Source organism: Ananas comosus, linkage group 22, assembly GCF_001540865.1.
Source record: "Ananas comosus cultivar F153 linkage group 22, ASM154086v1, whole genome shotgun sequence".
NCBI lineage: Eukaryota > Viridiplantae > Streptophyta > Magnoliopsida > Poales > Bromeliaceae > Ananas > Ananas comosus.
In genome coordinates, this window is record NC_033642.1 from 1,569,285 (window position 1) to 1,710,858 (window position 141,574).

General features: G+C 35.3%; 8 protein-coding genes and 1 long non-coding RNA gene across 16 annotated transcripts; 7 read left to right on the forward strand and 2 right to left on the reverse strand.

The window, feature by feature from the left end:
- Positions 6,206–25,578, forward strand: LOC109727150. 7 transcript variants are annotated; one of them, XM_020257050.1, is made up of 20 exons: positions 6,210–7,142; positions 10,070–10,579; positions 10,672–10,827; positions 10,929–12,920; positions 13,261–13,377; positions 13,691–13,873; positions 13,950–14,012; positions 15,481–15,552; positions 16,212–16,481; positions 18,167–18,286; positions 18,810–18,869; positions 20,681–20,724; positions 20,856–20,933; positions 21,035–21,119; positions 21,837–22,071; positions 22,517–22,569; positions 22,654–22,751; positions 23,815–23,925; positions 24,833–24,949; positions 25,054–25,578. In XM_020257050.1, the coding sequence occupies exons 1-15, from the start codon at positions 6,279–6,281 to the stop codon at positions 21,963–21,965; spliced, it is 4,743 nt and encodes a 1,580-aa protein (XP_020112639.1). In that variant the 5' UTR covers positions 6,210–6,278; the 3' UTR covers positions 21,966–22,071; positions 22,517–22,569; positions 22,654–22,751; positions 23,815–23,925; positions 24,833–24,949; positions 25,054–25,578. The 7 variants fall into 7 exon arrangements, with proteins under 7 accessions (XP_020112642.1, XP_020112643.1, XP_020112639.1 ...); XM_020257051.1 differs by having other exon boundaries at positions 22,673–22,751; positions 23,815–23,929; XM_020257049.1 differs by having other exon boundaries at positions 22,673–22,751.
- LOC109727029 lies at positions 34,338–36,303 on the reverse strand. 2 transcript variants are annotated; one of them, XM_020256890.1, is made up of 3 exons: positions 36,158–36,303; positions 35,842–35,951; positions 34,338–34,471 (listed from the first exon to the last, which is right to left on the reverse strand). In XM_020256890.1, the coding sequence occupies exons 1-3, from the start codon at positions 36,273–36,275 to the stop codon at positions 34,382–34,384; spliced, it is 318 nt and encodes a 105-aa protein (XP_020112479.1). In that variant the 5' UTR covers positions 36,276–36,303; the 3' UTR covers positions 34,338–34,381. The 2 variants fall into 2 exon arrangements, with proteins under 2 accessions (XP_020112479.1, XP_020112478.1); XM_020256889.1 differs by having other exon boundaries at positions 36,058–36,210.
- On the forward strand, positions 40,061–50,068 carry LOC109727319 (conserved oligomeric Golgi complex subunit 7). Its single transcript, XM_020257388.1, has 10 exons — positions 40,061–40,550; positions 42,902–42,991; positions 43,118–43,237; positions 43,323–43,424; positions 43,554–43,801; positions 45,619–45,764; positions 46,196–46,394; positions 46,905–47,577; positions 47,989–48,321; positions 49,574–50,068. The coding sequence occupies exons 1-10, from the start codon at positions 40,260–40,262 to the stop codon at positions 49,850–49,852; spliced, it is 2,481 nt and encodes an 826-aa protein (XP_020112977.1). The 5' UTR covers positions 40,061–40,259; the 3' UTR covers positions 49,853–50,068.
- On the forward strand, positions 52,521–60,150 carry LOC109727320 (ATP-dependent zinc metalloprotease FTSH 2, chloroplastic). The gene is made up of 5 exons (XM_020257389.1): positions 52,521–52,660; positions 54,795–55,979; positions 56,858–57,171; positions 57,871–58,111; positions 59,483–60,150. Exons 2-5 carry the CDS (start codon positions 54,795–54,797, stop codon positions 59,825–59,827), a joined length of 2,085 nt encoding a protein of 694 aa, XP_020112978.1. The 5' UTR covers positions 52,521–52,660; the 3' UTR covers positions 59,828–60,150.
- On the reverse strand, positions 64,831–72,018 carry LOC109727045 (vesicle-associated protein 1-1). Its single transcript, XM_020256914.1, has 8 exons — positions 71,779–72,018; positions 71,592–71,662; positions 71,337–71,418; positions 71,119–71,234; positions 70,424–70,588; positions 70,285–70,326; positions 66,720–66,797; positions 64,831–65,439 (listed from the first exon to the last, which is right to left on the reverse strand). Exons 1-8 carry the CDS (start codon positions 71,828–71,830, stop codon positions 65,329–65,331), a joined length of 717 nt encoding a protein of 238 aa, XP_020112503.1. The 5' UTR covers positions 71,831–72,018; the 3' UTR covers positions 64,831–65,328.
- On the forward strand, positions 73,918–79,863 carry LOC109727046 (50S ribosomal protein L9). Its single transcript, XM_020256915.1, has 6 exons — positions 73,918–74,165; positions 74,258–74,392; positions 76,276–76,338; positions 77,965–78,027; positions 78,881–78,952; positions 79,311–79,863. Exons 1-6 carry the CDS (start codon positions 73,995–73,997, stop codon positions 79,473–79,475), a joined length of 669 nt encoding a protein of 222 aa, XP_020112504.1. The 5' UTR covers positions 73,918–73,994; the 3' UTR covers positions 79,476–79,863.
- On the forward strand, positions 82,424–90,453 carry LOC109727508 (phosphatidate cytidylyltransferase 4, chloroplastic-like). Its single transcript, XM_020257650.1, has 7 exons — positions 82,424–82,552; positions 82,628–82,908; positions 83,993–84,183; positions 85,756–85,880; positions 87,891–88,024; positions 88,813–88,928; positions 89,635–90,453. Exons 1-7 carry the CDS (start codon positions 82,424–82,426, stop codon positions 89,724–89,726), a joined length of 1,068 nt encoding a protein of 355 aa, XP_020113239.1. The 3' UTR covers positions 89,727–90,453.
- Positions 93,104–93,909, forward strand: LOC109727048. Its single transcript, XR_002220699.1, has 2 exons — positions 93,104–93,374; positions 93,483–93,909. It is a non-coding gene; the product is annotated as an uncharacterized LOC109727048 (long non-coding RNA).
- Positions 117,064–120,042, forward strand: LOC109727043 (L-lactate dehydrogenase B-like). The gene is made up of 3 exons (XM_020256905.1): positions 117,064–117,356; positions 118,908–119,339; positions 119,442–120,042. The coding sequence occupies exons 1-3, from the start codon at positions 117,153–117,155 to the stop codon at positions 119,892–119,894; spliced, it is 1,089 nt and encodes a 362-aa protein (XP_020112494.1). The 5' UTR covers positions 117,064–117,152; the 3' UTR covers positions 119,895–120,042.

The window sequence follows — 141,574 nt, forward strand, 5'->3', positions numbered from 1 at the left end:
CCACGTCGCTCCCAATGGATAGAGAACGACATTTATCCATATAGTGCCTCACAAGCCGACACATTGCTATGCCTCTTGGTAGCTATTATTGTAGGCGAACTCCGCTATTGGCAAGAAATCAGCCATCCTTCGCTTATATAATCTAGCACACATACGCTCTGAAGCAAATCCTCAAGAATTTTATTTTGTTATGTCCGCTCACGATTGTCCATCACTCTGGGATCGAACGCCGTGCTAAAATCGGAGCGTCGTGCCTAGCGCGTCTTGCAAATTCTCCAAAAGCGGGATGTGAACCTGGGTCGCGATCCGACCCATCGAACTGGACCCGTCCATGCAAGTCTCACAACCTCGTCGAGAATAAACTTGCGCTAACAGCTTGTCTCCCCCCACTGTAGTATGTATTCGCAAGAAGTGTGGCCAACTTTGTCAATCGATGCCACTTATTCACCCATTATCGCATCGTGTCCGCCCTTGCGATCGCTAGTTGATTCAACATTTTCAGCAAAGTTTATTTCTAAATGAAAAAACAAATAAGTAACATGCTACTAATCTCTCTAAAAAAAAAAAAAAAAAAAAGCATACATTCATGAAAACTAAATTGTGGCGCAAATATAAAGGACTACTGGATCCTTACAATAATTTATTGAGCTTAAGCATTTTGGATCGGTCTAATAAGTTAATATTACTACGGCGATTGAATCATCACATCTATTCTTATAATCTATTTTCTATTATTTAACTACATTAAAGGAGGGTTTGGGGGGACTTAGAGTTGACATTCGTGTCCCCCCAATCCTCCTCTTCTCTCTGCCTTCTACATACAAGAACACACACACACACACCACACACATATATAATAATATAATATATATATAAATACAAAATTTAAATTTGATAATTTATTAATTTTAAAGTTTAAAATTTAAATTTAATATTTTATTTAAATTATACAAATTATTTCCAAATTTAAAACTTTCATAATTTAAAATTTTAAATTATTTTTATAATAACTTTTTTATTAATTAATAATTAGATTATAAAACTATATAAAATATAATAAAAAATATAATATTATTATAAAAATAATTTTATATCCGCAGGCATCGTGCAGGTAATTCACTAGTGTACATTAAAGGAGGGTTGGGAGGCCCAGAGAGTGACACGTGTCACCCTCAAACCCTCTCTTACTCTCTTTCCCAATAATATATAATATATATATATTATAATTATATATATATATATTATATTATATTATATATATATATATATATACTATATATATATATTAATTTATATTTTGATATCAAAATTTAAAATTTTGATATTTTAATTTTAAAGTTTTAAATTTTATATTTATATTTTAAATTCTAAATTTAAATTTAACTTATAATATATTATTCTAATTTTGTAACTTCAAATTTTAAAAAATTTTAAAATCTCTAAACTTTAATAAATTATAAAATTAAATTTTATTAATAATACGGGTAATAAATCGGATAATAAAATTTAACATTATTAGATTTAATTTAAATCATTAAAATATCGTTGTATAAAATAATAATTTAAGTTTCTTCAAAACCTAAAAATTTAAATCTCTAAACATATGAAATAATTAATTTATTAATAATATCATAATAAATCGATAACTAAAATTTAACATGATAAGATTTAATTTAAATCACTTAAAATATCGTTGTATAAAAAATACATAATTAAATTTTAAGTGAAAAATTTTAAAATATAGTTAAATGTATATATATATTAATATAATTAATTTTATATTCCTACAAATTTACTTCCCTTCTATCTATTGATTTTTTAAAAATATTTTGATAAATTTATCTCAAATACTTCTCATATAAATTTTTATAAAATAAAGTGATGTATAAATTTATTTGGGCATATATCAATTTTAAGATTTAACTATTAAATTATTTTTATATAATTTTTATTTAATTAATAATTTGACTATAAAACTATATAAAAATATTAAAAAAATAAAATTTATTATAAAAATATTTTAGATCTGCAGCATCGCGCGGGTATTTCACTAGTTGTCATTATTGTCATGATCGTTTTCTTTGCGAAAGCAATTTGCTAAAGCATATACTGATTTGGATCAGGTGCATCGCAACAATATTTAGAGTTTAGTAAATATTTACTATGTTTGAACTTCACCAAACCTAAATATTAGATAATATGTTGTATCCAAAACTTAGTTTGAAAGAAGCTGTTCAAATATGGATGTGGTTTGAACAAATAATAATCTAAGTTTCAACAAAATGTTGAATATATTTTTAAATGCAAATTCATGTATTTAAAATCAAAATATTTTAATCTCATCGGTACTTCCTAAGTCTATCTAAACTCTTTCCAAATGAAAAAGTTAACATAATATAATTTAACAGTGTTACTCATTGTGAGATTAGGTCATTGAACTATTTACTAAAAATTGCCTTTCTTGAGCATAACATAATTGTTATTTTAAACAGGAAATTTTGTTTGGACTTGTTTTTAAGACCAGAGTTTTAGTCTGTATCAAGTTATTTTCACTTAAATTAGTATAGTCAATTGAGTTGGATTATATATTACCATCTCTAAAATATTAATTTTTATTGGCTAAAATACATAAAACCCCCTGTCAAAATTCGATTTTTCACTTTACCCCCCTGTCATTTAAACACCTACACTTTGCCCCCTTGTAAAATAAAAAATATTCACTTCACCCCTTACCGTTAGTAATCCATTAGGGTTCCGTTTATAAAAATTATTATATATTTTTTTATGCCAAAAATGCTCACAGTCTTCTCTCGTGTGAATATGACGAGGGGCAAAATGGTGAGGGGCAAAATGGTCATTTTGTCATCACAGTTCACACCGTAACCCCCTGTGAATATTTTTTATTTTACAAGGAGGCAAAGTATAGGCTTTTAAATGACAGGGGGGAGAAGTGAAAAATCGAGTTTTGACAGAAAGGATTTTCTATAATTTAGCCTTTTTTATTTATGGTCAAACCTCTCCCTCATGACTGTCCCATATCAGCCTCAATCTAGGACAAAAATTTTATAGACATAATCTCCAAACAAGATTGTTTGGGGATTGCCTAGATAGGCACCATAGAGAGAGTGGTGCCCATCTCACCCGTCAGTAAAAATATTTTTTAATTTAATTTTAACTTAGCAAATATAATATTTTTATTGGGCGGTTGGGATGGGCGCCACTATCCATGTGGCGTCCATCGAAACAATCTCCAAATAATTTTGTTTGAAAACTATGGCAATAAAGCATTTGCACACATGGAGTCGAGTCTTTTAGCACTAACTCGATTAAATTGTCAAAAAGAAATAGACTAAGAAAACAATAATAAAATTATTATGAATGGAGACTTAACCTCTTCTATTGTTAGTTCTTTAGCAAACAACACTATATACTTATATAGACTACGAACGGGTGCATGATGAAGTAATACTTTATAAACAGGTGTTTCGTGAAATGCTCTCTCAATTGTGACTTTTCATTTGATCAGAAGTACTAATTAGTTATATAAGTCAAATTCAATAAATGTAAGAAATAATTTCAACGGACATATACTCGAAGAGGCACACTATAAAGATGTGTCCTTTCATATCTTATTCTTTCACTAAAAATTACATCTTTTTACATTCATTCTCTAAAACTCTTTGATCAAAATTGCATCTACTTACTAAGGATTGTATCCGTTCACTAAAACTTAAAGAACAAAATACATTATTTTAAAAATTTTCTTAGGACCCCTCAATCTCTTTATGGCCATAGTTTTCAAACAAGATTATTTGGGGATTGTTCCGATGGACGCCACGTCGCCACATAGCGAGTGGCGCCCATCCCAACCGTCCAATAAAAATATTATTTTTGCTAGATTTAAATTAAATTAAAAAATATTTTTACTGGGCAGTTGAGATGGGCACTTCTCGCCATATAGTGCCTATCCGGACTATTCCCAAACAATCTTGTTTGGGGACTATGCTCATAAAATTTTTGTCCGTCATCATCGAAAGCTTATCGGGTCTATAAAGCTCTACCTTCGGGCCATTCCCTTCACTACTGTGTTCACACAACTTATCATGTCTTGTCTTTTGTAGTGCACTATATATCATTCAGGAGGGAGATGAGTTGTTCGAAGTTTTGAACTAGTGAGGTTGGTCGTCGACGATTTCACCGACGAAGGCTTGAACTCCGGCGAATGAGATAGGAGTGCAAAGATGAAAACTTTTTGTCACTTAGGCTACATGCTCTTCGTTTCTCCGTTAAACGGTATATATATTTTTGGGGCAATTGCTTATATATTTCTGAAAAGTTCCCGACTTTTCGATTTACCTCTTTTAGAAGGCTAATATTGAAAATACCCTTTCTATGTTCCAACCTATTTCTAATATACTCCTAAAGTTAAAATCTGTTAAGTAACTCTGTTAGTTTTGTAAAATTACTATTTTGTCCTTTCAAATATACCCTTCCACCATCACTTTCTTTCTTATTTGCCCTTAAAGTCAGGGGTATAAAAAGTATTTGACTTTTGGTCTTTTTCAATATACTCCTCTACCGTCACCAACCTTTCTTATTTGCTCTTAAGTTAAGGACAAAATTGGCATTTTAATTTTTTTTAACTGTGGTAGATATTTAACTCACGTTTAACCGAGGTTAACTTAACAGGAGATAACTGCGGGGGTATTTTGTAATAACAGTGGAACATATGAGGGGTATTTTAGAAAGAAAAAAAAATAGAAATAAATCGAATATTTCCAAACGTATGAGGGGTATATAGGCAATTATTATTATTATTATTATTATTATTATTATTTTTACGCCACTACCATAGTGCCACGTGGAGCATTTTTCAAAACGTAAAGTTAGTGTATAAAAAAAAACCATTGGTATAATATTATTGTTTTCTTATAATATAGTTAATTACTTTGCTTCATTTATTTATTTTTAGAAGTAACTTTACTTAGAAATATAAAGTAATTAAGTTTCAAATGAGAATTTGAATGTCAATTATCAAGTCTTAAACAATTTTGTTAGGTACGGTCGGTAAGTATGATTTTTTGACATGCACTAAGATCATATTGGCGCCAAATTAAAGTTTATTATTATTATTATGCTAAAATACAAAAAACCTCACTTCTTGTTTTTTTTTTAGTTTTCCACCGTGACTTTAAAAACTCTACATCTTATCCCCTTAAAATTTTAAAAATATTTCAAAAATTATGGCGTTAAAATAGCAAAATAACCAAATTATCCTTATTGTGTAATTTTTTTTTTTAATATATGTTTGCTATTTTTAAAAATATTTTCGGTGTAAATTATAAAAAATAGTCAAAATAATGACAAAATCATGATGAATGAGGGCTAAATGTATCCATGTAAAATTTTGAGAGGGTAAAATATAATTTTTTAAAGGGTAAACTTCAAATACCACCTGTTGTTTCACACTTTCTCATTTTAATACCCTATGGTTTAAAGTGTATCAAGTTAGCTCCTGTGGTTTCGCACTTTCTCACTTTAATATCCTGTGGTTTAAAGTGTATCAAATTAGTACCCTATGCTTTCATTTTTTTCTTTTATTATCCATTTCGCTAATTTTTTTCGTTAAACTAGTGACAAAGTTAAAACTAAAGGGTACTAAAGTAATTATTCGATAAACCTAGTTAGGGTATCTGAAGTTTTTTGTATATAATTTAGCGAAATATTACTGAAGGAAAAAAAAATAGTAATAAAGTTAAAACTAAAGGGTACTAAAGTAAATATTAGATAAACCTAGATAGAGTATCCGAAGATTTTTGTATATAATTTAACGAAATATTTACAGAGGAGCCGATGAATAAAAAAAAATGAAACCAAATGGTACTAAATTAATACACTTTAAACTATAGAGTACTAAAGTGAGAAAGCGCGAAACCACATGGTGCTAAATTGATACACTTTAAACTATATAGTACTAAAGTAAAAAAGTGCGAAGCTACAGCTATTTGAAGTTTTTTTTTTTTTTTTCAAGATAAATATTTTTTTAAAAAATTGTGTATTTTAGCCTTATTATTATTATTATTATATTATTATTATTATTATTATTATTATTATTATTATTTTAATGAGGAAAGCTATATCCAGTACTGACGCAACGGTTGGTGCCTTAGCCCACGTGTCCTCTCCCCCCCCCTCCTCTTCTCTCTCTTCGCCTCCCACGCCTTGTACTAATTACTAAAATGTGAAATCTCCCCATCTTTCCCTTCATTTTCGTCGCCATGGATTCCCCTCACCAGCTCCTCGACTCCCTCACCGCCCACATCGCCCTCTACCACTCCTCCTCCTCCTCCCCTTCTAACCCTAACCCTAACCCTAACCCTAGCCCTAACCCTAATCCCCGCTCCGCCATCCTCCGGTGGTTCTCCTCCCTCCCCGTCTGCCACCGCCAATGCGCCCTCACCGTCGTCGACCCCGACTTCGTCGTCGTCCTCCTCCAGATGCTCTCCCGCCTCCGCCGCCTCGGCCATGGCTTCTTCTTCCTCCTCCCCGACCTCCCCTCCGCCTCCTCCTCCTCCTCCTCCTCCTCCTCCTCCCTCCCCTCCCTCTGCTTCCGCCGCTCCCGCGGCCTCCTCGCCCGCGCCGCCGCCGCCGACGCCGCCGAGCTCGGCCTCGCGCGGTCCCTCCTCCTCTTCTCCTCCGGCGAGGGCGACGGCGGCGATCGCACCGCCGTGCATTGCCCCCTCGATGCCCTAACCGTCTCCGAGGACTTCGTCTCTGACGTGGATCGGTTCGTCGAGGTCATGGACGGGATCTCCGGGGGGGGTTTCCTCAGAGGGGAGGAGAGTGGGGTGGGAGCCGCCGCATGGCCGGAGTTGGCGTGGCTGAAGAACAAGGGCTACTACAGCTTGGAAGCTTTTGTGGCGAATAGGTTGGAGGTGGCGCTGCGGTTGGTGTGGCTCAGCGGCCATGGAGGGAAGAAGCCAAAGGGAGGTAAAGCCGCGAAGGAGAAGGCGGGGACGGTTGGCGTGGCGGCCAATGCGTTTTGGAGGAAGAAAGGCTGTTTGGATTGGTGGCTAGGGTTGGATTGTGGGCACAGGAAGAAGATCTATGATGCCTTTTTAGGAAAGGCCACGAAATCCCTGGTAATTCTTTTACTACATTGCATCATTCATATGGGCTTTGATGGCATGCCTATTTCACGAAAGTGGAGGGGGTTAAATTTGTTTTCAGCCATAAATGTCCACTTCCATTGTTTAGTTTGCTGTAAATTAAATTCTCCCATAACTCTATTTTCTACTTTTCCCAAAATGCTGGAATTGGCTTCACCCTAGATGGTTGCAAATTAGGGAGAGAAAGAGATAGGAAACATAATAAAAAAATTAACTGTTGTGACTTTTTCTCACCCTCTCTTCTGCTAATGTGAAAATTTTCAGTAAAACAAACAAAAAGTGGGATAACTATAGTTCCTAAGCCATTAACTTCCTATCAAACAAACAATTGTGGAAAAATAATTTTCAACTGAACTTAAGTTCAACTGAAAGTCATTATCAACCTGAAATCAGTTATTGACAAACAAAAAAAAAAAAAGAAACATGCCTGATCATGACTGAACTTTTTGAAGTTATTAGATTGTAAATGAATAATTTTAGGGAAGAGTTTGTAAGTGCCTTTCCTGAAAAGACATCAAAGTTACAGGCAAACAAAATGATCGAACTTTTTTAAGTTATTAGATTAGAAATGCATAGTATTGTAGGTAAGAGTTTGTAAATTGTAAGAGCCTTTCCTGAAAAGGTATCAAATATCATATGGTTCTAAGAGTTCTCAACCCTCAAACTAATGTAGCTATGTTGAGCAGATTTTATATTTTATAACTAATTAATTCATAATTCATCGTTCTTTGCATTTTGTTTGAAATTTTGTACTTCTCTATGTTTGGATGTAGATTAGAACACCGCTGCAAATAATGCAAAAAACCCTCTAGTTTTTTTAAAAAATTATGTAGTCCTTAATGTGCCTAAATTTTTCTACGCCAGGTCCTCATTGGAAGTCGAAGTGAAATCGATCTTTAAAGAAACAATTAGAGAGTAGCCCAGCGTTTGGTACTGTTTATTCTTTACGCGATGTTGTGAGTTAAATTCCTGGCATTTTTTTTTTACCTTTATTTCCGATAGAAGATTGCTCCTTAATAGTTGTCTTTATGCATTAGAAGATAAAGGGGTCTTTTCTCTCTTTATCTCTGTCTTTTTTTCGATGGGTAGAAAAAGTCCTATTTGGTTGTTGGAGCAAGTTATTTGATGATAGCTTGTTGGATATGGAGACTTCTCTTTTCCCTTTTTTTTTGGGGGTGGATTTTTGGTTTTGNTGTTTACAATGTAGGAGTTTGATTTTTAGCTATTGTGGTTGTTCGGCTTTTAGCTATCGTACTGTATTAAATATCAATTATTCAAAAATTTTAAAATAGTATGTTTCGCTTATAAAATGTTTTATCATATTTGGATAAAGAAATATCAGAAGGCCCACATAAGGGCTTTCACACACCTTATCACCTATTCACTGATCAATTTTCGAGTTAATAAATTATAAATGCCAAACAAATATTCATCTATTTGCTTATACTAATTTTTCCACGACAAATTACTTACCAAGCAAATCTTTAGTTGGTAATTCTTATCCATGTTAAATTGTGCTGTTGACATTGTATTTCTTCATATGATTAATAAGGCATAAATATTCTCATACTGAATTAATGTTGGATAAGAATTTTTGATTAAATTTTTGAATAATATATTTTCGGCCCTTCTTGAGATAAGATCCCGCCCCAAGTCTAGTCTATCCTTCTTCCCTATCCTCCTGCATTGCATCGCACCACTGCCATCTCCTCCCTGTCCTCAGCTATTACTGTTACCCTTCTCCTCGTCATTATCATTGTACCTCTCTTTGCTCTACTTCTACTCCCACCACTGCCTCTTTCTTCCTGTCCTCCATCTCATGTTTTAACCTTAGATCCAAAAGCTAGTGACCAATGAAAACAAAACAGAGAGAGAGCTTGTGCTGGCAAGAAAAGAGAGCATCAGCCGCCGTGCAGTCTTCTTGAGGCCTTACCCACCCCTAGCAAGTTGTGGGTGAGCGTCTGCATGGATGGCAAAAATGCACGTCGCTCTTTGACAGGCTTTGACAATTTCACCGTTCCATGTGTAGTTGTTAACAATCCGCACCATGTAATGCGAAACTTGTTCCTTCTAGTTGCCACCTTTAGTGAGCTCGTGAACCTACAATGATTGAAATCCAGCTGTTTTTAGAATGCCCACCTTCTCCCAGTCATACCGCCTCCTCCTCTGCCCGTTCCTTCTCCTTACTCTCGTCCTTTGCTATGCTTATCAACATAAGAGGAGGAGATTTAGTATTTTTATATGTTGTTTTTGCTTTCTTTAACATATTTGTGATGGCATGTTGATGGAACAAGATAATTGGCAAACTGATAAATGTCAATTGATTGAAGGAGGTATTCATTGATTTCTAAATAGTAAGCATGTAAGCTGACATTATGTAGGGGATTTCTTCCGTTTCAGCGCATCAAATATTAGAGTTCCATAATTTATGAAAGTCCTCTTAGTCAGTTGAGAAGCAAATTTTAGCAAAAATGAAATGATACCCATGTTATTTATAGTTGAAAAATATTTTCTAGTCCAATTAATGCTTTGCTAGATACTATATACATATGGATGAGCACATCGCTAATAAATCATTTAAGATTTATAATGTGTGTTCTCAAGCTTGATATCAGTTTCTAGCTTATCTCTTTTCGTCTACACTTAGGGCATATAATCATACATGTGTAAGAAATAGTAGGCTATCTACGCTTGGAATTTTTTTCTTCTAATGACTTCAAATACACTAGATCATTACCAATGGTGGCACGGGTTGTCATTTCAAACAATTTAACTTAGATTTGAGAGGCGAAGATTTGGGCTCAAATCCACTTTAGTGTACATTGGCCTTACTCTATATATATTAATGTATGTTCCATTTCTGTGCATCCAATCTGACCACAAACACTGGGAATTATCAGGCAGGTGAAGTTACCAAGGGATGTAACAATTTTTTGAGAAATGAAGTGTACTTTCATAATCCTGAAGCTGGATCACTGATAAGACATGATCCCACTGCATCTTACAAAAATTTAAAGCAGTCGTTCTTCAGAAGGAATCGGGACAATAACATGGATACCATGAGCATCATATCTTCTGCAAAACAGCTAACCTTGGCCAAATTTTTGAACAGATTGCAAGTGGTTCAGGAGATTGCTCGCTTAAGATGCAATAACAACCAACTTGAAAGCAACACACTATTTTTCACTACACTAGCATCTGCTGGCACTTTATCAGATTATGTACTCATGAAACTGCGGGCACTTCTTATGGCTGTATCCATAAGTTATAAAAATATCGAACTAATAGACGATACAAACTCAGAGATTCATCCAGATAAAAGTCTAGAGAAGTGTAACACTGGTTCTCGGAAAGGAAAGAAAAAGTGTCGTAATTCAGGAAAACCAAATGCCACTCTTAACCTGTCCAAGGTTGGTTTTGAGATCTTCGACTTAAATTAACTTATGTTGCCTGCTTGTGCTTTTCTAAAGATTAATAAATTGTCTTATGGATTATTTCTCAGGATCACGGATGCGGAAGTAAAGAAGGGAGCCGCACCTCTGGGGTGCTGTCACCCCAATGTAGTCTCTTAGCCGCAGACACACAGATCAAAGCCACTAGCAGGCCCCTTAATGGAAGTTCTAGAAAAGAGCTTGTATCAAACAAAAATGAAGAAAAGGTTGTAAGATCTTGTAATTCTTTTTGTTATCTATTATTTCTTTTCTTTTTCTTTTGAAGATATATTATTTTCATAATTTGGAGCATCTATTGCCATATCAGGAGCATGGCAAAGGGTTGGGTGATTGCAAGGGTCATTCCACTAAGAAGAAAAGCAAAAGAAAAGGAGCTAAAATGAAAGCTTCTAATTCATCAGAAGTTCAAATCCCCATGTCTGGAAGCATAAAGAAAGCAATTCCCTCTAATACTGCTGATAGCATATTGGAATCGTCTGAACTAACTGGACCTGTGTCTCTCAAGCTCTATGCAAATGATTCAGATGCAATGAGTGAGCTAGGACCAGTTGACGTAGATGAGAAACCAACAGGTACTAAGCTAAATAATGGCATTCCTTCTTGCCCTTTGACTAGGGCAGAATGTTGTAATTGTTCAAGCCAATTTAATGGCCTTAGCATGGTCCAGAGTGATTTGCTATATGCTGCACCATCTGAAGAGACCCCACAAGCATCTCCATGTTTTCCTTTCACGGAAGATAATATTTGCAGCAATCAACTGATCAGAAACAATGTTGGTTTAAGAAATCTGGAAGAAAGAGTTTGTGAAAGTGGCTTAACTCACAAGGAATGTGACCATCACGGGACTTCAATTGGATGTGAGGGTATGGACCTCTCTTTGCCTGCAGTTGCTCTTGAAGGTGGTGTAGTTAATAAAGAACAACTGCTTCAAGGTCTTGTCAGGAATAATTGTTCAGTGATTCAAAATGATGGTGGTGAATGTTACATCTATGACCACAGAAACCCAATGGGAGGAAAATCGTATGAGTGGCCTAGCATAACTCCTCTTAATTTTATATCAACTAATGCCCAGCATCTCCCAGCTGCAACAGATAGATTGCATTTGGATGTTGGCCATGAATGGCTCACTAATCTTGATCCTTCTTTCCTTCCTCCCAAGAATCCAGTAAGAAACTCATCAAATGAAGGTGGTAGTCGAATTTTACCAGCTTTACCATTGCCCTTGAGTTCCGATTGGCCTCCCATGGTTAGAAGCTACAGTAGACCAAGTCAAAATTTCACTCTATGTTATGATTCCATGCACAACCCAAGAATGCAATCTTCAGCATGGGCAGGTGATATTTTTGACACACTTGATTTAAAAAATACATCTGAGTTTGCTGACGATTCTGAAAGTTATTGGTATTCTGAAGAAGAAAACGAAAACCATGCATTTTCTGGAAGGAACTATAACCAATATTTTGGTGGTGGAGTAATGTATTGGAGTCCAGCTGAATATGTTGGGTCTGGCTTTTCTAGGCCACCATCTCATAGTTCAGACGATAGTGCTTGGGCTTGGCATGAAGCAGATATTACTCGAGCTATTGACGACATGGTCGGTGTGCCCGCACTATCTTCTTCCTATAATACAAATGATGTTGCCTCACCACCTGCTACTTCATTTTGCTCGCCATTTGAACCTTCCAGACCTCCACAACAGTCTGTTGGTTATAGTATGGCAGGTAATGATATTAATGGCAAGGTGTTGAACTCCTCTTCTTCAATTTCAGATGGCCTAGAAGAAAAAGTCTCAATATCTGTGCACAATTCATCTAGTAGTGTTGAAGGAGCGAAAGGAGATACACTTCCATATTCAATGCTGCGGCCAATAATTGTTCCGAGTATATCAAGACGGGGATCAAGATCTGAATTTAAGCTTACGCATGATCATAGAAGTCCATGTGTACCTTCTACTAGGAGGGATATTCCTCGTATGAAGCGGCCTCCATCCCCTGTTGTGCTGTGTGTTCCTCGAGTGCCTCGACCCCCTCCGCCTTCTCCTGTTGGCGAATCTAGAAAGCGAGGCTTTCAAGTTGTTAGGTCTGGTAGTTCAAGCCCTAGGCATTGGGGTGTGAGGACTTTATGTTCTGATGAAAAAAAGTCTGATAGAACTCAAGTTTGTTTGGATGGGCCTGAAGTTGTTTGGCCTTCTTGGGGAAACAAAGGGCTTCCTCCAGCTACGATGGTGCCATCTATTCAGGGTCCTGTATTGCAGGATCACCTTATCAAGATTTCCCAGTTAGCTCGCGATCAAGAACATGTGAGCAGTATTTCTTGACTTAGGGCCTGTTTGGTCCAGTTGGAGGTTTGGAGCTTTTGAAAAAGTGCTATTTGAGCAGCTGTTCAAAGAAGCACTAAACCGCTGGTTTCCTCCCAACATCTTCCTGCTGTAGCAGAAGCAGAAGCTTCAAATTGGAGCTGCTGCATTTGGGGCTCAGAAGTTCATTTTATCCATGAGCAGAAAAGCATCCTGACTTTTCATTTGCTAAATGCCTGGTTGTATTACTTGGAGTAGAAAAGTTGTTCCAGAGACGGGACAGAAGCTCTTTTTCATGTACTTGTTAAATGCATTCTGATATATCAAAAAACTAATGTTGCAGCCAGACATTGCATTACCTTTGCAACCCTCTGATTTATTGAACTGTCCATCTCGAAAGGAATGTCTCTCTTTGATGCAAAGTCTTCTTCATGAAGAAATCGATTATTTTTGCAAGCAGGTATGATGCCTTTTAAGATTTTATTTAAATTTTTACTGTATAGTTTATAAAGCAGTGGTAGTGCTTTATGTTATCCTGTAAAAAGATCTGCTTCATTCACTGTATACAGATATATATTTCTCATTGACATAAATTAGGCTAGGAGACTGCTAGAAGCAAACACGAGTTGAATGCTGTAAATGTTTTTATGAAACAAAACACATCAAGACATTGGCTTTTTAATAAGATACATGCTTCTTAACTGTCATGCTTTCAAATTTTACCATTTTGCCTCAAAGGTAATTGCTGGTTTGTCGTTAATGGTAAATCTAAGGTTGCTGCTGAGAATCTGACGAGGAAACCATATATTAATTGGGCTATCAAGAGGGTCGCGCGCTGTCTTCAGGTCCTTTGGCCTCGTTCTCGAACAAATATATTTGGTTCTAATGCGACTGGTTTAGCACTTCCAACTAGTGATGTAGATCTTGTGGTTTCTCTCCCTCCTGTTAGGAACTTGGTAAGAATTATATGAATATTTCTTGTATGCTTGTTCCTCATTCTGAACAAAATTCATTGATGGAGTTGTTTGTCAGGAACCTATTAAAGAAGCTGGAATTTTGGAAGGTCGAAATGGTATTAAGGAAACATGCCTTCAGGTAAGTTGGCTTATTGTTAGCTGGTAGTGCTACAAACTATATCAGTTATTTGACTTCATACAGTAGACATTCTCTTGCATGAAAGGATTACCACATGCAACAATTGTATAGGATGTATGAAGCAAAATGTACGCTCCTTGTTTTTGTTGGTTGACTTTTGTACCTTAAATAGATGTTGCATATGTTCTAGTCAGGGTCGCATATTTTCAACTTTAGATATTCAAACTGACCCCCTATGATTCAAGGAATATCAGTTTGAACCAAGGAATATCAGTTTTACTCTTTTATTGCAGGTGTCATAATCATCTCAATTCTGCTCATTCTGTTATAATGTAGCTACAAGGATTTCTCACTATAGTTTTCTTTTATTTTAAGAGAAATTGAGCAGGATTTTAGACACGCCCTTAGTGTGCCGCATGATAAAGGATGTGACTGCATGCTCATAGTCATTGATATATTTGCCATGGGATACTTATGTGCCAATTGGCCATCAACATTCTACGTGTAAAGTGTAAGCCCTTCCATGGTTGTCATGAGCTATATTGAGGCCCTTTTATATACCAGCAGGCTTCAGCATGTAGTACAGTCTGTGTGTGTCCCTTGTATTACACGATAATCTTTGATCAAAGCATAACTCTCGACCCTCACAGTCATCATGTTCTTTCTGTTCTGACCAACTTGACAATCCTTGATCAGAATATGAGACTCCACCTACTTGACAGAACATCAGACCCCCATACTCATCACGTTCTTTCTGTTCTGACCAACTTGAAAACCCTTGATCAGATTATGAGACTCCACCTACTTGGCAGATGTGAAAGACTCATTATATAGTTCCTATGCTCATCAGTATAATACTGCGCTGTGGTGATCCCTGCTTACCACACTTGCCTTATAAAACTTCTTAGTTTAAGTGTATCCTTTCTCAACTCACCCACCAGTTTGATGTGCCACCATAGAGGTCCAAGACAACTTAAAAAGTAGCGCTAACTAATAAGTTAAAATTTGATGTGCAAGTTTTCCTATATAATGTCCCTGGCCTTGAGTTTTGGTGTTGAGCTAGGTTCATGTTGCTCTGCATAGGAGAAAGTTTTGAGTTAGAATTTTAACATTCATCTTTGATGACATTCATCATAAAGTTAACTGCTATGATTCCTACCTAAAATGAAAAGAAAAACTTTCCTCAACTCTCAAAAGCGGTCTTTATTGACACCTTTCGTTCATCGACATCACAAATTCCTCTCATTTTTCCAAGAATCATCTTTCTGAATGTGTGTGTACCTTATTTACCTATTATGTCAAACTTTAGAGATATGATATCTGGAGATGCATTTGTACATAGCATACAAACACTTAACTAGTATAAGCATATTGTTTTTCCTTTATAGTAGCAGTTAATACATTTCAAAGATATTTGTCTTGGTTGCCTTTTTTCAAAGTTGTGTGGATCATCTGGTTCTTGTTGCAGCATGCAGCAAGGTATCTTGCAAACCAGGAATGGGTTAGAGGTGATTCCCTCAAAACAATTGAAAACACTGCAGTAAGCCCCTTTTACCTGTCTATTGTTATTCTAGTATTTCTTTGATATATATGTGCTCATAACCCCTGCAGAATTGTCTAATTACATATCCCTGCAGAATATGAATTTTCATTCGAGTCCTTCAATACCTATTAATCCTCATATGTACCTTTGTACTTGGATACCCTCCTTCATAAACTTTTTCTAGTAGAGAACCAACTTGCCCTATGAATTATATTAACTCCCCCTATGTGAGATTGGGGCATTTTCGCCATAAACTGCACTTTTGAGGGGCATGCATGAGAATTCAGACTTTCATTTCCAGACCCTGGCTTGGCTTGTCATTCATATCCTGACTCAGCCGGGATTCATCTCACACTTTCTGCTGGTAATTGGCTTTGATATCAATTGTGATGCCCCGCTTCCCAGAGGGTCACCCATTCTAGAGTTACTCTAGCTCTAGCATGCTTAACCCTCTTAACCTCATGTGCCTAACCACAGCCCAAAATGCTATAGCTGAGTTAAGAGATTTAGTCATATTATACCTTATATATAAGACTATTCCAAATACTAGTGGTGTCACAGATACGTAGATAAATTTGCAGGGATATGTAAATGTACAAGCCCCTGTTTCTTTTATTTTCCTTTATCTTTTATGTACTTTATGATATGGTCTCCAGATACCTGTCATCATGCTTGTGGCTGAAGTTCCTTGTGACATTAACCTCTGCAATGAGAACTCTTCTGTAGTAGATGCCTCACAAGATCATTCAATCACTATCGCTGGGGAGCAAGGAAGTGTTCCTCATTCTGATAGTTCTTGCCCAGAAAGTAGCTCCTGGCCTATGTACTCAAAGATGAGAAAGGATGATGCCGCTGATGTCAAATGTATCCGTCTTGACATAAGCTTCAAGTCACCATCACACACTGGACTCCGGACTTCTGAATTGGTAATCTCTAGCTTTCTATTTTATTGCATAGGTATATGCGTCACTACTATCTGTCCTAGCAACAAATTTAGTCCCCGAAACTTGATCTTGATTCCTATTTTACCCACAGTTTTGATTGTAACAATTTAGGTGAAGTTTGCTCTGCACAAGGATTGCCCACGCAACCCACACTGCGCTGTGTCGACCGTGCTGGCACATGGCACGGGTGTGCTGCAACTTATTTTTAAGTGTTTCGGTGTCTTTCTTTTTTTTTTTACTTTTGAGATGAAAAGTTTTAGAGAGGTTTTTTCATACTTGACATACGTAGATGTTGTGAATTCATTAATGTTTGAAGCAACTAGTGAGGTCCATTGCATAATGAGAAAACTTTTGTGAAACAACACAAATTAGAAGTCTTTCCTGATCTTTTTTAACATTTTAGATCTAGTGAATTTACCCGTGGTATTGTTTTCCTATAATTTTTTGTGCAATTATGATTATTTTTCTTTTCGTGTATATACTTTCGTAATATATGTAAAATGATTTTTTTTTCCCGATTGTTAAGATCTTTATTACTCTATTCTAATTAATTGTGTGAGATTTAATACTTGAGCCATTTGTATAGCCTCTTTAAGCAGCTATATTTTTTTAAATAATAGTATAATAAAAAAGCATGCCAACACATGCCAGTGTGCAAGTATTAAATTGCGTGCCGACATTGTTAGGTCTTGTGGCACCATGCCGTACTGTGCCATGCTGCTTGCACGACGTTCCTTGGTTCTGCATAATAATAATTAAATCCTACTGATAGTCTATTTGATATGTGCCATGTCATCAAACTTGCAAAAGTTTTACTTTGAGGATGAATTTGAAATCAAGGTCAAACTTCAGGGATGAAATTCATTTGGAGATCATGCTTCAGGGACTAAATTGGTACAATTGAAAATTGGGTAAATTACAGTACTAGTCCCTGAATTTTCACTCAAGTTTCATTTTGGTCCTCAAAACTTTCAAATTATCTGTACACCTACAAAAATATTTCATTGCAGTCCTTTGAAATAAAAATTGTTGCTCGCACCTAAATTATCTTTTGCTCATACACCACAAATTTTGCCAATCCTTCGTCCCACTGGCACTTTCAATTAAATGGTCTAAAATCTAAATAGTAAAAAGATTGGTACTAAATTTGTAGTGTTGAAATATGTGATGGAATAAAGAATCAATAAATGCTTAATACATATGTATACAAATGCACTGGGTGTAGGCAATAGTTTTCCTTCAATAGTGAATATTCATAGGGACTAAAAATAAAGCTCTTTTAAGATTTTAGGGATAATAATGCCGACCTTAAAAGTTCGAGGACCAAAATAAAACTTGACTGAAACTTTGGGGACTGGTGGTGCAATTTATGCATTGAAAATTGTAATTCGAGTCAAATATCAAGTAGTGAATTTCTAATTAACCCTTCTATTATACTTTAGATCCAAAGAACTTTTGGTTGCTATCTATTCTTATTCAGCAACCAGCTCCCTAAAATGGAATCCACCATTTGCTATAGATTTGGATATTTATAGAGAACTGGATTATGAAGAAAGATTTGAAAGACTGATAGTTCGAAGAATAGGTGTGCGTAAAATTTTAGGCTTGCTTTCTATTTTCCTATATATATTTTTTTCCTAAAATCATTTTGGTATATACCTATACAGGTTAGAGATCTCACTCAACAGTTTCCTGCTTCCATGCCTCTTGCTTTGGTTCTCAAAAAATTTTTGGCTGACCGTAGTTTGGACCACTCCTACTCTGGTGGTTTAAGTTCTTACTGTTTGGTAAGTATTTAATCTCTATCTTGTCTTGTTGTTCAATAATATTTTCTTCACAGTGAAATGTCAAATTAATTAATATTTTTTTGAATGATATCTTCGTGGTTATTCTCATACTGTTCCTTGGCTTGTTCTTCATATTTGAAGGGGCTCTCTCATATGTCCTTAAAGATTATGCTGACATGTCTTGATTCTGAGTTGCCTGTTTATTTCACTAATGTTCAATTTGAGGAGGTTACTTACCTTCATACTTTTTTAATCTCTTGGAGATGAGGAAGGTCCCAAGAAGAGACAAAAATCCCTTGTAATATACAGTTACTACCTAATAAATTGAATTTAGTTATGGCATCTATCCAAAGATAAGTATGTGAAATCTTCATTTGGCTCCAGGTTATTTGTTTATGATAGTTTTACAATTAAGCAGTATAATTGTACTTGAGCTATTATGGGTTTCCTGTATCTCTATTTTTAAGGATATCGCAATCACAAATAGTTTAGCCACTCACTTTTACTTTGTTCCATTCTGCAGATCTTGCTGATTACTCGCTTTCTTCAGCATGAACACCATGTTGGCCAGCCGACTAACCAAGTAAGCCTCGAAGCTATAATATGCAAAATGCAAAAGGATGTTTTTTTTTCCTTAACGGTGGTGTGTAGTTTTTACGTAAGCCTGCTTTGTTTCTGTGTAAATATAGATTGGTAATGTATACTAGAAGTAGCTATTTTTTTTTTCTTTTCTATTGAACATACAGTTCTTCTACATTAATGTCAATTATAACTTTTGCTTGAGTCAATTTAAATCATGAATAAGTTGATAAGTGGAAGTACAAGCACTTAACATATCTAGTGCTAGTTTATAACACATATAAAATGCTAACTTAATCCATGCTAATTGATAAGGCGCAAAATTTTGTTAGTCAAAAATTCATGAAAAAGGATAGTAACTTCGTAAAAATTTGGTTAACTTGGGCTATATCTGCTGTAGAGGCCTAGTAAAGTTTATTTAGAACCAATTGAATTTATCTGAAGAATTTTATTAGCTACATCTGTAGTAGAGATTTATGAGTAAGTTGATTAATTTTTCACGTAGTTCAGAAGACTCTTCTCCTAAGCAAATCCCTTGTGCTTGGTAATGTCTCATAACATGGATCCAATGTAGAAATCTTAATATTTGTATTCCTGTTATTTTCAGGATAATTCAGCCTTTTCAAAAGTAATTCAGTTGATCTCCTATTATGCTTTATTTCTTAAACTCGCTTTCTATTCTGTAGGGCTAACAGATATTTTTTTTAACATGTGATTTTATTCAACTTAAGTGGTTGGTCATGTAGGATACTGCCAAGCTATTAGATTGCAGGTATATTTTTGCAATACTGTAGATGAAATATTGAAGGTCGCCGGAGCAATAATTATAAATGTCCCTATTTTCAAGCGTCCGACTTTTTAGATGGTAGGTATACTGCTGAAATACTGTAGACAATTTTAAAGGTCATTAGGGAAAAGTTAGATACATATAAATGTCTCTATTACCCTTGGTACTTTGAAATGACACAATTATGAGCAAATAATGAATTGCGCTGTAAGTTGCTAGGAAGAGCTGTCTCATGCTACTTTGCTGTCATTACTCAGTTAAAAAAGGTATTAGAAGATCACTTATACATTCATTTGATTTTTTATCTATTTTTCTTTTCAATTAGACTACTATATAGATGAATCTAGAATTGTTATATAAATAGAATGTGATGCGCCACTTCCCCAGGGGGTCACCCATCCTAGAACTACTCTAACCCTAGGCTCAATCAACTCTCTTAACTTCTTGGGTCTTGCGACTATCCAAAATGCTATAGTTGGGTTAAGAAGTTTAACCCTACTATATTTTATATATAGGATTATTCTAAATCTTGGAGGTGTCATCCCCCCAACCCTCCCACCCCCAACCTGCGAGCGCTAATGTCCTCGTTAGCTCATGCACACACAAGTTTCAGACGATGTGAGACTCGTCTCTCTAGCCTTGAGGGGAGTCGCGCTTCACCCACAACGGCCCGAGAGTCGCACTCTTGCCCGCTGTATGACACTAGTTCAGCAAGACTTACCTCACACTTGCAGCTGGTGATTGGTTTTTGATACCAACTATGACGCCTCCCTTCGTGGAGAGTCATCCATCCTAGAACTGCTTTAACCGTAAGCTTGCTCAACCCTCTTAATCTCTTGGGCTTAGCGGCTGCCCAAAATGCTGCAACTAGATTAAAAGACTTAACCCTACTATACCTTATATATAGGACTATTCCAAATCATGGGGATGTTACATAGGACTAGTTTTACAAGTAGTTTGATCTAATAAATGCAACATTAGCATCTTCACACACAGCTTAATATAACTTTTTTGTTTTTTTTCCTCAGCAGAACCTGGGCAGCCTTTTGATGGATTTCTTTTACTTCTTTGGGTGAGGATAAGTAACTCAATTTTCCTTTACATAATTGAAGAGATGTATTAAGTGTTGCAAAATATTCTGGTAATGAATGAACTTCGAATGTGTAATCGAATGTGGTGATTTCTTTTTAACATGAATTGCAGGAATGTATTTGATCCACGCCAAATGCGTATTTCTATCCAAGGAACTGGCCTCTATATGACCCGGGAAAGAGGGCTCAGGTTAGGAAAGTAATGGATTACGTAAATAGAAATTCACCTTCATTTTTTTTTTCTTTCTTGTAATGTTACCTCATTTGTCATGTCTATCCAACATTTTGCAGCATTGATCCGATTCATATTGATGATCCTCTGTACTCAGATAACAATGTTGGCAGGAACTGCTTCCGTATTCATCAGTGTATCAAGGTCAGTTCACTTGTTTCTGCTTCATCCACATCCCAAGTTCTATATACAATGGATGTGTGAAAGAAGTGTGATGATAGGCTGTTGGTTCTATCTTTATGTTAAAGAGCTGTGTTTATTCGCCTCGTATCTCTGCTCATACGATCATTCCAATAGATTTGAACAACAATTGAATTTCCGATTGCTTTAAAGAATTCTCTACATTATGAATCTGTTATCTTTTGATTACTTTGAAACTCAAAAATATCCTTATATTCATGACATACTGCAGTAACTTTATTATATTCGTTGATCTCGCTTTTATGTTTTTCTCGCCTGCCTGCTTTATAATGTCTGAAATACTTTTTTAGGAGTTTGTAGTAAGATATTCATTGGTCTCCCCTTGTTTCTATCTTTTCCAATTTTAAAAATTCATTATACAAAATCTTAAGCCCCTTATTTAGCAGTGTAAATTGTTGCTTAAACTTGTCTCTTTCTTTTCTTCCCTACTTTTCTTCTATTTTTCAGTTCAGATATTAGTGTCTAATGAGGCCTTCTGAACTGTCATAGTTACCTTACTGGATCTTTTGCTGACAACTCTTCTGTGTGAGCATTAGTATATAGGCATTTTTAGGAAAGTTTGTAGAGATGATGATTTTTCATGATGCGTTCATTTGTATAAATCTTTTCGGTTAAACATTTATTATGTCTCACATTGTAACTGTATTGTTGTTGTTTCAGGCTTTTGCTGATGCTTACTCTGTACTGGAAAATGAGTTAACACAGTTTTCTGGAGATCATACTCCAACTTCAGCATCGTCATTCAGTCTACTTAGGAAAATCATCCCTAGTATAGACCATGATGGTTAAATTCTGATTTTCGAGTACATTGGAACTGACCTTAATGCATGTCCGGCATTGAGATGAGCTCCAGCTCTCTACCACAGTGACCACGAAAAACGACTCGACGCCTATGGTTTGATATCTCTTTCAGAGCTCTTTTACTACTGGAATGGGTTTTGAATGTTATTTTTTTTATCAGTTGCATTGTTGATAATGCTGTTGCACATCCTTCCAGTGTATTAAAAGATTTAGGCTTTTACATTTATATCCCTGCAAAAATCACCTCTTTACTTAAAAAAAACTCTTGTAACATGTGAATTTGTGAATATACTGCTTCATGTTGCAGTTTCTTTCAAAACATATTCTTAAGTTGTAGTATTAATCAATTCATGGGGGAAACATGATTTTTTATGAGAAATGATTTTATTGAAATTTGTAATTGAAGGCAATATTTGTAAGAAATTATGTCCTTGAATGGCAAATGTGAAAATTTAGATTTTGCAAGGATATAATAACACTTTAGGGGAAATGTTTGCTAATATAATAAGCAAAGTTTCTAAGATGGAAATAACATGCAGGAGTTATGTGTGCTAGTTTTTCATGTGGCGGATGGATGAATTCGTTACTGCAGGTAAAGCTCCCCGCTGACATTACTGAAAATAAATCATTTATATCTTTCTTCTGAACTTTATACTAACATTTTGTTGTTAATAAGAAAAAAAAATGTGTTGCAGGGATCGGCATTTTAACTGCTGGCATGTATGCATTTGATGCTTCTGGTGTTACAAACCTGCTTAAACTCTCCTCTTTCTTGTAAGTGCGGCTATAGATGTCTTAATTTTCATCCACTTAAATAAAGCGTTGACTTTTAGGTATTACCAGGTTTGAGAGTCAATTTGAAATTGTTTCTTTTGCCTTCAAGAGAAAGCACTAGAGAGGGGCTGCTATGTGTATTGAGAAGAGCTTATTACAGTGCAGAGAAGGAATAGGCCAAATTACAAAACCCTCCACTTTAGCCTATGTCTTAATTAATCGTTGCCTAAAAATATTGCATCATTTCAGCCCTGTAGTTTACCACTGTCCTAGCAAGTACCAAAAATTTGGGATGGTTGTTGAATTTGGATGCAAAACTTCACCGGACTGAGTTTGCATATTCGTTTTATATCCAGCATCTAAGTTGCAAGTTGCAACTTACAAAAACATAAAATAAAACTAGATAAAAGAGGTCCTCTCCTTTACCAAAGCTTCCAAATTTGGCAGTTTATTTGGCAATTGATTCAGTCTATGTGATTCTACTCCGCTGAATATAAGTAATGCCATCTGCTAATTTTCGTCAAGTGTTGCATCCAAATTCCACGAGTCATCTTTAAAAACTTGGTACTGTTTGAGATGCTGCTGAAGTGTAGGGTTGAAATTGATGCAATTTTTTATGATGGGAGTAATCGATACGCTGTTTGAACTGCAGGGAACTTGTAATGTTGCCTATTTTGTAATTCTGCCAAAGAAACATACAGGAATTTGGATGCTTGAACACTCTAGTTGCATTTTAAAGACGTAGGATATTCCAGTATAACTTTTTAAAAAATAAATGAACAGATGTTGATATTAGTGAGAATGCTTTGGCAAGAATGTTTGCCATGATGATCAATTATGAGTCCGGAGTCCGATGCAGCTTATTTATATCTTGCGTGCATACTTTCTTAAAAATGCTTTTACTACAGTTTGTTATAATAAAAATGCTTTTACTATAGTTTGTTATAAAACACCGACCAATTACTGTTCTTGCCCATCCATTTACAATGTATTTGGTATAATGCATGCATAAACTTGAGTGTTCTTCTTATATTTTGTATTCTTTTGGCATTTTGTATTTTAGATCATGTTGAACAAGGGCTTCACTTGTTATGATCAATGACGGTATCTGGTGGATTATCTTTTTCCTCGGGAGCAGGCTTGACTCATGACAACTGCCTCTCGTGTCCGGAAGGTAGGTATGGTCATAAAGAGTGGCGACTTCTTTTGAATACCTCATGTTGAATTGCAAGGATTTCTCATATAAATGATTTTAATTGGTTTCAACGGGCTGAGTTGCCTAAGAGAGTCACTTTTGATGGCCACTTTCATTAAATTGCTTGTTTGTCCAAAAATCACCTTACAGGAAGTCAAGATCCAATGGTTAAATCAATGGATCTGTTGTTTAGTTACCTTAATGAAAGTTACCCTAGAGGAAGTTGTCAATTCGGCCAGTTTCATTTGATTGTTTGTCTGAAAGGCACTATAGAGGAAGTCAAGATCCAATGGTTACATTAGTGGATCTAATACTGTATCAGTTGTTTTATGGTTTTGATTCAGCATTAAGTGACTTCGGATCAATTGAGGGGAAAGTATAGAGTAGGGCAGTTTCACTAGTTTGGCCCATTTTCACTAGACCAAACACCAGGAACTTTTGAGTTGTGCCAAAACTCAAGTTCACCCCATTCACTTACATTAAATCAAATACACCCCTTAATGTTGTTTATTCTCTCTCAATAACTCGTGGCAATTGTACCGTCGATTTACATATTCTGGAGGCATCTTAAACGACATTACTTGCTTTTTCTTCAAAATCTTCTGATAAATACTAGCAAATTAAGGTGGAAACACAAAGGGACATGATCCTGCAAGGATGAACAAACTCCACAATCCTGTCCTTTCTGCTCTTTGCCAAATGGATCTGGGCAAACACTGACTCTTATTCTTTTTTTATCTTCGTGTTTTCTTGTCTAGTATTGTATTCCTAAATATCCATCGAATCTCCTCTATCTGAAGCTTGTTTTAATAGTTGCGGTTTTCACTAAACTGTTATTAAGGATGACAAACAGCATCATTTAACTTTTTGGCATATCTATATGCAGTGAAAATAGATTATGTTGCAAAAAGGAACTCCTAAAAGGACTCGGCTGGGAAATCACATCATCCAGATCTTGGATATACATTTGTAATATCGGTGTTCGTCACTTTAATCCTATCAGGTAAGTTTCAAGTTGGTTATTTTGCTGTGAAATGTTTCATGCAATCTAAAATGTGACATTGAGCGCTCTTTATGGAAACTATTCTGCGCATTGTCTTATTACAGTTACGCAGGTCTCATAATGGAAAATATAGCTTTGATGATCTTTTGTAAGAGAAGCGGATAGGTCGGATAGTTGTGGTGGCATCGAATTAGAAGTATGGATAAGATGCTGAATTATAGAGAATGAAGCTCACAATACAAGTGAGAACACAGAGCGCCCGAACTCTATTCCTCGGTGAATTCGGATTCCCGGACCGTCCATCTTCGTTCCTTTGAGAAGTTTCAATGAGAAGTGGAGGCGAGCTGATTCGAGAGAGATTTTGGGCCGAAAAGAAAAGCTGCTTTTCTCTGTTTATGTAGTGTTGTGTCACTTGTGATTTGGAAAAAACAGCTTCATTAAGAATGAACCGAAACATTGTTGTCTTTGCTTGGATGCTGGTCGGCCAGATATATTTGCTTGGGATGTGTATATAAAATGTAGGTATACCAATAGTGACTAGCAGAGTTACAGTATCTGTTAGTCTTATTAAAATGTTAAGAAAGAAGAATCTATATTAGTGTCACAAATCCTTTATATTTTTTCTGCCATGTTACGTGATTTTGATTATTGTCAAATAAAATTCATTAATTTATTAAAATTTACGTTAAAACTATATATATAATATATTTTGTACAGAGTGCATCTCGCGCACGCCTTTATACTAGTGTATATATATACAAAAAAGGAGAGAGGAATTGTTACTAATACATTTAACCTATGGAGGAGCATTTAGTTTAAACATTTGTATGGTTATATATATGCATTATTTTATAATAAATTAAAATATATTGTAATATACAATAATAATAATTTTATAATAGTAATAATATAATGATGATTACCATAGTATATAGCAACTATTAGTGCTATTATATTATTAGTTAAGAATCTGCGCTTCATAACGGATCATAGTAAAGAAATTATTACATAAATAAAAATATTTTATATATTAGAGATTTTTAAAGTTGTAAGTCTTTAACAAAACAGCTCATTATTTTGAAACCAAATCCAAAAAACATGCATGATTAGCACATGTATTAATTGTCCATAAAGTCAATCACATCACCTCAAAGTTTGAAATCCAAAAAAAAAAAACATGATTAATATGTAGAGTTGGTCTTCTATGAATCTGCAAAGTCAAGAGTTAAAAAGGAAGGAAATTAGAGTTTATGGTAAAGAGTATCATTGGAGTGAAGTAGTTGTAGGAAAATCACCCAAGTCGTTTTCTGCTCCGTTCCTCCACACTTGTAGATAGTTCTATCTTATTAGGTACAGTTTGTTGGGTATAAGTAAGACTACTATTACAGGGATAGGTACAAGTATGTGGATAAAAAATAGTGTTTTGATGAAAATTGGGTTGTTTCCGAGGATAAGAACAATTTTAGGTAGTTTTATATATGAAATTGGAGGTGTTGGTGGGAATAACCGAGAACTACTATTCTCGGGTAAAAAATTAGCGTTTGGATATAAAGGGGGATTAAGGGCCTATTCCTATCCCTATCTCTGAACCAAACGCTGTCTTTAGAAAACCTGGTAAAAACTATTCCAGCACATTAGCAACCTAAGTATAGCATTCTTTTGTGCAAAGCATGTAGAGGGGAGAAGTAACCACACCTGGAATGAGTTATCTTAGGTTAGAGATGCTTCTCCAAATATGTCATTCTTAGTACAAAAACATGAGTCCCCATCATCTTATTCTACCTAATAAAAAGTCCATGTTTACCTATTGATGCTTAATGTCATCATGTATACCATAAAAATGTTTATAACCTACTTTACAAATAGGTGTAATTGTACAGCAGAGCCCCTCATCTTATCCTTTTTATTAACATTCTCTTAGTTTCCCATTTTTGTAAATCGAAGCCACTAAACTACGAACTTCCTAGAAATTTAAAAAAAATAATGCGATGGAAAACACTTTTTGACAACTATGATATCAAAGAGCCAATTTGCAATGAATATTCTGGGAATATTCATATCATCTCCGGTATCATCTCCGGTCGCGATCGAAGTTGTAACAATCAAAACAGAGAAAAGCTTTTTGAGTTATGGAGATTACTTGCTTACTCTGCAATATGCTCTAATTTGTTTCAAATAACGCAAATCTTGTGATGTTTTCCTACATAGAGCTGAGAACATGCAGCAAATAGCATAATTCAGGATTTTCAAACATTCCATGCCCAAATGGAACTGCTAAGAACCTAGAAATTAAATTAAGTAATCCATTACTTAACTGATCATATAACCTAAAGTCAACAACCACAGAAAAGGAAAGCAAGGTAGCAAATTACAAATTTTCACCATCTCGTAGTCAAATCAACTTCTAATAACCCAAAAAATTGAAATTCAGCTGTACCCATCACTTAATTACAATAGAAATCAAAATTAAAAATAAGCCCTAAAAAGCACACTCAGGTAGCAAAATATAGAATTTTCACGCAAAATAACAACCCGCGAAAATGAAAAATTTAGTTAAATCCGTCACTAAATTTGATCAAAGAATACATATAAATCAAAGCAAAGAATACAGAAGATGATAATAATATGATCAGTCAAACATCTCTAAAACATCCGTAATCTTCAAACAAATCCGTTAATAAATGATTATTCTCAAACGCACAGAGCATACTTCATATCAGCATTTAGACTTATCTGTCAATTTGATCAATGAGATAACTCAGCAATAAATGATAAACGAAATAAGATTTTCATTAAAAACCTTCGTTGCATCAATCTAGTTCATATCTCACTATTTCCAACATCTTGTTGGTCGCAAACACCAAAATAATATGTTTTTATGATATGTAGACCAATTAGTACAGTGATTGACAGTAAATGCCTAGGAAAAAATGGTGTGGAAAAATCAATGGCATTAAAGTAAGCATAAAGCAGCAAGTTATAAGACATATCCAAACCAAACATTCCATAAAAGTGGTCTCGACTTCTTTCTACCCAACATCTCACAATGTTGCAAATAGCTCATGCCGAAAGAATCAAATAAAGAAAAAATAGCAAGTAATGAATTTAATTTACAATAATTATCTAAAAATAATCTCTAATATTATTTTTTATTATCCTAACTCAAATACCAAATAAATTAATATTATTTTTATTATCCTAAACTCAAATACCAAATAAATTAATATAGTACGTACATACCACCAAAATATACCTTTGGCAGACGAAGGCTCATAATTGTAGGATCCAGTCTTACTAAAACTAAAATAAATATTGGTATGTTGAGAATGTTATTTGAGGAATTAGTGCTGGTTGTAGCGAAATTAAAATCTATGTCTGCTTTTCAAGACAGCATATGATATGTAAATATCACACCTTTATATATTATTTTTATAAATATATAAGTATGTAATAATATTATTTATTTTACAGTAAACAATTGAGTCGACAACTTTATCGCATATAATTTTTGACAGAAAAGTGACCATATGGAGTATCTTGCTGTATCAATTTCGTTATTACTGCAGAATAGTAGTTTCACGGTAAAATTAAATAATATTATTTTTAGTATTATGTGGAATTTGGATGGTTATGAAGGTTTATTGGCTAAGATGAAGGGGGCATACAATAATAATTCAATTGTTGACTTTCTGAGATTTATTTTGGCCACATATAATCACTTTGAGTAGAACCGTTATGATTATATTAAGATGCTAAGACTTAACTTTTTCTTATTATTCATCAATATACTTTATTATTTTTAATATCTAATGATATGCATTTCGAAAAAAAATAGAATATCAATTAGCTAATCTATATGAGTATATATAGTAAGATATCCTGAATTATATTATTAAATAAATTAAATAAAAAAATATATGAGATGGAACTCTAAATTTACATTACATTATTTTTTTTTCTTAAGTTGGATATTATATTATTGAAATAATGTTTGATAGTGCTTTTACAATGTGAGTATTGCGTTTGCCTATTATATTAATAAAATATTTCACTAACATATTTTACTTATAATTATATATATGAAAATATTGTACATAACATAATTTATTATTATATTTATTTATTTTAATTTATGCAAAATTAGCACACTTTTATTACTTTATATTTTATTAATTGTAGCTTTGAAAAAAAATTACAGTGTGCCAATAACAAATGTATCATGCTGCGATCTACAAGTGAACAATCAGTGAACATAAGAGATAGTGTGTACTGTTATTTATGAGATAGGTTGTTTTGAAAAAGGTTAGTGTTTGCAGATTTTGTTTTGAAGTTTGAATTCTTGTCTTTTTGTTTGTTCGTCATTCTTCAATGTAACTGCTACTGCAAGAGGTCTATGCAAGCGTGGCCACTGAAATTGAAGAGAGTATCCAATGCATGCAGAAAATATTATTGAAAGATGCCAGTGAGAAATGTCGCACTAAATTTTTTGTGAGTCATCTCTCTATGTCAGAAAATTTTTAACTTATTATTCTTCTGGCTTCTTGGACTGAATCTGTTTATTTATCACTTTTAAAGCTCAAGAAACTGAGACTGCATCGACCGTCAGTAAGTCGATAGAAAATTTGCATTCTGTTGAAATTGTGGCGCGTGGACATGACACCCGTACTGTAATTATATTTCTTCCATTGAATATTACTCTCGTTTATTTTTTGCAAAGCAACTTTGTTTTCTATGGACAACTAATTATGTTGATAGAGTCTAGCGAAAGGCGCAATGAACAAATTAAGAAATATTGTTTAACATCTTATTTAATATTTCTATCGTTTCTGGAACTCTCGTTCGTTTGTTTGTAGTGGCGCAATGAAGTATCATGACTTTTGCGTAGTTACCTCGAGCTAAGATGTTGGTAAGCAAAGAAACTGGGTATCCTACCAAAGGTAATGGATTTTTAAAATAATGCATGTGAATATATGCATATGCCATGCGAGATATATGATATGCATGCGTATGTGGCGGATGCTCTTGATTATCGTATGTTTAAGACCTCGAACTAAATGTGCTCTTTTATTGGCAGGAGCTCAGGGCCTGTTTAAGAGCTACCGGCGGAGCGGAGATTGAAAGCAGCAGAAGGCTTGCTTTTCTCGTTTTTGTTTTTTTGGTTAGTTTCTGCTTGTGGAAATATGGTAATACATTAAAAGACAAATAGTAAATACATAAAAGAACTAAAAAATTTTGAGTACAAACAAATAAAAGTATAGCAGTTAATTCAACAACATGCAGGAGTTCCATTAGATAACAATAAAATTGAGTTGTAGAAGCTGAGGAAAGAGTGCAAGAGTGGCTGAAAGAAAAAATAATAGTCAGTAAAAAATTAAAAGAAAGAATGAAATAGAGACTTATAGAAAAAGTTGATTAAGAAATAATTACTAACCTGCCTGTCCTCAAAAAATAATGCGATTGCATGTACAAAAAATCAAGTGAAGCAGCAGCACTTGCAAAAATAATTAGAATATATAAGTGTCAGAACTTAATAGTCAAATAATTTAACAGGAATAGTAAGAAAACACCATCACAACAATAAATAAAAATAATATACAGAACCACACTGGTTGCAAATATTTCGCAATTTTCATCCTAGTTAATTTACTTTGTAAAATATGAGTTTAGCGATAGATAAGTTTAAAGGGTGACAGGTTAGGCGCGGACACAAATCCATAACAAACCTCATAATTTAGGTTAAACTGACAGTATTTCGTACAAAAGTCCAAATATAAGAAATACTTGACATGTCGACAAAAAGGAAATAGAATTTAATTCAGAAAGTATACCTGCCTAAATGTCAGGAAATACCTCCACGTGCACTAAAGAAAACCTGATTTGTCCAAAATTGAACAGGAGAACTGGAGGGATAGATCTGACTGTTAACATTGAGTTTATGTTTCTAGTGTCCATAGACAGGCATTAAGACTCTGAGCTAGCTGGCATCATGTCCGTGTGAATCCATCTCAATACCATTGCATTTAATACAAATTCCATTATAGCATAATGTGCCTTGTTCTTTGGATTGAGATAGCAACTCCTCGAGGATTATTCATAAACAGTACACTTGAAGGAATTCAATTAACAGTTTATTGGCAAAAGGTGACGACTGATAACGAGTTTTGCTAACATTTGCAAGAGAGGATGGGTTGAAGTGCAACTTGGTGAGACTCATGTGATGCGGCTATGTGACTGCTCATGTGGTGCAACCATATCGAGACAGGCCTAATGAAGGGACACTTGCTATCTTTACTGAGTTCTCTCCCATGGCTGATCCCTCTTATTGAGAAGGCGTCCGAAAGTATTCGTATACAAAAGAAGGAAAAGAATGAATTAGAACTAATAGTAAAACTCCAATATCTTTTCCAATCCACATATAACAGTAGATGAAAATAGTAGCAAAAGATCAAGTGAAGCAGCAATTCGAAAAATTGATTATAAAAAAAAAAACATCATCAGCAACAATCGAAAAGATATAAACGTGAAATAAAATGAAGAAGGCAGCCATAAGGTTAAGTAGAAAGCTAGAGAAATATCAGCAAAGACTTGTAGTAGAAAAGCGATACAGAAAAAAAAAAGAAAAATGCAAACGCTAAACTAATGTAAAATACACATCATAAGGAGTATAAGCAGTAGTAGTAGAAATTTGAGCAAATCGACAAGATCAACATGTAGTTAAATTTTTCCTATTTTTAACTATAGGCTCAGATATTAAATGAGGCATTATCAATAGTCGCACAAATAGATTTTTCTCATTTCAGAAGTCTTCGAAGAAAAAAGGTGCCGCATATAGTTATATGTTCTCAATAGTTTATGTATTTCTTGCCTGGGGTAATCACTGTTGCATTTTATTTAGTAACTGCATCCTAGTTGAACCGCAAAGCCAGCAGAGAAATAGAGTTTTTTTTGCCGCAAGATAAATTTTTACAGAGCATATTATATAGCAGTAAAAAGGGACGGCGGAGAATGAATTCCGAACCATTTTTCGTGACCGGAGGGAAATGAATAAGCGTAACGGAAGCGTCGCTAATGGGAAACGGCGCGACCGAAAAGGAGCTGACCAATGAACTAGGCCCAACATCTCCGTCCAGAGAGGAAGCAAGGAGTCGGAGCGGCATCTAGGGGGCGAACAAAACGAGTGTCGCTAACGGAACGGTGCGACGGGAAGAAGGCCCGACCATGAAGCTCAGCCGCATCATTCGGTCAGAGGGCACAGGAGTCAGAGAGGGCAATCCTAAAGGGGCGAAGCGAAGGACGCCGAGATGTGGAAGATGAAGTTAATTAGAAAGCAAAGAAAATTAAGTTGGAAGCAGAGTAGGTAGGTAAAAGGAATTTGGTTGGGTGGGCGCCCACCCACTTATTAATTTAATAGAAGTATTAAGATGCAAGGTAGGGCTAAAAAGATTAAAATTAAGCTAATGTTGGCACGTGGGACAAAGAGAACGGAATTTCATAAGGGTTAGAAGACTTATTAGGCAAGCAGCATATATATGTTTTGCTTACATCAACTTGTAAGTGAAATCCTTGTTGCAACGGCTTGCATAACTGCCACCCAAGTTGCCTTACATATATATACTCTTTTCATATTAATCATAAAAAGATTATTCAATTTTGTCATCAAATCGCCAAATACAACAAATAAATAAACTTAATATTACGGTTCCTAGAACTTATTAGAAGTATGCTGAAATAAATCACAGATAGTAAACATAATAGAGAAGCAACAACAAAATAAAAAGGAACTGCGCTCAAGATGTGATAAGAGGAATGTTCAAGTAAAATATACACTTATACTATATAAATATATATAGATAACATCTTTGTTATCAGAACTACAACATTAATTAAATATATATACTGTAGAAAATCGGAGTAAAAGATAAGAAAATCAAAAATTTTGAAAACCATGAAAATACAACATATCAGATAAGGAGTTATTTTTTGTAAAAAATATTTTAAGAAAAACATGCAAACTATGGCATTTTCATAAAAATAAATTTCGTATGAAAAGCAGTAGGGCAATATCTGCAAAGGAAAAAGGATATAATTATAAAGTTTAGGCCACTGTTCTATTGGTCAACTTTATTGAACTGCTTTAAAAAGAAGAATTTGTTTACTCTCAGTCTCCGCTTTATTATGATCGTAAAAATTGTTATCAAACATATGTAGCATTAACAGAAATTTGATCTATTGTTAAAGTTTCGAAACAACATAAGTGAATTCACACAAATATAAAATACTATGAAGCATCCCATGTAGAAAATTCGCATCAAGGAATTCATCTTGAATTTGTAGTTGTTAAAGTCGAAAAACAGAGTGTATTGGCAAATGCTTGTCAGCTTCTGATTCATGAGGTTAGACATAAGTGTTTACATGTGGTAGAATACACCATGCATGCATTTATGGATCTGGCTACTCAGGTTCTGCTTCAAGAGGTTAGACATGAGTAGTAAAACATGATAGAAGACGACACGCATGAATTTATTCTACAACATAAGCACATAAATTTAGTTTATTTCCTAACATTTTTTTAAGATTAGATATAAACAAACGAAAAATATAGACAAAAGAATAATAGGGATGAACTAATATGTATAAAAACTTTCTGCTTTAACTTCATTAAAAAATATATATATGCAAAACTAAAATTAATTCGATTGATATTTGAGGCTTGTGTATATGCATGATTTTATTTTTTTCGATCGAAGAGAAATTCGCAGAGCTCTCTCTCTGAATTTTAGAATTTATCCCAAAGAAAGGAACATGCTTGTTTTGGCAATTGCTTGTCAGATTATGCTTTGAGAGGTTGGACATAAGTGTACACATAATAGAACACAACATGCATGCATTTAAGGGTACATTTGACTGCTCAGGTTTTGTTTCGAGAGGTTATACATGAGTATTAACACATGATGGAAGACGACAAATATGAATTTACTGTACAGCATAAGCATACAAATCTAGTTATTTCCTAGCAGTTTTATGAAGATTATATATAAACTGTTGGCATTCGGTTAAATCGAATCGGGTACGCCCATAAGCGGGTTCGATCCGACGGATATTATGTTATCTAATTGGATTAGGATTAATCTCGCTTTCAAATTGAAAAGCTAATTAGAGATAAATCTAATCATATTAGGATAACAAATAATAACCGATTTGGCCTTATCTTTAACGCTATTAGGATTTTGGAATTTCTTATAAATAGACGGGCGATCCCACATAAAACGAACGAACGGAAAAAGAGAGAGAATAAGAAAATAATAGAGAGAAACCACATCCTCCATTGACCTATTATTCTAAGAGGAACTTGAACGGTGGATTTGTGATCGTGCTCGTTTGTAGTTCGATCCATCGCGAGTTCGGAACGTGAGAAGATCTAAACAAGGACGATCAAAGGACACGTGAATCAACCTCGACGATCCGGGCGTTATAACGTGAATCGCTTCCGCAAAAGGTACGAACGAATACTTCCGCTGCGTTCTACATAAACAAAAGGACAATAAAGACAGAAGGAATAATGGGAATGAACTTGTATGCATACATGGTCAAGATAATTTAAAAAAAAAAAAGAAAAAAAGAATAAAGGGAGACTCTCAATTTAAAATAGAAAATGTACATGATAGACAATAAGCACAACTTGAATAAAGAGCAATGGGTTACATGTGTATAAATAGAAAAATACAAAGCAATGGGTATTAGTTGTAAATGATTGTATACACTTCATTACAAAATCATAGTTATGTTTTACTGAAAACTCAAGCACAAAGACAATAATAATAGGCAAAAGAACTCAAGCACATTAACATAATCACAAAAGAGCAGAGATTTCAAGGCTTATGTTTCACTCCATAAACTTCAAAGTGCGAAGGAGAAAAAACTCGATAAGTATCAAATATAAAGTCTGCATGGCACAATTTTTAGTAACTGCATAGGATGTCTTATAGAATATTTCTCTCAAAACACAAATTTTAGTAAATGAAACATCTGGTAGCAATTTATTCAAGGGTCTAGTATTATATTCCGTTCAGTTTTTTTCTCTGGCCGGTAGAAGTACTATTAAGGGTTATATTACTTGTATGTTGCTTAGGCAGAGGCATCAGTAGGTTAGTTGATAGTCCAAGGAACATAAAGTATTAATTTTATTTATGTTTAAAATCCAAAAATTATACACTTGTTGGAATCTAAGGATCCAAATTGACAAAATTCAATTGAAACATCTAAGATAAATGAAATTAAACCAAAAGTTGTAGAACTATTATGGATAAGTATCACTCTTCAATTCAGATGGCCCTCTAACTTAGTTTGCTCTTAGATTGAATATGAAAATGCTGACATAGATGGGTAGGGAGAGAAAAAGCACATTGCCAGCAAACTATATCTTTTTTGGATATGAGAAGAACCATGCAGACAAACTACAGTGCGAAAACCAGAAGCCTCAAGCAATTACAACTTGAACATAATTCAACTCTGACATCAACAGATTGGCACTATCCAATAAAATTACATTGCAATCAAAAAGTTCCTACTAAAAAAAAAAAACAACAACAAATCTTCGCAAGTATCAAACTCTGATATTCTAAAAGAAACTAAATACATATATACAATTTATTTTGCAAACAAATCATATATGAAAGCATTATGATTAACAGCATAACAAATCATATATGAAAACATTATGATTAGCAGCATTAAGATGTAAAAAAAATAGAAGTGTTGTGACCTCTTCAACTATATGCCATTTTTATAATTGTGAGGAGCATCAAAAAAGGGATTTTGTTCAAATTTTTTACATTCTACAACCGAATAGCAAAAGAGGAACATCAAAAGAGGGAGCTTTTTCCTTTTCTCACCTCGGAACCGCTCGGCCTCTTGATTGTAATCGAGAAGCTTCTGCTCGATTCGCTTCCCGGAGGTGAAATCGAACCCCGCGGAGGTGAAATCGAAGGCCGCGGAGGGCTCGCTACCAAATCAGAGATGGAAAAAATCAGAAAGAGAGAAATAGGTTTTTTTTTTTTTTGCAAATAAAATTTTTACAGAGGTATATTATATAGGCAGCAAGAAGGGACCACGGAGGATGAATCCGAGCCATTTTCGTGACCGGAGGGAATGAATAAGCCGAAACAAAGCGCCGCTAATAGGAACGGCGCGACCGGAAGAAGGGACGACCATGAACTCGGCCCAACATTCCATCTAGAAAGGGAATAGGAGTCTGAGCGGCATCTAGGGGGTGAACGAAATGAAGTGTCGCCAAAGAAAACGGGGCGATGGCAAGAAGTCCGGCCATGAACTCAGCCCAACAGTCCGTCCAGAGAGGGAACAGGAGTCGGAGCGACACCTAGAGGAGCGAGCGAAGGAGCCGGAGGTGGAAGACGATATTAATTAGAAGCAGGAAAGATTAAATAGGAAAATTTAGTTGGGTGGGACCCACCCACTAATTAAATAACAGAGTGCCTTATGATGATAGGTAGGGCCCACGGGAGATTAGATTAAGCTAATGTTGCCACGTGGACAAAAGGAAATATGGATTCATAAGAGTTTATAGATTATGTTGACTATTGCGTTTAAATCTATTATATTAAATGAAATATTGTACTAACATATTTTACTTATATTAGGTTGTTTTGAAGAAGGTTAGTGTTTGCAGATTTTGTTTGAAGTTTGAATTCTTTGTCTTTTTGGTTGTTCGTCATTCTTCAATGTAACTGCTACTGCAGAGGGCCTATGCAAGCGTGGCTGCTGAAATTGGAGAGAAGCATCCAATGCATGCGGAAAACATTATGGAAGATGCCAGTGGAAAATGTCGCGCTAAATTTTTTGTGAGTCCTCTCTCTATGTCAGTAAAACTTTTAACTGGTTATTTCTGGCTTCTTGGACTGAATCTGTTTATTTGTCACTTTTGAAAGCTCAAGAAACTTGTGGACCGCATCGACGCGTCGGTAAGTCAACAGATAGATTTTGCATTTGTTGAAATTTGGCGTCGTGGGTGATACACCGTGCTCTAATTATGTTTCTTCCCTTGAATATTGTTTCTGCTTATTCTTGTAAGCAACTCTGTTTTCTATTGAAAACTAATTATCTTGATAGATGCCCAGCAAAGAGGCACATGAGCAAATTAAGAAAGTTTGCGATGAAGAGCTAATTTTTTTATTCCGAATTTGTTTGACATTTTATTTAATATTTCTATCGTTTCTGAACTCTCGTTCTTTGTTTGTAGCGGCCAATGAGGTACATGACTTTTGCTAGTTATCTCGAGCTTAAGATGCTGGTAGCAGATATCCTACCAAAGGTACGGATTTCAAATTATAAATGTGCATAAATGCATATATTATCGTATGTACAAGACTCAGACTATATGTGCTCTTTATTGCAGGAGCTTCAGGGCCTATTACAGGAGCTATACAGCGGATCAGAGAACTGGTGGTGGCCACTTGGTGGCTGATCTGGCGCAATAGGAACAACGCTATTTTTAGATATCTACACACTGACGTTTCGCTAACAATCTATTGTATCGGAGTGTTGGTAAAAGAGTGGGCCGAACATTGTAAAGCTGGGTAACGGCTGTGGCTTGAGCTAGACCTGGTCTTGAGTTTGTTTTTTTTTTTTTTTCCTTTTTTTCGTTTTTCCTTCTTTCCCTTGGTACTGTCGCTTTTCCGCCATTCTGAGGCCTTAGTTGCCTCACCCTATGTAGCTAAATTTATTTACTTAATGAATGACGCAGGTAGCGTGCTACCTCTTTCTCAAAAAAAAAAAAAAAATTTAAAGGCGACCAAAATAAAAAATATTATAAAAAAATAATAGGCATAATTGCCTATGTACCATTCAAAATTTTCGAAATATTCTATATACTCCTAATTTTTTTGGTTACAAATATATTCTCGTGCATTCTCCATTATTAAAAAATATCTCCCCTGTTAGTAATTATTAAGCTATCTCAAATTAAACCTGAATTATATTTCTACTAGAGTTAAAAAAAAAAATCAAAATATCTCTTTTATTCTTAGCTTAAGACAAATAAGAAAATTTGATGATAGTAGAATAATATATTTGATAAGGCAAAAAGTCAAAATACTTTCTTTATCCCTAACTTAAGGGAAAATAAGAAAAATTAGTGACCGTAATAGTATATATTGAAAAGCATTAAGATGTAAAAAAAATAGAAGTGTTGTGACCTCTTCAACTATATGCCATTTTTATAATTGTGAGGAGCATCAAAAAAGGGATTTTGTTCAAATTTTTTACATTCTACAACCGAATAGCAAAAGAGGAACATCAAAAGAGGGAGCTTTTTTCTTTTCTCACCTCGGAACCGCTCGGCCTCTTGATTGTAATCGAGAAGCTTCTGCTCGATTCGCTTCCCAGAGGTGAAATCGAACCCCGCGGAGGTGAAATCGAAGGCCGCGGAGGGCTCGCTACCAAATCAGAGATAGAAAAAATCAGAAAGAGAGAAATAGGTTTTTTTTTTTTTTGCAAATAAAATTTTTACAGAGGTATATTATATAGGCAGCAAGAAGGGACCACGGAGGATGAATCCGANATATTTGATAAGGCAAAAAGTCAAAATACTTTCTTTATCCCTAACTTAAGGGAAAATAAGAAAAATTAGTGACCGTAATAGTATATATTGAAAAGGACAAAATAGTAATTTTTAAGAAATAACAGCAGTTCCTACCAGTTCACTAACCGTATTAAAAAAAGTATTTTTAATATTAACCTTTTAAGAGCAAATAAGAAAAGTTATGGGCAGATAAGAAAAGTTGGTGACGATTGAAAGATACATTTGAAAGGGTACAATAGTAATTTTTTAGAAATAACATTTGTTCTCACTGTTCACTAACAGAATATAACTTGAGTAGATGTATATTTGAAATAATTTGGAATATTAAAAATATATATCTAATATTATGGTGTGTTTGATTCAAAGTCGGAATCGGTATCGGAGTCGGAATGAGAATAAGCTGGAAACGGAATCGGAATGATTCATCACCTCATTTTGTTTGGTTCACCATCTGAATTGAAATCAGAATGAATCATTTCCATTGTTAGTGTTTGGTGAAAATTAAATATTAAAAATTTACGTCAAAATTTTAAAATAGTGTCAAAATTTTAAGTATATTTTTTAAAAAAATTTAAAATTTGAAATTGAATGAATAATTCAAAATATAAAACTAAATTTCGATTTATTCAAATTCAAACTTAAAATTATAATTTAAATGAATACATAAATTTAATTTAAATTTTAAATAAAATTTGAATAAAATTTTAGATTTTAAATTAAATTTAAATTAGATTCAAAATGCTTGATTGAATTTTAATTTTTAATTAAAATTAAAATTAAAATTAAAATTTATAAATATAATTTTTAAAGTTAAACTTATGTTTTAATTTAAAAATAAGTTTAAAAAAATTAAATTTAATCCGAACAAATCAATTCCGTTCAGATTTAATTTCCAATTCGGCCTCTTAGGCCGAATTGAGAAAATGGGTACTTGGGGGGATTCCCATTCATCCGATAATCGAAATCGAAATGGGAGTCCTGCATATCAAATACTGGCAAAAGGATTTGCTAATTTCGATTTCGATTCAAAAAAGGGCGAACCAAACACGCTTAACCTTTTAAGAGCGGTAAATAAAAAAGTTAGGAGTTTTTGAGGGGGTGTATAACTTCAAAGATCCCCCCTGTGGTTTCCAACTTTCTCACTTTAGTATCCTGTGGTTTAAAGTGTATCAATTTGCCCTCCTGTGGTTTCGTTTTTCTCTTTTTTTTATCAATTTTATTGTTTTTTTTTTTCAAATCAATAACAAAATTAAAATTAAAGGGTACTAAAGTAAATATTCAGTAAATCTAGATGGATATGTGATATTTTTTTGTATATAATTTAACGAAATATTAAGGAAAAAGCTATAGAAAAAATAAAAACAAAACCACATGGGGGCAAATTGATACTCTTTAAACCACAGGTACTAAAGTGAGAATGTTGGAAACCACAGGGGCTTTTTAAAGTTTTCCCAAAAATACTACAACATTAAAATTGTAGAAATTAAATTACCGAAATGCCCTTTTCGAGTGCAAATTGCAAAACTGCAAATTGATATTCCCCGAAGGCCAAAGCAACTCACCGGAAGTTGGACTCCGCGCCGGTACCTCTCTCGGCTTCAGCCGAGCACTACTCCGCGTTTCCGACACCGAGCAGAGAGGGAGGAAGCGGGAGAGAGAGAGAAAGGGTGTCGGGATTAGGGTTAGGGTTAGGGTTAGGGTTAAGGGTAGGGGATGGTGGTGGTGGTGGATCTGGGGGAGTTCGCGGAGGAGGGGTTCGACCCGAAGCGATGGATCAACGCGGCGCTGGAGGGCCGGCACCCGCAGGACCCGCTGGACCGCTTCATGGCCGACGCGGAGGAGAGCCTCCGCTCCGCCGCCGACGGCATCGCCGACGCCCTCGAGCGCGAGAGCGCCGACGCCCTCCGCCGCGTCCCCCTCGCCTGCCGCGACGTCCTCCGCCTCCGCGACGACGCCGTCGCCCTCCGCTCCGCTGTCGCATCCATCCTCAGCTCCCTCAGAGAGGTTCGTCTCGATCTCCGCCACCAAATGCAGATTCTAAGACTTTACAGTCGGAAATGATTGGATCCAGTGTTCTAATTATTACAGTTTGATTGGGTTAGTGGAGTTCAATTTGTGTTTGAAGAGGCTAATTCTAAGATTCAAAAATGATGGATCCGGTGTGCTCATTTTTCAATCATTACCAAATTCAAATTCTAAGGTTTGTTGGAAATGATGGATCCAGTGTTCCTATTGTCGTGTTATTATTTTGCTTTTATCGCACTCTTTTTTTTTCTCGTGAATTGATAGTTTGATTGGGTTAGTTAAGTTCAAACAAATTTGGGTTTGAAGAGGGTAATTCTAAGATTCAAAAATGATGGATCCTGTGTGCTTATTTGTTAGAGTTATTTCTCCATCGAGTTCTTGTTTTTCTTGTGAATTGATAGCTTCATTTGGTAAGTTAAGTTCAATGATGGATGCAGTGTTCTTATTGTTATGTTGTTTTTTCTTTTGTCTCTGCTGTAGATTGATTGCAAGATTAGAATACGTAAATTCAGTGCTTTTATTTTGAATGCAATTGTGTTTCTGTCTCTCAATTACCCAATGCAATTGCCAAATTTGCGAATGGTAGATTCAGCTGACTTCTCTGTTTCTGGCAACCAATTCAAATGATAGATATGAGAAATTTTAGATTCACTATGCTTATTTTGTCAAAGTCTTCCTTTTTTGTGTCAATTGGTCTCAATTGCAGATTTAGCTTAAGTAGGTTGATTGGAGGAACAATGTTCTCCTATGATGAAATGGATAGTGGTGGTTTGACTGGAAATGCTAGATTTGGAAATGTTGGACTCTTTGATGTCCTTTACCTTCCAGTGAATTAGGTTTCTATTCTAGATCTTTAACGTAACTTGGTTTCTGAAACTCCGATGAGTCGTGTTAGTTTATGTGCTTCGATGAGGAGGGAAGAAAAAGATCGTGCCATATAACAAATGGCTTTCCTTTTGTTCTGTTCTTAATTTGCTTTCTTCCAGTCTTCCGTTTTGTCTTGGATGAGTGATGTTCAACTTCACAGCAGATGGCATTCAAGGATGGTAGGGCTAGTTTTGATATTCTTAATTACCCAATGCAAATGCTAGATTTGGAATGTTAGAATCAGTGTGCTTGTTTTGTTAAATTCTTGCTTGTCTTGTAAATTGGTCTCGATCGCTCGATTGGGTTTCTTAAGTTCAAGTGGTATGCATTTGTTTTTATGTGCTTTGATTGGAAAAGCAATGATGACCTCTGATGAAAAGGATTTATGTTCTTTCTCTTGTATTTTCGCATGCTTCTTTTTAGATTTAAATGCATGAGGGCGAATTTCGGCACAGATTGCAGCTGATGATGGTAAGGGAGATGCCATGTTTTGATCGCTAGCGATTCTTGTTAAGAGGATTTGATATTTGTTTTGTGGGCTTACTGTCGTTTTTCTGGTCTTTCATACTTTTTCATTATGCCCTTTAATCTTGGATGGGTAGAGTTAAATCTAAGTGTAGATGGTCAGGTCGTGATAGTGAGGACTACATATTGCATATCTGCGGCCGCTAGTGTATTTTGTAGATTTCATGGTGCATTACTGTAACTTAAATGTCTGAATGATCTAGTTTCAGTTCTTTGTTTATTAATTGTTTCTCTCTGTAGTTTTTCCAGAATGTCCTGTTATTTATTGTTGCTAGATAGGCAAATTTAAGTAGAGTTAACCAGGAATCAATGCTAATGGTTCAGAAGCTTGCACTCCAACAGCTGGTCGGAAGCTTGATAGTGACTATGCATCTGCTCCTGGCACCTGCTTTAACTCTGCTTGCTTTTGAAGGCGGTGTTTACTTACTCTTTTACTGATAATCAGTTTGAAAAGTTTGAAAAGTTTTCCAATCAGTTCATTTCTTGTGCAGCTTCATTTACATTTTTTTAGTGGATGGTCTCATATGAGTGAAGGAATCATGGCTTAAATAATTGGCTTGTTTTTAAATGAGATCTACTAGGAGACTGTCAGTCCCACTGGTTGGTTTACTTGGGTACTTACAGCATCACCTCAATAATTGTGGTATAGTGAACCAGAAAGACAATGCTATCTGCCCGTGCTTTTGTATCTTATGATTTTATCTGATTTAACTTGAAACTAGTAATTTATTTCATATAGGAGAATGTTAGTTGTGTTTTATACATTTATGATTTCAGACTCTATACTGTCTATGTTTCTCTAGAAGGTATCATCTGTATGAAATTACTGGAGTATGGTCCTTGAGGCTAAAGACTACAAACTAATCGGTTTTGTTAGGCATCAATTTAATGTTAGTCGAATGAAGTTTAATATAAGCTTTGCAAATTTAAACTGACAGGCAGAGGGCACATCTGCTGAATCTATAGCTGCTCTGGCGAGAATTGATACTGTTAAACGGCGGATGGAAGCAGCATATGCAACGTTGCAGGTTTGATTCTTTCCATTTATTGTTTTTATATGATTTAGATGAGTGTGAAAATGTAATATCCTTATTTTCTATCTCAATATTAAAATATCAGCATTGCATTTTTATAATTTTGTATGGAATGAACAGGATGCTGCTGGTCTGACCCAGTTGAGTGCTAGTGTAGAGGATGTTTTTGCAAGTGGGGATCTTCCACGAGCAGCAGAAACCCTTGCAACCATGAGACATTGCTTGTCAGCTGTTGGTGAGGTACTCTCTTGTTCTTCCTCTGATAATCTAATGAAAAATGTTAATTTTTGAGATATATTTGTCAAGAAGAAGCTTAATTTTTCAGGTTGCAGAGTTTGCTAATGTGAGAAAGCAGCTTGAAGTGTTGGAAGATAGGCTGGATGAGATGGTCCTCCCTCGTTTAGTTGATGCACTTTCAAATCGCAAGGTGGTTCTTGTTTCATTTGTCCCCTCCTTTTTCTTGTATGTTTGGACCGTTGATGACAATAAGAGATATTCTATGATACACATTGTATGCTAACTTACCTTGTTGAGCTTGCAATTTATTTTTTTGAAGGTTGATGCTGTTCAAGATTTACGTCGTATACTTATTCGTATTGGGAGGTTCAAGTCATTAGAGCTGCAATATACTAAGATGCACATCAAACCGTTAAAAAAACTCTGGGAAGACTTTGACTTGAGACAAAGAGCTAACAAGCTAGAGATGGAGAAGCATGGTGAAAATGCAGCCTCCCTTTCTTTTTCTAGCTGGCTACCGAGCTTCTATGATGAGACTCTACTATACCTTGAACAAGAATGGAAATGGTATGCTGGTTATGTTTGCTCTTCGTTTTCTTGCAATATTTGAAGTTGTATGGTTACCATTAGTAACTGGAACCTATGCTTTGTCAATAACTTTAATCTATTTTTGTTTTTGGAAATCTGCATACTGGTGATTTAACTGGAACCTATACTTTGTCAAAACATGGCTAACTTTTAACTGCCAAGAATGGTGCGGTTACTACCATTGTTATTCGTATCATATTTGGGTACTGCAGTGCGAACTTTTCTTCATCATTGCATATGAGTAGCAGATGCTTAGTAAGTAGCATATGGTCAATGACTAGATGCATTAATTCAAATGGATTAATTGCAGATTTTCAACCTCGGATTGGGACTGGTTCTTGAATGAAATATCATTAAGCATAGCTAGTCTGAATCATGTAAATGATGAGATTTGAATGCTTTTTGTATTGCTATCATAAACTAGAGCCAGAGATGTATTTTAATTTGCGCATTCAAATGACAATTAGGGTGCGTTTGGTTCGCGCTATCTTTTAAAGATTCCTAGTAATCCAATGGGAATAAAAAAATATGACGGTGTTTGGCTAAACGCACTAAGTAATCTAGTTGGTAATATTGGATTCACTTGGGAATAAGATTCACCCCAAAGGACTAATCTCATTCCCTTGAGGGAGGGTGGGTATTCTCATATTAATGGATTGGGGTAATCATAATATGTCTAATCTTTTTCTTTCTTCCTACCCGCCAGCTAATTGATATTATTTTTCTTTACACTCTAACCTTATATCTCTCTCTAAACTTATTGTTCTCTCTAAAATTCAACTTTTTTTTCTCTCTCTAAACTAAGCTTTCTCTCTCTCTCTCTTTCTAAAATTTCAACTCTCTCACCCCCTCTAATTTCGACTATATTTTTCTTTCTATTTTTTTAATTATGCTCTCTCTCTAACTTATACTCTCTCTCCCTTTTTTCTAAAAAAATGTTGAAACTTTTGGTAACATTATCTAAAATTAATTAAATAAATAAATTAATTAACTGTATATTTTTTGCAATATTAAATAACATGGCTAATTAACATTACCGTGCGAACCAAACACAGGAATTCCACATTCTTAGTAATAGGATGAATAGGAATAAGATTCTCGAATATCTTTTATTCCTAGTAATCTTTCATAATGCGAACCAAACGCACCCTTAAACATTTCTACTATGACAACAACTAACTGTTGAATCACTAGAATGTGGAAAGTGCTCTTTACCTTAATTAATTTTTTGTAAATGTTTTACCTTTCTATATGGTATACATTTGCATAGGCTAATCGAAACAATAGTTGTTCTATTGGTTGATATTTTAGGCATACTGTTGATAATTTTTTTTTATATACCATGCAACTGTTTTTAAAGAGAGGAGACACTATTATATGCTATTAATCAAGGTTTTAAGTGCCCGTCGGTATGGGCCGTATCCACCATGCCGTACCGTGCCAACAAGATACCAGCACAATACAGACCTCGTGCCGATGGCACAGCTCAAAATCCTCTATTCTTTAAATTAGTAAGTAATTTTCTCAATAAAGTTCAAAAGATGTGATAAAAAGACATAATAAATAGTTAGAATATTTTGTTGCTAAAGAAAATAAATATTTTATGCTATTATGCGTCGGCACACAAGAATTTTTTTGACCGGCACGCATCGGCACGGCTCGGCACACACCGTGCTGTACCGTGCCGGCAAGTTTCCGGCACAACCCCGTGCCACGGCACTTATCCTTGCTATTAATAATAGATGTTGCTCTTTTAAGTGGAGGAAGTTTCATGCTGAAGATTGTAATACTTGCAGGTGCATAAATTCTCTCCCTGATGATTACAAATCCCTGGTTCCAAAACTACTCATTGAGGCCATGAGTGAATTGAATGCTAGCTTTGTCTCCCGTCTCAACCTTGCAACAGGAGATGTAGTTCCTGAAACCAAAACCCTAGCAAAAGGTGAGTCCTTGTTGAATCTCCTTTTCTTATTATTAGGAAGCATATGTAGAATATGAATTATCTGTCATTTAGTTTTCATTTGTTTATTCAGATCAAATGATTTTCCTGTAACTTATTGTTTGTTTATAACATAAGGTGTCATATCCTTGCATCATGCTCGCTGAGTTTCTCATTTGTCATGCTAACTAGGTCAATTAACTTTCTGTAAGAATCTGAATACTCTAAGGCTCGCTGAGTTTCTCATTTGTCATGCTAACTAGGTCAATTAACTTTCTGTAAGAATCTGAATACTCTAAGGCTCGCTGAGTTTCTCATTTGTCATGCTAACTAGGTCAATTAACTTTCTGTAAGAATCTGAATACTCTAAGGCCTTGGCCATTTTAAGATATTTTTCTGATATAATATAATGGTTCGTTTATCCGGTTATTCAGGAATTATGGATATCTTGTCTGGCGACATGCCAAAAGGCACTAAGCTGCAGAATAAGCATCTCGAGGCACTAATCGAACTGCACAATGTGACTGGTACTTTTGCAAGGAATCTTCAGCATCTATTTTCAGAATCTGATCTTCTGATTCTACTGAATACACTGAAAGCTGTTTATTCACCTTATGAATTGTTTAAAGTGAGGTGTGCAAAATCTACTCTTCTCGAAGTATAAATGCATCTGCAGTTAATACGCATTGCATCGAAATTGCATCATCATTTAGGAGAGACTTTTTTTTTGGGTGTTGGTGGTGGGGGGGGGGGGGGTGAGGGTGGGGTTGTGTGTGGCTTTTACATATCAATCCATAATTTATCTATTCATTATCTATTCACATACATGCCCTTGCAAAAACTGAATTTTAATATTTTTCCACTTAAAAGCACTCTCTTACAAAAGTATCCTTATCATATGTTGGAGAGTCGTCCAACTCTAATTCAGGGGGATGTTGGTTTTGTATTTGAAAGGACGATAAGACGCTGAAGGACGATCAATTTTGTTAGTATAATGGTATAGCTATATCTATATCAGAGATATTCAGTTTAGGATTTTATATTTGAATAGATTTCATGTTCAGGGTTACATATGTAAACCCCGTTGTAATTATGGTCACTTTTAATTGTTTAGTGACAAAACATTTTTTTTTCCTTTTTCAGGTATGGACATATGGAGCGTGCGATACTTTCCTCTGAGATCACAAGAATAGATATTCGTGGAGCCGTTTCTCGCGGAGTTGGTGCACAGGGCATAGAGCTCAGCGAAACTGTTCGTAGAATGGAAGAATCTATCCCACAAATCATAGTGCTTCTCGAAGCAGCAGTTGAAAGATGCATCAACTTTACTGGTGGATCTGAGGCTGATGAACTTATACTGGCCCTCGATGATATCATGTTGCAATACTTGTCAAACCTACAAGAAACCCTAAAATCCTTGAGAACAGTTTGTGGAGTTGACAATACTACTACACATAGTGATAGCGCGAAAAAGGATGCGGGTTTGGATAGAAAGGAAGGTGGGGCCCGTTTAATGGATGTGGTTTCCGAAGAGGAGGAATGGTCAATTGTTCAGGGAGCTTTGCAGATTCTCACTGTTGCAGATTGTTTAAGTAGCAGAACAGCAGTTTTCGAGGCTTCTTTACGAGCTACTTTAGCTAGAATCGGAACAAGTTTGTCTCTTTCTGTATTTGGTTCGAGCTTAGACAAATCTCATGCAGCACCTGTCGATGAGAATGCGGAAGTTTTTGCAGGAAGGGCAGCCCTCGATGTGGCGGCTTTGAGACTTACTGACGTGCCAGAAAAAGCTAAAAAGCTTTTTAATTTACTAGAGCAGGTAGTTTGGTCTATCCTGTTGAGAACCTTGCATTTAGTGCTTTGTGGTGGCAATGAATGCATATGTCATTGCCCAGAAAAGGAAAAGAAAAAGAGGAAAAACAGAGAAAGAGAGAAGCATGCATGATGTGAATATATAATAACAGATGCATGTTTTAGAAAATAGAGTACCCTACTGATGGTAAAAGATGGTTTTAAATACACTATCTTTTTTGGATCATAGAAGGTAGAAAATTTACTTCCAGCAAGTTTAGAGATTGTTGTGTTATATTCTGCACCAGAATAATAAGCAAGATCCAGTTTATATACAATTTGAAGACATGATATTTTTAAGTTGCTTCTTGCAAATGAATGACGAGTATTCTTCCTTCCCATATTACCCTTTTTCCAATTTCTGTTCCTTACTGTGCAGTCAAAGGATCCAAGGTTTCACGCACTCCCCCTCACGTCACAAAGGGTTGCGGCATTCTCCGACACTGTGAACGAGCTCGTCTATGACGTGCTCATATCCAAAGTCCGGCAACGCCTGAGCGATGTGTCACGACTGCCGATCTGGTCTTCCGTGGAGGAGCCAAGCGCTCTCCCTCTCCCGACCTTCAGTGCATACCCGCAGGCCTATGTGACCAGCGTCGGCGAGTATCTCCTCACCTTGCCACAGCAGTTGGAGCCACTCGTAGAAGGCATCTCTGGCAGTGAGGCCGGCAATGAGGAGGCTCAGTTTTTTGCCACAGAATGGATGTTTAAGGTAACACACACGCACACACAAACAAACACAACACACACGCGCACATATATGTAGTTCATATGGGATACTATTGGTAGTAAATGAATAGTGTTTTCTACCTACTCTCTAGCCTTTGGATCAAATATTAAACTCAAGGCTAAAAACTAGGCAGCAAACACTGTTCCTCTACTATTGATATTCTTATGGAAGTATTTGTACTCTGGTTACTCAAGGGTCTTTTTGGAAAAATGGCTGAAATGAAAAAAAAGAACCATAAATATATTATAATTTGCGCCTTGCCCTTCTGAAAGGGAAAAGTAACGTTTTAATCCCCTTAATGTGAAAATCTTCTGCACTTTACCCCTTTCTGGTGTATTTTCCGTCAAGATATAGTTAGGAAAAAAAATTGAAATATTATTTGAAACATAAGTTATACCAATAGAAGGGATCTAGTGCTGAAAACGTGATGCTTTTTTTTTTTTTTTTTCTGTTTTTGCAACTTTGGCCTACTTTTCAGCTTTTATGGTTATACTGCCTCCTCCTCTATCGAACAATGTTGCAAAGTTTTGAATGATTGATGTATACGCAGACATGGTTCACATTATGTCTTAATCCATCAAACTTTTAGAACTTTCATCCAGGTAATTCAGTTGATGAGCAGTTTCGTCTCAGAAGTTGAAATGTTGGCTAATGCTGTAAAACTGAAAAAAGCACCCTTTGTGCAAACCTTATGTTAAATGAAATTATCATCGGCCAAAGGAGAATCAAACTCTTAGGCCCTGTTTGGATGCCGAAATAAGAAATCCAATGATAACTTATGTGAATGAAACTTTTCTTGTGTGATTGAAAGGCAGGAATTTGATCTTTTTTTTTCCTTTTAGAAAGATCTTGGCATTTATGATTTGATAGGATAGCATATTTTATCTATGAGATAATTTATTTTAGTCCGAAAAAATGACTAAAACAGTGAATATAGTATCTCTTGTGGACATCTGATCATACTCCTTATCTATTGAATATTATTATGATTTTTGAGTAAATCGAAGGGATATACCGCATAAGATATTTATGCATCCAAACAGGACCTTGACAATTTCTGCCATTCTCCTCCTAATGGTATCCCAGCATGAACACTTGAATATAAAGGAGAAATGCTTTTATCGCCTGTTCATCGCATTTTGACTCCTATCCTTTTTTGCGCTCTTTGCCTACCGTATTCGTTGTGCTAATTCGATCTTTTTGATTTTTTCCTCCACTTTGGTATTACTGCTAGGTGGCTGAGGGAGCCACAGCACTCTTCACGGAGCAGCTGCGAGGAATCCACTTCATCACCGACCGCGGCGCGCAGCAGCTCTCAGCCGATATAGAGTACCTGAGCAACGTTCTCTCCGCACTTTCGATGCCAATCCCTCCGTTCCTCTCCACATTCCACACCTGCCTATCAACACCAAGAGACCAACTCCGCGACCTCATCAAGACCGACGGCGGGAGCCAGCTCGACCTCCCGACGGCCAATCTCGTGTGCAGGATACGCCGCATTAGTTTAGATTAGTGCTTTTGTTTTCTCTGATTACTTTTTCCTCTTGATTTCGCTTTTGCTTTGCAGAAGCTTATTATAAAGAAGTGTTGTCATTTGAATCTGAATTGTCCCATATTCGTGTTGCATACATTTAATTTCACACAGGAAGACAATTTGTCAACACTATAATTCTATTATTATCAGTACAAGTGTCAAACAAAACTGTGCTGATGGGAAACTTTTTGTTTATATCTACATGATATCCTATAAAAGCATTTGGAGTTTTATCTGAAGAACAGTGACAAAATTAGCATGTTAAGCCTAGTTTGGAAATACATTGTTTAAATGCACCTGCTTGATATTAAAGTTCGAAAAAATTTACAACCAGTTTTAACTGTTTTAGCATTCAATATGATGGAATGATAGTAAAAAATTGTCATATAAAAACAAAATTCGCCTGTCCGTTCACACTTTCGTTGGACACTTAATCGTTCATCATATTTGTATTTGTTGTGCCAATAACACACAATTGATTTGTCCTCATGTACAAACAACATATTTCCGTGAAGTAATCAAATTGCACACTTTTCACTTATCCAATCAAATAAAAATAGAAGACACATCTAACACCACAAAAAGTCAGGGGATTCCAACAGTAGTTGGTAATTGGTATACGTTTTCATGTGAATTCAATGATCATCATTTCTCATTAACTAGCAGATTAGTTATTTGCACAGGTAACAGCAATTGAGGATGAGATAGATAATGCGGTAGAGAGAAACGATTATTTTATATTATTTTAACATAATGTCAGAGTTTAGTTTACATCCAAACTTCTGGGGGTCTAACCATCGTGTACCAACCGCGCATGTAAAGTTATTTGTGCCGCATACTAGTCCTAGCTATTATATGGATTCAGTTTGTATCATGTATTAGCTGAGAACTCCCATATCGAATACAAAATGGAATCTTGATCTGTATATAATATAAATGGTATTTTCACTTAATAACTTAAGCTTTTTAGTGGGCCTGAATCTCTCACTACGTGCATGATTTATATAGTACACATATAGTCAAATTACGTGTATGACTTGCACAATACCCATATGACCCAAGTCATTTTTCATAGGATTTTTTTCTAAAAATTAGTTTTGTTGAAATTTTTTAGTATGTAAAAGTACACTTGTGAAAATCTTAATGGCCTAAATTAGCCACATATGTTCAACAATAGTCAACTATTAAAATATAGAAAATGATGAATCATTCACTATATTTAGAATGTACTCAACTATTCACTACATATTTCAGCTTCTAAAATATCAACTACATACATGGTGCATACATGGCCTTTTATAAATAAAATCTTGATAAAATGTAAAGACACCCCCCCCTAAACTTTCACATATTTTGAAATTGACTCCCCTGAACTTTTGCCCTTCCATTAGCAATTTTGAAAGTTTTATTAGAATCAACCACCATAAGAGATGTACGTAATCAAGAATTGTTTTAATTAAAAACGAGAAAAGCGATTCTTGATAAAATATAAAGAAATGTCAAGATAATATATGTTCGACGATTCAAAAAAGATCAGACAAAATTAAGTAAGAGTATATAAATTTTGCTTTTTTTCTTTCCGAGTAAAGTAATTTTTATCACGTGCATTTTTGGTGGGTATTTGATTCTAAAAAATTTTTCAAAATTGCCAATGGAAGGACCATAATTTCCAAATTTGCTAACAAAAAAAATCCTAAATCAAACAATTTGTAAGCTAAGAGAGTGTAAATCAAATATAAAAAAGCTCAGCAGGTTAATTTTAAAATGACTTAAAAGTCCAGTGATTGATTTACGTTTTAACCAAGAAGTTCTGATCGCCGGGGTGTTTGGTTCGTAGGAAAAGCAAGAAAAAAAACTTCTAAGAAAAAGGTTTCTAATGAATCTCTTTTGAATTTTTTATCTTCTTGGTTAAGAAAAAAAGTAATTTTTTTAAAAAAATTATTTTTCAAATTCGGTGACAAATTAATATTTTCGCTTCTTGAATTTTTTAGGAAAACAAAAATACCAAATTTTCATAAAATTTGAAAAGAAGTCTTTTTCACAAAAAATAATTTTTTTAACCAAATAGATAAAAAAAAAAATTTTAAAATATATTATAAAATTATTTTTAAATTTTTTTTTTGTGTTTTTTCGAGGAACAGAACAGCTCCTAATAACCCCTTACCTAGGAATGCAAATGGGGCGGATGCGCGGGCGGGAGGGTTTTCCCACCTCCCACTCTATTTCTTATCCGGGCGGGGCAACTTCAGGACGGATGATTTTTTATTTTATTTTTGGCTCTCTCTTGTCATACTATTTGGAGCGGATCGAAATCGAGAGCGAATTTTTGACGAGTTTTTGATGAATCGAGATGGATTGAAGGAAAAAAAGAATCTTTCGCCTTCTGCTCTATTTATTTAGCGGATCGAAATAGATTCGAAACAAATTATATTTTTTTATATTTTTTATTCTTATTTACCGCCTCAGGTCGGATCCGGGTGGGGGCTCCACCAAACCAGATCCATTTGCATTCCTACCCTCGCCCAAACAACAGCCAATTGATTCCCAGGGCCACGCTCTATTGTGGAAACGGAGCGCGCCACGTGGCCTCATCCCCACCGATAGAAGCAACAATCTCCCTTTTCTCTCTCTCTCTCTCTCTCTCTCTCTCTCTCTCTCCACTTCCACACCAAAAATATCCACTCTCTTTCTCTCTTTCTCTCTCTATTTAAACCCCTCTCCCCCATCCCCACTCTCCTTAGCCACTGCGAACTCCACGCAACAGCAACAACCCGTTGAGATCGCAAAGTGAGTTCCTCTCTCTCTCTCTCTCATCAAAATCCCCTTCGTATGATGTCTCATTTGTGATATATTTTAGCATATGAATCCAATCTCCGTGTTTTCTGCTCGATTTTGATGCTACAAGTGTTGAGATTATTTGAAAATGTTTAGGGATCTGATTGTATAAATCCGTAGAAATCCACTTCTCGTTTTCTGCTTGATTTGATGTTAGAAGTATTTGGATTATTTGGAATATATTTAGAGATTTGATTGTGTTGTGTAGGAAAGGCCCAATTTGATGAGCATGTGAAAGATTAGGAGTGCTTATGTGCGTAATAGTTGGTAAAAATGTATGGAGACACCCCCCCTCGACTATAGGCCATTTCGAAATTGTCCCTCATAGCCTTTTTTTTTAACTTCTTTTTTGGCTTTTCTTTCATTGAGACCACCTCAACTTTCGATTGTTTTGATTTAAGTGATTTACGCCAGATAAATTGGGGGTTTCATTAAATTTAATGATCATTTCTTGAAATTTAATGGTTGTACCTGTTTTTAAGCTAATAGGAATGTTGATTGTGATGCCCGATTGCTTTTGAGACCCACCCCCTCAAGTTGGGAAGTTCATTAAATCTTGTGAAATTTTAATGGTTTTAACAGTTTCTGAAGCTAATGGAAATGTTGATCCCAAGACCTGATAGCTTGTGAAATTGCTATGTTTCGGCAAACCTTTATGCAAATGACTGAAATAGCTCAAATCAAAATAATTGAAAGTTAAAGGGGTAAAAATCCAGAAAGATGAAGTCCCGGAGTCTATTTTGGAATGGCCTATAGTTGATGGGGTCTCCTTACATATTTGCCTTAATAGTTCTTAGGGAGTATTTTAGAACAATCGGCATAGATTATAATTAGTATAGAAGATTTTGCTCATCATTTGCTAGAAGTTTATTCAGGGTAATCTTGCAAAAACTAATCGGAATTTCTTAGGCAAAAGTTCGATCTGTTGCTGTGGATTGTAGACATAGTGTTTGGCCTATGATGCATTATACAACATATCATTTAAACTTGAGAATATCTATTTCAAGGTGAAAAGATTCGTGCTTGGGGGAATTTGATGGTTTTCAGTTGAAAATGACATTAAGTTTGGCCTTCTTGTTGGATAGTGTATATGCGAAGTAGACTTTATGATGTTCGGTTAGCTATGAAGGATACTTAAAGTTTGTTATGAATTGAAAAGGCATTTCTTCATCATCTATACTTGTAAACTGGCTGTATTTGTCCATGTACTTGGATAGAAACTTAGGTTGTGAGTGTGGTGAAACCATGTATCATGTAGTTTTTTTTTTTTACTTCTTATCAAAGTATGAATAGTTTGTTTTGTTCTGTTTCAGTTTGTTCAGTTAAGTTATAGCAAGACAGTCAAGTTATAGCCTTGAAACATTTTTAATTAGCCTATAGCTTTACAAGAAACAAAAATCTCATATATAACCTACAACACATTGGAAATTGGAGATCAACCCATTCTTGAAAGAGTTCTGTGATACACCTAATCAAGGGTGAAAGGATTTTGACATTATCAACAGTAATGTCGATAATCAGTAATTTTTAAGTGGTCCATATATACTTGTTAACAAGATGGTTCACTCCGTCAATGTATGTGTTGATCTGTTTTTTATTAGATTTGTTCTTTTTTATTGTAATTGATGTTTCTTATTCTGGTAATGCTTTAATAGAGCGGTCAAATGTTCAAGTTGAAATCACTTCTCATCCTGGTTGGCAATATCTAGATGTCCATTAAGAAAAGGAAAAATTGAGTGACATTTAAGAATAGTTTCTCTACTTTTATTGCTTGCTTCATACCAAAGATTAGTTTGATGCCTCCTGAATATGTAAGTTAAGAGTACTGGGTCCAGGTTGATATATTTGCCTGTTTATTAACATCTTGCTTGAATTTTGCATTAGATAAAGGTACAAATTAGAAAGATATATGTACATTTTCAGGCAAAAGTCTTCATTCGCATCAACCAACCACCATAATGATGGAGCAGAATTAGATCTTGCTTCATGCTCTTTTTTTCTCTATTGAATATCCTGTTTTCTTCATCGCTGACAGAATTATGATATTGGTCTAATATCTATAAACTTTGTTCTTCTGCAAACATAGATGGCATCTCCATCTGTATGCTTCACTGCAAATGGGACATCTAAATGCTGTGGTATGCCAAATTTGACAAAGGAAATTTATGGAAAACGTCTAATTGGTTTAGCTAGGCTTCCTTCACGTAGTCTCGTACATAGGCGAGTCTCTGCAACTGCATCCTTGGAGCATAAGCACCAAAATGGCAGAAGAAAATTCTTAAAACTGCTTGGAAACATCGGACTTGGACTTCCAGCTTTGGCGGGTACAAAAAGTGCTTTTGCGGATGAACAAGGTGTATCCTCTTCAAGAATGTCCTATTCTAGGTTTCTCGAATATCTCGACAAGGATAGGGTGAAAAAGGTTGATTTATTTGAAAATGGAACCATCGCAATTGTAGAAGCCATTTCTCCTGAGCTGGGTAATCGCATACAAAGAGTACGCGTGCAACTCCCTGGTCTAAGTCAGGAGCTTCTTCAAAAGCTAAGAGAGAAGAACATAGATTTTGCCGCACATAATGCGCAAGAAGACTCAGGCTCTCTTTTATTCAACTTGATTGGAAACTTAGCCTTCCCTCTCATACTTATCGGAGGATTGTTTCTATTATCGAGAAGATCATCTGGTGGGCTTGGTGGACCTGGTGGGCCTGGTTTCCCCCTCGCTTTCGGGCAGTCACGAGCCAAGTTCCAGATGGAACCCAACACTGGTGTGACATTCGATGACGTGGCGGGAGTGGATGAGGCAAAGCAAGATTTCATGGAAGTTGTGGAGTTCTTGAAAAAGCCTGAAAGATTTACTGCAGTCGGTGCTCGAATTCCTAAAGGAGTTCTTCTTATAGGTCCACCAGGAACTGGGAAGACTTTGCTAGCCAAGGCAATTGCAGGTGAAGCAGGGGTCCCATTCTTTTCTATTTCGGGATCTGAATTTGTAGAGATGTTTGTGGGTGTCGGTGCCTCACGTGTCCGCGACCTTTTCAAGAAGGCAAAAGAGAATGCCCCTTGCATAGTGTTTGTTGATGAGATCGATGCAGTCGGGAGGCAAAGAGGTACAGGGATCGGTGGAGGGAATGATGAGAGAGAACAGACACTAAATCAGCTTTTGACTGAGATGGATGGGTTCGAAGGAAACACCGGTATTATTGTGATTGCTGCCACTAATCGCGCTGACATATTGGATTCTGCTTTGTTGAGGCCTGGGCGGTTTGACAGACAGGTTAGTTCGACTCTATTATAATTTTGAGTTTTTTTTTTCAATAATCTGCTTCTTTTCTGTCCCCTTTTCAAATCCCAAACCACTTTTATCTTTTTTATGCAACTTTGGGTCGAAATCTCTTTTCATGGACTACCATGCCATTAAGTGACATTGCTATCATAAATAAGGATTACTGCTAGAGGTCTTTCAGTCCATAAAAGGATACTTTGGCCAAACTGGAAAAAAGAAATATGTCATGTATTTGGTCAAAATGGCCATTTATTTTGATCAACGGTGATGTGGTATTTCAGCCCTTTCGATTCAATTCCTCTGTTAAATCATGAAGAAATGTTGAGTCCAGCTGGGATACTATCGATAGCATCAAGCATTTGGTGCTATTAAGTTTTCCGCCGTTAGATTTAACCCTTTGACTATTTTTACCCGTTAGATTATACTATTAAACCAATAACTCACTCAACCCTAGGGGGCCCATATCATCCTAACCGTATATTTTTTCATCCTAGGGCCGAAAGCCTAATAGCACCAATAGCTTGGTGCTATTGATAGTATTCCAGCCTAGTTCAGAAATGTTTGCATAGTTGTCATATAACTGCCATAAAAGCAACTTTCAGTCTTCTCATTCGGCTATTACTTGGGCATCTCCATCCAATTTAACCTAGGAATTTATTGAAAGCAGTAAGATTGCAATGGAATGGAAAGGTGAGCATCCACCCAATTGTAACAATTGAAAGGTCTGGAATCAAATGGAAATCTTCTAAAACGGTTGAGGACCCAAAATACAGTTTATACGTAAAGATGCTCTTACTCAATGGACTCATAATCACATGTACCATATTATCAGCTTCTATATTAACTCAATATTCGACTAAAATTGGCAGGTGACTGTCGATGTTCCTGATGTCCGTGGTCGAACAGAAATACTGAAGGTGCATGGAAGCAATAAAAAGTTTGATAGTGATGTTTCTCTTGATGTCATAGCAATGAGAACACCTGGCTTTAGTGGAGCAGACCTTGCAAATCTATTGAACGAAGCGGCCATATTGGCTGGCCGAAGAGGGAAGACAGCAATTTCCTCGAAGGAGATAGATGACTCCATTGACAGGATTGTTGCTGGAATGGAAGGGACAGTGATGACTGATGGGAAAAGCAAAAGTCTTGTGGCTTATCATGAAGTTGGACATGCAATTTGTGGGTGAGTAAGAGATCCCCAAAGTTTCATGTTAATTATGTTGCATTATTTTGCGAACAAATGGACAGAATTTTCTATTTTGCAACTTTGATCCTTCGACCAGGAACTATACAGATAAATCAGTCCATAATGGAAAATTTCAAACCAAAAAAAAAGGTGGGATCAAAATTGCAAAATCATAAAAAGTGGTGGATTTGTTTCGAGGGAAACACTTTAATTTCTTGCAATTCTGTTTTCTATGTCAGACACTCATACTACAATAGTCCTTTATGTTTACATAAGAAAGCCGATGCAACATAATATGAGCTTGTTTGAACTGTAAACATTTAAATGTGGCTCAAGTCTTTGATATCTCAGTAACCTCCATGCTGATGGGAATTGCTACATCTTTGACCCTAAAATTCATCTATACCGTGTGGCATTGCGCTTTAGGAGTCTTATTAAAATCTTTTGGCCAATAGAAGTTGCAAGGAGTATAATTGCAGTATGATAAAGCCGATTTTAAGAAATCCCCCATAGATCTTTATTTCATTCAGCTATGGACTCCATTACTCAACTGACTTTGAGGAAGTTATTTTTTCACGCATCATTCATCTTTACACTTCATCACTAGAATTAAATTCTTAACATCAGTATGGTACTTGAATTTTCTTTGAAGCTATCTAGATTTTCGTATCATTGACAATTACTACCTATTTGCAGGACTCTGACTCCGGGCCACGATGCAGTCCAAAAGGTAACCCTAATCCCACGTGGCCAAGCACGTGGGCTTACTTGGTTTATTCCTACCGACGACCCAACTTTGATCTCCAAGCAGCAACTCTTTGCAAGAATTGTTGGAGGTCTTGGAGGCAGAGCCGCCGAGGAAGTTATATTTGGGGAGCCTGAGGTGACCACTGGCGCTGCAGGTGATTTGCAACAGATCACTGGCTTAGCCAAACAGGTAATAACCTTCAGACACATCATGCAGCCTTTCTTGTATTTAATCAGCAAAAACTAATTGCAAAGAATGGCATTTAACTGGGCCAAGTTTTCTTAATCAAATATACATGTTCTAAAATATAAATTGTATACATTTACTTACCCAATGTGTTGAACCGTTGATGAAATAACAGCATCATAAAAATACTTGATCCTTTTTTTTTCGGTCTTTTTCCGTCCTATTGTTGCTTTAAAATGTTAGAATGATCTTTCACGTAGATTAAGGTACTATTTGGAATTGCTTGACTTACACACAATTACACCTTTCAGACGCTTGACGCTGATATAATTTCAGAAGTAAACTACCTGCTGATTAGTGTTCGTTTCTCTTTTGAGATGCATTGTAGGTCTTAAGGGATAAACTTCAAATGCTATGAGATAGTACATTGCTCCACCATATTTGTTACCTCTTATCTTTCTTGTTCTTGGGCGATTGTGTTGTTGCCTTAATAATTCTTCGGGCATGCATGCAGAGTAGTAATCACGGTATATGCAAACAATTTAGGATCGGTCATATTTACCCTCTATAATTGCGCGTATTTATCTCTCTCGATAATGGGCTTGCACATAGCACGACAATCTTACACTACAGTATGTCTTTTAATTAAATCTTGTCATCCAACAGAGTCATTTGTGCTAAAGCTTGCTTAGTGAAGTAGAATTATAAATTATCAAGACTGGTCGTATGTGCTTTAAGGAAATTCAAAAATGGGGCAAAAGTGATCAAAGTAAGCCTCATTGAGTTGTCCATTGGACAATACTATCAGTCTTCAAAGAAGGGGAACTTTTCTTTTTTTATTAGCCATTTTAGATGAAAGATCCACCCTTTTTTGAGTTTCTACATGTTCACTCTGAAACGGTTAACTAGGGCACAAAATGGTGTCCAAGGGGCAGTCCAGTTCATATAAGGAAACTATTAGATATAAAAATATAAAAACACCATTCTCTTTGGAGAATAATGGTTGTTTCATATTATTTAATATGGTATTGGAACAGGAGGTTTTGAGTTCGAGTCACGCCAGGCTCCTAGAATAATTGATTTCTTCCCACTTAACTGAAGTTTACATCATGGGTCTATCAAAAAGTCTCGAGTCCAGATGTGAGGAGGAGTGTTAAATATAAAAGTATTAAAACACCGTTCTCTACCACTTTTAAGTTTTTTGAGAGCAATGATTGTTTCACGTTATTTAATAGAAACTTCAGCCCAAATTTGGCAAAGCAAAACCAGTGAATAAAAGTTGTCAAATATATAATAATAATTATTATATCTACAATAAGTATTATCCACCATACATGAAATTGTATTGAACACAGTATATCAATTTTTGCGCAGATGGTGACCACATTCGGCATGTCAGAGATCGGCCCATGGTCACTGATGGACTTATCAGCACAAAGCGGTGACGTCATCATGAGAATGATGGCGAGGAACTCTATGTCGGAGAAACTCGCAGAGGACATCGACGCGGCCGTGAAGAGGATATCAGACAAAGCATACGAGGTTGCTTTGGCTCATATTAGGAACAACCGAGAAGCAATTGATAAGATCGTGGAAGTGCTTCTCGAGAAGGAAACTTTGTCGGGCGACGAATTTAGAGCAATCCTTTCCGAATTCGTGGAGATTCCTGCTGAGAATAGGGTTCCTCCAGCCACTCCTGCAGCTGCTCTCCCTGCTTAGTTTGCTCACTCAGAAACAATATGGATGGTTGTTGTGAAATACGGTAATGTTCATATTTGGATTCGTGTATTCACTATTTCTGGATACGATGTCGAATTTTTGATGTAAAATCTGTATAATATACTTTTGATTGAGTGTAGCTACAACTATCCTTCGGACTTTTGATCATCATAGTATGAAAAGTTTTAGGCAAAAAGATTAATCCTGCTTCTACTTGCTGGAGCTTTTAATTTGCGGCTTTTAGTAGTTGATCGTGTATATCGAGATCTTGTATTAGTGGAAGATAGTGATAGTGATAAATACGGGATTATTCTTTTAATGAAGGGTTCGCTCTTCTCAAATTGAAGAAGATCCCTTCAAGGGTGATTGCATTTGTATTTGATGTGGAAGAACCATACTTGAGATGTTCACTATGATTCTTTTCTTTTTATTTTTTACTGAAATTGGAAAAATTACTGGTTGGGGAATTTTGCCTTTTTTCAGATGAATATCGATGTATATGCACCTTCACATTTTCACCTGAGGTTAAAATTTGCTTACTTGGTGGCTTTTTTCAGCTAATGATTCTAGGTCCACTTTTTCAGGGAGAAGTGGCGTATCCTTGTTCTTGTGCTTAATTTACAAGCTCTGACATTGTATAGAATGAAGCATATACTGTTTCATTAGAATTGCAGGTAGGGGATCTTAGGGTTTTGGTTCACAATACAAATGGTAGTGGGAACTGTAAACAAAGTGGAATTATAGAGTCGAAAATGGATGAATCTTCCGGTAACATTTGCCCCACAGAAAAGAAAAATGCAAATCAGACTAACTGCAGAAAATTGATATGAAATTTCGGCAAAAGTGGTGGTGGATGTATGCAGTGATGGCGGCGAAAAGGATGACAGCAGCTGTGGTTTGTGTAGGATGGAGGTCACTGTGAGGATAGTTCAAGTAGTATAAAAGTAGAGATACCAAAATTATGCAACCTAAACTTGGATTAGTAAAACAGTCATTGGAAACACTACTTTTATGCTTCGAAAAGTCAAAGAATTCAAAAATATTTTTAATTTTTCCTCCTCTAATGGTGTAAAATTACGATTAAATTCGTCACCGGATAAAAATGTAGTTACATATTTCATAAAAAAAAAAAGAAAAAGAAAATAAGTTTCTAAATTAATGACTATGTCAATTAATTGCACATGTCAAATGGAGCTAGCTCAACTGGTCTGACTTGTCTGGATTGTATTGTCGTCATGCTCGACTGTCAGAATAGTTGTTTTTAAGATATACTCACTTTTTATACACGTTTTATCTAAAGAATGAAATGTTTCTGATTTCTTAGAGAGTTACCAACAATTGACTGACCTAGTTAGCGAGTAGTTTTAACAATAAAATTTAGACAAAGAGAGTTAGTAATCGCAGTTAGCCTAAGTGGCAAATTTTAATAGTAATGGATAGGAATCAAACTTGCAACCTTTTATCTCCGCTTAGTTTGCTAATACGGTGGCTAATAACACTATTTTTATAGTTTGAAAGACCCAAAAAATACAAAAGTATTTTCAATCTTTCATCCTCTAATCATATAAAGTTATGGTGACACCTACCACTAGATAATAATATGGGTACATACGTCGTAAGGAAAGAAAAAGTAATTTTTCAAATTAATAACTTAGTCAGATAATTGCGCATGTTAAGTGGATCTAGCTCAACTGGTCTGATTCATCTAGATTATATTATTGTTATGCCCGATCATGCTCGAATTTGGTCTAATAATTATAATGCGGGAAATCTATTACTTTACATTATTTCTCAAAAAACTTGCCACATGGCAACACAAGCTTTAATGTTGTTGGGTGTGGGCTCCACCGGTTCTTTTTCTTTAGTTGAACGAAACCAAATTGTCAAGTATGAGTCCCCTCTTGAACCGGCTCAAGTCCTCCAAATAATTTCACCTTTTTTTGCTTGAACTAAAACATGGTTGAGTGAGACCTCTACACTAAACCGGCTCATGTTCCCTATTTTTTGTTTGCCTGAACCAAACCGGTGCCCTTTTTCTTTGCTTGAACGAGTCTGCTTTATTAGACCAAACCAGACCAATTGATTCATATCATATATTATTCGGCCAACTTGCATTACATGTTAATTAATTATAATAATTCGAAAAAAAAAACTTAAATTATCAATCATATATATATTTCATTTTATTTTATTTATTATTTATTTATTTATCTATTCATACATTATTTCTTCTAAAGTTGCCACATGGCAACTTTTCCTTCATTTTTGAGTGTGTGCTCCACCCGAACCAGCTAAAGTCCTTTCTCTTCCTCTTTCTTCGTCTGTTATTTTCGTTCAACGGCAAAATGAATCCCACCCCTCATTATCGCTTTTTTTATCGTTGTTTTTTTTTCTTTTTTTTTATTGATGTTTTCTATATTTTCTCTAATTATCTATCAGTCGCATCGCACGGGTTAGTACGCTATACATCATGAAAACAAACGGCGATATCTACATTGTTAGTATCTTTGTTATCCTTTTCAAAAATAATTATATCTTTCATTCTAAAATTAAATGATTTTTTTCATGTAAATGGCCAAGCAAATCATGGGTGGACTTCTCAAGTATTAGAGTTGTATTACAACTCACTTCTGTTAACATCTAATTAGGATAAACTAATTTTATAAGATTAGTGGGGATAATGTTGTTGGATGGGGTAACTGAAGAGGGCTTAAATTTAAGGATAATTTTAATGAACAGCCATTCCTAGATAAAAAGTGTCCAGTTCAGTTTTCAGAATCAATTTGGTAAAAAAAATCAAAAAAAGAAAAATAGTGTTAACCTACTTAACTAGCTAGTTAAACTATAACCTGAGGTTCAAACAGCATGAACATCTTATTCAGTATTTCTTGTGGATTTACTCAAAAAATGTATATATTTCGTAAATGAGGTGTATCAAATGTCTAGAATCGCACATCATATTCAAAGAGTGTAAGTCATTTTAAGCCATATAAGTATTCACCTCATTACTATTTATGGTGTTTCTTTAAAATTCAGAAAATAATAGAGGACAATAAAAAACAGTAGATTGGGAAAAAACAGTAAGAAAAAACACATGCTCACGTTTAAGTATTAATTCTCAGGTGATCTATGCTATTTTCAGCAAATTACATGGCGAACTACGTCTAAATAGTAAATTATCCTGTCATAATTTAATATAGACTGCATAGAATATTATGAGTTACTATTAAGAAGCTAAGATCAGATCGTGTCTTTAGATAATAAATTTTGAATTTCAAATTAAATAACATTTTAAGTCTTGAATTTTTCCATTTCTCCAATATTTTTAAAAAAATATTTGATGTTTGATATATTTTGTTCACAATATTAAATTCAATTAAACCTGCATAATTTTCAAACATGTTTAATATTTTTCTATTTGTTGAGTCGTCGACTAGACCAGTAAGACTTTGAACGAAGATTCTGTTTAGAAACATGAATATCTTGTCCATTATATTTTGTAAATTTAGTCAAAAAACTTGTCTATTTGCTAGATGAGGTGTCTAATCAAATGTGTAATTGAATACAATAGTCTTTATTCAAGTCATTTTTTTATAGTAAGTCATTTTTTTATAGTAAGATAAATTATCTGATAGGTGAAATATATTATCTTATCAAATCTTAAATATTAAAACCTGTCGAGAAGCAAAATTCAAACTTATTTCTTACAATCACTACAAAAAAAAAAAAAAAAAAAAAAAAGTCATACTGAATAAGTTGCCTAAAGATAAATTATTTGAATATCCAAACCTTTTAGAGGTGACAACCATAACAATTAAGTAAAGATAACACCCAACTGCACTTATAAGCATCAAATGCTGCTTAGAGATACAATCATTTTTATATCCCACCACCAAAAAAAAAAAAAAAAAAAAAAAAACACTCAGATATATCTTACATAAAAGTACATTTTAATTGTCAATTCTTTCAAAGCTTTAAGAGACGTTAGCATTCAGTGTAAGAATGTCAATGGGTATGGATATCCAAAATATTACCCGAATCCAAACTCGAAGGGAGGCGGATTTTCCCGAGTTGAACAGTTATGGATTCAATTATGAGTATAGAAAATAAAAACCCGACGGATATGGATACGGATATAGATTTTGTATTTACCCGACCCGAACCCAAATAAATTATATATATACATAAATTTATTTTTTATTTATTTATATAATATATAAAATATCTAATAAATTTTATCCCTTAGATCTTTATTCAACCGTATGAATTTTTAAAACCCGCTGAGTTCGGATTTTGGGTTTTTGGTCGGGTACGGATATGAGTATGAATTTTTAAAATCCGCCGGATTCGGATCCGAGTACGGATTTTAATTTAATTTTCGGGTTCGGGTACGGGGTTTTAAAAATCCGACCCAAACCCGACCCATTGACATTCCTAATTCGGTGAGATTATGTTTTAGATGTAGTTGCATACTTTAAATCACTACGAATACTTACATGGCTAATTAGATTAAAAAGTAACGGGCATTTTTCGTCTACAGAGTAAGAAACAAAACCTTAATTGCAGCAGAGAAAAATATTGGAAGGCATTTACTGAACGAGGCTACTACTGATGGTTCTAAGAACAGTTCTCAGGCTCTATTCATAAGTTCTATTTATACAGCACTTCTGAAGATGATCAACCTGGCCACAAAACTCCTTAAAATTCAGAAAACAAACACTTACTAGCTGAAAGATTGTTTTTGTCACGTCCCGCCCCGAATCCACTACCAATTTGACACGGTTCGGACGCGCTGGTCGGACAACACCTCTCCTGTCCGCCCAAGGCCAAGCAACCAGATCATATACAAGCACTCACAATTTTCTTTCTAACAATTGATATTGTGAACAGTCACGCGAACATCCTAACCCCATTTATCTCCTCTTTCAAATGCTAGCTGAATTTAGGACAAAGCAGAGAAGACGATTATTGTGGCGAAATACGAAAGGGCGGGAGTGATCTTGTACACAACAAGGATATGTACAGTAAATAATTCAACATAACTTGTACATCAGTAAGTAGCTTAAAATGAGCGGATAATACTCAGATTACATAAACTAGGTTACAAGGGCAGTATCAGGGAAGCTACAGTCTCGAGTCGTATGTTCTAACACTACAAACATGCTACACACAAAAAAATGGAAATGGAGAAAGGGTTTAGAAGAAGAAAAAAGAAAAAAAAAAAAAAAAAAGAGAGACCCTGACCCACTTATGGTCCCATAGACAAAAGAATTAGGAGACATACTTACCCTTACGCAAAAGCCTCGAAACTCGGACCTGCGAGCATGAGGTTGTAAGTCTAGAAGACCTTTTAACATTGAATCGAGCAATGAATCCTAAACAGTTACGAGACAATCGAAAGAAAATTATTGTGGTACTTCGTCCATCCACGCCCCCCTCTTTTTTTCTTGCAGGAATATCCCAACAAGATCCCACAGGAAAAGAATAAGCCTGCGCACAAATTAGGTTTTCACAAGATAACCCAGTATGATTCCGAGCAACGCAACCAGCAGCACAAACATAAAGGAGAAACCACCGCCCTGTTGCTTAGTGACCTCTCGCCTTACTAGTTCCTGCATGCACAGCGTGCCGTGAGAATGTTAATCCGTTATAAGAAACGACTGAAGAAACACAATTTAAGGAATATCCTAGATAATCCGGAACAAGTGGTACGATGAGGGTTTCATTTGACAACTATAACATAACATAAGGCCAGTTTGAATGTTTAGCTCATGGGGTTTTGCTCTTCGATTTCAGCCCATGAATTTGATATACGAATTTTGTTGTAAGATCCTAATGATCATTATTTTTCAGGATAGCACATTTCATCTACAAAGCAATTTAAATATTCCAAGGAAAATGATTAAGAAGAGGTAATCCCAACAAGCCGCCAAAGTAAACAACAGAGAAGTGCTGCGCAAGTCATTCGTGCGTACAAATAGGCCCTAAAAGTTTGACTTTAGTCTGTCGCAAGGTAAACCCCTATGTCCATAACCTGCAATCGACCTTTTGCAATGAAGGGAAAAGCAATGATTCAAGGTGTCTTGCTAACAATGACAAATTTATCCAAAACTTATATTAATGATCAATTGAGTTCTGCTTAGTATTTCAGTAACAAATTTATACATAGCAGTCCAACTCTACTCCCCCCGCCGCCGCGCCCCCCTCCTCTTCTTCCAACCCAACCATATCACATTCCAGGCAAATTTGGCAATTGTTGTCATTGTAAACAGTTGCTCACCAAATCGTATCAATACTATGATAGCAAACACTAAGACATCCTCCCCGAGTAACAAACAAAACTCCTCAAACTATAAGACATCCTTCAGAGTCACACATAAAATCCTCGAACTAAACAATGTCATTTTCTACATAGCGGAGTTTGTTTATTTAGCTCCAACACCAACCACAGAATCCATTTGTCACATTATGCAGATAGACATTTTTATTACCAAAAAAAGAACCATTCTCTAGAATCAGATAGCCATTTTTATTACCAAAAAAACAACCACTCTCTAGAATCATGGAACCTTGTGCCATGGAAACTCAACTACAAGAATATAACTGTAGAACTACTAAACAATTAAATAAAAGGGAACAATCGGGGAACTTGAAACTATCACCAAATAGAGGTACAGAATATATATGTGTTTAAATATAAGTGCATACTAGAATGCACAATAAATTGCATAAATTAATTTTGTAATTTATATCTCATGAAAGAGGTTGGAATGGTACAGCCACGTGTCACATGATCAATGCATTCTCATACCACATGATAAAACTGATATCAAAGATACGCAAAATGAAATGGCAATAAAATTTGAGAACAGTTGGCAACCCAAACACTCACCAATTCCTGTCTAAGCTTATTGCTTTGTTGAATAGCAGAATTTCTCTCCTCTGTCAACTTTGAAATCAAAGCCGCAACCTACAATAGAGAAGAAAGCACAAAAATAATACTCGAACACGACATTTATTGGCGATGCACAACATAATCTAAACAGGCATGACGTTGCACAAAAAATAGAAGGATAGAGTGCAGACGAATATATATTTAAGGAGTAGAGAAGCAGAGAAACTCCAAACATAAAGAAAACACCAGGTAAATCGTCCTATGAATCAACTGAAAATATGAGGAAAGCAACTTTTCTTCACATGAGACGAGTGACTGACGAACATTCTGCATAAGAATGCAGAGGTTTTCATTCCAAATCTCTCTTCATACAGCTCAACAGTATTACTTATTTACTTTGTCTACACTTGACAGCCATATGCCAAATAGGATGGAAGGAAAAACGTTATTGCATATTTAGCATTGTTTACATGTTTTGCTTCTGTTTCCCCTAAAATCCTATCCACAACTCTGGTTGGTTTTGCTTAGACCTATTGCTACGGAGGATAAGTCGCAACAACATTATGACTGCCATCAGTACGAGCTATGCCCACCGTGCTGTATTGTGCCAATAAGATATCGACATGATACAACCCTCATGCCTATAGCATAGCTCAATATCATCCTTTCTTTGAAATAACCAAGTAGTAATCTCAGTGAAGTGCCATAAATTTGATAAAGAATATAATAAGAAATAAAAATATACTTGTGCCAAAGAATAAATATTTCATGGCATAGTGTGTCGGCACACGGGTATTTTGGTGGCCGACACACGTCGGCTCGGCATGGCATGGTACAGCACGACGGGCACTGTGTCGTGCCATGCCAGCAAATTTTCGGTACAACCCCTTGCTACGATACTTAAATCCTTGGTTTGCAAACTCTTCATTGATGGGTATATTAGACAACACAAGAACAAAAATGAACAAAGAACCTTTTTTTTTTGTTCTTCTTAAAGAATATAGAGTTTGGAAAATTAACCAATAATAAAGGAACAGATTCTTGTCCATCATTCAGAAACTTCGATTGTACTGAACTAGTGGCAAGCGAAACCAAAGAAAAATAAACAATTGTAAACATGCCCCCACTTTTCTCTACTATAAACAGACACCCACAAGGTTGCAATGAGCAATAGCATCATGTTTTATTGTTTGTCAATAATGCTTTCATAATTCACAGAAGCGAAAAACAGGAAGTGATAATGGGCCAAGAAAGAGCAACATTGCTATTTCGTGCGAGCCAACAGTAAAGATATATGAGGTACATTAAGGGATCCCATAGCTTTCCAGAAAGAGCCAAAAAATGTAAAAAGATCTAGCAATATTTGCAAGAAAGGCTAGCGACAAAGAACTACAATCTAAGATGAAACAAATTGGCAACCCATGATAAAGATTACCCTAGTAGCTGATTCCCAGTTATTTTCATAAGGATCTATCAACTTTCCTAACGTGTCATTTCCAACTAGTATACTTAACATGAAATTTATTTTTCTTTGGCACCTCGCTGCTGATGTATAAAGACCCTCCAGTTACGCTGGACATATAAGTAAGAAGTTGGATTGCCGCAACTATTATAAAGTTCTGAGGTGTTGTTTCCAAAAGTAAATCGACGACCAACCAAACATATGTCATGTGCATAAATTTCAGTCGCACAAAAATGGGTTAAATGCATCATAACCATGTGAACCGTTGACCATTTGCACATGGCCGCCCAAACTTTAAACTTCATATCGGCCGCCTAAAATTTCACCTGAGTCTATAGTTCATCAATTTAAAGTGACTAACATTAGCCAACAGTCAAGAAACAACAAAGGACATGCTATTGATACAGATGAGTCCTCTTGATGAGGAAAAAAAACTCTCTTTTGGATAGACCACAATTATCACATTTAATTGTCATTTAATATTTTAACAATTAAATGCTGAACTCTTTACTGCTGGATTGAATTTTTAACATCAAAAAGACTGTTCTATATTGCTGGTATGCATCCTTCGTTGTTTCTTGACCATTTGGCTATTGCTAGTCACTTTAAATTGATGAAATATAAATCTACATGGTTAATGGCAAATATGAATGTTTAGGTGGTTATCAACAAATGGTCAAAGATCAGGTGGCTCTGGTGCCATTTAATCCTAAAGAAACTATTAAATTAGTTGATTAAAGAGAGAGAGAGAGAGAGAGAGAGAGAGAGAGAGAGAGGGAGAGAGAGAGAGGGGAGTAAATCAAGAGAAAAGGGCAGCGACCTCTAATCCAAGCTTAAATCTTAATTAAATAGTTCTGTTCTAATTCCATTTGCTGGTTTCAGGTAAACAAGATATGCTGCAATAATGTTTTAATCCCCGTGCTTCTCCTTGCAAAATTTACACACAACGTATGACATACAACATTTGACAATTCGTTAATGTGATCTACTGATCTACAAAGAACATAAAGACAACTATCTTATAAGATAAGAAGCATCAATGAATACTTGAAAGCCATCGCGGGTTGACAGATCAAACTTCATTCGAATGTATACATAATGGATCAAAGGAATCCAAAAGCCAGGCAATATAGTCACTAAATCCATGACTCGGCAAGCTCAACAGCTCAAAACAACCAGGCCAATGGTATACAACGACAAGAACTAAATTATGCACAATCCTCACTGCTCAATTTCCCAATGGTTTTCCAACCTGCTAAAGCCCAGTCAAACAGTGAAGGCACAGCACCTCATGACCAGGAAGGTTATTGCTTCTCATTTTCGACCTATCATAAACACCACTCCGTTTACTCTATCTCCAATATTGATCAGCAAACTAATGCACAAAGTTCCCTTCTGCAGTCAACGGTATAAAGCACATCATCCCACACCCTTCAAAGATAGGCATTATCTCTATTCCCTCTTTCAATCCAACATCAGCCTGTTATTCTATACTACATAGTACATACAATAGCTACCTTATCAATAATTCCCATCACATTTCTAGCGGCAAACATTAGTCTTCTCTAAACTCTGCCTATGATCAGGCATAACCCAGCAACAACAGAATGTAATTAAGTTACTTGACTCATTTTCTAAGCTAATTGTGAACAGGAATTAATCACCAAAATGGTTCAGAATCTAAAGATGACATCAATGAAATGCTTAGAGTATTACAATAAGTGACTAATCTGCTAAATCAAGTTAATTGATCTTTTCACACGGTAAGTTGAAAGTAGGAGGCACTAGCTTTTAATTGAGATGGCATATCTAGTTGAAGCAAACAGTAATGACCAGTCTGCAGGTTATTTAAAGCAAATGAAAGAAGCTTCTAAGGCAACATGAATCAGCAAATAAAACACAAGTGCGAGGGCAGTTTAATAAACCAAATATAACAGCACTAAGTTGTGTAGTAGCATTCTATTCTTCAAAAAGGTATAAATTTAAGTATTTACGGAAATGCCAGGAATTCTCAATTAACTTGTAGCACTTAAAAAAGCATTACGAAAATGCCAGGAATTCTCAATTAATTTGTAGCACTAAAAAAACCAATAGACCAACCTCTGAAGACCTCTCCTGGGTATCAACGAACTCTCTTCTTGCCTGTTTAGGAGAACAAAAAATTAATTAAGTTATATCCACCAAAGAGGTACAGAACTTAATGCGTTCAAATTGTGAATCAAACAACTCAGCAACTCACAGTGGATGATTCTCTGGGACCCGTATTTCCGATTTCAGATTCTGAAGCTCTAGGTGACAAACCCTCCTCAGATTCCTCCGGAACAGGTGAAGGGGGCTGAGGTGGTGCAACATAGACAACTCGTAATTTGACCTCATCCACCTTATTCCCCGACTCTTTTGTGAACTATACAAACACAAAAATTGGCATTTAGCTTGAGCATAATAAAGCCCAAAAATCACAAAATTGGCATTTAGGCATAAATTGGCATTTAGCTTGAGCATAATAAAGCCCAAAAATCACAAAATTTACATGACAGCTATTAGATACTAGATAGTGTGTGGTCATGGGAATTCTGTATCCTAGTCATAGGAATAAATGTCATTCATAAGAAATCTACTTCACAGATTTATCCGCATCAAGATTGGTTGGAGGACGGAGTACATAACCACAGAGAATGGACTGCCCATTGGAAATATCATAATTCATCACAAATAACAATTCGTGATTCTACGTTATACTGTTGAACCTACCAGGCTTTCAATGTAAGCATTTCCATTTCCCAATTTCACATGGAAATTTGCAAATTGCACAAATGTTTAGCAGGAAAATGAAGACAATTGTTATAATTCAATATCACCACTCTATTCTCCAACCAAACGATACGCACTGGTGCTCATGCTACGGGGGGAAAAAAATAGGAAGAGAAGCAGCACCATTTCTGGTGTAATATCCTTGACGGCAGCGCCAGCGGTCGTGACAACACTCTGCACAAGAAACTTGTCCTTGCATTGCATGTCGGGCGGAGCCTCCCGCTGTGCTTGCATCATAACTGAACCAATAACCAAAAAAAAAAAACCAAAAAGTAATTAAAAATTGCATTTTTCTTCAATAGAAAGAAGAACATGAGGGAATAGTTTCATGAGAATGTAACCTAGGACATCACACGTGGATCGCGGCGAAATGATGCCCATATTTGGACGCACGCAATATTTCTTAGGGTTCGTTGTTTTGACCTATGACAGGAGGACGTAGCATCCCCAAATTGGAAAAAAAATAAAAATTAAACACCAAAAATTGTTAAAAACACGGTTCCAACCCCGTTCTAGGGTTTACAAAGAACGCAATCTACAGGATTTCAAAACCTAAAAAAAAGGAAAGAAAACCCTAATAAGCAAAATTTCAATACCTTAAAGGCAATGCAGTCATCAGACTTGTTCGAAAGCTGAAGCGAGCACGAGATCTGCTTCTTCAACTCGACTTCTCGCGGATCAAACCGAGCACAAATGGAGATCGAGCATTAGAAACTCATCGAACGAGATCGAAACCCTAGAAAGAGACGACGATCGAAGAGGTTTTAGGGGGAGGGAACTTACATGGGAATTTGAGCTCTAGGGGCTCGATTCCGAGCAACTCGCTGGCGCTCATCTCGAGATCGATCGAACGATCGTAGGGCTCGGTCGCTCCCCTGCGGCGGCGAATCGAGGACGACGACGAGAGAGAGAGAGAGAGAGAGAGAGAGAGAGAGAGAGAGAGAGAAGGTTCGAGAGAGAGGTTGGGGAAGGGGGAGGAGGAGGAGGAAGTGGGAATACGGGTTTGTAGGAGGAGAAAGTGGAGTTCCGGTGACGGGGGAATGAGAGCGACAGGGGTTGAGCACAACGGGTGGGAATTGTGGATTTTAGAATTAAAAAAAAAAAAAAAAGGTAAACTTCAAATATCACCCCTGTAGTTTTACACTATCTCACTTTAGTACCCTTTAGTTTTAAAGTATATTAATTAGTATCTTGTAGTTTTATTTTTTTTTCTTTTCACATGCCCCTTCGTTAACTTTTTGTTATACTATATACAAAAAATTTCAGATACTCCATCTATAGTTTATCGAATATTTACTTTAGTACCCGTTGGTTTTAACTTTTTTATTGATTTAATGAAAAAAATTACTAGCAGCGGATAATAAAAAAAGAAAAATAAAATCACAAGGTACAAAAGTGATACACTTTAAATTATAGAGTACAAAAGTCAGAAAGTACAAAACTACAGGGACAGTATTTGAATTTTTTCTAAACAATTGAAAATGCAGCAACCCCCCTCCACTAGACAATTTTCAAATTGGTCCCCCAGCTAAAGGATTTTAGTTTTTTAAAGCAACGCTATCTATTAGGATTTAGAACTAGCAATCGAACTCACTGTTCGCAAGCCAACTCAAATTCCGCTCAAAATTAGCTTGAATTCCGCTCAATTATTTCATAAATGATTCAAATACGAGCTGAAGTTTTTAACTTGAAATCTTAACGAGCTGAACGTGAGTTTGAATTAACTTGTTCATATTTGGCTCGATATAGTTACAAATTTATACTATTTGAATTGTTAGACCAATCCAAAATTAAAGATATTTGTATTTTGTGAATTTTAATTATTAGATTAAGATTTTATTTTTCTAAAAAAAAATCAGCAATTAAGGTTAAGAATTGGGGGAGGAGAAAGTTTAGGGGTAGAAGCGACAAATGAGCCGCTAGTGGGTGGTGTCCATTGGAAAAATTGGGTGACATGGATTTTGAACAAAACATAAGGATGCAAATGGAGGAAGAGAGAGAGAGAAGAGAAAGGCAGTAGAGGGAACAGAAATTAAAAAAAAAAAAAAAAGTTGGGTGAAGATAACAAATATTTTTTTGAATAAAATAATTAAAAAAATTTTAGCTGCCTGATATGAAAGTTGTAAGATGTACACTCCAGATTAAAATGTACAGCTAGCACTCCTCTTGTCGGAAAGATTGGGGACGTGATTTCTCGACTTCTCAAGTAATCTATTGTATCAAGTTGAAACTAACTACTATTTTTTATATTTCTGTCAATTTTTTCTTGTATCTATTAAATTGATCTATATATTAAAATCAGAAAAAGTTATACTTAAAATATTTTACTAGTTAAGTGACCTTTATATGCTAATGGATACGACAAGAAAAAAATTTAGATAAAAATATGCAGAATTTACTTGAACTATATACTATTTTGAGTCAGCTATCTAACTTTTCAAAATTTTGATTTTGCTATCTAATTTTTTAATTTGTTTAATTAAGTCGACCAACGGTACTTTGCCTGTAAAATTTAAATAAAATACTTATTTTAATAAATTTAAAATTGAGAGAATTGCATGTAATATACTAACTGAATCTGTAAAGATAAATAATATATTTATATTTTAAAATCAAAGTATTGTTGATTAATTCAAATCAAATAAAGTGAAAGATTGGTTCGGTAGAATCAAAATTTTGGAAGGTTAGATAGTCCAAGGTGCAAAGTTTGGGGGAGCCTTTTCTTAATGATAATAGTTTAGGAGCCTCAGTGCATTTTTATCCTGAACTAACTACAGGGGATTTGCAAAAAAAAACATAATTGAGTGGGACTCGGTAATTTTCACCTAAGAGGCTGGGCAACAAAAGCTTCTGTGATCGACAACACCNTTTTTATCCTGAACTAACTACAGGGGACCATTTGCAAAAAAAAACATAATTGAGTGGGACTCGGTAATTTTCACCTAAGAGGCTGGGCAACAATACCCACCGCGCCTCCCCCAAACCCCCCCTCGAAATCGATGGCTCACGCGCTCCGCGGCGGCGCCACCCTCCGCCGCCTCCTCCGCCTCCCCCGTGGCGGCGCCGCCTCCGCCGCCGCCGCAGCCGACGCAGAGGAGCGCATCACCAACCCCGTCCTCTTCGCCTCCCATGGCCTCAGGTATCGCAAGCTCGAGGTCATCCTCACCACGGTAAGACCCACTCCATCGATCTCCACCACCAACCAATCTCTCCCTCCTCCATTTCGTTCCCGTTTTGATCCGTTTCGATCCGATTCTTGTAGACGATCGACAAGTTGGGAAGAGCCGGGGAGACGGTGAAGGTGGCGCCGGGCCATTTCCGCAACCACTTGATGCCTAAGCTCCTAGCGGTGCCCAACATTGAGAAGTACGCTTTCCTCATCCGGGAGCAGCGCAAGGTTCGAATGCGACACCCCTTTTTGTATTCTTACTCTTTCGGTTCTCGTCGCGCGGCGGATGTTCGATGGAATGTCCAATAGAGTTTTGTTTGAAATTTTAGTCTTTTCTTGTTGTATAAGATGATACATTACAAATTTTGTCAGCAATTCACAATCACGGAACTTCAAATTGTGTTTCAAACTTTAATTGTTGTTCAAATTGGATCACTCTTCAAACTCCTTTAATTTCCTATAATGATTCAGCTTCCAAGTAATATGTGACGACTACTTGCCAGCTGATTTAGTTGTCATGTTATCTAAAAGCTATTACCTTTTTTAGTTATGGCATTGTTCCGAAGAGGAGATTTGATAACTGAGTCAGCAGCCATGTCAGCTCAAGAGATGAATTAGATGTATTGTCATCTCTAAGAGATGATGTGGTAGGTGTCATCTCTAAAGGCGTGTTTGGTTTGAATGATTTGGGGGCTTGAAATAGAAATTGGGACATGATGATATGTTCTATTCCTATTGTCGGTGTTTGGTTTGAAGGATTGGCATTTTGAGTCCTACCATGGAGGTGGGATTCAAGTTTGATTCCGGAAGGGAGTGAGAAAAGAGCTTTTTTTCACTTACAATTATTTAAATTCAAATATTAATCTATTTTTAATTTTAGAAGTAATTATAATTTTAAATTTGAATTTCAATTATGGATTGACAATTTAATTTTTAATTTCTTAAGTTCAAATTTAAGTTCTAATATAAATTTGATATTTGATATAGTTCTAAATTTAAATTTTGATGTTGAACTTGACTTTGAAATGTGAATTCAAATTTTAAGTTCAAATTGTGAGTTCAAATTTGATTAAAAATTTGATTTCGGAATTGGTTAGTAACTTTAATATTTAACTATAGTTATATTTTTTGAAGTTCAATTTGAACATGATTCTGATTCCTCTTATGAGCCAAATAAATTATGAGTTTTCATCATTCCATTTTTTATTCTGATCCATTCCCATTCCTATTCTGATTTCAATTCCCAAATATGCCCTAAGAGATGATGGGGTAGCTGAATTAGCGTCTACTTTGTCATATTGTTAGAAGAACTATTCAAAGTCTAATAAAATGATATTCCATTATGATGCAGGACAGGTCAAACCTGTCCTACCAGTAAATACTCCTTAGATGTGGTAGGAAAAATATTTTGCAGAGACAAAATTAAACAAGCAATAAAAATTGTTCAGATAGGAGATTGTACCATACGACATCCAGCGAATGCATGATTAAACTATTGCGATTAGTCCAGATCATCCACAATCTATTTGCAACATCCTCCTAATCATGCTTGTAAATACCGCGTAATCGAATTTCGCCCAACAATAATAATCAAATATCTTGCAAGATCAAAGAGACTAAAATTTTTCTGAAATTTAGGACGATAAAAAAAACAAGTCTACGAATTTTTCCGAGAAAGAAAAAATAGAAATCAAAATATTCTATCGACCAAGCTCTTATAACCAACGTGAGTCTCTAGTTAAGATTTTTTCGATTATTTTTCTTACTTTATTAATTTTCTTTTCGAACGTTCTTTTCTTTAAAAAAAAAAAAAAACAGAGTAAATCAAGAATAATCTTCAGATCCATATAGCGGGTTCGGGTGCCAACTTGCGCCGCCTTCGTTGATAGACCTGAAACTCGGGCGATGAGACGGGTCGGGTTCGGTCTGCATCACATTACCTTTAATGATGATAATCCTTAGAGCAGGATATCAGTTGTTTTGATAATTAAATGCATTCTTTTGGAGAGTTACTTCCTGTTCCTGCTTCATGTACAATTATTTATTTTAATCAATAGAAGTAGCACAATTACTATCACACTCATTTACAACATGGTACTTTGTTTAAACAGCTTTATCAACGTGAGGAAGAGGAAGCGGGAAAAGAAGCTCAAATGGCCGATGATGCTTCCCTGGTAAGTTGCATTCTTTATTTCTGTTTCCATCATCTGCCAGAATGTAAAACAGCTTAAGGCCATATGAATTGGTCTCTTCCATTCCTAAATGTATGTATTACTTATGCTTTACTTATGCTAGTATACGGTGTTGTGTAAGGTTTTCAGTTTTCCTTACTTGGTGTAAACTTGGTCATTTCATCATCACATTATGACAAAGTCAAAGTTCTGCTAAGGCTGTGTGCCATCGTCAAAGTTGTATCAGTACAGGCAAATGTTACACATCTTTCTTTTCTCTTCTATTTTGACTCTTATGGAATAATGCTTGTAGATATGATCGGAGGAGAGCTTATGTAGTGCATCAGTGACAGATATATATTTTTTTACGAGGATATTTATTACAATTTGTTGTTTTAATTACCAATATTTCTGTAATCTGGGATTATATGTTTTGTTGCGGTAGTACATAACTTGTTTCTAGAAGGAATTCTCTTTTCTACATCTAATTTTCCATGAGAGTTAGTGATGTTCCAGTTTGAGTTGGAAGGAATACAATTCTCTACCTCCATGAGAGTTGCACTATAATTTGATCATGTTTCCTTTCTTTTGTTGCTCACTTTCCTCGCTCACAGGACATGGAATAACATAAAATGGAAATGCCATTTAACCATACTTCAAAAATTTGCATATTCTCAATAGAAGTAAATAGAAGTATGGAGGTATGAGTAGAGGTATGAATAGAGGTATGATATTATCATGCAAGCAAACATAGGTATCAAAATGATCATGTGTCGTACTACTGCCCTTTCTTTGGAAAGTGATATATCAACTTGACAATGTAGAAGACTTACTGTAAACAAGTCCTCCGACTGATCTTTGAAATGCTTAATGTAATGCCAGAATCACTGCTATCTGGTCTAGGATTAAAGTACATAGGAATTTTACCAATCCAAAATACTAAGGTCATATACACCAAAATTGGTATAACAATTAATTTTGTTAAGAGTGGATTAAGTTTAGATGTAAAATAAGCAGGGAAAGTAAGGAGGAGTTGAAGGAGACAATGTAGTACGTAAAACGGAAGTGTTTGATTGAACAAAAAATAGCTGATGAGCTAGTTAAGTACTCAAGTAAGAAAGATCTATTTTATCTAAAATGTTTTGTTCTATTGTTTTATCTGTTGGTGGCATTGCTCTCTTAAATACTCTGCACATTCATCTGAGTATGAATTGAAGTCCTTTAGAGGTTCAAAATATGGTTGAACCCTGGGCAAATTGCAGAAAAGTAGATTAGCTGGTCTTTGGGCCTTAGGGTGTGGTTTCAAAATGTAAGTTACAGTGTTGTTTCTGTACTCATTACTGGGTGGATTTGAGAAAATGTCAAGTTTTAGGAGAATTAAGCTATTACCAATGACCTTGGTGGAAGCACGGAGTACATATTTGAAGAGATCTTTAATATTTGTATTTGCCTAAATATTACATAAATGATGCCAAGGAACTGAAGTATCCCTGTGCAAAACTAATTTAGCGTATTGTACGATTTACGTCATGTGTGCTTCCTATTGCATTTTTCTTACATTTATTGGATGTATTCATACTCTATTGTAGCTAGTCAAATTCTAATGTGCTTTTCATTTGTCTGAAACAGCAACAGGAACTTAAAATGAAAGAATATCAGATGGCAGCAAAGCGTCTTGATAATGCCCTCTTGGTGAGTAAAAATTTGGTTGTTGTGTACTTTTCTGATGCATTATGTTTCAGTCTACAGAATATTTATTGTGAATGTTTGCTAGCATCATTTCAATAAAGAAATGGTGTTAATTACTTGATTTTGCTTGACGTGCAATTGATTCTTCTTTGACATGTGGCGGTGTCAACAGCTCATAATTAGTTGAAGATTTTTCCATTTCTCTGAATTGAGAAACTCTATGTATTCTTTCGTGGATTGGAGGATTTCAAAAACAGTAGATTAAATTTTTTTCTTTATTCAGCTAACTTTGGCAATTTTCCTTTTTTGATTCTTTCAGTGGTTCATTTAACAAAAGCAGGATTATTGTGGTATTAGTTTTTAGCAATGAAAACGGAAGAGAGAATCTCAATTAGTATATAATGCTATATAATGTCAAGATTACCGAGGAGAGGGTGCAAGTTTCTGTACTATGCATTTGAAAACCGGCACCTTTTCTAATATATTCTGTCTACTTTTCATGTTCTCTTTTGATATATGATAATTTGTAAGAGGAACATTCTGTTTCTGGTAAATGTGATATTTTTTCTATCTCAACAGTGCTAATTGATTTTACCATCATTTTAATCTTTGAACGGAAACTAAAATAACAGTTTCCAAGTTGCATATATATATATATGTATAATGATGCTTCCAATCAACCTATGGACGATGATAATTTTTATATTTACTCTCCTACAAAGGACAATGAAAAAATCGTAATGCATGGAATTCCTACTGTTTCATTTGCTGATCAAACTTTGAAATATTGTCTTGATGTACTACCGGCTTCTATACATATGGCTATGACTGTAACTCCTGTAAAATATCACCATAGGTTTTGAGGAGGTTCATCAAGGTTGATAACGAATTGCGTTCACCGGTGACAAAGGATGAAATTGTCGAGGAGGTACTTTTCTATTTCCAACCATTTTTCTAAATTTTCTTTTAATCCCATCTGAAAAGAAAATAATTCATGGATTTTCTTTGCGATGGTATGTTCTTGTAAACCACTGATAACTCTTTTGAGCGATCAAACATCTCAGTATGTTTTTCGTTGCTGAACCTGGACTAAAATATTTATCTTAGGCCTCTGTTTGTTGCATCTGTTTCATGCTTCTTCAAATCTAATGCCTTTTCTGTGAAACTTCACTCTGCTAATTTTATTTTCTGCACAAATTTGTCTAGAGTTGAAACTCTCTTTTCTCCTTTTGCTAATCTCTCTCTCTCTCTCTCTCTCTCTCTCTCTCTCGCATACACACACACAGGTGGCTAGGCAACTTTGTATCAATATCCACCCAGATAACCTCCACCTACCGTCGCCGCTGACGTCGCTGGGAGAGTACGAGGTGCCGCTCCGTTTGCCGAAGGATATTCCGCGACCAGAGGGAAGGCTTCAATGGACTTTGAATATTAAGATCCGCAGGAAATGACGTAATTTGTAATCACAGCTTCGGAAATTCAACTATGCTTTCTATGCCAGTTTTATTATTAGTTTGGAAACTGTTACAGTTAGTTGTCTCAAGCCTCAGTTGAGATGATCTTACAAGATTAAGTCAAATGGAAAGATGCAGAGCAGGTCAGTTGATTTTATGTTGTAATTTTGGTGCTAATTTTTGACATTATCCTGTCATGCTTTTGGCAATTTCTAATTTGTTTCCCTCAAGTTCCCTGCTGTTTCATTCTTTATTATCTATTTTTTGTGGAATTCTCATTTTTTGGGGTTAAAAAAAAAACAGGGGATGCTTGGATTTCACTCTGTTGTTAAGATTCATGTGGGTGGAATCCCACAGCTATTGTAAATATTTAGAAATCAGAGTTTATAATTTTTTAATATTAATGATAAAAATAGATGGGGCTCGACTTATCATGCAACTTTTGACCCAGTCATTGATATTATAAAGGACAAAATAGAAAATAGTAATTAAAGTATTTTTTTTCCTACTGCAGTAATATATTTGTAAAAAAATTATAAACTCTGATTTCTAAATATTTACAATAGCTGTGGGATTCCACCCACATGAATCTTAACAACAGAGTGAAATCCAAGCATCCCCTGTTTTTTTTTTAACCCCAAAAAATGAGAATTCCACAAAAAATAGATAATAAAGAATGAAACAGCAGGGAACTTGAGGGAAACAAATTAGAAATTGCCAAAAGCATGACAGGATAATGTCAAAAATTAGCACCAAAATTACAACNATTTTATTTCAAAATATGAAATTACCATTTTAAACTTAATTTGTTCACTTTTTGTTTAAAAATCAAACTTTTTTCACTTATTTTTTGATATTTATACTAAAACTATCAACTATAGGTCATTTAAGTAAATCCTTGAAGTTTTTATTAATTTTCTTTTTTGAAATAAAATAAAATGTGGAATCAAGCATAACGAAACCTTCTAAGGGGCAAAAATTAAGCTCCTTATTTTTAATCATACCCAAAAAAAAAAAAAATTATACTGATCGGATATCTTTTTTGACACTTGGGTGTGTTTGATTCGAAGCCGGAATCGATATCGGAATCGGAATGACAAGCGGGAACCGCAATTAGAATAATCTATTATCTGATTCTGGTTGGTTCGTCATCTAAATCGGAATCGGTTCCCAATATGAGTGTTTGGTTTAAATAAATATAAAAAACGTAATCAAATTAATATGTCAATATATTTTTATAATATATTAGCTTAAATTCAAACTAAAAATTAAATATTAAAAATTTATATCAAAATTTTAAATATATTTTTAAAAAATAAAATTTAAATTGAACAGATAATTTAAAATAAAAAACTAAATTTAATTTTATTCAAATTCAAATTTAAAATTATAATTATAATTTTAATTTGAATGTATAAATTTAATTTAAATTTTAAATAAAATTCGAATAAAATTTTAGATTTTAAATTAAAATTAAAATTAAAATTAAAATTAAAATTAAATTTAAATTTAAATTTATAAATTAGATTTGAAATGCATGATTGAATTTTAATTTTAAATTTAAATTCAAACTTAAATTTATAAATATAATTTTTAAACTTAAACTTATATTTTAATTAAAAAATAAACTTAAAAAATTAAATTTAATCCAAACAAGTCTATTCCGTCAGGATTTAATTTTCAATTCGACCTCCTAAATCGGATTGAAAAAAAGGATAACCAGGAGGATTCCTATTCACCCAAAAATTAAAATCAGAATGAAAAATCCTGCATACTAAATACGGACAAACAAATTCATCTATTCCGATTCTAATTTCATAGTAAAAAATAAAAAAAATGGGTGAACCAAACACACCCTATAATTGGAAAAATTTTAGAATACAACGGGTGTATTGGTGACGTGGCGTAACAAATTAATCAAATATTTTTCTTTTAGAGATATATGTCCAATCATGATTGTAAAAAAATATTTGTATTATACTTTTAGTTGAAAAGAAGAAATATAATTGATTTGTTATTGATGATATAGTGTAAGTGTGATAGTGTAGAATTCCTCCTATAACTGAGGGCTCTTCTTAAACTTTTCACCCACAATTTTCTTTTACAAAAGAAAATATAAAATATCCCTTTGTACTCTCCGAAACGAGATAACTCCCCTTCTCCGGTTCTCCCTCCACCTCTCTCTACGACTCTACCCCACTCCACATTATTATATATATGTGTATGTACGTATATATAGGATGGGACTTTTTTCGAAAATAACTCTGTGAAATTTTATATTTGTCAAACTAGCTCTGTGAAATTTTTATTTGTGAAACTAATCCTCCTCTCGTCACGTGGGCGCCACGTCAGGGATTCCTCAAAAAGACGGTGAATCGTTCACCGTCTTTGATATTTATTGTGAAGGCGGTGAATGGTTCACCGTCTTCATAAGGCTGTGAATCATTCACCGTCTTTAGTACAAATCCCTACTCTGCGCAAATCTTTCAAAGTCCATAATATGGTGTCCTTGATAAGACGGTGAATCGTTCCCCGTCTTCTCGAGGGCACAGAAATGACGGACTTGAGAGGACGGAAAGGGGAAAGGGCAGAAAGAAAAATTTTGCACTAAAGGCGGTGAATGGTTTACCGTCTTCTAAAGGCGGTGAACCATTCACCGCTTTTACAACAAAAATTACAAAGACGGTGAACGATTCACCGTCTTTTTGAGAAATCCCTGACGTGGTGCCCACGTGGCGAAAGGAGGGTTAGTTTTACAAGTAAAATTTTGGTAGGATTATTTCGCCAAAATTGAATTTCTGGAGGGTCATTTTATAAAAAAGCCCTATATATACCCTCAATTAACCCATATATATATATATATATATATATCATATATCATATATATAATATAAATATATAATGGCGCGGGTGTGAATACCCTCGCTGTGGCACCACCTCCACCCATGGCGATGGCGCGCCTCGAGCCCCTCCGCCTCCTCCTCCGCCTACCCCCGCGCCGCCGCTCCCGCCTCTTCGCCGCCGCCTTCGTCCCCTCCGCGGCCGCCTCGGCGGATCCCGACGACCCCCTCAAGGTACTCTCTGCACCACCCCCCTCCGTCAATTTCGTGCGATTTTGCTCCGATCGGGGTTTGATCGGTTGTTTCTAGGGTTTGGAGGCGGCGGGGGTGGAGCAGAAGGAAGGGAAGCAAGGGGGGCAGCTGCGGAAGAGAGTGATCTTCGGGCTTGGGATAGGGTTCGGCGCCGGAGGGATCGTGGTGGCCGGGGGTTGGGTGTTTACGGTGGCGATTGCCGCCGTGGTGCTCGCCGGGGCCAGGGAGTACTTTGGGCTGGTTAGGAGTGGGGGGATTACCGCGGGGATGACTCCGCCGCCGAGATACGTTTCGAGGGTTTGCTCTGTTATCTGCGCTCTCATGCCCATACTTACACTGTGAGTCCCCTGCTTTAAATTTGAGAAGAAGAAGAAAAGAAAAAAAAGATAGAAGAAAAATTAACGAGGAATGCTTGCAAACAACTTAGGTGAATAAATGATCTATAGAAGCTAAAGGACTATGGAAGTGACAAAATTCGGCTCTAGGTTTTATTTTCAGTGTATTTTTGAAATGATTCTATTCTTGAATTGAAGTTGTCGACACAATCGAACACCATTTTGCTGTTTTGATAGATTGAAACCTTACTTTCTTGCATATATATGTGAAAAACCCATATACATGAATTTTTTTACCTTGCTAGCTTGTTAGATTTGGGTTTGAGTCGATTTTAGATTCAAACCCTGCTTGATGAATGCCAATGTACTATTTTGTAGGATCCACATGGGAGACATTGAGGCAGGCATTGCTCGTCTTTAGTATATATTGTTGGGTGCAACTTTTGGGATCCAACCCAACCCTTTCTAGGTTTAGGTTTAGTTGTTTGCTAAATGGGGTCATTGCTTACCTTTAATATGTTTGCATTGCCTTGTACCTAATTATTTGTATTTCAATGGATTATACAGGCCTAATTGAACAGCTTCGGATTACATCAGAAAAACCCAACACGACCTTACCAAATTTTCTCATATATTCTACATTTTGTTAAAGACTTTTCAATCAAATTTGTAGTTTTAATTTACGAATAGAAGTTGCAAGTATATACTTATATACTGCATTTTTAGGCAAGAAAAAGAAAAACTAGTACATAGCCTGATACGGCCTGTGCTGAAGAAGTGGACCCTTATTTATGCAGTACTTTGCAGTAATCTGCATATATTTGTCTAAGAAGTCACATTTGGCTGGTTCAGGTCATACAATATAGATTGTTGTCTATTCTGAATGCTGAAAGCCCGAAATTTTGCCTCTTATTGAGTTTTGCATTCACCCTCAAGGACTTTTAGCTCTTGTGAAACTATAGTATCATGATACTATTCAGTGCTGTTAATCATACTTTTGCCTTATGGTTCTCATGGCTCTCATGGATTTTAGTATATTCTTAATAAGTTGTGTGATTTCTGTCTAATGTTTTTGTTGAATGACCAGGTATTTTGGACACATGGATGTTTCAGTAACATCCTCAGCTTTTATTGTTGCAATTGCATTGATTTTACAGAGAGGAAATCCACGTTTTGCACAGCTGAGTAGTGCTGTGTTTGGACTTTTCTACTGTGGTTATCTTCCTTGTTTCTGGGTTAAACTGCGCTGTGGATTGACTGCTCCTGCACTGAACACTAGTATGTGCCTCATTTCCATTTCTAATAATGCATCAATCATTTTTATTTTTATGTTTGATAACTGTATGAGCTATGTGATGGCCTAAATGAAGCTGTCAATGGTTTGATCTGGAAATTGCATTTTGTTTCTAAAGAGTCTTCTGTGCACTTCATAAGGGATTGTTTCTTTAGCAGTCTTATTATTATAAATCTGTCAATTTGAATTAGATTGCTTTTCACTCAATGCTATTAGGTGAAATTGTTCCATCCTGAATTAGATTCCGAATTGTCCGAGTTTCAACTTTTCATCGATTTAGTTGTTTTCTTCAAAACTGATTGAATCGTCTCTTAGCCATCAAAACAGGTTGAACCGTCCTGATTCAGGGTGAGCTGATCACCTTTGAGAATTAAGCGAAGTTTGAGTATGTATTACACTTAAGAACTGTAGTGTCATGTATCTAGGCCTAACATTTGTTTATCATTGTACTTATTGAAACTAACATATTTTTTTGCTTTTTAACTTTTTAACTTTTATTTCTGCTGAAAGACTACTTATATTTGCATTAACTTTTAATGACCACTAGTGTGCAAAATGGTTTCTAATCGTCTGAAGTGGAGGATTTAATCTTTTTTTTTTTTTTTGACAAAACTAAACCTCTTAAAAATCTGCTCAAAAAATAATATACACGTTCCATTTTCATCTCTAACGCTGGTAGATTATTATAACTTCCTGCATATTTGAGCTCAGCCAGTTAATTTAAATTGGGCAAGTTTAATTTTCTGTTCAATAGGCACATTATTGTTGTTAACATACTGCTTAATATTGGTAACCTAACAATCCTTTTGATAATAGCATACTGTCTAGTTTCTCAATATAAATATCAGTTCTTTATCCTTCTATTATAGAAGTTTACTTATTTTATAGCATTTTCATACTGCACCTTTTCTTGAATCCAAGTTCTCTAGTTATGCGTTATTCAATAGGCCATGGACATCTCTATGGGCCCTTTTTGCCTAACTGGAGTTTCTGTTGTTCATTGATAATACATTCACACATAATAATTCTTATGTAGCTCTAGGCATTAGAAAAGATTGGCTAATATTTTTCTTTATTTCCAATACCTTCTTGTTAGCCATAAGATAAGATGGTTGGTGTGATTGTATTTTTGGACCAGGAATGCAAAAAGAGAATTGATCATTTTTATCAGGCTTTGATGCACTTATGAGAAAAACCTCATTAGGATCCATAAACATAAATCACTGTAATCGGTATCTAATTCTATTTCTCTGTGGTTTATCATCTTCTTAGTTCTCAAAAGCTGTCTGCATTCAATTAGATCTCTTTCAGTTGCTTTGTTGAGTGCAAAATGTTCTAATATATGGCAAACTGCTATTCAATATGTGGATTTGTTCAGTGAAAGAAAAAGTGTCGTGCCTTCTCTATGTATATTTGTTTTGCCCTACAACTATTTTAATATTTAAGAAGCATTTTATTCTTTGAATGCATATGCTTAACTGTTATATTATGTAACTTCTTAAATTAGCTTTTATTTTTTGCAATTTACTGACATATTCAAAAGTGAATTCCTGCAGAATTAGGACGCCATTGGCCAGTACTTCTTGGTGGGCAAGCTCATTGGACAGTGGGGCTGGTTGCAACCTTGATATCAATCAGCAGCATAATTGCCGCAGACACATTTGCTTTTCTAGGTGGAAGGGTATACTTTCAAATATTTGATTGCCCAGATTTTTGTTTACAATGAGGTCCTTTTTTTTTAACTTGTTAGCTCTTTGTAAGCATTTTTTTTCCCTCTTGATTGATATATCTTAGGGCATGTTCTTTTGGAAGGATTTGAGGCTTGGAATGAGAATCAGAATGAGCCATTTCTGTTGTTGGTGTTTGGTTGGAGGGATTAGCATTCCGATACCCATTCCGGTGGGAATTGGATCCCTCCAAAATGACTCATTTTGGAGGTGGGAGTCAATTTTGATTCTGGGAGGGATTGAGGAAAGAAATCATTTTTTTTCAATAATAATTATTTAAATTCATATATATATATATATATATATATATATATAAATGTAAATTTAGATTAATTGAAAATTTAAATTTCAATATAAATTTGATATTTGAATTTAGATATAGTTTTACATTTTGACTTTGAACTTAAATTTAAATTTATTACGAATCCCAATTTGAATTTAAATTTTGATTATGAATTTAGATAGTATATTAAATTTTTCTTAACCAAATAATAATAAGTTGACTCTGATTCCAAATCCTATTGCGAATCAAACAAATTAAGAGATTCATCATTCCGTTTTCCATTCCAGTCCATTCCGATCCTATTCTGATTTTGATTCCCATTTTGAACCAAACATGCCCTTACTCTTGATTTTTTTGTTGTTTGCAATCAATATGAATACTTCACCTTTCACAGATTGTCTTACTGTGCTGTTGGATATAGAAAATATAAGATGCATTCATAGAAACTGAACTCACAAATGTTTTATCTATTATCATCATAGTTTTCCATAGATATTATTGTTTTATTGATCTGAATTTCTAGAATAAGGTGATGGCTTGTATTATGAGAGCATATTTCCATAAAATATGTTTTCTCATAGAATATTTTTTTACAGAATTTTGGTGTAAATTTCCATTCAGTGACTTCTGTCACATACAACGGTGTTATGCCATGTGGTTCAGAAGCGTGCTGAAACTTGGTAGCATAGCAGTTTTGGAGATGGATTATTGAAAACAAGAAAATAATTAAATATAAGTCTTAATCATAATGATAAAAACTGTAAAGAGCTTGCACCCATTATAATTTTCTTCTTTAAGGCCTAAAGATATTTTTATTGGGTTGTTCCTGAATAGCATGGGCAGGAAATGGTGCAGGTAAAGGTAGCTTTCCAATTGATAGGTATTGTTGGATTCCTTCCAAGTCCCTTACTCATTTTGTAGATGACTGATACTGATTTATGTAGAAATCTTCTTGAAATATTTCAGTTCTTTCCTGGAGTGTACTCTACTGTAAGTGATGTTGACGTTGGGATTATTTATTTTTTGTGGTTATCCATTTGATAATTAAAGGTCTTGATGTTATTGTTAAAAGGAAATATCTTAACATTTATTCTTGAGTAGGTAGACTTAGAAGTTGCTTATCTTGAAAAACTAGGACATCTGAAGAGCAATAAGGGTTTCTTTTACCCTCCAAGTGACAGCTAATCAATCCTTAATCAGAAGTCAATTAGGGGTTAAAATGATTCTTTATGTACAATACTCACTTGCAGTTGCCTGCAGAACTCAACTTCTCATGGCAAACATGGTACCTGTTTGGCATGTAAAAACTGTGGTGATTATTGTTACCTTAGAATGCATTACTTCACAAATCTAGAAAAGTACACCTTACGTAACCATTAAAACAGGTTGGTTCTGTTTATGAGATGTCTTTTGTGTTGTTGTTGTTGCGATAGTCTCATTTCTATCGTGCAAAAATATCATAATCTCAAATTATTATGAGAGTTTCTGTGGCATGCAACTTATAAAATTGTGAAGTACAACTTCTGTTATCTTGAAATCCAAACTCCTTTTGTCATCTTGTATTACTTACCATTGAAATGAAGGAAAACTTACATTCCTTGTGTCATTTTAATTGGATTTCTTTTGTCCATCAGCTCTTGGATCAGTACGATAATCATGACATGATTTCTTCACCTTTCAGGCATTTGGCCGTACACCGCTGACCAATATTAGTCCAAAGAAGACCTTAGAGGGAGCTTTTGCTGGTCTAACTGGCTGTATAATCATCACAGTGCTACTATCAAAGATTTTATCGTGGCCAACATCCTTGATTAGGTACTCATCAGGAAACAGTATGATATTTCTAATGTTATCAACAACTAGTTGACTACTTAAATTGTAAATTCTTCTTATCATGCCGTGGTCAAGTTCCCTTAATCTTAGTTTCTATGCAGGCACATTAGTTCTAAAGTCATTTATTTCTTGAAAGTTGTCATGATCTCCTCACTGCTTTTAGTTCAGTTATTCATGCAATAGATATCTTCCTTTATTCCAAACATAATACATTTTATGTACTTTGCCTTGTCATTTTGTTGCGTATGTTATCTTTTTAATTTCTTCAGCTCATTTTCAGCTACAGAAAGTACTTGCAGTGCATTGCTAGTAATCAGTTAGAACACGCTTTGATCACTTTATGCTGCAACAACTTGAATATACTTGGATTATATATTGCCTTCCTTTTTCTTCCTACTGTTTTCTGTAGTTCTATCAATTTTCCATGTGACACAAGACCCCTGGAGTTCATTCCCTCCATCAAAAGTGAAATGGCCTTTCCCCTTTTCTAGTTTATCATCATCTTTAGCGTCATGTTGCAAAATAAGGCCGGTGGCCACAATATTATTGATCTCGTAGGTTATTGTGTATCATATGTTGTCAAATAGCTATGTTCCTGGAAGGTAATTCAATGAATGTTACTTATTTTACTTTCGAATGTTCATTGCAAATTACCCTTTCTATGACATTTTCTTGAAGCTTCACTGATTTAGAGATCTCTATATTGGAGACTTTTGGACATGTTCTTTTCCTTCTTTTTCCTTCTTGTCTAATCATGCTATTGACATCAGTGCAACAGCTTATGGAGTTCTAAATTTCGTTGGTTCATTATTTGGGGACCTTATTGAGTCCATGATCAAGCGTGATGCTGGTGTTAAAGACTCCGGATCTCTCATACCTGGACATGGTAAACATTCTTTCCATCTGAACCTTCTTGTATTTGGTTATTTAAATTTGCTAATGGCTGTCTTGCTTTCATGTATATCATAAGTTTCGCAGCTTCAATTTTTTTTTTTAATTCAATTACCCATATGTTCTTGTACAATAAGAAATATTATAGATGTCACTGAGGAGTTTTGACTGAATGGCCCACGTAAATGAAAATTTGTTGGAATGCTTGTTTACTAGGCGAATCAACTGTAAAGATCTTTTGTTGTCTCTAGCATCATCTTTTGAAAGTTTTATACTGTAATGAGTCAAAGAGTTTTGAATTCTTAGGAAGCAATTAAGTATTAGCCTTTTACTAATGCGTATCTTTGAGTCAATGGAAGTGGTTAGTTTTTTTTCACTCTCAATAGACTATGGTGGGATATTAGTCTAAAATTGTCTAAATGGAGGAACACAGCTAGCTTGCAAATTGTATTTCTTTTGTCACCAAGTTGTACTTTATGAATTAAACTAATATGGAGAAAACTTAAGGTGATAGACAATGAAGTGAACTCCCTAGCTTACGTGTATGAGCAAGAGTTTTGAGTTTAGATATGCAGGCAACTCTCTTTGCCATGATTTTCTCCACATCATGCTGGGTTTTGTCTTCTTCTGCTGCGTTTTATTATCCTTTTGCATAGAAAGAAAGGACGGATACAATGTACAACTAATTTCTCATTGCACAGGGGGTATTCTTGATCGAGTGGACAGCTATGTTTTTACGGGGGCACTTTGCTACTCATTTGTGAAAATTGCCCTACCGCTTTTTGGTGTTTAAGCTCTATAGAGTTGATTTCGCGGTTATTCTCATATTATGTTCATGCTTGAGAATAGCAAAGTCGACCATAGCAAATTAATCATCCAAGAGACGCGCTTCTAGAGCAGGAATATGTGGAAAAGGGCCGCAGATTTAGCGGTGTACCTGCTCAAGGATATATCGCGTGACTAACTTGCAAAACCCGGTAGCTTCTTCGTCCATTATGTGTTCTGGTACACTCTCTCTCTCTCTCTCTCTATCTAATTGAATTGGGTTTTTAAGTATAACATGATATGCAAGCATACATCTAGGGACTAGATTCTTATATATCTTTTATTTTGTTGTTTGTTGGAGTAATTGAATATGAAATTTAGCTGATGTTTTCAAGGTTACCTGATGCGAACAGCGAGTATGTCGTCAGGAACATTGCTTAGTATTTTCCATTCTCACCTGACAATAAATGTATAGTCCTTTTCTCAGGGTCGGTTATTATTATTATTATTATTATTATTATTATTTTCTTCTCGGTATGCTTACGAGTCAGCAATTTGTTATTGACATTTTTGTTGTTGTTACATTAAAAACTTTGCTATAGAATTCAAGCAATCAATTCGACTGCGAAGAAGTAACATTCCCAAAACAGTGAAAAAAATAATTCTTGTGCATTTCAAAACTGCTTACCGTTGCTTAACTTCGACAGAGAAACCTTGTATAAGCAATTTGTCTAGTGATTTGTATTTTCTTTTTATTTTTTTTTATCTTTTCACCAGTAGGGGTTCTAGTGATTTGTCTTTTATTGTTGGGTTAATTGCATATGTGTCCCTATAAAACCATAAAAGTGTGTATTTATCCCTACATCCCTACAAAGTTATAGTTCTAAAACGTACGCCTCTATATAAAGTTTCATAGTTTTACAAATGTATCCCTTGACCTGTTAAAGTTGATTTTTCTTATTCAAACAATCTAGGTAGATATTTAATGTTATTTATTTTCGTATGTATGAAGTATACAGTAATACTGTAGAATTTATTATACTATTCTACTTGTTCGGTAATTCAATTTATCAAGCTTTAGTTTTTAATTTCAAAAGCAAAACGGAGTCCAAAACGCAATTTGTTTTCCCTCTCAAACTAAACAAGTGCGTGTCCGATTCTTTTGTTGTTTCAACTTCTTTTTTAGCATAGCCGTTGAAAAATAGCAAGTTTGGTTATTCTACAACAAGAATCAGAATTGCTATTCTAAGATTCAAAAGCAGTAGCTTTACTTTGATCTCTACGTAGTAAATAATTTGTTAAAAAAGGTTGTAGGCATATCTTAATTGAACTAGTGCTATTTACAGAATGTGTTTTTTTTATGAAAAAATATGTATTTTTCAATCGTACTTTTTTTATCTCACATGATTAGGGGTGTAATGTGTGCGGTGCCGGCGCACATTCACCCGGGCGGAACCGGGCGAGGGGTCGGCCCGGGCCGGCGATTTTAAAATTCGGGCTGAGCCATGCCGGGCCAAATTTTATGAATGCCCGCCTCAGCACGGCCCTCTTGCCCGGGCGGGACCGGGCCGGGCTCCACACCGACCCTTTAATATTTTAAATTTTTTCTTAAAAATATTATATAGTATTTAAAAAATAAAAAAAAATTAAAATGGTTTTCTTTTTGTAATATGTTAGCTAAAAAAATAAAGTTTATTAAAATATTTATAAAGTAATAAGTTTTTAAAATAATTTTAAATTTTTTTAAAATTTTGAAAGAACTCTTTTTAAAATATATTTAAAAAGGAGTGTTTTTTTTTTTTTTTTTTTAAAGAACTCATTTTTCATTAGGACCTGGATCCTTCTTTTCCTCACCCTGGGAGTTGGGAGCCAGGTTGGCTCCCAAGTGACAAGATCCAGCTTGGGGAGTTGGGCATGGGTCCCCAACTCCCCAAGGGCAGCAGGAGTCCAAGGCTGGCCGTTGGTCCAACTGTCTGCCCGGCACGGCACGGCACTGCAGAGGCGCACAACGGGTTGGGCTGATGTGCAGGCTGACAGGCGCAGTTGGAGTGGCCCAGCAAAGCCTGTGATGCCGGATTGGGCCGGCCCAACACGGGCTCTATAGTATCGGTGCCGTGCCTGGCCTAGCCCGTAGTCGTACAGGACCACTATCATTCTAATAGTACATTTTTTAATCCAAGAACAGATAAATTAATTGCACCAATGATTTGATGCTATTAATAGTTTAGTAGTTTAGTTCTACATATGCATATATTTTAGCAATACTATGCACCTATGCTATATATGTAAATCTTATACCCTATTGTCTCTTCATGGCTAGAATTTCTTTTCATTGTCTTTTTTTTTTTTCTTTTTTGCTAAAAGCTCAATAAGTCTTTTTAAGCTCTAGGATCCCAAGGGTGTAATTCCATGTGAGGTGTAAAGGCAGAATTTTCTTATTTTTTTTAAAAAAATGTACTTATTTTTTTACTAAAATACAAAAAATATTCCTGCAAATACTGTTTTTTACTTTTCCTCCTAATCTTTTAAAATCTATATTTTATTTCCTTAAAATTTCAGAAATATTTTTATAGGTTATGGCATTAACGAAGATGATGAAATAACTAAATTATTCTTACTTGTTTGATAAAAAAATAAATGTTTAATATATTTTCGTTATTTTTAAATGTATATTTTTTTATAAATTATATGAAATAGATAGAACATACACTAGAGGGTTGGATAAATCAAATTGAAATTTTAAGGGAATAGAATATATATTTTTTTTTAAAATCAGGAAGAAAAAATAAAAAATAAGTATTTATAAAAGATTTTTTATATTTTAACCTAATTTTTGTTGAATAAACTAAAAACTGTACTTAATTAATTATTTCATGAACACATGCTCCTGTAGGATATTTGTGAAAATGCCAAATTTGCAAGGATATTTGCATTCTAAGTATTTATACTCTCTCTCTCTCTCTCTCTCTCTCTCTCAGTGCACCCCTCACATTCAATTCTCAGTACTATCCCTATACAGGTCCTGCATATATATATATATATATATATATATATATATATATATATATATATATAGTTAATTATAAATATATTTCTATAAAATTTAACTTTCATATGTTGTCCTTACAAGAGTTATGTGTTTTCAAATATGTCCTACCGTTAGGATCCGTTAGAAAAAATTAGTTACCCATAGGTAAAATGCGTAACTCTAGTTAGTTAATGAGGTGAATTGCTTTTTTTACCTCTCTTCAATTAATAGTTAGAATTTTTGAAGGGACATATTTGTAATGGCAAAAATATCATTTCATTTATAAAATAAACAGTGTTTTAACGGTAATAAACCAGAGAGACATATTTGAAATATTAGGACTTTTGTAGGAACAATATATAAAAGTTAAACTTTATAGAAATATATTTATAATTCACTATATCTTCAAAGACCTGAATAAAATTAACCCTATATATATATATATATATATACACACTTGGCCCTAACTTAGTTGAACTCTCACTTCACAAACATCTCTCACTTCCTAAACTTAACCCCAACATGCATTTCCCTCACCTTCTCTTCCTCCTTCCTCTCCTCCTTTCTCTCTCCACTCTTCCATGCAATGGCGGCCGCCATCTCCGATCCGCTCCCTCGACCGATCCACCCTTCAACTACTCCGTCGATGTAACGCCGCTTATAACCTCCTCTCATCACCTCACTTTTTTTCTTTTTTTTTTTTTTTCTTTTTTCAATCTTTCATCTTATTATTTCCCTTAATGCATGCTCTTAAAGATGAAATACTCTAATGGCACCCATCATGCGGAGCCAACTCCATCATCTATTCAAGGCGATCGGTATCTCGACGACGACAACGACGACGCTTTCGACGCCAAGGATTATTCGACTGCGCCTCGCACTCCTCACCGACGACATGATCACGAAGAACTGGGTTTCGACCTCGACTACGACCCACCGAGATCTCATAGCCCACACCACAACTGAGGCTACAAATTAATGCATGCAAATGCGAATGCAACTGCAAATGGCCATTTTCTCTAACTATTATGGAGCTGCTACTCCTTTCTCTATTGAGTAGTGCATTAATGTACATAATATATATATATATATATAGTGCGTGGAGAAGTACGTAGAACGTTGTTGTTTGGTTACGTGTGAACTTTGGAGCGTAGTTAATATATATATATTGAAGTTTATACGACATAGTAATATATAGATATATATATTAATTAGCTACATATGCTAGCTAGAATACTATTAGTAGCAAACAGGTTCTGTTGCTTTCGATTTGTTTTTGACGATAGAGCTTTCGAATTGACGATCGGCATTATTGAACATGATCTAAACCATTTGAAGTATTTAGAAATCAAATTTCATACTATTTCGACATTGTTCTCTTGTGCATAAAGTGAATACAAAAATAAACACCTGAAAATAATAGAATTTTTTTATTCAAGATCAAGAGTGTAGATCTTGTTTTAAATAGTTTTAATAACTTTTTGCCAAATATTCAACTGATTTGAATTTTTTTGTACCGTTAAATGAGCACATGCATGCCCTATACCGATTGTTAAAATTGTAAATTTTCTAAACCTTTGATGATTAAGTCAATGGTATCGGAAATATATGAAATTTAGTTCTAAATACTTTAAATGGTCTAAATCATATTCAAAAGTTTTGATCATTGATTTGAAATCTCCATCATTGAAAATAAATCGGTAGTTACGGAGCCCATTTATTATCGATAGTATGCTAGCTCAACTGTATATTATTTAGTTACATACACTGCGTGCATATGTAGATATATGTTTTACTCATGTTATACAAAATAATTCTATGATGTATGCGCTAGCAATGTTAAAATAGCTGTTAAGTATAATTATATATAATTATAAACCCCCCTTGTTTAATTAGTTATGTAACAAACCAATGGTTTAGCTAGTAATGAGGAAATGGGATATGTGTACATATCCACGAATATTGGCTTGCATTTTAGATCTAATTATTGTGACTTACAATTCTAACCTAGCAATCTGTGAGTTTATTAATTAGTCTCTTAATTTCCCTCAAAATTTTTTATTACATAATTGATTCTACACAATAGGTAGACTCACCTGTATATCAACTCATCTCTCAAAATAAAAAAGAAAAACTTCAAATACACCCCTGTAGTTTCACATGTTCTTACTTTAGTATCATATAGTTTAAAGTATATCAATTTAGTGCCTTGTAGTTTTATTTTTATTTTTTTATTATTGATTTCACTAATTTTTTTCGTTAAATCAGTAACAAAGTTAAAACTAAAGGATACCAAAGTGAATATTCGATAAACCTATGTGGAGTATCTTAAGCTTTTTATATATAATTTAATGAAATATTAACGGAAAAGCTGACGAAAAGATAAAAATGAAATCATAGGACACTTATAACTTGATATACTTTAAACTATATGATACTAAAGTGAGAAAGTGCGAAATCACAGGGATGATATCTGAAGTTTACCCAAATAAAAAAGATCAACACTATCACACATATAAAATGAAAAAAGATTCACAAATGCGGGGAGAAAAAAAGCAATTAGGGCATTGCTAAATGCTATTATATCTCCAATTTTATGCATATCTAATTGCACTATATTAATAATTACATGAAATCAAACGGTTCCAATATATATTACTACGTACGGGCATTTTGTAAAATAAATATAATTACTTTTTCAAATTAGGTTTCCAAAATTCGAATTTGGAAGGATAGTGAATAATTAAATATAAGGGAACATGAAGTTGAGATATATCTTGGAAATAGCGGTGAGGGAGTAATAATAGTCCATGCATATATGTATTTGTGGCCCCATTTTTATGCACCCTTGTCCTCGTTGAGGGTGGCAGTGATGCGCACACACATGCATGCATGCATGCAAGTTAATTAACGCACGTACTCCCATGCACCATTCGCCGTGGGCTCCCAAGTCCCAATCGCCCAACGTTGACCACCGACATTTGCTTAAGATTCAATATAAATCTAAAGGCTAAATTACAGAAACCCCCGTATCAAAACCCGATTTTTCACTTTTCTCTTCTGTCATTTAAAAAGCTACATTTTACTTCCTTGTAAAATGAAAAATATTCACAGAGGAGTACGGTGTGAACTGTGATGGTAAAATGACCATTTTGTTCCTCACCATTTTGCCCCTCGTCATGTTCATAGAAAAGACGGCTGGGGGCATTTTTGGCATAAAAAATATATAATAATATTTTATAGAATTGAGCTCCTATACTTTTAAAAGTACCAAGTCATTGGTGCTTGTAAGTTTTTAGCCCTTGGATTAATAGATATGCGGTTAGGATGATGTGGGTCCCCTTGGGTTGAGTGGGTGGTTGATTGAATAGTATAATCTAACGGGTGAAAATGATCAAAGGCGTAGACCTAACGGTAAAAAATTCACAAGCACCAAGTGCTTGGTGCTTTTACAAGCACCATAGCCGGACTCTATTTTATAAACGGAATCCTAACGGATTACTAACGGCAGGGGACGAAATAAACATTTTTCATTTTACAAAGGGATAAAATGTAGGTTTTTAAATGACAGGGGGGAAGTAAAAAAACGAGTTTTGACAGGGGGTTTTGTGTAATTTAGCCAAATCTAAATGTTTACAAAAGTTCATATATATATATATATATATATATATATATATATATGAGTCCGCTGGGGTACTATCGATAACACCAAGGATTTGACTGGGCTACTATCGGTAGTAAACTGCTCGATTTACTACCGATTTATTTTTTATGATAGAGCTTCCAAATCGATGATCGGCACCGTTGAACATGACCTAGACCATTTAAATTATCTAGAAATCAAATTTCATGATTTTTTGGCATCACTAACTGAACGATCAAAGGGTCACAAAATCTATAATTTTAATGGCCGATATGGTGCGTTTGCTCGTTTAACGGTATAGAAGAGTTCAAATCAACTAAATTTTTGTTAATTTTTTTTAAACTATTTAAAATAAGATCTAGACTCTAGATCTCAAATATAAAAATTGTATCATCACTTTTTGAAGGATATTCATTTTCAGTCATTCATTTTTCTGTTCACTTGATGGACAAGAGAACAATATCGAAAATGTGTGAAATTTGATTTCCAGATAGTTTATATAGTTTAGATCATATTTAACGGTGCTGATCATCAATTTGGAAGCTCTATCATCGAAAACAAATTGGTAGTAAAGCGAACCATTTACTACCGATAGTATTCTAGCAAAACTCTCTCTCTATATATATATATAGAGTCCGGCTACTATACTCTTATGAGTATAGAGCCTCTTGTACTCATAAGTTTTTCACCGTTAGAACTATCCTTTAATCATTTTCACCCGTTAGATTATACTATTCAACCAACCACCCACTCAACCCTAGGAGGCCCACTATCAACCGAACCATAACCACTTTCATCCTAACCGTATATTTTTTCATCTGAACGGCTGAAAATTTATGAGTACAAAGGGCTTTATACTCATGTAAGTATAGTAGCCCTAGCCTATATATATACCTACTAAATTTATATAAAAACTACAACAAATTTTGTACTTAAGGGCATTTTAAATAATAACTAACGGCGCTTTAAAGCATAACTCTGGCGCTTGTAAAAGTGTCGAGTAAAGAATTGTTAAGTAAACATACCGTGATAAATATACTGACGTTTTAATATAGCGTCAGAAAATTTTTATCAATATTTGATAAAAATCTGTTTATTGACGATGCTTAATTATAGTGTTGGCACATGTCAAATATTGAAGATGTTAGAATAGAGCGTCGTCTAAAGTATAATTTCGTTGTAGTAAATTAACCGATTTCATGATTTTTTAAGATCATTTGTCTTTAAAATGAATAGTATTTAAATGCACAGCTAAAAATAAAAGATTTTATAAAAACTAACAATAAAAGACTTAAATCTTAGATTGGAGATACCAATTTTGTGCTAAACTGTGAACAAAATTTTCTATGAAAATTTTACTGAATTTGAATTTTTCTATGCAGTCAAACTTACAAATACATCATATCGACCATTAAATAATGTTGAAAAATAATTATAAAGTTTGATTTTTAGCTACTTTCAATAGCGAAGATCACGTCTAATGAAGTTGATGCTGATTCAGATATCTCATCATCAAAAATAATTTAATAGTACAGAAACTTCCGTATTACTGATATAGTATACAAGTTGGACACACACTCTCTTTCTCTCTCTCGATCTCTCTCTTTATATATATATATATATATATATATATATATATATATATATATATATATNTCTCTCTATATATATATATATATATATATATATATATATATATATATATATATATATATATATATATATAGAGTTGAGCTGGAATACTACTGGTAGCAAACGGGCTCCGTTGCCACCCACTTGTTTTCGATGATGGAGCCTCCAAATCGACGATCGGTACCGTTTAACATGATCTACAATTGAGCTGGAATGCTACCGGTAGCAAACGGGCTCCGTTGCCACCCACTTGTTTTCGATGATGGAGTCTCCAAATCGACGATCGGCACCGGTGAACATGATTTACACCACTTGAAATATCTAGAAATTAGATTTTATGTTTTTCCGATATTGTTCTCTTGTCCATCAAATGGGCATAAAAATGAACGGCTGAAAATGAATATCCTCTAAAAAATGATTAAGAATTATTGATTTTGAATCCTTAGATCACTAGGTAAATGATATAAAAAAATCGCAAAAATTATTTTCTAGAAACTTCAAATGCGCTAGATCAAGTCTAACTGAGTCTATCGTCGATTCGAAAATTCCATCATCGATACTTCAAGTGGTGTAGATCATTTTCAACGGGACCGATCGTCGATTTGGAGGCTCCATCATCAAAAACAAATAGGTGGCAACGGAGTCCGTTTGCTACCGATAGTATTCCAGCTCAACTCTATATATATAAACGGCTGAAAATAAAAATCTTACAAAATGTAATAATGTGACATTAAAATTTTAAATCAAAGATATTGATCTTGTTTTATAAGTATAAAGAATTTTCTATCAAAATTTCACGTGATTTGAATATTTCTACACCGTTGAACTTGCAAACGGCTCATTACGACCATTGAAATTTGTTGATTTGAGTCCATTCGATCACTAGGCAAATGATATCGAAAAATAATAAAATTTATTTTCTAGGTACTCCAAATACTCTAAATCAAGTTTAACAGAGCCGATCGACGATCCAAAAGTCGCAACATCGAAAATGAGCTAGAAGCACGGAAGGCTCCGTGTTTCCGATAGCATAGTAGCCTCACTCTATATATATATATATATAGAGCAGGGCTGCTGTGCTCTCAGGAGCACGGAGGCCTCCGTGCTTCTGAGCCGTTTTCGATGATGGAGTTTTCGAATCGACGATCGGCTCCGTTAAACTTGATCTAGCGTATTTAAAGTTTCTAGAAAATAATTTTTGCGATTTTTCGATATCATTTACCTAGCAATCGAAAGTATTCAAAATCAATAATTTTTAACGGCTGAAAATAAAAATCCAATAAAAACTGGTGATATAGCACTAAAATTTTCGATCAGAAATATAGATCTTGTTGTAGATAGTATAAAGAATTTTCTATCAAAATTTCATCTGATTTGAATACTTATACACCGTTAAACTTGAAAACGGCAGATATCAACCATTAAAAATTATGGATTTTGAATCCTTTCGATCACTAGGTAAATGATATCGAAAAATCGCAAAAATTATTTTCTAGAAACTTCAAATGCGCTAGATCAAGTCTAACGGAGCCGATCGTCGATTCGAAAATTTCATCATCGAAAACGGCTCAGGAGCACGGAGGCCTCCGTGCTCCTAAGAGCACAGCAGCCCTGCTATATATATATATATATATATATATATATATATATATATGTGGTAGTTAATTTGGCTTATTTAATTCATTAATGAGAATGTCTCATCAAACCTTATTAATCTCGGGATCGAGTTCTTGGTCGCTTTAATGCATGAGAGTTGGAACAAAGCTTTTCGAGAGAAGGGGAGTCATAAATTAAATTTGTCTCTTCCTAGGAGACAAATGCACTATTTTTGGATTGATTTTTTGACTTATTAATCTTTAAGATTATTTGGCATCAGAGCCCGTCCTAAATTTTGTAGTTCTAAAAAATTGTACATCAATCTATATATTCATAATTTAATGGGTTAAAATGTATTAATTTTTTTGCTTTTTTCACCTTTTTTCTGTGTGTGTGTTCGTAAGTATATATTATGATTCATCTAATTTTCACAATAATGTGAATCATCTTACTTTAAGCTCACTCACGCTCTCGTAAAGTTAAAGTTAACATTTTGAACCTAATATACATGCAAAAGATAAAGAATGTTCATAAATTAAAAAGTTATATGTATGTGCCTTTTCTAATATTCAAATAATGCTTCTACAAAAGTCATGCAAAAAATCAACCTTTAAAGATTAATAGCAACGAACCTGGATAATTGCCAAATAATAATAATAATAATAATAATAATAATAAAGCAAAAATTTGAAATTCAAATTTGTGTATCTAGTACCTTCTATTATGAAAAATATTAGCACTTGTACCAACCATACCTAGAGCAATTGGCTAAGAGTTTAATGATTGGTGCACAAAGTTTCCAGCTTGAAATTTAGTTGCTTCACAAATGTAGTTGCTTCACATTTCTAGCGGAGCTCATTTTTCTTTTTCTTTTTTTAAAAAACAACTCGTAGTCGTACATCAAATGAAATGAGATTATGATTGAAAATATAACGGACTGTAGGCATAATAACAATAATTTGATTTAAGTATTTTGGACTGATGGTTTAGGTCCAACGAATTGTTATTGCTAGTTAGTCTGGTCATTACAATTAATATCAAAAGTCGATTCCGTAGTCAAAAGTATGAGGTGAGCCTCACATTGACCGGTAAACTTTGGCTATATGTGAGCCTCACAATGCCTAATAACAATAATAATAGCTGGACGTAAGAATTTTTTGGCCGGTGGTTTGGATTCAATGAATTATTATTGCTAGCGGGTCAGATCATTACAATTGCACAACTAGGTGTGCTAATGGAGAAAACAGGGCCGAAGCAATAAGGCGGGCCGAGTTTTGATCCATAGGCTCTATTCAGCCCATCTCAACTAAGTCCACAAAATTAATCTCAGCCCCACTCTAGCATTGCATTGGACTCTTGTTCATAGCATGGATCCAAACTATTATTCTTCTCTGTTCACAAAATTCTGACCCAAGCTTTTAGCTTGTCAAGAAATCAAATGCTGTTGCTGTTACTGTTTGCATTATGATAATACAATCCACAGCTTTTATTTCGAAAATATAGTAAGATCAAGTATAAATGCTCGACTTAAACTCTCATCTGAGGGATTAATGTTTGAAGAAGTTAGAATGCATTTAAAGCATTGGTTGCATTGATATGATCAGAAACTCTGCTTAAATCAAGGGTAAGGTCGGAGACAGTCGAATAGTATTGCATCAAGCATGTGCACGAATATTCTGTGCATTATATTACGAAATGCTGCGTCCTCTCTTTTCTCACTTCCTGGTTGAAATATAATACGATAGAATTGAAAAACTAGAAACTTTGTATGCAAGAGACTAGATATCTACGAACTTAAGCCGGTAATCCCTCTGAGTCAGGATATGAAACGTTTTAAATATATAGCCCACAAACCCTAACCTATTATTAATTGGTAGAACTTGAATACACAGAAACTTCTGTTTTGATATTTTTGTGAAATAATTATTTCTCTCTGATAGGTATACATAATATGGTCGATATCGATACTCCGGTGCCTCCAATAATCAATGCTTGATGGGGATTGCCTCTCTTAAAGTCATTGAAGAAGCTTCAATGCATTCACAATTGATTGGGTAAGATGCAGGGGAAAAAAATTAAGAAAAAAAAGAAAAAGAAAAACTAGTTAGGTGGAAAAAGAGGAGCTGGAGTCAAGTTCTAGAAGCTGGAAATTAGCACAAGCCTGGAGATGTTCCAAGCATGTGCTTACCTCCTTCTTCTTTTTCTTCTTCTCCTGCAAGAAACACAAAGATGACTAATTAATTAAATAAACATATTTGAAGAACAAGAATCCAGAAGGCAGCCAACAGTCTAGATGGCTAGTTGTATTACTCATTTTGATTTAAATAAGGGTTAGTTCCCGACCCCTTGATTTCATTGTAATTAGGTCTCAGCCGTTAAAAGCGGCGGTGTTAAAAATGAACGGAACGCCTTTTTCACTTTGTCCTCCAAAAATTAAAATTAAAATTTTTGAATTCAAATTCTGAATCAAAATTTAGTTTTAAATTAATAATCTGAAATTTGAATTTAAAGCTACAAGTTTGATTTAAAGCTGAATTAGAAATTTGAATTGGACTTTGAAATTGAATTTGAACTTTGATTTCAAACTTAAAATATTGATTTTGATATTTCAATTGTATTCAAAACAAAATCTTAATTTAAATTTATAATAAAAATTCAAAATCTGAATTATATTTCAGATTTTGAATTTGCTCGACTAAAATTCAAAGCAACTGATCAGTAGCAAAAAAATAAGTTCGGTGTACGAGAAGGAGGCAATAACAAACTACTCCACAAAAGTTCCATTGGCCCTGAATCTCTCACTTTAAATTAAATCTCTAACTAATTTCATTGTTGTTAGATGTGACTCGAAATCTACTATCGATTCAGGTTCGGATTTACGACTCGCCGACAGCTTCGCGGTGCGACCAATTTGGAAAAGAAAATTATGGAGGACAAATGAATGTCTGTGGTGGGTAGCGGAGGGATCGGATCCGAAACCCGTTATGAGTTTTTTCTTTTCGTTTATCGTTTATGCCCTAGAGGCGTGTGATCGTGGTTGGTTGTACAGAAGAACATTGTATTCCCTTTTCGTTCCATAGTGAAGATCTCTCCTCCCTCGCCCGTGATTTTTCCCTGCAAAGGGTTTTTCACGTAAATCTGTGTCTCTTTATTTTTCTGCTTGTGGTTTGATTGTTTTTTGTGTTCGTCATTTTCGTTTTCGTTTGTGCGTTTATCGTAACAATTGTAAATTTACTTTAGTTATACATGATAACAACATAACAGAAAAAATGAGATGCATGATCAGCATAAAGCATTTATAGAATAGCATACTAGCGCGTCTTTTATCCAAGCTAAAATAAAAATTTTGATCTGAAATTCTTTGGGCTTGATTTTCTCGCTCATCAAAAGTTCTGATGAGTTGTTTATACGAACGAATCATTTGCTGACTTCTAAAGATTATATTATTTTAGCAAATAAAAAAATTATTCTGTGTGCAGGATTTTACTATTCAGTTGGTTATATCTAATTAATGATGTCTCTGCAGCAGTTGAGCTGTTGACCAGGTTGCTACACTTTTCAAAGTAACGGTTGATTAGAAGCTTCGTAGACGTTTCAGCGGTACGTGTAATAATAAACGCAAGAATATTAATTCAGCGCTTGCATAAACATATGGAAAGAAATCCGGTCAAATCAAAAGGGTTGAAAATAGAAAATATGGAAAAGCACGCTAATTGGACAGACTTCCACCCCACGCCAAGAGTGTGAAAAAGAAAGCCCGAGGAAAGCGGAGGATCCGCCGACAGCCCTCCAAGAAGTCCAGAAACCACCGCACATGCATGTGCAGACTGCAACAAGCCAATAGATTCAATTTTTTTTCTCTTTATTCCTTCTATTGGGCGTTAACTTCAATTTAGGGCTTTTTTATAAAATAACCTTTCAAAAATTTAAAATTAAAAAAATAATTTTGTTAAAATTTTATTTGAAAAAAGGGAAAACTTCAAAACCCCCCTGTGGTTTCGTGCATTCTCACTTTGCTACCCTGTGGTTTAAAACGTATTAATTTGCCCCCCTGTAGTTTCGTTTTTATCTTTTTATTATCAATTTTTTTATTATTATTTTTTAAAATCAGTGACAAAGTTAAAATTAAAGGATACTAAAGTGACTATTCGATAAATATAGATGGTTATCTGAAGTTTTTTGTATATAATTTAACGAAATATTAACGAAAAAGCTTCCGAAAAGATAAAAATGAAACCACAGGGGGGTAAATTGATACGTTTTAAACCACAGGGTAGCAAAGTGAGAATGCACGAAACCACAGGGGGGTTTTTTGAAGTTTTCCCTTGAAAAAATAACTCTTCTTTCGCCACGTAGACGTCACGTCAAATTTTTGCTATGAATGCGGTGAATCATTCACCGCCTTCACATATATATAATAAAGGTGGTGAATCAAAGCGGTGAATGATTCACCGCCTTCATAATATATATCTAAAGACGGTGAATCATTCATTGCTTTTAGTGCAAAATACCTGAAATTTATCGAAATTTGTCTAAGTCTTAAAGTTAAATACAGATAAGACGATGAATTATTCACCGTCTTCACATATATATTATGAAGGCGGTGAATCATTCACCGCCTTCATTTTATATATGTAAAGGCGGTGAAGGCGGTGAATGATTCACCGCCTTTGTAGTAAAAATTCAATATGACGAAAGGAGGGTTAGTTTTCCAAATAAAATTTAGGAAAAACTTCAAAAACCCCCCCTATGGTTTCGTGCATTCTCACTTTGCTACCCTGCGGTTTAAAACGTATCAATTTGCCCCCCTGTGGTTTCGTTTTTATCTTTTTGTTATCAATTTTATTATTATTTTTTTTTAAAATCAGTGACAAAGTTTAAATTAAAGGATACTAAAGTGACTATTCATAAATATAGATGGTTATCTGAAGTTTTTGTATATAATTTAACGAAATATTAACGAAAAAGCTTTCGAAAAGATAAAAATGAAACACAGGGGGGGTAAATGATACGTTTTAAACCACAGGGGTAGCAAAGTGAGAATGCACGAAACCACATGGGGGGTTTTTAAGTTTTTCTAAAATTTATAGGTTATTTTTCAATTTGAAATATTTGGAGGGTCATTTTACAAAAAAACGTCAATTTACTTATGTAGATGTAAGAGCAAATTTTTGTTTAATCACTTAAAAAAATTATATATTTAATTTATATTTTTATTTTTATTTCAAAAATTATCATCAAATAAAATAATAAATTAATTTTTTAAAAAATCACAAGATTAGTATTCTATTTAATAATAAATTTTATACTGAATAATAACAAAATTTCAGAATAGTTACATAAAATTTTTGAATTGTATGATTGTAAAAGTACGTTGGAGATTTGTGCAGTCTTTTCAACACAGAAAAAAAAAGAAACAAAAAAAAAAAAAAGGCTTGTGCTGTCTACCTCAACATGCCGTCCGTACCTACGTCCTCACATCCAAAAATTTTAGAATGGAACGGTTATATTAGTGACGTGGTGTGACACCTCAATAATCCCACATCGGATGGGAAAGGGATTATCATTGGGTTTATAATAGACTTAGACACTAGTAATAATAACTGGGCTTAAGCATTTTGGGCTGTGGTTGGGCCCAACGAGTTATTATTGCTAGTGGGCTGGGTCGTTTCATTTGGTATCAGAGCCGGTTCACCAGCTGGACATGTGTGGCGAGTCTTGGCTGAGCCAGAGTCTGGATGACGGGCTAGCGAGATGAGTCTCACATCGCCTGGTGATCTTGGGTTGTGTATGTGATTGGACTGACGAGGACGTCAGGGTCTTAACGGGGGGAGTCTGTGACACCCCAATAATCCCACATCGGATGGGAAAGGGGTTATCATTGGGTTTATAATAGACTTAGGCACTAGTAATAATAACTGAGCTTAAGCATTTTGGGCTGTGGTTGGGCCCAACGAGTTATTATTGCTAGTGGGCTGGGTCGTTACACGTGGCGTAACAAGCCAATCAAATATTTTTTTAAAAAAATATATATCCTATGATTATTATAAAAAAATATTTTTATTGTACTTTTGTTTGAATAGAAGAAAAATGATTGGCTTGTTATTGATGACGTGGTGCAAGTGTGATAGTGTAGAATTCCCCACCCTCACATCGTCACAAGAATTGATTTCAAGAGGTTAAATTACACTTTGGTCCTCAAACAGTAAGGAAAATGACAAATTCTTAAATTTTCTTGATTAAAATTATATTTTTTATTTTAAAATTTGTAAATTATTATAAATAACTTCTACATTCTTATTTAGTTAACTAAATATTAATCTATCAGTTGTGACGCGAGCTTTCGAGACTAGTGGTCATCCATCCTAAAACTACTCTAACCGTAAGCTTGCTTATTCTGACTATACAGAATTCCGAAGGTATCACATTTTTCCTCGCTTAAACTCTAACGTGCTCGTCATGCTCAAGTATACTTACAAGTATAATTATTTGCTCTGATATTGAGTGATTACTCATCCTAATATTACTCTTACTTAGCCCTCTTAATCGTTTAGGCTTAACTACTACTTAAAATGTTATAGTCGGATAAAGAGATTTAGTCCTACTATACCTTATATACGAGACTATTTTAAATCCAAAAGGTGTTGCATCACTGATGTTGAATTTATGTACTAATATTTGATCGATGAGACGACATCACCAGTGCATTACTGATGTGGAAGTGATGTAATAGTAATGCTATCCAAATTTTGTACTTGGTTTAATATATTTAAATCTAACTATTGTAGTTGAAATTGTACAAGGCAGCTCAATTGTAATAGAGAGAATGATGTTCAAATTTACTTTAGTTCCAACTACAGCACCTGGAGAGAATAGTTTTAAATAAAAAGTAATCTTACCTCTCTAATCACCTTTTAAACAAAATATTTATTTATTTATTTATTTTCTGTTGAGATTATTTTACCATCTCATATATAAAATAATTAAACTTTACATATGCATTTCTCAACTATATACAATTAAATAAATTATTTACTGTTACAGTAATTTGACATGGTACCATAACTATATTAATTACATGTATCATCTATGCATGTCAAGTACTTATTAATTAAGTTCATATTTAAAGAAAATGACAAAAACCAAGTTCCGCCGTGGTTTTGGTAAAACCGTTATGTAAATATTCATTTTTTTATATTTTCTTCCTGACTTTAAAAAACTATATATTATACTCGATCTCTCAAAATTTTAAATTGATATATTTAGACATATTTTATTTATTTTTTATAATTTACACCGAAAATATCTTTAAGAATGACAGTAAGATATTAAAAAATTATTTTTTTCATAGATTAAGTAATAATAGCTTGATAATTTCGCTCTTTCTCCATTACGACCGTTACCCTAAAATATTTTTAAAAATTTAAGAAAATAAAATATAGATTTTTAAATGTCTGGAAGAAAACGTAAAAAAAAATAGATATTTGTAAGAAAAATTTCTTTAATATTTGTTCTTTATATTCATTGCTTAGCTAACTCATGTATTGCTAAACCTATACCTAAACATCAATTGAGTATTCAATGCATTAATTTACTCCTTATTATGACAAAAAATGGCAACTAATCATCTATCTTATTACTTTGAACTACAAATAATGTGAAGAATTATCTTAAAATTTGAAATTATTAAAGTGAATCATAATTTTCCCTAGATGCTTTGGATATACTTCAAAATATTAAGTACGATCTCATATAAATATTCTAGTAATTAATTTTTGGAAATAAGAAGAATATTTTTATATATCTATGTACTTCAAAATATTAAGCAAGATCTCAAATAAATAATCAATTTAATAATCAATTTAATGTTAAGTAATGCCACTTAGTGGTGTCGACAAGCTGAACACGAGCGAGCTGGGACGGCTCTTGTTCGGTTTATTTAATAAACGAGCTGAACATGAGCTGGCTCATGAGCTGGCCAACGAATAATAAGTTAAATGAATTAGATTGTATATATATAAAAAATAAATTTATAAAATCTTACCCATTACACTACAATTTAATGGCTGAAATTTTACATATAAATAAGTTTTTTTACAATTGAGATCGGCTTTATATTTTTTTTTTGCTAAAATCAAATTATATATATATATATTATATATATATATATGATATCATATATATATATATATTATATATAATTATATATATTATAATATATAATATAAAATACTAAATTATACTAAATTATAAATAATGTATTCGACTTGTTATCAGCGACGCCGAGCAGTGACCAATTGTGCTTTCGGTCGTTATTGAATCTGAAATGTAGCTCGGTTCGGTTTTATAGATGAGCATGCTTGAGTTCATTCAAGCCGAATCCGAGCTGGTGATGCAGAAATGACTGGATTGCCACAGCTAGTGCCACTAAGGAATACAACTAATGCAAATGAATTAATTTTACTTGCGTTGGGGGTATACCTGCAAAAATCTGCCCTAAGCTTTAAGGGTTCCAACGTACAGGTCAGTGCAGTGGTGTTATTGAGTTTTCTGAATGCTGATTATTTTTGGTTTATTCCTGTTTGACTAATACCCGTATAGCCTGAAGTTCTACATTATCAATCTACATTCATTCTTTTTGTCTATTGTATGTAAACTTGGTGCTGGGTGACGAACCTTAGATAATTTTGAGTTCAGTTGTTTGTTTATGCTGAGTATGTAATAAGTGGCTCCCTTATCTTACCTAATAAGTTAGATACCCATTTACGCCTATAAATTTATAGATTTATTATATACTATTTATTTTTTATCTATTTACACGATAATTCTACCATTTACTTATAAACACTACGGTAATTCTAATCCTTTATAGGCAAGTAGCCGTTTGGTTTTACCTGTTTAATCCAATATTTTAGAGGAGGCGTGGTATCCAGGTGAGAAGTCGAGGTTGGGACATGTTAAGCAGCAGACGCACGCAAGTCGAGAGTATGTGAAGTGGAGGATATTACCGTAACTATTGGTCGTTATTATATTTTTCATTCCCATAAAAAAAACGGAAGTGAGGGAGACTGATTCATAACTCCACTTACACCAAAACAAACTGCCTTAGACAGGTACATTATTTTCTTAATGAAGTCCATAATATATGATAATTCATCAACCGTTAACTCTATTTGATATACTTCTAATTTTATTTTCATTAATTTATATATACTATTATAATATAGACTTATAGTATTACTCATGATATATATAAAATTTATTTGAATTACAAATCATTTTGAAATAACTACTTAATATTTTAAAATTTTAATTTTATTATCTAACTTTTCTACTGATTTGATTTAAGTCAGTAAACAACAATTTATCTTTAAAATTTGAATGTGTACTTTAACTTTACATGTTTAATTAATATACTGATACAATTTTCGCAAGCATGAATTCATTAAAGTAAGTCATTAGATTAAATTCCTTTTATTCTGAATAAATAATTTCAATCAATCAAATTTAAGATTTTATTAAGTTTATCAGAATTTTTCAAATTTGATGCTTATAATTGACAATTGATGATATTTCTTTCCAAATAAAACTCACATAGTCAACTACAAATAGAATATAGAGCCATTAATATATAACCAAATTTTTTTTTTAATTAACAAAATAAATAATATTTAAAAATTGAAGGAATTCAATTGAAATAAGTAAATTGAAAGGTTCAATTTCAAAATGGCCAACAGTTGAAAAACTTATATATACGTATATACATTTTTATTATTTGGTGTGAGTGTTAAAAATTTAAAAGCATTGCGTTAGACGAGGGGATTAGAATATGTTGAAAAACAGAGATTAAAGGTTCTATACTTCTTAGGAATCATAAAGATTTCTAATTAATTATGCCTATTCACATTTAGACAACCTCCGATTAAGCTGGTCAATTATGATAATTAGTAAAACAGAATGTATTTCTTTTTTTATTCTTATACATCGGTTGTCACACCCCGGATTCCTCGTTTCTCCGGGCACGCTAACAGACTCGCCGTACATATAGGAATTTTTTCTGTATACGAAGCGAAGTTGTACATGTACCTGTAATCATACAATACTACAACCAGTAGTATAGAACTGCTAGAAAGGAATGAAACATATATAATAACAGTGGTTCAATACATACATAGCATCTCGGTATAAAAATACTCGCTCCAGCGAGGTACAATATCAGTATGTAGAGAACCAAAAACTACAACTATCTATAGCTGGTACTCGCAACGCATTTGCCACGATCAGTATCAGTAGTAGCAGCAGCCGCAACCGAAGGCTATGCAAAATATCCACAACTGGGCGTGAAAACTACTGTAAAACGAAGTAGTCTTCAGTGGGTACCGCTACCGACCTCAACGGCTTATCCACTAAGTCTACAAAAGGTATACTCAAAGATAGTAAAGGAAGCTGGAACAAATCTACAGCTATATGCCACTATACTATCATGATCCGACACTACTATCTGTAGAATAACGCGATCTCTTACCCCAATCTCACTAGGGACTGTGAACACACCCGTCTTAGGGACTGTGAATACACCCGTCCCGCCTGTCAAAACTATACAGCTACCTCTACACTAAACAGTCCGTGGAGAGTAAGTCCAACCAGGACACATTGACACCAACGCAACAGCACTAAGCCCGACTCCGGAGTGGCACTCGTGGGCGCTACCCAACCGAGTATGCAAGCGTGTCTCTGTCGAGCTCAATCAGGGTCTCACAAGCAATAGTCAAGTAAACAGGGTCTAACAACCAAACTCACATGCCCTTGATATAATCTGATGCAAAACAGCAATCTAGGTCCACCATCAACCTCAACGGCACCCGACAGTCCGGAACAGCCTAACTCTGCTGTAAAAATAAGCTCGGCATCCCGGCACGAGCGTAAATACATTCTATACTATCTTGGATATCCACCGCCCACAAACTGCGGTGATACAAACAAATTACGACTCTTAGAGCTAAATCTGATAGTTTTAACATATGACCGTATAGAATCAGCAGTTTTTTCCTAAGTCAAATCCAAATCCAACATGTATTATTTAACTAATAGTATAAGCCCCAATTTAGATTTAGAACCTCCGTAAATCAGTGAATCGAGCAATTAAACATGCTGTATAAAAACGGCGAATACATGTTGACAACTACTAAACTTAGGAAGAAATCCATGTAACTCGGTAAGCATCACATTAAACCCACCTCTAACGCAAAATTCACGGCAGTGAAGAGGCCACGAAGTTGCCGACAACCCTGCTGTAACCAGCCGAAAACACCAAGGACTAGCAACCAAGCAACTTCGAGGATCTAAACACCAAAAATACAAAAAAATTGCATTATAACCCTCAAATTTCAGCACCTAAGCTAAAACCTCCACTTCCAATGTGAAAATTCACCTAACAATCTTCAAATTGGGTGAAAAATGTCCCAATTCCAGTAGACTATGTTGGAGTATCACCCTCTGGTTCAAAATCTCACTTCCTCCAAAGATTGCATCATGAAAACCCAAAAACAACACAAATCAGCTCAAAGCCACCAGCAGCAGAGAAAAACCTAAAATTGACTAAGCTAATCTCAACCAAATTCTGTCAAAATGTGCTCCACGAATTTCTCTTGAAGTTCAGAATCCACCAAACCAAGTTTCGTGGCAAACAGAGCTTTCTACGTCGAACACGAATCAAAACGCCGAAGGTCGCTGCTGGAATTCTGCTGAAACTGCAGTCTTCAAGGTAGAAAGTGTGCAATTTGGAGAAATTAGGAGTAATTTGAGGGATTGCAATGCAAATTGGCCTTCACTGTGAAAAAGAGTTCACTAGGGACGAACTCTAGCTATTTCTAGGGAGGAGAAATTGTCAGATAAGCCTAAGGGACAAATAACACAAACCTGCTGTCCCTGTAGAAACGGGCAGTTTCGGGCGCCCGAAATAAGGTTCTGGGTATCCGAAACATCCAGGCTACACACTTACTCTACTTCGGTTCCGCCGCCTGCGGTCTGCTATGCCCTTAACGTAGTCCGACAGAACTCACCTACCACATACATGTGTCAACGAGAACGATATTTCCAAGATAAACTTTCGGACCCACATCTGGGCGCCCGAAATATAGGATCCGAATTGGCTTCCAGTTCTGCTCAGACCAGCACTCAAGTTCTGGGCGATCCAAATTCAGTTCTGGGCGCCCGAATCTGGCAAAACTCCAGTTTTGCTTATTTGAGTGCGTCGAGTCCATTTCTGCATCCATTTCGTGCAGAAACGACTCTGACTCAGTTCGACACTCTCCAGATGTGTCGACCAGTTACTAATACTGTAGCCAATCCTATCCAAACCTCCGGAACACTACATCGGTGTACAAAAATTAATACAACTGAAAAAGAGGAAAAGCGACAATTATCATCTCTCTACTTCTCTCCTCGTCGAGGTATTTCTCCAAACAATGTGAACCATGCATCATGCATAAGCTTTCTTTGGTATTTCATCGAGCATTTGACATGCACACAAGTAATGTGCAAATTGTTTTCGACATTTCATCGAATACTTGGCACGCGTACATGAACAATACAGCATGCACAATTTTTTTTGGCATTTTGTCTAACACTTGGCATGTGCACATAAACTATCCATTATGCACAACTTGTTTTTGACAAATTAAAGCCAATTAAAAACAATGGCAATCAATAATTTGATTGGAGCTTTCCGTCGATGGCTAAGCGTCAAGCGGATGATCGCCGTCGTCGTCGTCGTCGTCTACCGCCGACGGCTAAGCGTCAAGCGGATGATCGTCGTCGTCGTTGTCGTCGTCTACCGCCGACGGCTAAGCGTCAAACGGATGATCGTCGTCGTCATTGTCGTCGCCACCTTTACCGCCGACGGCTAAGCGTCAAGCGGATTGTCGTTGTCATTATCCGACGGCAAAGCGTCAAGCAGATCATCGTCGTCGTTGTCGTCATCTACCGCCGACGGCTAAGCGTCAAGCGGATCGTTGTCGTTGTCGTCGCTACCTTTACCGTTGACGGCAAAGCGTCAAGTGGATCATCGTCGTCGTTGTCGTCATCTACCGCCGACGGCTAAGTGTCAAGCGGATGATCGTCGTCGTCGTTGTCATCGTCTACTGCCGGCGGCTAAGCGTCAAACAGATGATTATTGTCGTTGTCATCGCCGTCTTTACTGCCACTTATCGCCGTCGTTGTCGTCGCCCTTACCGTCAACGGCAAAGCGTCAAACGGATCGTAGTCGTTGTCGTCGCCACCTTTACCGCCGACAGCAAAGCGTCAAGCGGATGGTCGTCGTCGCCTTTCTCCACCGCTCATCGCCGTCGTTGACGTCAACGCAACAGCAGCAGGAGGATGGTCGCCTCCTTGGTCGATGATGGCGCCACAACAGCAAAAAGGAACATGCACCACTTCGGCATTAATGACGACGGGGCAATGACAGTTAGCTACGGTGTAAGAATGCCGACGAGCGGTCTTATTTTATTGATTGACGACGACCCGGCGTAGTAGAGGTTAATGACGGCATGTGTAGCCCGGTGTGCATAGAAAGCTCGATGTATAAAGTGCCTTAACTAGGAGAGAGAGAAAGAGAAAATAAAAGTAAGAGAATCTAAACCCACCTTTCTATTTGGCTCTTTTTTTTATTCAAGTTTTCTTTTCTCTCTTTTTTTTTGTGAGTAGAATCTCCCTCCATATTTTTTTGTTCACTTCTCTTTATATAGATAGAGGGTGGTAAAGGTTTATGGTGAAGAGAAGAGTAAATAGTGGAGAAGTGGAGGGAATGACGGAGAAGTGGAAGGAGTGATGGAGAAGTGGAGGGAATAGAGGAAAAGTGGAGGGAATAGTGGAGAAAGTGGAGGGAGTGATGGAGAAGTGGAGGGAATAGAGGGAAGTGGAGAGGGTGATGGAGAAGTGGAGGGAATGGAAGAAAAGTGGAGGGCATGGTGGAGAAGTGGAGGGAATGGAGGGAAAGTGGAGGAAATGGTGAAGAAAGTGGATGGAGTGATGGAGAAGTGGAGTAAATAATGGAGAAAGTGGAGGGAGTGATGGAGAAGTGAACTTTTATTTTTATTTTTATTTTTATTTTTATTTTTCTAACATTTGGATTTTAAGCTGATCCAAATATAAAAAAAAGGACTTATAGTTTGTGAATTTAATTATTAGATTAAGATTCTAATTTTTTTTTTCAAATTTCACCCAGTAATAGAGTTAACAATCTAACTTATTGTTCGCGAGCCAGCTAATGTTCAGCTCGTTAATAAACAAACCAAGTGCAAGCTAGATTTTTGAACTTGGTATTTTAACAAATTCGATTCATTTAATAAACCAACGAACACGAACTAGTCCCAGCTCACTGGTGTTCAGGTTGTTTACAACCCTAGTCCTAAACATACAGCGATATTGCTCAACGCATCAAAATTTTGCATACGGAACTGTAGAGAATTCAAACCCATAGCTGATAGTTTCGTGGAAAGGGGGTGGTCTCAAACATTTTGTTTATATTTTCCACCGGTCTTTGCGAGATAAGGAGGAAATCTATTATGTAGTAGTCACACCATATTATCTATAATCAGTTAATTCTATCTTTTTTTAAAAAAAATAAAAATATAATAAAAATATTGTTTAAAAAATTATAATAAAATAGATAAATTTTAAATATAATATGATTGATTGAAAACATCGTACTTTCAATATGACTGTCATATGTTTAACTTTTTGGAATACAAAGAGGACAAGGCACTTATTAAAGAAAGGGTACCAGTGCATGTGAATGCCAACTACATTGAGCCAGTGAATTAGCTGCAGCTATGAGTGATGCTTTGGGGATTATGTGTGAGGATGCTAAAGTAGATATTAAGCCTTTGAACTTTGTCCAATTTCGCGCCAGTGGTCTCTTTTTCAAATTCAAATAATTGAACACTTTCTTTTATTAAAAAAAAAGCTATATTTGTAAAAAACTTCAAATTTCATTACTGTAGTTTCATACTTTTTTTATTTTAGTAATCTGTGATTTAAAATATATCAATTTAATACCCTATTTTTTATTTTATTTTATTTTATTTTTTTTTTGAGAGATAGGTAGCACGCTATCCGCTTCGTTTATTCCATTTAGAAATAAACTTAGCTGGAAATGTGAATCAACTAGGATTCGAACTTGGGTCTCGGGTACCAACCATCAAGCCCTTTGTCACTTGCTCTAGTGACGGCTGTGTTTTTATTTTTCTCTTTTGTTTATTCTCTCTATCGTTAAATCAGTGATAAAGTTAAAATTAAAAGGTACTAAAGTGAATATTTGATAAATCTAGGTGGAGTATTTGAAGTGTTTTGTATATAATTTAACGAAATTAATATTGACGAAGGAGCTGACGAAAAAAAAAAAAGAAATTATGGGATACTAAATTGATACACTTTAAAACACATGGTACTAAAGCGAAAAAGTGCGAAACCATATGAATGGTATTTGAAGTTTACCCAAAAAAAAATTAAAATTAATGCAGATGTTAGGCTTCATTTAATGAAGTTTAATAAAATTTTTATAAAATTAGTGAGTAAATATTAGTCCTTGAATCACTTGAATGCAAGATCTATAACCCTATAAATAGCATTACTTTTTTATTTTCAAATCTTATTTTTTATTGATGATATACACGCCCTATTCATTCAAATGCTAACATATATTTTAGTAAAAACGTACATAAATTATTTGAATTATGAACCATTTTGAATTAGTTATCGAACCTTTCAAAAATTTAATTTTACTAACAAATCTTCCAATTTATTTGATTTTAATAAGCCAATAAAATTTTGACTTCAAAATTTGAATACGGTGTATATCTTTATATATTTAGTTAGTATATTTTTTACATTTCTCACAAATATAAATTGATTAAAATAAGTGATTAATTTAAATTTTAAAGTCAAGCTGACTAATTTAAATCAAATAAATTAAGAGATCAGATAATAAAATCAAGATTTTTAAAATGTGGATAGTCAATTCAAAATGATTCTAAAAGGTGCTGTATATTTTTATCTATTCTTTCACAAGTCTAATTAGGTTTGTTTCTTAAAATAGAAAAAACAAAAAAAAAAGTGAACCATTAAATGAGTCCAAATTTATAAAGTGCGAATGTAGTATTTTTCAACAAAAAGATTAGTCAATATTAATTGCACTAATTTTTTTGCTAAATTACAAAAAAATTTCTTGTAACTGGCATTTTATTTTTTTTCTTTTTTTTTCTAATTTTCAAAAATCTATATTTTGCTATTTCAAAATTTTAGAAATATTTTTATAAAATTATGGTGCTAATGGAGAGGACGAAATGATCAAATTACTTTTATATTTATTCTAGAGAAAAATTTTTTTTAATATATTTTTATTATTTTGAAAAATAATTATAATATAAATTATACGAAATAGGTGAAATAGCAATAAAATACTGGTAGCAGGGGAGACTTATGTGACTAACAAAATGACCAAGTCAATTTCTTATGCTTATTCTAGAAAAAAAAAAAATCTTTTACCGTTTGGTTCGGGTATAAGTAAGAACTAGCTATTACAGGGATAGATACAAGTATGGGATAAGAAAAATAGCGTTTGGATAAAAATTGTGTTGTTTTCGGGGATAAAAAAAGTAGCATTTGGATAGATAATATGGAATAAGAAAAATATTAGATAGTTTTATATAGAAAATGGAGGTATTGGTGGGGGTAGTTATATCCGGTGATTATAGATAACTGAGAACTACTATTCTCGGATAAAAAATTAACGTTTGGCTATAAAGGGGATAAGGGCCTATCCCTATCCCTAAGTTATAATATATATTTTTATTATTTTATTATAAATTATTGGAAAAAGTTCGAAAACCCCTCCTGTGGTTTCGTAGTTTCTCACTTTGCCCTCCTGGTTTAAAATATATCAATTTGTCCCCCTGTGGTTTCTTTTTTCTCTTTTTCTTATCAATTTCATTATTTTTTTTTTTTTTAAATCAGTGATAAAGTTAAAATTAAAGGGTACTAAAGAGAATATTTGATAAATCTAGATGGGTATCTGAAGGTTTTTGTATATAATTTAATGAAATATTAACGAAAAAGCTACATAAAAGATAAAAACGAAACTACAGGAGGATAAATTGATACATTTTAAATCATAGGGGGGCAAAGTGAGAAACAATAAAACCACATGGAGGGTTTTTGAAGTTTTCTCATTATTTTATATGAAATACACAAAGCAGTGACGAAATGTGAGAGAAATGAGCTAAGTGCGTAAACTTAAAATGTTGAAAAAATAAAATATAAATATGACTTCCGTACTCTCATCTTCTTTACCACTGACCAGTCAAAAAAGAGGTGGAAAAACCAGGGTGGTTTACTGAAAACCGGTTTCCCGCTCTCTCTATATATGTATGTATTGCAACTGCATAATGATCGAACTCAACTCTCAACAACTAATTAATTAAGCTCTTTCCCAACCCATCATCATTTCATCACCACCATCACCACCCCTTCTCAACCAACAACAAAATTAAGGAAAAATGAAGAAGAATTCCTCCCTCTCCGAGCTCGGCTTCAGCGACGCTGCTACCACCGCCTTCTTCCGCCAGATCAAAGATGTCGCCGCCGCCGCCGCCGCCGGTGATGCCGCCGACGCCCCGTCGCGGCCCAACCACCGCATCAAGATCTCCGTCGTCGGCGCCGGCAACGTCGGCATGGCCATCGCGCAGACCATCCTCACCCAGGTCGCAAAATAACCAACCGTTTTTCTCTAAAAGCTTACGTGCGTATTTCAATAAAATAATAATACTCCTTCGAAATTTTAAATATATTTAAATATTTTGCTGTTTCATCAAAATATTTTTATTAGTTTTTGAAAATTACTTCCAATATTGTTAAATAATAAATTTAAAATTTTTTAATAACACTCGGGAATAAATAAGCCAAAAGCTCCTATTTTAATAATTTTCACCAGTTTGAACTTTGGCTGTAGAGAGACAACGTGGGTGCTGCATTTTGAGGCCACACAGCTCACTCGACGATTGAAGTCAAAATACTATAAAATTTAACTTTTTTATATAATTTCAACACTCTTGAATATATCTGATCGTGGAATCGAATCGAATCGAATCGAATCGAATCTCTCACAATCGAAAATAATTTGACAATACAGACCGCTTACTACCAAGATCAAGAGCAACACTTTCGACTTGAAATATTCGGTTATTTTTTTTATAAAATTTTTATTTTTTAAAAATACTTATTTACTAACTTTGAGGCTGGGTTGGAGAACTAAATTTTGGAGAACAATTTTTGTTGTTCTTGAGAACAAGGAATATTCTGGTATAAAATAGAACAATTGTAAATTTATGTTTAGATGCATTCGATGATATTCTAGAGGATATTTTTAAAAGTGTTGGTATAAAAAGCCTAGAACAACGTCTAAATATATTTTTAAAAATAAAATAATTAATTTATATTATTATATTTTATATAAAATTATTTCATATAGTAATTTACAATATAAAATTTTATGTAAGAATCTAATTTAAAATAGTATATTTTATTTTATTATATATAATAATTTATTTTATGTAATAATTTATTTTATATAATTTATTCATAATATATAAATAAATAAAGTATAATACTAACAATATCCCTATAATTTTAATTAATAATTAGTATAAATTTCAAAACAAATTACAATATATATAATATATGAAAAAATAATTTTCTGTATATAATAAATAATATAAAATAAAATAATTAAATATTAATATATAAATGTTAAAACTTAATAAAATAAAAAATATATCAAATTTACTTAATTTATATTATGTAATAAAATTTAAGTATAAATATATTATCATAAAAATAATATTTATATTAATATATTTATTTATTAAATTTGAGCATTCATTTAATTTATTATTTGAAATTAATTAAAATAAAGTATAAAAAAAAGAGCATAATAGAAAAAAAAGAAAAAAAAAAGGCAAACAATTGTTGTTCCAGCTTGTTCTCCATGTTTGGGAGAACAAGCTTAACGGGTTGTTCTCAGAACAACAGAACAATTCGTTAAGTCCGGAACAATTTTGCTGTCCCATTTTGCATTATGTTTGAAGGGATAAAGAGAGATATCCCGTTTTGTTCTAAAATATTCCTCTAACCAAACGCAGCATGAAAGAACAGAGGAGGATTCTGTATTTTTAAAGGTATAATAGCCTCTTTAATTAATATGGCATTAGAGCAGAAAGATTCTGAATTTTGAGTTTTCGGGATTTCCGTTGCAGGACTTGGCGGACGAGATCGCGCTGGTGGACGCGAAGCCGGAGAAGCTGCAGGGGGAGATGCTGGACCTGCAGCACGCCGCGGCATTCCTGCCGCGGGTGCGCATCATGTCCGGCACCGACTACGCGGTGACGGCGGGGTCGGACCTGGCGATCGTCACGGCGGGCGCGCGGCAGCTGCCGGGCGAGACGCGCCTCGACCTGCTGCACCGCAACGTCGCGCTCTTCCGCACCGTCGTGCCGCCGCTGGCGCAGCATTCCCCGGACGCGCTGCTGCTGGTCGTGTCCAACCCCGTCGACGTGCTCACCTACGTCGCCTGGAAGCTCTCCGGCTTCCCGCCCAACCGTGTCATCGGATCCGGCACTAACCTCGACTCCTCCCGCTTCCGCTCCCTCCTCGCCGACCACCTGGAGGTCAACGCCCAGGACGTCCAGGTAAATTCTTTATCCTATACCTGCTGCACTTTCAACTGCATATATTTTCAACTACACTGTATTTGTACAAATGCTCACGCGTGTATGATTATATGCATGCAGGCGTACATGGTAGGGGAGCACGGGGACAGCTCGGTGGCGCTGTGGTCGAGCATCAGCATCGGCGGTGTGCCGATGCTGAGCTCGCTGCGGGAGAGCGACGTCGAGTTCGAGCAGGCGGTGCTGGAGCGCATCCGCAAGGCGGTCGTCGGCAGCGCCTACGAGGTGATCCGGCTGAAGGGCTACACCTCCTGGGCCATCGGCTACTCCGTCGCCAGCCTCGCGCGGTCCCTCCTCCGCAACCAGCACCGCATCCACCCCATCTCCCTCCTCGCCAGCGGCTTCCACGGCATCCCCGACGACCGCGAGGTCTTCCTCAGCCTCCCTGCCGTCCTCGGCCGCTCCGGCGTCATCCGCATCCCCTCCGTGCAGCTCACCGAGGAGGAGGGCAAGCGCCTCCGCAAGTCCGCCCAGACCCTCTGGGAGATTCAGCAGCAACTCGGTCTCGCCAATTGACAGATTTATTGAATCTGCATACGCAAATTCATTAAAGTAGCTTTATTAATAACATCACTTATTTAAAATCTGTATTTTGTGTTGTCAATACGTTCGCATTTTGGAGCATTTGTTTAAAAATGAATACTTGCTTAAGGGACAAAAATTTCTAATTAATTTTCCTTCCTAAATACTAGCTCTTCCATGTAATAAATAGCCCATTTTAATATGTGTATATGCTAAGAATTTACTATACATGCGTAAATTTTGTGTTTGGATTGCACAATTTCATTGCTGTAAACATTTAAAATGTGCAAATTCGACTGAAATTAAACCGGAACTACATATATTTTTTTAATCTCATTCTCTTGAGGGATGATGGATATCCTCATATTAATGAATTGGAATAATTATAATGTCTATTTTTTTTTTCTACCCGCTGGCTAGTTGGTATTATTTTTTTTTACACTTTAACCTAATATCTCTTTCTAAACTTATTTTTTTCTCTCTAAACTTCAACTCTTTTTCTCTCTTTAAATTAAGCTCTCTTCTCTCCTCTTTTTCTAAAATATCAACTCTCTCACTCCTTCTAACTTTGACTTTATTTCTTTTTCTATTTTTTTAATTATGCTCTTTCTTTCTAACCTATGTTCTCTTTCCCTGTTTTCTAAAATAATGTTGAAATTTTTAATAGCATTATCTAAAATTAAATTAATTAGTTGTATTTTTTTGTAATCTTAAATAATATGACTAAATAATATGACTGTATAAACTAAATATAGGAATGTCACATTCTTAGTAATAGAATGAATAGAAATAAGATTATCGAATAACTTTTATTCCTAGTAATCTTTTATAGTGCGAATCAAATACGCCCTAAAAGTTATCTTTAGAAAAAGAGTAAATACTGAAAATGAAAAGAAATGTAAAGGCGATGGTCTTCTATCTCGATAAAGATTACCTTTTTAATCGTTTCGTCCAAATTAACTCCATTCGTGTTTGGACTTTTTTTTTTTTGACTTTTGGTGTACGATCCGTCGTCTTTTTATTGCAAAGAAAAAAAATAATAATAATTTGTCACGTGAGCTAAACGTAATATCAGTTAGTATCAACAGTATTTGCTAGTAAACTCATGATTTGCTGTCGAATTTGGCGATCATCCATTTGCTAGTAATTATACCGTATTTGTGACGCCCCACTTTATCATCCATCCTAAAACTATTTTAGTTCTAATACACCTAATTCTTTGAACTCCTTAGGTATATCCACCACCAAAAATACTATAACTTGATTAAGAGATTTAATCTTATTATATCTCACATCATTAATAATCTAAAAATATTCTTTCTTAAATTAGTTATAATATCTTTCTTAATATATATAACTGGAGATAAAAATGAGCAATTAATTGCATTAAAACAAGTTTTCATATTTTGCCAAATAACAAAATTGAATATAATTTAATTGAACTCCAAATTAACCCAAACAGAAAACTTTATCTTTTAATGAATTCAATCGAATTCTTTTCAGCTGAATTCTATTAAATTGTTCGCTTTTGGGTTTGAACCCAATGAAATTGGATTTGGTTCATGAAGCTTTGCATGAACTACCCAATTATGTTAATCTAACAAGCATTAGCCCATTAAAATGGAGGCTTATTTTTTATTTGCTGTTTGTCATAGCTAGTTAATCTTAGTGTTGCCTTTGAAATTTTAACCGAATCCAAATCCGAACGGAACAGGTTCACCCAACGCTAAATAGATATGATTTCAGATACGGGTATACAAAATGAAAATCCAACATATTTGAATTTGGGTATGGATTTTGTCCATACCCGACTTGAATCCGACCCCAACCCCAAGAGATTTTACATTATACAATATATATGGATGTTTGATATTCTATTTAAACTATATTTTAAAAAATATAAATTTTGTGTTTGGATTGCACAATTTCATTGTTGTAAACATTAAAATTGTGCAAATTCGACTGAAATTAAACCGGAACTACATATATTTCATTAATCAAGGTGAGGAATGTTACAAGGATTGCAAAACATTAGGGCATGAATTACAGAGAAACTAAGGATAAAAACTCTTAAAACTAAAACTAGCCTTAGAAAAATAGTAAATACTGAAAATAAAAAGAAATGTAAAAGCGGTGATCTTACATCTAGGTAAAGATCACCTTTTTAATCATTCCCGTCCAAACTCCATTCGTCTTTTTATTTTGAGAGAGAAAGTAGCATGCTATTGCTTCATTCATTTGGAAATTGAAATCGGCTACAGGATTAGGCAATTGGGCCTCGAGAGAGAACGGCTATTTAAAAAAAAAAACACATAAACTAACAAACACAGAAACGATCCCAGGTCTTCCAGAGCGAGCGGATCTTAGATGATAAGTAATCCATCGAGTGTTTAGAATTCTCAAAAATTTTGCTATTCTACTCCAACCAGATTACCCACTACGTGGCGATCGTTGCACATGTTGTCTTTTCATTCGTCACGTTAGCTGAATCGAATATTAGTCAGCATCAACTTTTCTTGGGCCAATAGTTTTCATCCAAGACTCATAATTTGCTGTCCAATTTAATGAGCATTCATTTGCTAGTAATTATACTGCATTTGTGACGTACCACTTTTCAAGAATAACCAATCCTAAAGCTACTTTATTTTTAGCACGCTTAACCTTTTTAAAATTTTAAATTAATTTACCATTCAAAATATTATAACCGAATTAAGAGATTCCGTCTTATTATATCTCATATATATAAGTCTATTTCAAATCCTGAGGCTGCGTTTGGTTCGGATATAAGTAAGAATTGCTTATTATAAGGATAGGTACAATTTCAGATATACGAAAGAACTAGACCAATTTTGCATTTGGATGAAAATTGGGTTATTTTTAGAAATAAGATAAATAGTGTTTGAATGTTTAGATTGAAACAAGAGGAATAAGAGTTATAATTTGAAATTAAAATTATATTATCTAATTAATTAATATCAAAATATTACTTAAAAATAAATAATAAATAAATTATTAATAATCAATTATAAATAATAATAATTATTAATAATTAATTATAAATAATAATTATTGGAATACATATTATTTTTAAGCATATAATTGATACAAATGAAATATTATAAATAATTATGTAATAATAAACTTAATCACTAATTGTTATTTGAATTATTACTATGTTATTATAAATTTTAATTAATTTAACTCATTCGTATTATTATGTAGTGTCTCTGGGCTAGCTATCGGACTGATCTGTAGCATTAGTGGGCTTGTCGCGATGCATCTGGTAGAGTATTGGGACAAGTCAGAGGCGTTTTGGCACGAAATAGACGCGAAAATAGACTCAAAGCTGTGAGAGTTTGAGTTCGAACACTGAAATTTGCAAAATCAGGATTTCGAGTGTTGAGTACCGGTATTTGAGAGGTGTACCGGTACCCCAGAGGGATTACTTGAGTTGTTGCTTTCGGGTTTGCACATCGGGTTAGTGCCAGTACACAGCGCATGCAGGTTTGCTCGCTGAGTACCGGTACCCAGTCGGCAGATTTGAGTTCGTAAGGGGTCTTTTGGTCATTTTGTTGTGTCGGTATTTCCAACCGACCCCAGCTTGTATACAGGTTTTGGGAGCTTGGAAAATATGGTTAACTTCTCCTTTTTCTCTCTCTTTTGCTTGTATACCCCGTTCATTGAGGAGTTGAGGGTCGACCTCATTTCGTTCCTTGGAGCTTTCGAGAGTTGCACGTGCACCGTGGTTGATTCCGGTTGAGCCGTTGGAGGTCGAGCTAGCGCGGGGTTGCTTCTATCGACTTCTAATCAGCGTTGGACGAGCGTTCGAGGTGGGTTAATATTTACCGAAATCGTCGGAATTCCTACTAAGTCGTAGAGTGTCAGCACGTGTTTTCTTGTGTTGATTATCATATTTAGTAGCTCGAATTCTTAGATTTCCATGTTTTATAAAATCTGAATTTAGAGTATCGTCTAATGATTTTAGATGAATTTTATATACTAACTGGGATTTGACTTAGGAGAAAACAAGTTAAACCTACACTGTCACTTTCGAATTGCTAACAGATTTAGCTTTAGGAGCTAATTTCGTTATTGTATCACCGTTGTTAGTACGTCGTGAATATTTAGATTAGTGTAGGTTGAGTTTACACTCGTGCTGAGAGGCCGAACTCGTTTTACAGTAAACTTTGGACTGTTTTCGTACTGTCGGGTGCCGTCGGGACTGACGGTAGACCCAAATATTTACATCTTGTCTTAGATTGTGCTGAGAGCATGTGAAGCTTGGTTGTTAGATCAGTTTGACCCATTTGCATTAACTATAGCCTGTGTGAACCTGTTTGAGCTCGATGGAGATACGCTTACATACTCGGTTAGGTCGCTCCCACGAGTGCCCCTCCGGAGTGAGACTTTACTTGCATTGATGTCACAGCAGTCTCGTTTGGGCAGTTCTTGGGCCGGTCACCCCCGCGGGTGGTATGCGGTGTAGTTTGGATACAGGTTAGACGGGCCAGTCGACAGTCCCTTGAGATTGGGTCAGTGTGTAGCTAGTAATGCATTTCCATGTCTACGTAGAGCATATAGCTGTAGAGTTATTTCCAGCTTACCTTCTTATCCTTTGCATACCTTACTGTAGACTTAGTGGGTGTGCCGTTGGGGTCGGTGACGATATCCACTGAGAACTACTCTATTTTGTAGTAGTTCTCACACTCAGTTGTTACAACCTTTTTGGAGAGCCGTCTGTTACTGCTACTGCTGTGGATTCTGACCGAGACAAGGGAGTCGCGAGTTAGAGTTTTTCCTTCCCTGGTCCTTTGCTAGAGTAGTACTCTTGTAGAGATAGATAGATCTTGCCATATACATACTGTTATGGTTATTTGTACTCGCTGGAGCGAGGTTGTGCTGTTTGTTTTTGTATGTACAATGGACCCTCTTAAGTTTATATTTATATATGTTCAGTTTTAACAGCTCTGTATTTTCTGTTATAGCTCCTATCTGTTTGTAGGTACGGTTATCGCTTCGTATGCATGAAAAATTTCTATGTATACGGCGGATCTATTGGCGTACACAAAAAAACGTGGTAATCCGGGACGTGACATATAATTATTAATAATAATATTTATTAATAAATAATAGTAATTATAAAAATTATTAATAATTAATTATAAATTAATAATAATATCGATTATCTAATTTTAAGAATAATTATTATAAATAATAAATTAATAATAATTATTATCTAATTATTAATAATTAATTCTAAATAATAAATTAATTAGTTAATTTATTATTTAAGTTGTAGTATCCCAGGTGTAGTGTTCCGGAGGTTTGGATAGGATTGGCTACAGTATTAGTGACCGGTCGACACATCTGGAGAGTGTCGGACTGAGTCGGGTTGTTTCTGCACGAAATGGATGCAAAAATAGACTTGGCGCACTCAAAGGAGCAAAATTGCAGTTTTGCCAGTTTCAGGCGCCGAGAACTGGGTTTGGATCGCCCAGAACTTGAGTGCTGGTTTGAGCTAAACTGGAAGCCAATTCGAATCCTGGTTTCGGGCGCTCAGAAGAGGATTTGAAAATGCACTTGGGAGAATCGATTGTGCTGACACGTGTCTGTGGTAGGCGAGGTCTGTCGGACCACGTTTTGGGTACAGCACACCACAAGCGGGGGAACCGAAGTGGGAGCTTTTGTATAGCCTGGAGGATTCGGACGCCCAGAACATGATTTCGGGCGCCTGAAAGTTGCCAGTTCTGCAGGGACAATAGGTTAACAGCTTTTGTTCTTGAGGCTTATTTCACCCTTCTACCTCCCTATAAATAGCTTGTGTTCGACCACAGCGAAGCCTTTTCACCCCTCCTTCACTGAGAACCCATAATTTGCATTCAACTCCTTTAAACTCTCCAAATTACTCCAAATTGAGGACTGCAGTTAAGTAGGTTTCCTGCAGCGACCTTCGGCGTTTTGGCTCGTATGCGACGTAGGAAGCTCCGTTTGCCAAGAAATTTGGTTTGTTGGTTATAAGACTTCCTGAAGATTTTGTGGAGCCCATTTTGGCAGATTTTGGTTGAAGTTAGCATTTCAATTTCATGTTTTTCTGAGTTGCTGCAGTATTCGAGCTGAATTTGAGTTCTCTTGATTTTCTTGATGCAAATGGAAGGACCTGGACTTTTCGACCAGAGTTGGTTGCTCCACCTTTCCTTACTGGTTTTGAGAGTGTTCTTCACCTAAATTATGGATTTGAAGATTGATAGGTGAGTTTTGACATTGGAATTGGTGGATTAAGCTTAAGTGCTGAAATTTGGGAGTTGTAATGCAAGTTTTGGTGCTTCTGATGTTTAGATCTTTGGAGAAGTTTGGTTGCTGATTCTGTGTGATTTCGGCTAGTCTCGGCAAGGTTTCCAGCAACTTCGCAACCTCGTGCTGTCGTAGATTTATGTGAGACCCCAGATAGTCCTATATATGAGATATAATAGGGCTAAACTCTTAATCCGGCTTAAGCTTTTGGGTGGTGGCAAGGCCCAAGAGGTTAAGAGAGTTAAGCGTGCTAGGATGGGAGTAGTCCTAAGATGGGTGACCCCCTGGGAAGCTGGGGCGTCACAGATGGTATCAGAGCCAATTACCAGCCGGAAGTGTGAGATGAGTCTCGGCTGAGCCAGGGTCTGGATGACGGGCTAGCGAGATGAGTCTCACATCGCCTGGTACTTGTGAGTCTGAGCCTGACGAGGACGTCAGGGCTTAAAGGAGGGGAGATTGTGAGACCACAGATAGTCCTATATATGAGATATAATATGGCTAAACTCTTAACCCGGCTTAAGCATTTTGGGTGGTGGCAAGGCCCAAGAGGTTAAGAGAGTTAAGCGTGCTAGGATGGGAGTAGTCCTAGGATGGGTGACCCCCTGGGAAGCCGGGGCGTCACAATTTAGCACTCGAGGTGGGTTGATGTTTAAGCTACCGGAATTACCGAATTTCCTCCTAAGTTTGGTTGTTGTCGGCTTGTATGTTGATCATTGTTTATCATGTTAATTAGCTCAAATTAATGGATTTGCATGCTTATAGAAATCTGAATTTGGAGCTTAAATATTAGCTAAAATATACATGTTGGACTTGGTTTTGACTTAGGAGAAAACTAGCGATTCTACACCGTCATTTGTTAAAACTACTAGATTTAGCTCTAGGAGCCGTAATTTGTTTGTATCGCCGCAGTTTATGGGCGGTGGATATCCAGGATAGTGTAGAATGCAATTACGCTCATATTAAGATGCCGAGCTTATTTTTACAGCAATGTTTAGACTATTTCGGACTGTCGGGTGCTGTCGGGGTTGACGGTGGACCCTATTGGCTGTTTTTGCATTAGATTGTGTTGAGGGCACGTGAGGTTTGGTGGTTAGACTAGTGTAACCCTATTTATCTTGATTATAGCTTGTGAGAGCCTGATTGAGCTCGACAGAGATACGCTTGCATACTCGGTTGGGTAGCGCCGACGAGTGCCACTCCTGAGTCGTGCTTTGTGCGTTTACCTTGGTGTCGTTTTGTCCTGGTTGGACCTGCTCTTCATTAACGACCTAGTTTGGTGGTAGTTAGTGTCGCTTTGATAGGCGGGACGGGTGTATTCACAGTCCCTAGTGAGATTGGGTCAGAGATCGCATTATTCTACAGACTGTCAGTGTTGGATCATGATAGTATAGCAGCATGTAGCTGTAGATTGTTTCCAGTTCTTTACTATCATTGATCATATCATCTATAGACTTAGTGGGTGAGCCGTTGAGGTCGGTAGCGGTACCCACTGAGGACTACATCTTTTTGCAGTAGTTATCACGCCCAGTTGTGGATCTTTTGCAGAGCCTTCTTCTTCGACTGCTGCTACTGCTGCTGATTCGGAACGTGGAAAGGGAGTCGCGAGTTAGATCCCTTCCCAGTTGCTGCTAAGTTAGAGGAGCGCCAGCTAAAAATAGTTATAGTTTTTGAGTTCATATACATACTTTTGTTGTAACTCGCTGGAGCGAGTATGTGATACACCTGGATGCTTGTATGTATAGTGAACTTCTGTTTTTATATATATCATTTCTTCTAGCAGCTCTATACTACTGGTGGTAGTATTGTTTGATTATAGGTACAGCTGTCGCTTCGTATACAGAAAAAATTTCTTTGTATGCGGCGGATTTGTCGACGCGTCCGGGAAAACGGGTAATCCGGGGTGCGACACCCGGTATGGGTGGGAACAACAATTCCCACCCATCATTTTTCTGTTAGGGACTTAGGAACCCTAAGTTTGGCAAACCTTAGGAAGGCAAGACGCGAGAGGCGTGAATTATCGCGAAAGTCAGTGATTGATTATTCTAACTCCTCCTAGAGCAGAGTGAGTGATTGAAGGAGTGTCTGTTTTGGTCCAGAAAAATTTTGTTGGCTGCAAACGACATAATTTTGAGGAGAAACAGGGGTCGCATTCTAGACTTTCGTTTGATTGGGTCGAGAGTGTTTGTATTTTATATCTGACCCTTATTTCTTTTCTTGGCAGCTATGTATCGACGTCAAGGTCGACCATCGACCAGGGATCGTGCCGCGCCTCCTGAGATGCCTGAGCAGGCAGAGCCGAGTGCACGACCAGAGGCGAGTGCACCTTTTGATCTGACGGAGCAGTTGGTTACCTTGACATAGGTGACGAGGTAGCAGGGGGCATTGTTACAGATGATGTGTGAGAGATTAGCTCCGCCACAGAGCACAGCACCGGAGCAGTCAGTTCTACCTCTGACTACTCCAGTGGCCGCACCAGCCGCAGCTGTACCCCCACCAGTGACCATTCCCACATCGCCAGTTGCATCTTTTGGTGAGGCACCACAGATGACGGAGGCTGAGCAGGAGCGGATGGCTGAGAGACTTGCCCGTTTTCGTCGTTTTGATCCGCCGACCTATGACGGCAACTGTACGGAGGCTTGGGTTGTCAAGGGCTGGGTCAGTGCGATGGAGAAGTTGTTTGATGATTTGTTCATTCCTGAGCGGGAGCAGGTACACCTGGGAGTTCACTGCTCGGCCGGTGATGCACATGCTTGGTGGAGGAGGGTGAGGAGAGACCATGGGTTGGTGGCTTTGCAGATGAAATGGGATTAGTTCTGTGGAATGCTGTATGGGATGTATTTTTTCAACAGTGTGAAGCAGAAGCTCGAGAAAGACCTGAAGAGGTTCCAGCAGGGGGAGCGACCAGTTCAGGAGTACATCCGTGAGTTTACGCGACTCCTGAACTGTATTCCGCTTGTAGCCAGAGATGAGGCACACATGGTATATCTTTTTTGAGCGAGGATTGAGACCAGTGATTTTTAGGTTGGTACAGGCATAGAGGTTGAGGATCTTGAACGCGTCTATAGAGCAGGCCTTGTGGGTACAGAGAGGTGATGCATCCATTCGGGAGAGGACTCAGGTGCCGGAGCAGAGTCAGGATAGGAAGCGCCCCTTTCTAGAGGAAGGAGGACAGTTGAGCAGCAGACGTCCGCCGAGGCCTCCACGATCATGCTCTCAGGGTTGTGGGTCTTTGGGGCGTCAGCATTCCAGAGGATCCCGTCAGTAGGGATAGTCACAGCGGACTCCGTAGTGTGTGATCTGTGGGGAACCACACTGGCCCCGACAGTGTGAGCAGAAAGAGGGCCGCTGTTTTACTTGTGCGAGTTTCCGGATGTTTTTCCCCCTGAGTTGACGACGATGCCGCCGGATTGAGAGATCGAGTTTGTAATTGATGTAGTTCCTGAAACTGCACCAATCTCGAAGGCACCTTACCGGATGGCACCAGCAGAGCTGAGAGAACTAAAGGCGCAGCTTCAGGATCTGATGGATAAGGGGTATGTGAGACCCAATATATCGCCTAGGGAGCGCCGGTGTTATTTGTGAAGAAGAAGGATGGTTCACTTAGATTAATTAATGATTTACTGTTATTAAAATTAAATTTAAACTTTAATTAATCTTGTTCTCATCCGAGAACAAGCTTGTTCAAGGAGAAAGGTGGAAAGCAGTTCCAGTCTTATACCAACTTATTTTAGAAATCCGAAAACTACTGTTTCCGGGCACCAAACGCGACGTTTGAGACCAAATGGTGGAACAAGGGCTCATTCCCCCCTTGTTCCCAAACCAAACGCTACCTAAGAGTGTCACATCATTAATAATCCAAAAATATTCTTTCTTAAATTAGTTATAATATCTTTCTTAATATATATAACTGGAGATAAAAACGAGCAATTAATTGAATTAAAACAAATTTTCATATTTTGCCAAATAACAAAATTGAATATAATTTAATTGAACTCCAAATTAAACCAAACAGAAAATTTTATCTTTTAATGAATTCAATCGAATTCGTTTCATCTGAATTCTATTAAATTGTTAGCTTTTGCGTTTGAACCCAATGAAATTGGATTTGGTTCATGAAGCTTTCAATGAACTACCCAATTATGTTAATCTAACAAGCATTAGCCCATTAAAATGGAGGCTTATTTTTTATTTGCGGCCCATTAATTGTTTGTCATAGCCGGTTAATCTTACTGTTGCCTTTGAAATTTTACCCGAATCCAAATTCGAACGGAACAGGTTCACCCCATGCTAAATAGATATGATTTTGGATATGGGTATAAAAAATGAAAATCCAACAAATTTGAATTTGAGTATGGATTTTGTCCATACCCGACTTGAATCTGACCCCAACCCTAAGAGATTTTACATTATACAATATATATGGATGTTTGATATTATATTTAGACTTTATTTTAAAAAATATAGATTTTAATACAATTTATTTTCGAAATATGATAAAATGAAATAATTGTTTCGGGTCCGGGTTCGAATTTGGGTTTCGGAAAACCCGCATTGAATCCAGACATCCTTTAAATGATATTGGCGGGGCCGTCTCTCTTTTTTTAATAATAATATATTAAATTCATTAAATCTGATCAGACTCAGTTAGTCCAAAGTGACCTGAATTAATGAATCTATCTACAAATATCAAATCATCAGCTTCGTTGATTAATAATACCATCCATTCTACAAATTTTTATGTTTGGACTAATTATAATTTGTAACTAAACCATTCGCCTTTGTCCCTTCAATTATTAGATCCTTTTAGTAATTTATAAACTTATGAATTGGAAACCGAAGCATCCCTAACGCGCCACGTGGCAGCGAGCGAGGGGCGCGGGGTGGGGCGGCCGCGAGCGGGTGCGAGGCGCGGGCGCTGTGCGCACGCGCACGCTCACGGGGCACGGGTGCGGGCGCGGACCCGCGCGAGCTGCACGAGCGGGCGTGCTCTGGGCGGGGTATTAGGGTTTTGTTGGTTTTTTTTTTTCCTGTTATAATTATTTTTAAAATGCAATTTATTTTTTTATTATAAAGTTACAATAGTTGTTAAAAACAATTTAAGAATTAGCGAAATTGGTATGTCATCGGTTATTTAACCTTTTTTTTAACGTCGATTTTGATTCTTAGATTTTGTATACTTTTCGCTTTTCTTTCGAGAACATATATAAATTGGTGTATATATATATAGAGTCCGGCTATGGTGCTTGTAAAAGCACCAATCACTTTGTGCTTGTAGGTTTTTAACCGTTAGATCAGCACAGTTGATCATTTACACCCGTTAGATTATACTATTCAACCAACCACCCACTCAATCCTAGGGGGCCCACATCATCCTAACCACATATTTTTTAATCTAAAGGCTAAAAACGTACAAGTACTAATGTTTTGGTACTTTTAAAAGCATAGGAGCTCAATCCTATATATATATATATATAGAGAGAGAGAGAGCTAGGTTGGTATACTATCGGTAGCACGGAGGCCTCCGTGCTACCAAGTTGTTTTCAATGATGCGGCTTCTAAATCGGCGATCAGCTCCGTTAGACTTGATCTACACAATTGAAAGTATTTGAAAACTAAATTTCATAATTTTTCGGAGTCATTTACCAATCAAACGAGTAGTCTAAAAATGAACGGCTGAAAATGAAAATCTCATAAAAAACAGTGATAAAGAATTCAAATTTCAAATCGGAAGTATTGGTCTTGCTATTGATGTTAAGTAGAATTTTCTATTAAATTTTCATCTAATTTGGATACTTCTACACCGTTGAACTTAAAAACGCATCATATCTACCATTAAAATTGTTAATTTTGAAACCTTTTGATCACTAGCCAAATGATGTCGAAAAATTATGAAATTTAGTTTCCAAATACTTTTAATAGTGTAGATCAAGTATAACGGAGCTGATCGTCGATTTGAAAGCCGCATCATTGAAAACAACTTGGTAGCACGGAAGCCTCCGTGCTACCGATAGTATACCAGCCTAGCTATATATATATATATANTATTTAACCTTTTTTTTAACGTCGATTTTGATTCTTAAATTTTGTATACTTTTCGCTTTTCTTTCGAGAACATATATAAATCGGTACACTCCACATTTTTTTTTTATTTCCCTCTTTCTAACTCTATGTTAAAACTCTACATGTTTTTTTTTTTTCTGCCGAAATTTTTTTTTTGGATTTAAATATTTTTTTGAAAGAAATGTACTTGAGTTTTATTTTTTTATTTTATCCTTTTATTTAATTATTTTACATGTTTAGTTAGTATATTTTATATATTTTTCGTAATTTTATAGGTATGTCAATGGGTATGGACACCCGAAATATTATCCGAATCTGAATCGGAACGGACTGGGTTTACCTCAGCAAAATAGGTAGAAATTTAAAACCCGACAGATATAGATGCGGGTATGGATTTAGTATTTACCTGATTCGAATCTGACCCTGACCCAAACCCAACCTCGAACTCGAATAAATTATATATATACATAATGTATTTAAATTTATTTATATAATATAGCCTCTCCGCATCCCAACGGAACTAGCGGGGCCCACCCGGAAAGGGAATGCTACAGTGAAAAAGGCGGGGCTTATTCGCCCTTTGTGCACGCGGTCCACGAGGTGGGCCTAACCTTGTGGACCACCTGAGAAAGAGAGAGCAGGGAACCGGAGGATTTATTTATTTATAGGAAAATGCTACAGTGAAAAAAGCGGGGCTCACTGGCCCTCTGTGCACGCGGTCCACGAGGTAGGCTTCACATTGTGGACCACCTGAGAGAGAGAGTAGTGAACCGAAGAATTTATTTATTTATAGGGACTGCCTGAGATAGAGAGAAGTTTATCTCCGTAGTGCGCGGGCTTCTCTTTGGCCATTAATGCGGCCATCAATACGAAACTTACCCCGTTTGGGGTTCCGCCGTTTCGATTTTTATTGCCGTTTCGGTTCGCCCTCTCATTCTCCGTCGTCGACGTGGCCAGCCGCCGTTACTCTTGTGTTTGCCAGTACGATTTTAGCCCCAACTCTTTTGTTGAGTGGGGTGGCGGGCCTACGCGACGACGTGGCCTGCAGCAACTCGCCAGGTGGGCGTAAGATGCGCGTGATGGTGTAGATGGCAGTGGGGATTTGGGCATATTTGACAGGGATCTTTTTTTTCACTTTTAAACTGATCTCCTCCATGCTTTTGAAATGCCTAATTTTTCCTCCTCCACAACGTGGCCTCCAGCAACTCGCCGGGGCGGCGTGGAATGCGCTCGCTGGTGTAGATGGCTGTAAGGATTTGGCCGGATTTGCCAGGGTGTATGGGCTCTCGATTTGACCTTAGGGTTTCTCTTTTTTTTTCCCCTTTTTTCCCCCTTAAACTGATCTCCTCCCTTTTATTGCAATGCCTGATTTTTACTATCAATAGCACCTCTGCTCTTGGTCTCCTTCTTACTTTTTTGCTTCTTTACTCTTCTGTTTGGTTAGCGCTTGGTTATTCTGTTGGCTTTGCCGCAGCTGGTATCGTGAGATGTGGAAGAGCCGTTTTATCCACCCCCTCTGCTTTTTATTGGCCCTTTTATTCCCTTCATGTATACTGATCTCTTTTCCGTCCTCTGCTTTTTGCTGCATGTGGATATACGTCATTTGCCGTGTTGCTAGGCGGGTTGGCTCTATTCCTTGTCCGAAAAAAAAGTGCGCCTATTTTGCCGTTGTTAATTTGCTTACGATGTTTATGGTGCTGTGTGCTAACTAGCTGCTCTTTGTTTATGCATGTTTATTTTCTTTTTTGCGAAATAGCGGTGTCGAAATGGTGGGAGTTCTTTTGTTGCTTCTATGTTGGCTGATGGTTTACTAGCTTATACGGTAATATATAACTAGCTGCTCCCTGTTTATTTATTTTCTGCTAGATTGTATTGTGTATTGATTGCATACTTTTGATGTTTAGTGTCTGATTTAGCTGCTGTTATGGCGTCGATAGTTATTACGATTTGTTTCCGTGAATATATTTTAAAGTTTTATTATAATTAAAATACAAACTTATAAATTTACAATCTGATCCGAACGGGTGTTAAAATCATCTTTATTGTTTATAATCAAAACTTGCATATCTGATACAATTGATAGCATGTGAAAATGTCTCTAAAACTTTCTTATTTAATTAACTAAAATATATTATTATTTACTTTATAAAAAAATATTTAATTATTCATTAATTATTTATAAAGAAGATAAATGAATCCGTTGAGTAGCAAGGGTTCCTTAACTAGTATAACTAGAAGGGGCGACAATTGTGTCTGCACCCGCAGGTACCCGACCAGCTCCGGTCCGAGAGTCAAAGTCCAGGTAGCAGGGCGGGTACACATCCGACCCACTCGGGAAAAGGGTCGGGTACGGGACGGTGTCGCCCCACTATGTATGGATAAACTTAAAATACCACTCCAGTAATTTCGCACTTCCTCACTTTAATACCATGTGGTTTAAAATGTATCAATTTAGTACCTTGTGGTTTAATGTGGATCAATTTAGTATCTTGTGGTTTTACTATTCTTTTTTCATCAGCCCCTCGGTTAACATTTCATTAAATCATATATAAAAAAACTATAAATACCCCACCTAGGTTTATCGAATATTCACTTTAGTACTCTTTATTTTTAACTTTGTCACTGATTTAACGAAAAAAATTAATGAATGAGATAATAAAAAGAGAAAAATGAAACCATAGGGTATCAAAGTGATATATTTTAAACTATACAATACTAAAGTGAGAAAGTACAAAACTACAAGGGTGGCATTTAAAATTTTATATATATATATATAGAGAGAGAGAGAGAGAGAGAAAGAAAGAGAGAGAGAGCTAGACTAGTATACTATCGGTAGCACGGAGGCCTCCATGCTACTAAATTGTTTTCAATGATGCTGCTTTCAAATCGACGATCGGCTCCCTTAGACTTGATCTACAGTATTAAAAATATTTAGAAACTAAATTTCATAATTTTTCGGTATCATTTACCTATCAAAATGAACGGCTGAAAATAAAAATCTCATAAAAAATGATAATAGAAGACTTGAATTTAAGATCAGAGGTACTGATCTTACTCTAAATAGTATAAAGAATTTTCTATAAAAATATCATCTGATTTGAATTGTTTTATACTGTTAAATTTATGCATCACATCTACTATTAAAATTGTCAATTTTGAGACCTTTTGATCACTAGCCAAATGATGTCAAAAAATTATGAAAATTAGTTCCAAATATTTTTAATAGTGTAGATCAAGTCTAACAGAGCAGATCGTCGATTTGGAAGCCGCATCATTAAAAGCAACTTGATAGCACGGAGGCCTCCGTGCTATCGATAGTATACCAGCCTAGCTACTATACTATTAATAGGATAGAGACCATCGTCCTACCAAATTGTTCTTGATGATAGAGATGCTGAATCGATGATCGGAATCATTAAAGTTGATCTAAAGTATTTGAAATATCTAGAAACTAAATTTCAGAATTTTTAAAAATTATTTACATGGTGATCAAAGGATCGTAAAATCGACAATTTTTGACGGCCTATATGAGCCGTTTGCTTGTTTAACGGTATAGAGCAATCCAAATTGTTTGAATTTTTGATAGAAAATTTTTTATACTACTTAGATAATATTTGATAACTCTGATCATGATTTGAAAAAGTCTAACCTCTATTTTAAGAAGGTTATTCATTTATGATCGTTCATTTTTTCAACTCTTCGATAGACTTGATAATGATTTTTAAAAATTACAAAATTTAGTTTTTAAATATTTCTTATAGTGTAGATCAATTTCTATGGTGCCGATTATCAATTTGGAGTGTCGATCATTCAAAACGACATATATATTATATTATAGAAGTTTTGCTAGATATTACATCGGTAGTCAAACGGGCTCGGTTTACTACAGATTTATTTTCGGTGATAGAGCTTTCAAATTGACGATCGGCACCGTTAAACATGATCTAAACTATTTAAACTATTTGGAAATCAAATTTACAATTTCGATATTGTTCACTTGTCCATCAAGTGAACGAAAAATGAATGCTGGAAATGAATATCTTTAAAAATGTGATATCATTTTTATATTTGAGATTAGAGTCTAAGATTTATTTTACAATGTTAAATAATTTTTGACAAAAAATTAGTTGATTGAACTCTCCTAATACTGTTAAATCGGAGACGCACATATCGGTCATTAAAATATATATTATTGCTGACTCTTGATGTTCAGTAGGATGGCCAAATAATCATGAAATTTGATTCTGATAATCTTAAATGGGTCTATCATGTTCAACGGTGCGCGATCGTTCGATTTGAAGCTCATCATTGAAACAAATCGGTAGTAAACGCGAGGAGTTACTATCGATAGTATCGTAAAACTATATATATGATTATATATATATATATATATATAATATATATATATGAGTTGAGCTAGAAATAACTTTCAACAGCCACCTAGAGGTGGTGTTTTTGAGTTTTAATCCTTGATGAGAAATGTAAGTTAGGATGATAGTGGTAGGTGGTGGTAGGTGGAATTATTTGATCTAAGGGTTATTAGTAATAAGGAGTATATCCAAGAGCTAACAAAAGTAGAAGCACCAAGGGCCTAATATTACTAAAAGTATTCTACCTCAATTATATATATATATATATATATAATATAATATATATAATATAAACCCTCTATATATAGATATATATAGCGGTCCGGTCTGACAATACTATTATAAGTACGATCGCTCCAGTACTCATAAATTGGTTTTCGATGATAGAGCTTCCATGAATCGACGATCCAGCACCGTTAAACGTTATTTTACAGCATTTTAAACTCTAGAAATCAAATTTTTATATTTTTCGAACATCATTTAACTTAACGATCAAGAGGTCACAAATTTGACAATTCTTAACCAGCGTTGGGATTGCCTTGCTAGTTTTAACGGTGTAAAAGAATCAAAATTTGTTGAATTTTTGAATAAGAAATTTGATTCACATACATAGATAAAAATCAATAACATCCGATCTTGAATTGAGAATCCAATCATCTTTTTTAGGAACGTCGTTGCATTTTTGACCATTCATTTTATGCCACTTGGTGGACTTTAGATTGTGGATTTTTGAAAATTTACCGGAAATTTATTTCTCGAAGTTCCTAATACTCTAGATGCATATTTAAGGAGTGGATTCGTCGATTCGGAAGCTCCAATCATTTGAAAACAACTTATGAGTACGAGGGGTCTCCAATACTGCATAAAATATTGAGGCCATGCCATGATAATCATATATATATATATATATATATTTATATATATATATATATATATATATATATATATATATATATATATATATATATTATATATATATATATAATATAGATCAGCTACTATAGCTATCGGTAGCAGCGACGCTCCGTGCTACCACAGTTGTTTTTCGATGATGCGCTTCCAAATCGACGATCGCTCCGCTACGACTTGATCTAGCAACTATATTGAAAGTAATTTAGAACAAAAATTCAGTCAACTTTTTCGATATATCATTAACATATCAAGACAAGTAGTCTAAAATGAATCGGCTGAAAATACAAAATGCATGAAAAATGATGATAAAAGATTTAATTCAAGATCAAGATATACTGATCTTACTCTAAAATAGTGAAAGAGATTTTCTATAAATTTTTCATCGACATGTGTCGAATTAGTTTCACATCACGTTAAACTCACAAACACACACATCAGTCATTAAAAATTATCATTTTGAGATCTTTTTGATCACGTAGTCAATGATATCGAAAAAATCTGAAATTAGATTTTAAATACTTTCAATAGTTAGACAATCTAACGGAGGCCGAATCGTCGATTTGGAAGCCGCATCATCCGCGAAAACACTTGGTAGCACGAGCGGCTCCGTGCTAACCGATAGCATAGAGCGGACTTATATATAATATATACTATATATATATAATATATATATATATATATATATATATATATATATATACTATTTGGATTTAAGCCAACCCAAATATAAAAAAAAGACCTATATTTTGTGAATTTAATTATTAGATTAAGATTCTAATTTTCTAATTTTTTTTAACTTTTCACCTAGTAATAGAGTTTACAATCTACGTGTTGTTCGTGAACCAGCTCATATTCAGTTCATTAATAAACACCGAGTACGAGCTAGATTTTTCAATTCGATACGTTAACAAGCCAACTCTTGTTAAGGTCATTTAATAAAAGAACTAACACGAATCAATACCAACTAGCCCGTGTTCGGCTCGTTGACAAACCTAGTCCTAAATATACCGCAATATTGCTCAACGTATCAGAATTTTGCATACAGAACTGTAGAGAATTCAAACCCATAGCTGATAATTTGGTGGAAAGGGGGAGGTCTCAAACATTTTGTTTCTACTTTCCACTCATCTTTGCAATATAAGATGGAAATCTACTACCGATCGTTCCTAGAGCAAATGGTAAAAGGCTTGGTGTTTGGTACTCGAGGTCCCAAGTTCGAATTTTAGTTGATTCATATTTCCAACTAAGTTTATTTTTAAATAAAATAAATGAAGCGGATAACATGCTACCTATCTCGCAAAAAAACAAAAGAAGGAGAAGGAAATCTACTGTGTGGTAGTCATACCACATTATCTATAATCAGTCAATCATATTTTTTTAAAAAAAAAATATATAATAAAAATATTAATTTAAAATTATAATAAAATGAATAAATTTTAAGAATATAATTTGATTGATTGATTGAAGACATCATATTTGTACTATGACCGTCATATTTTTAACTTTTTGGAATACAAAGAGGACTGGACAGGCCACTTATTAAAGAAAGGGTACCATTGCATGTGGATGCCAACTACATTGAGCCAGTGAATTAGCTGCAGCTATGAGTGATGCTTTGGGGATATGTGTGAGGATGCCAAAGTAGATATTAAGCCTTTGAACTTTGTCGAATTTCGCGCCAGTGGTCTCTTTTTCAAATTCAAATAATTGAACACTTTCTTTTATTAAAAAAAAAAAGCTATTTTTGTAAATTTTACAACCACTTATCATAGGATTAAAAAAATAAAAAAACTTCAAATGTCATTTCTATAGTTTCGTATTTTTTATTTTAGTATTCTATGATTTAAACTATATCAATTTAGTACTCTGTGTTTTTTATTTTTGTTTATTCTCTCTATTAATTTTTTTCATTAAATCAGTGATAAAATTAAAACTAAAATGTACGAAAGTGAATATTTGATAAAACTAGGTGGGGTATTTCAAGTGTTTTGTATATAATTTAACGAAATTAATGTTGACGGAGGAGGTGACGAAAAGAAAAAAAAAAGAAACTACAAGTTACTAAATTGATACACTTTAAAACATAGAGTACTAAAGTGAAAAAGTGCGAAACCATATGGATAGTATTTGAAGTTTACCCAAAAAATATTAAAATTAAGGCAGTTATTAGGCTTCATTTAATGAAGTTTAATAAAATTTTTATAAAATTAGTGAGTAAATATTAGTCCTTGAATCACTTGAATGTAAGATCTATACCGTGTGTGTGTATCAATTTATATAGAGAGAGAGAGAGAGAGAAAGAGAGAGAGAGAGAGAGAGAGAGAGAGAATTGAGCTCCTATGCTTTTAAAAATATCAAGTCATTGGTACTTGTAATTTTTCGGCCCTTCGATTAAGGGATGTGCGGTTATGGGTCGGTGCGTTCCGGGACATTTCAGTGGTCCCGACGGAGTCCCGTTGCGATTTACGGGACTTCCGGCGAGTTACGGTAGTCGGTTTTGGGAAACTGATCTCCGTGGGTTTGTTAGTGGGATTATGATGTAGTGTTTCTTAGTTGTGGGTTAGACACTAACCCAGTGGACCCTCCTTAGGTCCTGTTGACGTTCTTTTGCAGTCAGGAGACAGGCGCGACAGTTGTACAGGTGGGTACTTCGATCCGACGTCGGTACAGTAGTGCACGTTCGGTGATGGTTTCTTACCCTTGCTCCTTTATTATTATCCATGCATATGTTATATATTGAGCTTTGCACCTCTGTTGTTTACATTACACCCAATCCCAGATTGTTTGGTATACTCTCTACTCGTTGTTGCATGCTTAAGTATCCTGAGTAAGAGTAGAGTAGTTCATCGCATCCGTATCGGTTGACCTAGTTGGTCTGTTGAGCATTCCGTTCAGTTGACTAGTTGATCTGTTCTGGCATTCTGCTCACCCAGTTTAGTTCCATGTTGGATATCATGCTTAGGAGTAGCGTTTGATCTTATCTGTTACTAATATCCGTGATTTGGGTTGGGGCGGATCCCTATGTTGAAACATAGGAGCCTTGCACTGTGCATTTATATTGCCATTCCCTACTCAGCTATTTCCATGATTGATATCCATGTTTAGGAGTTAGAGTTGATTATCTTTTCTATCTATATCTGTGTATCTTGGTGGGGTTCACCCATTTGATATCTACGGACCTATTCGGTCGAGGTTGCTACAGTTCTAGTCTTGACATACGTAGAAACACGATTAGTTGCTGATGGCCTATAACGGTCGGTGTGCCGCTGGGGGTGGATGTGTCGGCTAGTTGCGATGATGATCTTTGAGCATATTACATTGATCGCCACTGCAGTACGTTATTTACGAACACCAGCTGTCTGATTCCACCGCAAGAGGTGTTCTTTTACCGAAAAAGTGGTTGGATTGCCAACCGTGAGCAGGGGCTTTTACTTGCGAAGGGTATTTGCTTTGGACCAGGGCGATTCATTGCGCGCAGGGTCAAGGTACTGTTTCTGACCAGGGCGCTTCATTGGATGGTTGTCAGGTACAGGTTGAGCAGTGGCATGGGCCTGAGTGTTCGGACCAATAGGGCAGCGAGATGGTGTACTTTTGAGCTTTCGTTCAGTTGAACGCATGATACATAGCTGTAGTGTTTTATTTTCAGTGATCTTATCTGTTTTTGTAGCTACTGTTTTATTTACCGCTGCATCTATACTTGTCAGCTCCTTATTTCAGAATATACTCTTACCAGCACTTATATCTTCTAGTTCTCCGTGTGTTGTATAGCTCTCTTCCTGATCCGGTGAGTATTCTCGCCTTCTTCGGCTTGCGGTACCACTGGGGGGAGAATGTTTACATGTTCTCAACCTCCCTCACCATGTTTCAGGTATCGGCGGGCGATGGTAGTGCGACAGACGTGAGATTACGCGTCGTACGGTCGTAGAGTTCCGACCCAGGTTATCTCGATTGAGTATTACCCTCATTATTTCTGTGGATAATATAGCTAGACGGTTTACATGGTTCCAGTTTTGTTTTTAGTTATGCTAACCACTGGATTTT

Excerpts from the sequence above, each read along its gene's own strand:
- LOC109727319 (XM_020257388.1), top strand. The coding sequence starts at position 40,260 with ATGGTGGTGGTGGTGGATCTGGGGGAGTTCGCGGAGGAGGGGTTCGAC. Across the intron at positions 43,425-43,553 it reads ATGCACTTTCAAATCGCAAG|GTTGATGCTGTTCAAGATTT; the intron begins GTGGTTCTTGTT and ends ATTTTTTTGAAG. Across the intron at positions 45,765-46,195 it reads AACCAAAACCCTAGCAAAAG|GAATTATGGATATCTTGTCT; the intron begins GTGAGTCCTTGT and ends CCGGTTATTCAG.
- LOC109727150 (XM_020257050.1), top strand. The coding sequence starts at position 6,279 with ATGGATTCCCCTCACCAGCTCCTCGACTCCCTCACCGCCCACATCGCC. Across the intron at positions 7,143-10,069 it reads GAAAGGCCACGAAATCCCTG|GCAGGTGAAGTTACCAAGGG; the intron begins GTAATTCTTTTA and ends GGGAATTATCAG. Across the intron at positions 13,874-13,949 it reads TCCCTCCTGTTAGGAACTTG|GAACCTATTAAAGAAGCTGG; the intron begins GTAAGAATTATA and ends GTTGTTTGTCAG.
- LOC109727046 (XM_020256915.1), top strand. The coding sequence starts at position 73,995 with ATGGCTCACGCGCTCCGCGGCGGCGCCACCCTCCGCCGCCTCCTCCGC. Across the intron at positions 74,393-76,275 it reads TCATCCGGGAGCAGCGCAAG|CTTTATCAACGTGAGGAAGA; the intron begins GTTCGAATGCGA and ends TTGTTTAAACAG. Across the intron at positions 76,339-77,964 it reads TGGCCGATGATGCTTCCCTG|CAACAGGAACTTAAAATGAA; the intron begins GTAAGTTGCATT and ends TGTCTGAAACAG.
- LOC109727045 (XM_020256914.1), bottom strand. The coding sequence starts at position 71,830 with ATGAGCGCCAGCGAGTTGCTCGGAATCGAGCCCCTAGAGCTCAAATTC. Across the intron at positions 71,663-71,778 it reads CCTAGAGCTCAAATTCCCAT|TCGAGTTGAAGAAGCAGATC; the intron begins GTAAGTTCCCTC and ends ATCCGCGAGAAG. Across the intron at positions 70,327-70,423 it reads GTCCCAGAGAATCATCCACT|GCAAGAAGAGAGTTCGTTGA; the intron begins GTGAGTTGCTGA and ends TCTCCTAAACAG.
- LOC109727320 (XM_020257389.1), top strand. The coding sequence starts at position 54,795 with ATGGCATCTCCATCTGTATGCTTCACTGCAAATGGGACATCTAAATGC. Across the intron at positions 57,172-57,870 it reads GTTGGACATGCAATTTGTGG|GACTCTGACTCCGGGCCACG; the intron begins GTGAGTAAGAGA and ends ACCTATTTGCAG. Across the intron at positions 58,112-59,482 it reads TCACTGGCTTAGCCAAACAG|ATGGTGACCACATTCGGCAT; the intron begins GTAATAACCTTC and ends ATTTTTGCGCAG.
- LOC109727043 (XM_020256905.1), top strand. The coding sequence starts at position 117,153 with ATGAAGAAGAATTCCTCCCTCTCCGAGCTCGGCTTCAGCGACGCTGCT. Across the intron at positions 117,357-118,907 it reads CGCAGACCATCCTCACCCAG|GACTTGGCGGACGAGATCGC; the intron begins GTCGCAAAATAA and ends TTTCCGTTGCAG. Across the intron at positions 119,340-119,441 it reads TCAACGCCCAGGACGTCCAG|GCGTACATGGTAGGGGAGCA; the intron begins GTAAATTCTTTA and ends ATATGCATGCAG.
- LOC109727029 (XM_020256889.1), bottom strand. The coding sequence starts at position 36,181 with ATGGAATGTTGGGCCGAGTTCATGGTCGTCCCTTCTTCCGGTCGCGCC. Across the intron at positions 35,952-36,057 it reads GCTCGGATTCATCCTCCGTG|CGAGCCCTCCGCGGCCTTCG; the intron begins GTCCCTTCTTGC and ends CTGATTTGGTAG. Across the intron at positions 34,472-35,841 it reads AGAGGCCGAGCGGTTCCGAG|AACGCAGCGGAAGTATTCGT; the intron begins GTGAGAAAAGGA and ends TTGTTTATGTAG.
- LOC109727508 (XM_020257650.1), top strand. The coding sequence starts at position 82,424 with ATGGCGATGGCGCGCCTCGAGCCCCTCCGCCTCCTCCTCCGCCTACCC. Across the intron at positions 82,553-82,627 it reads ATCCCGACGACCCCCTCAAG|GGTTTGGAGGCGGCGGGGGT; the intron begins GTACTCTCTGCA and ends GGTTGTTTCTAG. Across the intron at positions 88,929-89,634 it reads ATCTCTCATACCTGGACATG|GGGGTATTCTTGATCGAGTG; the intron begins GTAAACATTCTT and ends CTCATTGCACAG.